The sequence below is a fragment of the Macaca nemestrina genome, chromosome 6 (assembly GCF_043159975.1).
Source record: "Macaca nemestrina isolate mMacNem1 chromosome 6, mMacNem.hap1, whole genome shotgun sequence".
NCBI classification, from domain to species: domain Eukaryota; kingdom Metazoa; phylum Chordata; class Mammalia; order Primates; family Cercopithecidae; genus Macaca; species Macaca nemestrina.
In genome coordinates, this window is record NC_092130.1 from 82342881 (window position 1) to 82487059 (window position 144179).

Here is a 144179-nt window from a genome sequence, read left to right on the forward strand (position 1 = left end):
GCATTGTGGTTTAGATTTGCATTTCCCTGATCATTGGTGATGTTGAGCATTTTTTCATATGTTTGTTGGCCATTTGTATATCTTCTTTTGAGAATTGTCTATTCATGTCCTTAGCCCACTTTTAGATGGGATTGTTTGCTTTTTTTTTTCTTTTGCTAATTCGTTTCAGTTAGTTATAGATTATGGATATTAGTTCTTTGTCAGATGTATAGATTGTGAAAATTTTCTCTCACTCTGTGGGTTGTCTGTTTACTCTGCTGACCATTCCTTTTGCCATGCAGAAGTTCTTTAATTTGATTAAGTCCCAGCTATTTATCTTTGTTTTTATTGCATTTGCTTTTGGCTTCTTGGACATGAAATCCTTGCCTAAGCCAATGTTTATCAGGGGTTTTCCAATGTTATCTTTCAGAATTTTTAAAATTTCAGGTCTTAGATTTAAGTCCTTGATCCATCTGGAGTTGGTTTTTGTATAAGGTGAGAGATGAGGATTCAGTTTCATTCTCCTACATGGCTTGCCAAGTATCTCAGCACTATCTTGCAAGGCCACAGGGGCAGAAGAGCCCACCTCTTGCATCAGCATGACCTAGATGTGAGACATGGAGTCAAAGAAGATTATTTATGAGCTTTAAGATTTAATTATCACCCCACTAGATTTTATACTTGTATAGATCCTGTAGTCCCTTTGTTTTGGCCAATTTCTCCCATTTGGAATGGTGGCACTTATCCAATGCCTGTAACCCCATTATATCTTGGAAGGAACTAACTTGCTTTTGATTTTACAGGCTCATAGTCAGAAGGGACTTGCATTTTCTCAGATGAGATTTTGGAATTGGACTTTTAAGTTAATGCTGAAATGAGTTAAGACTTTGTGGGACTGTTGGAAAGGTATGATTGGTTTTGAAATGTGAAGATATGAGATTCGGGAGAGGCAAGGGGTGGAATGGCATGGTTTAGCTTTGTGTTGCCACCCAAATCTCATCTTCAATTGTAATCCCCAGGTGTGGAGGGAGAGACCAGGTAGGAAATGAATAGATTATGGGGCGGTTTCCCCCATGCTATTCTCATGATAGTAAATTCTCATGAGATCTGATGGTTTTATAAGTGGTAGTTTTTCCTGCAGTCATATACACACACACATACTCTCTCCTGCTGCCATGTAAAACATACCTGCTTCCCCTTCCACCATTATTGCAAGTTTCCTGTAGCCTTGCCAACCATGCAGAACTGGGAGTCAATTAAACCCCTTTTCTTTATAAATCCCTCAGTCTTGGGTACGTCTTTTAGCAATGTGAGAACAAATTGATACAATGCCTATCAATGACAGAATGGATAAAGAAAATATGGTACATATATACCCGGTAATACAGCAAAAAACAAACAAACAAACAAACAAACAAAAAAACCTTATAAAACAAAGAGATCATGTCCTTTGCAGGAACATGGATGGAGCTGTAAGACATTATCTTTCACAAACTAGAGCAGGAACAGAAAAACAAATACTGCGCATGTTCTCACTTATAAGTGGGAGCTAAATAATAGAAACACTTGGATGGAAAGAGGGAAACAACAGACACCGGCGCCTATTTGAGGGTGAAGGGTGGGAAGAGGGAAAGGATCAGAAAAAGTAACTATGGTTAATAACTGGGTGATGAAATAATCTCTACAACAAACCACTGTAACATGAGTTTACCTATATAACAAAACTGCACATGTATCTCTGAACTTAAATAAAAGTTTTTAAAAATTTCAAAAAGTAATAATGTTTAAAAAAAAGCACCTAATAATTTGCAGGGTTGGCAGCACACAGTAATATAGCTAGAAACACACAATGTGCCCTTTTTAGGACACACATATATTATGAGCTTTTGTGTTGCTGAATCCCATTGACAGATTTGCCTGGTGCATTTTATCACAGTTGGATATATAAACATATTTTCTGTTTCTCTTATTTTCCATCAGAAACATTATTTGAAGATATTTCATGAACTGAGGCTAATGAGGAAACTGCATAAAGGGAGAGAATGATGAGTAAAACTGGAAAATTCTGGATATTGATTGAAATTGGGAAAAGAGTGAGGCATATTTGTATTATTTATATAATGAAAGAAGTGAAAATTTTCAATAATATATATTATTTTCCAGATGCATGACAAATCATGAACTTTCACTAAGACAAACTTAAAGAAAGCAGGCATTTCCTAATTTTCCCTGGCAAGTATACACTATGGATATGTAGATACGTTTATTAAAAATATGTAGATATATATATACACGTGAATATATGTTTACACAAATACCGACAATGTGAATTCTCCAGTGCAAACTTTGCATATTAGTGGGTAAACATAGCTATAGTACATTCCTATGCAAAAATATATTCAAGAACCGTATGTGTCAATATATTTATTTCTCCACCTGAGTTAAAGAAGAAAGTTTACAATGAACCAAGAGGAGGTAAAGGGGTTACATTATAGGTTAATGCAAAGATAAGATTGTTTACTACGCTTTCCAAAAAAAGGTAGGGGTCCCCATCCCCCGTCCATAGATCAGTACCAGTCTGTGGCCTGTTAGGATCAGGGGTGTACAGCAAGAGGTGAGCGGCCTGGGAGGGAGCATTAACACCTGAGCTCCGCCTCCTGTTAGATGAGCCAGGGTTCTTAGAGTCTCATAAGAGCACGAACCCTATTGTGGAACTCTCCATCTCCTCTAGCCCACCTCTACCCCGACCCCATGCATGGAAACGTTGTTTCCCATGAAACCGGTCCCTGGAGCCCAAAAGGTTGGAGATCGCTGCTTAAAGGGACTTTATAAGGAACTATGATCCTTTAGTCCAGTTGTTAGAAATTTTTTTATCACTCTCTAGCTTTACTTCTAACAGCTGCTTCAAACTGCTCTGTATTCTCCCTAATGCTCAGCTTATACCAGAGGGAAAACCAGAGGGATAGTTATCCTATCTCACCACAAGTAGACAAAAGGCACAGGAAACTCAGGTTTCGCCTTTTGACATTTTCAGAGTCTTGTAGATCAAGAAAGTGAGCCCAACCCTATTTCTCACTGTGCATTTGAATCACAGCCAAAGCAACAGGTAAGGATATTAGGCACATATGCTAATTACTCCTTGGATTCATATTCTTTGACAACGACTTGGAGAGATAAGCTTCAAATTAAATTTGGTTACTGTCTAGCATTTTTGTTGTTTTTGTAAGTTGATAAAGTTGAATCAATGGAATAAATATCCTTTTTACAAAAATAAAATATAAAAACTTGATTTGTGTACAGGCATCTATTTGATATATTTATTATGTAATTTAAAGGTGAGAGGACTTAACAAATTTATTTCAATGTAATTAGCTTGGGCTTAATTATTGTGCATTTATTAGTCCTTTTATAGTTACACTTTTCTCAAATGACAGTGCTTCTCAGGAAATTACTGATGCTTATATATTTTGTTTAATGAAATTTAACCAAGTAAGTAAAAATCAAAAGGATGACATTATGTTTCAGATACAGATCAAATTAGGGCTGGTTTGTGTAAATGTTTTGCTTTATTTGCTGTACTCTGAAGCACAATTTTCCACACATTTTCTTACCAGCCATCAAGCCTTGTCTGCTCTTCATGATCTCTGTCAATTAAACCTTGCCATTTTTATAGAGTTTTTGACCTTTAGCAATACCCTAAAGGTCCCTAAAGTCTATAATTTCTTCTGGAGTTAAGACCAAGGAGAAATTGGTATATAAATTTCACAAAAATATTTTTGATCATTTCTAGCTTCTAGCAAAGTTAGAACTGGTAGAAAGCAGCAAAAATCATCTAAAAATAAAAGATGATGCTATTTATGAGAGCAAGATGGCTCCTAAAACTATTTTCACATTAAATTAACTCATTGTAAATGTTAACTAACATTTGATTTAAACTTATTAAAATATATAACTATACAAATTCTCATTTAAAAAAGGAAAGCTAGCTTAAAATTGTATCAGGAATGAGACTTTATGGGCCAGTTTTTCAGAATGTTGATTTCAATGGAGCTGAAATAACATCTATGCTACCTCATCTACACCCCACAGAAAAACCTTTCACTTCTTCAATTCCATGTTGCTAAATTACAGAACTGTGTGAAGAGTAACTTGTGATCTCAAACATTACTTTATGAAATCCTGCATCTTATTTCTCAAACAGTACGAATATATGATCTTTATTGCAAAAAAAAAGTCTTACTTCATTCTGCTTAGCATATTCTGGTAGGTAATCTTGTCTTCTTTTCCCTAATTTACCGAATCCAAAGATTCAAATGAAACCTACTGATCAGTCTATGCTTTTGAGATATACTCAACAAAGGAGAAGATAAAGTTACTGGAAATGACTTGCTTTTAGTAAATTTGTATGTGCTCCTAGTGACAAGTGTGTGTGTTTTTTTACTAAATTTTTAGATCATCAGTTGGAGAATCTATCATAGTATTTTTTGGGGGAAGGTCACTGTCAAATATCCATTTTTTACATCACTTAGAAAGTCTTATCTTATTGGTCTTTATTCTGTCTTCTGACATTATTCTCATCTCCTTGATATTTTTAAAGATTGATTTAGTTTTAATGAGCTCCTTCTGTAAAATTTTCACACAACTCAGGATATCACTCATCCAGATATAGAAGCTTCCTTTGCTGGATCAATCACCTTACTCAACCTCATTTTCCCAACTCCATCGATGTTGTCTGTACACAAGACTCATGACTCATGATATACCTCTTTTATATGGAGTAACTCATAGTTTTGTTGGTTTTAAAATTCTATCAGTGTGTACCTGAACCTTCAAAAAACAATTTGCTATCAGAAATAAGCTAGCAATTTGTTGTTACAGACATTTTAAGAAGTGATTGATGAAAACTCACTGAGTATATTAAGGGTCATTTTATTACCCTCATTATTCATTAAGACAACTTGAAGTGGAATCTGTAAGTTCTAGTATTAAAACTTTAAATTTCCTTTTGGGTTTTCTGCAAGGTTTTCCTTTTTGCAGGATTAATTCAGCTACTACTACCATTTGTATAGTTTTTACATTTCATATGGTATTTTAATAATCTCACTATATTACCACATACAATTAAAATATAACTTTTAGAAATGAAAGAAAAATAATCTTCCTTTTATTACTATTCAAGTATAAACATTAAGATGTGAGAATGAAAATGTATTAAATGTTTATTCTCTGGAGTCTTATGAATAACTGTAAAGCCATTACAACCACAAAAAAAAAAGGAACAAAATGATCATTTCCTAATACATTGGGATAAATTACCTGTTGGCTTTTGATCAATGAGTTTGGATAAGAGATGAAGACAATTGTGTGACTTAATTTGTATGGTTTTTATAGTCCTTTTGTGATGTTATGAATAAAATAACAGCTTTTGGGCATAAGGTACAAAAAGTGAATCAAAGTTTTTTGGGTTTACATGTTCTGTTATCCATGTAACATGTGTAGAACTCATGTGAAAAATTCAAAAGAAGTGAAAAAGTTTTAAATTATTTAACTGTATATTTATTTATTCATCTACTCTGTTATTTAAAAAGTAATGATCTCACTGGTTTTAACGACCCCAAGTTTAGAAAGTTGCTAATTTATCTTTGTCTTTGAATTAGTGCTCAGCATCTTGTCTTACCATTCGAAATTTCCAAGAAGCTTGCTAAATGCCCACTGCATCTAGCAAAAATAATATTCATAAATAAGATGGACTCACAGAAAAACATTTTCATATTATATCAAATGCCTTTATAGTAATTTCACAAGTGTAGGTACTGAATAATCAGATTATGTTTCAAATTAATATAATATAATATTATATAGTTATTCTGGTTACATTAATTTGTGATAATTTTAAAATTAATTAATTAAAGAATTTATCTTCATTTTCATTCTTTAACACTGTATTTTCAAATTCTCTATTTTGTCCTGGTGTAAACTTTTTCAGAAATATTGCTACTTTATCTACATGTGAATTTTTCAGCATACAGTCATTTATTATATTCCTTCATCATTCTATTTAATTTCTATATTGTCTGAGTAATTTAAATGTTTATTTGGTTTCACAAAAAATAACAAATTAAAAAACTTAATACTCAACTTTTTAAAAAGAGTTTTCATTTTGCAATGGGGAAATTAATAAAAGGGAAGGAGACAGGTTGTGTCCATTGGGAGAAAATACAGGGAATTTGTACAGTATGGAAAATGTACATAGAAAACCTTGACTGTCCTTTCTCCTGAAATTAGAAAGTGCTGGGGTGAAGAAAGAAAGGGAAAAACATCCCTGAGGGGATATTTCTGTGACTCTTAAAAAGTGAAATGACCAGATTGTATTGAAAAGAAGCAGCTGAATTGTCTAAGGAAAAGCAAAAGACATTGTTTCTGTTGTGAAAATTTCAAGCTTCAGTAACTCTCTAGTGCGAAATATAGCAGACATGTTTCCATTCTTAGAAAAGTATGGACAGCTGAAAATTCAGTAGAACAAGGTATTGCATAGAGTAAGCATAGATAAATGTTAAAATATATTCTTTTCTCTTTTAAAAATTATAAGATGAATGATTCTCACTTCCTAATATATTTTGTTTCCAAATTAGTAACTTAACTGTATGCTGGGGTTAATACTTAGGTGAGGAGTTGATAGGTGCAGCAAACCACCATGACACATGTTTACCTGTGTAACAAATCTGTACATCCTGCACATGTACCCCAAAACTTAAATAAATAAATAAACAGAAAAAACAAGTACCCCCCAAAATAATGTATGAAAAATAAATAATAAATATCAAAGAGGCAAATATTCTCAAGTGCTAATGTAAACATGTTATGTTTAAGGCACTAGATATTGCACTTGGGAATTCAAAAGAAATAATAGACATGGTCCTTTTACTCTAGGATCTTTGAACTCATAGGAATACTATGGGAAAAATTCTGGGAATTTAGATTCAATACTTTTTCCTTAGTCTTCTCGACTGTAGACTCTATCCTGCAGTGAGAAGTTGTAGGTACAATGGGTAAGGGGTGCAGATGAGATACATTATTGAACAATTTCAGTAAGTGGTGGATGGAGAAAACAATGTGTTAGGGAGATTGATTTGGAGACTGACACATTAAGATTAAATTCTTAAAACACTGAATGTATAAAATCAAATTTGGAGGTTTTGAATTATTTATTATATAACACTATAAGGGTGAGGAGTACAAATCTGAGCTTGTTTATAATTGTTGTCTACCAAATAGTCCTTAAGGTAGAGATTTTTAGTTTACTTATCTTAGGGACTCTAGACAGCTGATTATTCTCTTGAGTAAAGAACAGTTTCCCTACAAGAGGCTGTGGGAGTGAGAAGATGTGAATGACCTGTGCTGTGGGTTAGACGTGCACATCCCTGCAAACGAATGAGTTGTTTCGCAAGCCAGATCCCATGGTGCATCCAGAGAAACATGCTTGGCTTTGGTGTTTCTCAGAATTTTAATACATAGGAATGACCTGGCTTCATTATGGTTCTACCAACGCCGCGTTCAGCATATCTCAGTAGTCTCCATAGTGTCAAGTGATGTCTCAGTTCTGCTAGCCTGTGTGTATCTCAAGGCAGAGCCTGACCTATCTTTCTACTGACTTTCAGCCTCAGAGGCGGTATGGGAGGATCCATGCCTCTTGCAGTTCATTTTTAATTTTGTTTCCCTCTAACACCACTGAATGAGCTGTAAGGCATCGTATTTTATACTTGCGTGACTCCCTCAAGGTGAAAATTTGGCTTAGAAAGAGCTGATGTGTGTTTTCATGTGGCGTCCATGTTAACTAAGATAACAAAAAACATAATCCTTCAACAACCATCCACTTGCCTCCCTCCATCCTCCTGGATGTGCAAGTGGATTTGACAGAGCAGGCGGTGATGTCCCCCAAACCCTCACCACCACTCATCCAAAGTCACACTTTCTCAGGGTTGCACTGTTACAGCCATTGCTTTTGGTACAATTAGTGAAGCCCAATAATTCTTCCACTAAGCCCAGAGCTAATATTTTAAAGATAAAAATATTTTTACTTAAGTTTTTAAAATTGCATGAGTGGCAACACATATACCTATACATATACACACTATTTTATAGTATTACTTAATGAAAGGTTTTATACTGTACTATTTAAAAATACATTTTAGTGTTACTTAATCCATTTGGGGACAATGTTAATAAATTAAAGTGACAAGTATAACTTTTCTTGGGTACATATTTTCACTTTATAGAAATAATTTATCTTTATTCACTTTTGGCTAAGGTTTATTATTTTTCTTAAATAACACCTCTCTCTAACACAGATCTCCTATATAGTTATACAGTGGATAAGAACACACACTATGAAATCACACAGATCTTTGCTCAAATGTCAGCATTCCCATTTGGCTCCTTAGATAATTGTTTAATCTTCTATGAAATGGGAATAATAATAATAATACTACCATTCTGAGACTTGTTTGAGTTAATCATGCATGTAATATAATTTACACTGTGCCTGGCACATAATAAGCAGCCAATTGACCCTATCTGAACTTCACTTAGTATATAGTCCCTGATATACATTAGCAATGTAATAGTTAAACAGCAAGAAGAAAGGAAGGTTGGAGAAGGAAGGGAAAAGAAAGTGGAAGGGAAAAGGGAAAGGAAGCAGAAGCAGAAGGGGAAGGGAGGGGACTCTCTTGAGTGAGACAGAAGCCTAGATGTGTTACAAAGTATTGTCATGATCTGTTTACATATCTTTCTCTCCCACAAAACCGTAAGCATCATGCAGGTCAAAAGGATTGTGTTGTTTTCATGTCTGTAGAATCCAGAACTAGCAACACATTATCTTACAAGTAGTAGATAGACCTACATTTTTAAATGAACTAAACCAAATAAGAAATATGTATTTATAGGATAAGATTTGTTTAATGTCTGTCACCATATTAAATTGTAAGCTTCAAGAAAGCAAGGAAAGGACTTGTATTTTTTTTCACCACTATATCATTATCAGTTAGTAGAAAACTTGGTGCAGTAAATGGCTATATTGGACTTCAGAGAAGAAATTTCCAAAGGTATCTATATCCTTGCATGGTCTGATCTATAAGTAGCACTTCCTACATGAACATGAGAGAAATAATCTTGGAAGGCATTACCATGAATTAGGTAATCAATTTTTCGGTAACATTGCAGATATCCATTGCTTTACCTTGTATGTACAACATTCCTGAAAACCTGTGAACATAATATCTACTTAAAAATTACAGCACTAAAGATAATTTTATTATCATTATGTTAGGCATTTAAAATATCTTTGAAATATGTTTAGTATTTTCAATCACAATGTATTGTTGGTTATTCTCCATATGTGCTGTGATAGCCTTTGTTTCTAGGACTTAGAAGATTTCAGATAGCCTTGTTCCGCCTCTAAGAGGCTACAGAGCAATCTAACGTCAGTTCACTGTAAGAATTGGGGTTGATCACGCAGGATGTTGCCTGGCCACATAACTCCCAGAACTGCCTGTGAGGTTACCCAAACAAGCACTTTTCTCCCGCAGTGAGAAATTACAAGATGTAGCCATCCCATGTTGGGAGAGTTTCTTGCTATTTCTGCTGTCATCTTGATTTTTTTTGGGGGGGGGTGTGTAACAAAGAAAATGGATCCCATGGGGCAACTCTCACACTTGTTACCCTCCATTTCCTCAGTCTAACTGAGTGTAAGTAATGGAACTGTGTTTTAATGGCCCACTCTCCCAAACGCCCTCCTAACCCTTCAGCAGAGCTGCTTTGTAGCTGACAAATATGACAGGCAAGGCTAACGAACCCTTAGGCCAGCAATATTCTCATCTTTAATCCATCATAGACATCAAAAAATAATGAGATTTCTTGAAACCGTGCCAGCAGTGAGCTCATATGACACTGAGATGATGAATTTATTCAACCACTTACAAAGAGGTAGCCAGCACACCAAAAGACCCAGGTAATTTCACAAGGCAGAGTGACACTGCCTGGAAACATTAATGTTTGCCACATTTTCTAGGTGGTATCTCATCCCAGAAACTAGTCCATTTGAATTTTTATCTTTGATTCTAAGTTGTGCCTGTTATTTGTTAGTGTGTTGCATGGAAATTTAATTCTGCCATCCTTCTCCTGGGAAAGCTGATAAGGGATACTCAAGCTTATATGCATCATACTATTACTGCTGTAAAACTGTGACAAAATGAGATATTTTTAAAAGAGAGTTATTTTTTAAAAATGGAGAATTTGTGTTTGTTTATTTGTTTGTATTTTAAGATTTAAGTTGAACTGGTCTAATCTGGGGGACCTGAATATGATTTTGTAGTTTTGGGTATTTTATTTTTATTATATTGATAAATTATAGGTGTGTATATATAGATATACATATAATGCTTAAAAATACTTATGGGGTAAAAAGTATGTTATGATTTTGGAATACAATGTAGAATTCATAAATCCTGCTAGCTAACATTTATCACCTCAAGTATTACCATATTTTGTGACAGCATTTGAAATTTACTATCTTAGCAATACTGAAATGTACAGCAGTCAATTATAAGCTATGTTTACCATGCTGTGCAATGGATCTCCAAAAAACAAAAACAAAACAAAACAAAACAAAAAACAAAAAAAGAAACAAATCAAACTTATTTCTCCTATCTAAGAGGCTTGTACCCGTCAATTACGATCTCCCCGTTCTCCACCCTGCCCCCAGCCCCTGATAATCAGCTTTCTACTCTCGGCTTCTATGAGTTAAATAGGTTTAGATTTCACATATAAGTGAGAACACATGATATTTTGCTTTCTGTGTTTGGCTATGTCATTTAACCTAATGTTCTCTAGTTTCATCCACATTGTCACAATTGACAGAATTTCTTTCTTTTTTAAGGCTGACTAGAATTCCACAGTGTACATATACCACATTTTCTTTGTCCTTTCCTCCCTTAATGGACACTTAGGTTGATTCCATGTCTTGACTATTGTGAATAGTGCTGCAGTGAACATGGAAATGCAGACATATCTTTGACATTCTGATTTCAAATCTTTGGGTAAATACCCAGTAGTGGGATTGCTAGGTCATATGATAATTCTATTTTTAGTTTTTTAAGGAATCTCCAAACTGTTTTTCATAATGGTTGTGCTGATTTTCATTCTAACAGTGTATAAGGGTTCTTTTATCTCTACATCCTTGCCAACACTTGTTATCATTTATCTTCTGATAATAGACATCCTAACAGATGTGAAGTAGTTTTAATTTGCATCTTCTTATGTTTAGTAATGTTGAGCATTTTCTCATATATCTAGTAGCCATTCGTATGTCTTTTTTGAGAAATGTCTATTCAGGTCCTTTGCTCATTTCTTAATAAGAGTATTTGTTTTTTTTTTTTTCTATAGACTCGTTTGAGTTCCTTTTATATTTTGGATATAGATCTCTTATCAGATGTGTGGCTTGTAAATATTTTCTCCCAAACTGTAGGTTCTCTTTACTCTGTTCATTCTTTCCTTTATTGTGCAGACACTTTTAAATTTTGATGTAACTACATTTGTGTACTTTTGCTTTTGTTACCTATGCTTTTAGCGTCAAATCTAAAAAAAAAATCATTTCCCAAATCAATGTAATGTAGTTTTTCTCCTGTGTTTTCCTCTAGTAGTTTCATAGTTTCAAGTCTTATGTTTAAAGTCTTTAATACATTTTGAGTTGATTTTTGTCCATATGATTTTTGTCCTTTATTCTGCTGATGTAGTGTATCATATTTATCAGTTTGTGAATGTTGAATCAACCTTGTATCTCAGGGACAAATCTCTCCTGATTATGGTGAATGATCCTTTTAATGTGTTGCTGAATTCAGTTTGCTAGTATTTAGTTGTGGATTTTTGCATCATGTTCATTAATGGTATTAGCCCATAGTTTTCTTTTCATGTGATGTCCTTGTCTGGCTTTGATATCAGAAAAACATTGGCCTTGTAAAGAGAGTTTAGGATTGTTCCCTTCTCTTTAATGTCTTGAAAAGTCTGTAGAGAATTGGTATTAAGTCTATTACTGACAAAGCTGGTCACCCAAAAGATGGGGTCCTTCCCTGTTCAGTATCACAAAGCCAACACACAAAACTGAAAGCGTCCATCAGTGCAGGCTTTATTCAATGGCCATGGGATTGAGAAGTAAAAGCATGGCTCACAAATCAACTTCTCAACTAGTGAGGGGTGAAAGGGTTAAAATATAGGATTTCTCTAATGAAGGGATTTGCCTTAAAAGTGAGAAGAGGAATATTCATATCTTTTCTGGTAATGGGAGGGAAATGTCCCAGAACCTGAGTGCTGCCTTTCCTTTTGTCCTTTCATGGCTTCTTTTTGTCACTGTCATGGTGATTGTCAGCAGTCATGGTGATTGTCAGCAGTCATGGTGCCATTTAGCATGGAAATCTGATCATAATGGAGTCTGAGGTCTTTTTGAAGTGATTTGATTGGCTATCTTGGTTCTTACCAGTCTCAGCTCATAAGGGTTACAAAGGGAACTTTTTATTACAGGTGTCCTGTTCCTTAAAGATAAGCAGAATTAAGACTGGGTAGAAATTCAGCTATGTCATGTTACCATTAAATTGTGTAGCAAATTCTTCCTTTTCTCTATAGGTACTCCTCATTCTTGAGGGGTGTGAGGGGACGAAGGTCCATCTTCTATAACTTCTTTAAGCTGAATCCGGGTGTTGATATGGGACCCATTGGAGGAGTGAAATTTTTCTTAGCTAGTCTTAGGTAGGTCTAGTTATCTCCTGGGTATAAGCCTAGCCATTCATATTGCTATATGGCCTTAACTTGCTTAGACACAAAAGAAACAAGGCAGTTTAAGAAACAGGGCCCAAAAATCAAAGAAGTAGGATGTCAGCTAAAGTGCCCAGGAAGGGTAAGAACCATGCAAGATTAGGGATGGCCTGTTTTATAATTTTTCCATATTCCCTGAGGGCCCATGCCCTTTTGGTTAAATTGGTGCAACCACTTGGTCTGGTTGTAGATGACTTTAATGTATTTTTTTATTTATCTGAAATTATTTACCCAAGCACAACAGGAAGTGTTGGTGACTATACACACCCTATCTTGTTCTGCCAAGAGGTCATTCAAGAGCAGACAGTTATGATGCATGATAATGGCTAGTAAGTCTGAGGAGACTGTGAGGCAGATAAGGCCATCACCAGTCTTATAGGCTAAAGTTTCTATAACTGTTTTGAAGTTGTGAAAGGTAACTTCATTGCAGGCAAATCTTCTCTATGAAGCAAGGAGACTGCCCATTATCCTGATGCCAGCCAGAATAAGCCAAATTGCCGTTTTACTCCTTGAGCAAGAGGGGAATGGAAAACAATTAAATATTTTGACTTGTCTTGTCGTTAGGTTCCCTAACTGCACTCTCCTTGATGTCATATATTTTCCAAATAGGGGTAGGCTCTGAATGAAACAAGGTGACGCCAAGAGCAAAGCTTAGAATACTTGTAAGCAAGACAAGTAGATTAAGTCCTGGCAGAAAAGTATATGCAGGCCCAAGGTAACTTATCTGTTTGAGGTTTCTTGTCCATCCTTTTGTAAAGGAACCTTAGATCTGAGAATGCTTCAGCTCAGTAAGTGGCACTTTCTTCCTTAGGTTTCGTGGCTGCCTTTATCTGGGTATGGTGGACCCAAGTGTCACTCCCTGTAACTCTAAGGTAGAGTTAGTTGTGAAAATTACCAGATATGGTCTTGTCTATTTAGGTTCTAAATAATCTTGTGGTCCTCCCACTTTTAGGTTTTTAACAAAACTCAGTCCTTGGTTGTAAAAGATGAAAGGCCAAATGAGATGATGAAGGTAATCCTTGAATTCTATACTCCTAAAAGGCCTTTATTGTTTTTCTAACCTTGGTGGCATATTTTATTTTTTTCATGTTTCTGAGGACCTCCTGGTTACCTTACCAGACCTGGACCAGTTGGCCATATATTAGCTCATAAGGGCTCAGTTTGATTTTTTCTTTTAGAGTTCTTCTTATTTTTAACAAGGCTGTGGGGAGTAATGAAATCCATGGGAGATGGGTTTTCTGGCTTACTTTGGCTAAAGTCCTTTTAAGGGCCTGGTTGGTGTGCTCTATTTTGCCTGAGACTGTGGTCTCCAGATGGTATGTAGGGATCATTTTATTTCTAAGCCCCAAGAAGCAGCCGTAGTAATGAAAGCTATAAATGCAGGTCCATTATCACTTTGGATTGACCAAGGCAGCTTGAATCTGGGGACCTTTGCCACCTCATGGGCAATTTCAGTGTGGGTGGCAAAGGCTTCTACCCATCCTGAAAAGGTGTCCGTAAGAACCAGGAGGTATATAAGCTTTTAGAGCCTCTGGGCATAACTGTGAAACTGATTTACCAGTCCTTCCCTGGGTGTCTACCTTGGTACTAGACCAGCTGTGTAGTCTCCTTTCCCTTCTCCCCACCCACTGCATAAGGTGGATATTAGGGTTATTAACATAGCAGATAGATTAGTCTCACCCACCTCTCTGATTAGTTCGCTGAGGGTTGGGGCAGTTATACTTTTACAAAGTCAGTTGACGGGCCTCTTGACCAGTGAGTGTTGGAATGGTTTCTGTTTTAACAGTCTGCAAGTCAGCTGCTTTTGGGGAAAGAAATTGTCCATGAGGGCTAATTAGCCATCCTGACTGATCAATACTTTTGGTATAACCCCATTTGGAGGCTTTTTTCCATTCCTTTTGAGAGTCAAAGAGGGTAAAAGAGCAGGACCCAGGAAAGAAGGTGAAAATGGCATTTTGAAAGTGACCTTCCCTAAAGTCACCTGTTTTGACACTAGGTTGGCTTTATTAGTTTCTTTAATTACCTTAACATCCCCCTTCTGGTGGCTGCAGCAATGAACTACTGCCACCTGGGCGAGTTTTCTTACAGTCTCTAATAACCTTAAAATGATGGTACCATTTTTGACCTGTTTATTATCAGAGGTTAACATGCCCCTTTTCCTCTAACTAGTGCCATGTGTGTGAAAGATGGACTATTAGTACCTGGAATCAGCATACTCATTCCCTTCACTCAATTTTATGCCCCAATTAGAGCAACAAGCTCTGCCTTCTGTCCCCCAAATGATGGGGCCTTTCTCTGTTCAGTATCACAAAGCCAATACAATGAAACTGAAAGTGAGGGTCAAGCAGTGCAGGCTTGACAGTGCAGGCTAAAAGCATCCAGGTAGGAGAGTGCCCGCTTCTACAGTATCAGTGAGACCATAGCATACCCTGCCCTCCCCTGGTCCTCTTGCATACAGCCATTCCCATTGGTGAACCGCTGGGATTCTGCATTCTTAATAGATTCACGTTTAAGGTTCAGCCTACTGAAGTAAACTTACTCCATCACTTCTAAGCAGTTATGAGATAAATCACCATCTTCAAGTGGAAGGAGTGTGGCTGTGTTCAAGATATTACATACCTTCAAAGTTATGTGATGGTTGTCTGTAACTGGAGAGCACTGCCTGAGGACAGCCATTCTGACCCCCTTTCATTCATGAGGGTCTGGGTATGGTGGGGAGTCCAGATGGTTAGGGGTTGGCCAAAGGTTAACTTTTCTGTTTCTTTTAAAAGGAGGGCTGTGACTGCCACTGACCCAAGGCAAGGGGGCCAGCGTTTAGCAAGTAATTCCAGTTGCTTGGAAAAGTAGATCATTTATCCAGGTCAGTGGGCCCAACCTTCAAGTTAGTATTACTAGAGCAATTGCTTCCTCTTATGAAACATAAAGACGGAAAGGTTTGTTTAAGTTGGTTAGGGCTAATGGTGGGGGCCTTGTGAGTAGGGTTTTAAATTTTCAGAATGCTTGGTCACATTATGCCATCCATTCAGAAGAATCAGGTGCTCTGGGTCCCTAGCTAAGGCTTCTCCAAATATTGTGGGGGAGTTTTTGAATGCCTGGGTCCACACAGTGATATAGGAGGGGAGTAGGGCAGTACTGGGTAGCCACAGGTAAGTCCCTGGCAAGGGCTCCACCCCCACGGAACTAGATGAGGACAGGCACTCCTGCTTTCATGCCCAAATGTTGCATTTTTCAAGACCATCCTGACCCCTATCCTACGTGGGCAAGACCTTAGTGGGCAGACACACAGGGGGCCAGATGTCAAGAGGAACACATCAGCAGAAGAAGACAAAAGTGGCTGGACCCTAGAGGACGGGTAGGGAGCACGCCAGCAGAAGAGTACACCGACAGAAGCAGGCAGGCACGCTAGCACATCACAGGTCATCCACCAGGGGGACAAGGTAGAGTTTAGCTGGGGCAGTCAGAGAAGAGTCTGTCCATCCCCAGGGGAAAACCATCTCCCCTCTGACTCCTCCATCTGCTGAGAGCTACTTCTACTCAATAAAACCTTGCATTCATTCTCCAAGCCCATGTGTGATCTGATTCCTCTGGTACACCAAAGCAAGAAACCCTGGGATACAGAACTCCTTCTGTCCTTGTGATAAGGAAGGGGGTCTAATTGAGCTGGTTAACACAAGCTGCCTATAGAAGGCAAACTAAAAGAGGTCCCTGTAACGCATGCCCACTGGGGCTTCAGCTGTAAACATTAACCCCTAGACACTGCCATGGAGTTGTTGCCCCACAGCCTGCCTGTCTGTATGCTCCCCTAGAGGTTCCAGCAGTGGGCACTGGAGAAGCAAGCCACACCCCCATCACACTCCCTGAGATGGGGGCGAGGGAACCTTGCCCATTTCAACTGGGGCCTCACCTAGGATCCTGGAAGGTGAGTGTGAACGAATGTGAAACTGTCAAGTCTACCTCTCTTCCAAAACCCCACCACCTCTCTTTCTTCCCTGTGAGTAAGAGGCTATGTTTCCCTTCACTGAGTTTTAAATAAAAAATAATTAGCAAATCTGAACAAAAATGTATCCTGACAATATTGAAGACATGTTTAAAATTTTTATTTTATTAGTTTTAAAACCATTTTTATTCATCAAAGATTACTAAATTCATGTGAACTTGAAGAACATTTGGACTTACTTAATTCATGAGTACTTATTTACTTACAAGCCACTTTGGTGGTATGCTAGACTTCCTGCATAAGGTAACACATCTCTGCATACACACAAAGATCCAAGAGCTTTTACCTCAGAATTTTAGCCGTGAGATACAATACAAACTCACCATTTCATAAGTGACAAAATGGCAGATTTAATTTTTTTTTTTTGACAAAATTGGAACCCGTTCACATGACTAAATTTCATTTGCCCCAATAGGTATTCACGGAAGGCTGTCGACCAAAATTTGGGTAAAGCAGTTTTTACGGCATTTTTTTTTTTTTTGTAATCCTCTTTTACAGTTTTTCTTCAGTTCCAAATGGGTTTCCAATGTCTCCATTTCAATCAGACCATAAATAATAAGTCTTATCTCAGCACCAGCAACTGGATCACAGGGGATTCACAGCAGGCAAAGAAAAGAGAGGAAAATAGCTTTAGAAAACTGCTTAATAAGTGCAGACTCACCATTTGAGCTCTAAATATGTCTTACTGTGCACAAAACTACTATTTATCACTGCATGCAGGTATCCCTGATATCTTCTTGAAGGCCAGCTAGGCATCCTTGACATCTCTTCTTTCAGGAGAGTAGCCAAGGCCACCTTGTCCTTTTGGCTTTGTCAAAGAGTAGGAAGAGGTATTTTCCAAGAAGGGTGAAACCCAAGCTTCTCCAGTGCAAGAAAAATGGTATGTTGGAGGTTTTTACAGATGTAAGAGAACAAACACTAACAGGAGTAAACAGAGAGGAACAGAGAAGGATACACACACACACACACACACACAAATTTACCTATAGGCTGTTTCCTGATCCTGCAGTCTAGATTGTCAGCCCTTCAGTTCTTCTCTCATCTTTTCAAGAGCCTTTTGTAGGCCCTCTACTTGGGGCGTAGCCATCCTTCAGTTCCTTTCTCACCTTTGCCAAGACACTTAAGGGAGTATCGGGATGTAAGGAGCCATTTACTGAGGATGGGACAATGATGTGGTGCCAGGAGTCCTCACGCAGAACCAGAATCCTGGGAAAATGTCCCACCATACATTGCTCAGTGGGTCCTTCCCAGTACAGTTCTATAACCCTTTGCCTGCCTGCTTACTCCATCACAACAATAATATATTACATTCCTCAAAGCTGATCCCTGGCACCTAGAGTCAGGACAAACATACATTATTTGATGTAGGTGTTTATTGGTATAAACATTTTTTAGAACTGTTTTTGCTGCTTCCCGTAAGTTATGATATGTTGTGTTTCCATTTTGTTTGTCTCATACTCTTTTAAATTTCCCTTTTAATTGGTTGTTCTGGGACATATTGTTTAACTTCTGTGTATTTGCAAATTTACCAAAATTTATGTTGTTATTAATTGTGACTGGAAAAGATGCTTGATATAATTTGATCTTTTCAAATTTGCTAACATTTGTCTTGTTAGCTAACATTGATCAATCCTGGAGAATGTTTTGTGTGTTCTTGAGAAGAATGTGTATTATGTCAGATGGAATATTCTGTATAGGTAAAAATTCTTTGTCAGCTGATGCTATCAGGTGCCAGTTGCTGGGTCTCCAGGGAGATAAGGAGCTTCCCATATAGGGAGGTGGACCATTTAGTCCAGGGCCACACACTGGTTAACCAGTTCTGTTACTGACAAAGCTGGTCCCCTATAAGATGGAATCTTTCCCTGTTCACTGTCATGAAACCAAATATAGGAAACTGAAAGTGAGTTTCAAGCAGTGCAGACTTTCTTTAATGGCCATGGAATTGAGAAGTGGGAGCATAGCTCATGAGTAAACTTCTTGACTAGCAAAGGGTGAGTGGGTTAAAATATGGGGTATCTCTAATGCATGGGGTGGACATTAAAAGAGAGAGAAAGGATATTCATGTCTTTTTTGGAAATGGGTGGTGAACATTTTGGAAATGGAGTGCTTCCTCCCTTTTTCTTCCTTTTATGGCTTCTTTTGGTCATTGCCACAGCAGTTGTCAACTGTCATGGCACTGATGGTAGTGTCATTTAGTGTAGAAATGAGATTATAATAAAGCCTGAGGTCTTTTTCAAGTAATTTAATTGGCTATCTTGGTTCTAAACAATCTCAAAACAAAGAGCTCTGGTTCTAACCAGTCTGACTACAACAAGAATTTTTATCATAGGTGTCTTGTTTCTTAAAGATAAGCAGAGTTAGAGCAGGGTAGAAATTCAGCTATGTCACATAGCATTATCCCAGGTAACAGTTGTACTTTAAATGATTGGTAGAATCTAACGATCATGCTATTGGGTCCTGGAATTTTCTTTGATGGAAGACTTTTTATTTTTTTTGTCAGACTTTTTTTTGTCAGACAGAGTCTTGCTCTGTCCCCCAGGCTGGAGCGTAGTGCAGCAATCTCAGCTCACTGTAACTTCTTCCTCCTAGGCTCAAGCAATTCTCATGCCTCAGCCTCCTGAGTAGCTGAGATTACAGACATGTGCCACCATGTGTGGCTAATTTTTTTGTATTTTGTATTTTTAGTAGTAAAAATTTTAGTAGAAAAAATTTTATTTTTTTTTTTCTATTTTTAGTAGAAACAGGGTTTCACCACATTGGCCAGGTTGGTTTGGAACTCTTGGCTCAATTTGATCTGCTTGCCTTGGCCTCCCAGAGTTCTGAGATTACAGGCGTGAGACACTGCACCCAGCTGAAGACTTTTTATTACTGATTCAATCTCTTTACTCATTATTCCAAAGCCTCTTTATTTTTAATGCCTCTTTTACATTTTTTGGTCTGTTCAGATTTTCTGTGTTTTTTTATTTTTTTTATTTGTGTGTGTGTGTGAGATTCAGTCTTGGTAGGTTGTATATGTCTAGGAATTCATTTCTTGTAGGTTATCCAATTTTTTGACATATAATTGCTTATAAGTCTCATGATATTTTTATTTGATGTGAGTTGTAATATCTCCTCCCTAATATCTTGTTTTATTTATTTGAGCCTCTTTTGGTTTTTCTAGATAAAGATTTGTCAATTTTATCTTTTTGAAAAAAAAACTCTTTGTTTTGTTAATCTTTTGCATTGTTTTCCTAGTCTCTATTTCATTTATTTCTGCTTTGATCTTTATTATTTGTTTTCTTCTGCTTACATTGAGCTTAGTGTAGTCTTCTTTGTCTATTTTCTTAAGACAAAATGTTATTTATTTGTTAAGTTTTTTTAAGAGATGAAATCTCACTCTGTCACTCAGGCTGAAGTGCAGTGGCATGATCATAGTTCATGCAGTCTAGACTCCTGGGCTCAAGTGATTCTCTCTCTCAGCTTCCTGAGTAACTGGAATTACAAGTGTGATCTTCTTTTTTGATGTAGGTGTTTATTGGTATAAAACTTTCTTTTAGAACTGTTTTTGCTGCATCTCATAAGTTTTGGTATTTTATGTTTCCATTTTGTCTTGTGATATTTTAAACTTCACTTTTAACTGGTTGTTCTGGGGCATGTTGTTTAACTTCTATGTATGTGCAAATTTACCGAAATATCTTTTGTTGTTGATTGTGACTGGAAAAGATGCTTGATATAATTTGATCTTTTCAAATTTGTTAATATTTGTCTTGTTACCTAACATAAGATCTGTCTTGGAGACTGTTTTCTATGTTCTTGAGAAGAGTGTGTATTCTGTTGGATGGAATATTCTGTATAGGTCTGTTAGGTCCATTTGATCTAAAGGGTTGTTCAAGTCTAATGTTTTCTTCTTAATTTTCTGTCTGGATGTTCATTCCATTGCTGAAAGTGATGTATTAAAGTCCTCTAATATTATTGAACTGCAAGCTATTTCTTCCTTTAGATTCTTTACTATTTGCTTCACATATTTAGGTGCTCCACTGTAGGATGCATAAGTCTTTACAATTGTTATATCCTCTTGAGGAACTGATCCCTTTGTCATTACATAATGTCCTTCTTTGTCTCTTTTCACAAATTTTGAATTAAAATCTGCTTTGTCTGATAGAAGTATCACTACCCCTGCTCTCTTTTGGTTTCAATTGTGTGGGATATCTTTTTCCATCCCTTCACTTTCAGTCTATGTGTGTCTTTAAAAGTGAAGTGGGTCTCTTGTGGGTGATATATTGTTGGGTCTTATTTTTTATCTATTCGTTCATTCTATTTTTATTTAAAATTTTAATCTATTTTCCTTCAAGGTTATTATTGATAGGTGAGGACTTACCACTGCCATTTTGTTAACTGTTTTCTTGAAGATACTTTGTTGCTTTCTTCCTCTCTTGTCTTCCTTTGTGGTTTCATGGTTTTCTGTCATGGTGTGTTTGGTTGGAAGGCAAGATATACAAATAATATGAGAGTACTTATGCTTTAAAAAAAAGATACAAAAAAACAGGCCTCAAAACTTGGCATATTTTACAGTTTTCTGAAGTTTTAGTTTATTGTATCATGGATGATGAAGTATATTTATGGTGGTTCAACTCTAATTATACGAAGAAAGTGTTTAATTCACAAGAAACTGTTTTCCTTTGCATTCGAAGGCGACATTCAAGAGTGGAATTTATAGAAATAGTTGCCCTATAGGTGATGGAAAGGAAAATTATTCGTATTTAAAGAGAACAATTCTTTCAGGTTACTGTATGATCCCATACACAAAACTTTATCTGAGGTTTTTCTTAGTACCCTGTAAGGAAGATCAAGTTCAATACCTATTCAATTAACATCCTGAGGTGATGGGTAGAAGAAGGAAAGTACTGGAGAAACACTGTTTGTGTGTGCGTGTGTGTGTGTGTATGTTTAGAAACTGTGGATGAGAAAATCATTTATGTCTTCATATCCATTTAAAAACTTAAATGAAAGATATAGCCAGTGTTATTCATAGCATAAACCATTTTGCAAATACAAGCAAATACAGTCTTTACTTACTTAAGTCTTAACCTAATTCCTATGCAAGCAGGGCCTAGGGCCCTGGCCCCTGACCCCATTGTTTCTGGGAGTCTGGGCTGGCCACAGCATTGGGTCAAAACCGCTTTGTGATTGCCAGAATGTGATGTCAAAGATAAAATCCATGAGTAAAGCCAGAACTGAGATTCAATTAGACCATACTTACTCATATCACAGTAAATATCCGAACAGAGAAAAGAGAACAAAGAAAATAGCAAGATGGTAGAATAAGAATCATCTAAATAGAGCAAGTGCATTTAGAATGAAGGCAAGAACAGAAAGTCAGTCATATTCCTGAGACACTGAGGTGCAGGAATAAGACCCTTTTCCTGCCTGCTATTTTGGGTGGGAGGTAACATTGAAGTAAGTGAAATTATTTAAACAACCTGGGGGCAGGAGAATGTGATGATCAGGTCTTGGGGCACTAAGTGGTAGAAGATGGTGGAGTGAGGGAATTGGCGATTTTTATAACCCAATGGAAACCAGATGCAGCCTCTCGATTCACAGCAGAGGCACAAGTGCATCTGTCACGGGCAGCCTGCTCAAAAGGATTTCTTTGTCAGAAATTCACAGAACTGTGCCAGTTTTTGGCCCACCAGAGACTGCCCTGATGATCCCTCTAGGCAGTAACTGACATTTACTCAGATGGTCAGTTGTTGGAGAATTGTTTCCAAGTGGAATGTGGACAAGAACTGGACCAGAAAGCAGAGCTATTTTCAATGGGGGTGCTGTGAGTGGAGAATCAGCAAAAGATTTTAAGTCAATTCTGTGATGGAGAGTTAAAAGGATTAGTGATCTGATGAGTAAAAATTATGTAAACCCAAATCTCTTGAAGTTGCTGAGTATAGGTAAATGATATAATCTAATTTACCTATTAATGATAGGGTGGAGTAGGAGGACAGTGGATAGTAGACAAACGTTGTAATTTTTGAAGACCTTGAAAACTCCAAAATTAGTTCCAAGGAAGAAATTGATTGGCTTGGTGATTCTGGTGAAAGTCATATCTGGGTGAGGAATATAATAATAAAGGGAGTAGTGTCCTAGAGCCAGTTAGGATTTGAAAGAAGATGTAGAAGGCAGTTCTGCACTGTTTTCATCTTATAATTTGGAGGATGGTTTCATTTTATGGTTTACAGTTTACCGTAGGGAAAGATTCAACAGTGTTCTCAACTGGGTTCTGCCACCACCGCAGCTTCAGCGCACATGGGGACAATGGCCACCTTGGCACAGGTTCCCAAACTAGTATATTATTCTCTTCCTGGCCATCAGCAAATGGTTAGTCTGGGCAGAGAATAACAGGGCTTTATTCTGTTTCTATAGTAGTGGTCTGAGTTTTAATGGCAGAGCATCAAGGAGAAAAGTTATTTCTCAGGTGCTTCTGATGCTCATGGGGAGGTCTTCCAATTCAGAAGTTCTGGAAGGCTCATGCTACCCAGACAGCTGTGCATACAGGACTGCCCTGAAGCCTTCCTGAATCTGGGCCTACACAATTGAGTCATTTCTCCTTTATGTCCTGGAATTAGGGCCAACGTTCTACAGGGCAACAGGTCATTGATTCTGATCCTGCCAGCATCCACCCATCTTATCAGCAGGCATCTTCCCAGGGTGAACCTGTGAAAGATGTTGCTTAGTACTGCTTGGAGGTAAGGTATCTTCAACAAACAACCTGGAGAAAGGAGGGTTATGGAGCAGTTATATGGCTTCTGTGCAAAGCATGAAACCAAGAAGAGGCACATACATTTCTCCAGAAATTGCTCTTGTGGTGAGGGGTAGGGGGGCAGCAGTGGTAGTGCTCTCTATGATGGACCCAAATCCAGAGAACCATCTGCAGTTTTAGCATCGATTCATAAAGCATCTAAAGCTGTAAGTGGTCATAGCATAACATTAAAGATCCTTAAACACAAAACTCTAGACACATCCTCATTAACTGGGATACAATGCAGCAACTATGAATGAATATACAATGGGCAGGTGGTATCTGTAATAGTAATAGATCTCAGAATTGAGATCAGTGGTGAGAACCTGTGACCTAGGGCCTCAGAGAATTACTGTCTTTTGTATGTAATTTTTCTGTTTGCTTTCAGCTCATTTCTCTAGTCTCCCCTTGCTTTGCTATGAATTATAGGGAGCTGATTGGCCCTACAAATTCAAAAATCACATTTCTTAGCTTCTTTGTCCATTGGCTTCTGGCTAAGCTTCATCAATGGGAAGCACTGGAGGGAAATTGGGAGGTAGAAGGAAGAGAGAAGCCAGAGTATTCTCTCTACCTTTTCGGTTTCAGGCAGTTCTTTAGCAGTGGCTGTGTCTCCTTCTCCGTAGTCCCAGCTCCCCCAAATTGACTCTGATTTCTCACTGCATGGCCCTGGCTTATCAGTTTGTATAACATTTTCTCCCCGTGTCTTTGCCATCTTAGTAATGCTAGTCGCTTCCTGCTTTTGTTAATTTGTTCCTTCTTTGTTTTATCATCCTCCTGGAAGCTTTATAACTAGTTTGCCATATAAAATTTGATTTTCTTAATGTAATCACTTGTTATGAGTTTCCTGACACAACTGACTGTCAGAGAGTCTTGGGCAAGAGGGAATACAGAGCGTGGGATATGGGGTGGGGTATCTGTTAGCATAGGCTTGCTCCAGCAGGCAGGCTGGGCTGGAATCAAGGGAAAATTGAGCCATGGATTCTAGGCGCAAAACTAGAATCAGGCCTCACAAGCAGCCAAGTAGTGTTATTATGCAAGTGGTTAGGAAGAAAGAAGGAAATAGTGTAACCAAGTAATCTGAGTGAGGTCATAGAGAAGGAAGCACTATTTCAATATTGAAAAAGAAAAATGAATGTAAATGTTTATTAAATATGCTCAAAGTGTCACAATGAAGAGGTTATGTTGCCTAATACACAGCAAAATTTATCTTTGCTCTTCTCTCTACTCAGTTTCACTCACCATGACTGTTCTTTTACTATACATGTTTAATCTAATTGCCTATCTGTCTAATTTCTTTCTGGTCCAAACTCTTTCCTTTTGCTTTTTCCTTCTCTTGTATCTTTCTAACACCTTTTCTCTTCCAGAAGGAACGTTTTCTTATGTAAATCAATCAGAGAGGATGTATACTTGTTATAATTTATTATAGTTTTGCATCTCTCTCACACAAGATAATAAAATCCAGGATGACAATTGGAGATATTAGATCAGAATAAACTGGACTGAAAGAAAAGTGGGAAGATGAGCCCAGAGATATTACTCTCATGAGGACTAAAAATTACCTTTTATGTAATGATTTTGCCTTGTCCCTGCAAAAGGAAAACTCTGCTAATGGGACTCAACTAGTTCAAATAGTTGGAATCTAATGCTGCATGTGGAAATCAGCTGTTTTCAATTCAGAGTATGTTCATGCATAGGGATATATACTGGGTAGGTTTTCAATGCCATGGAGACCACACTCAATGGATGTTTAATAAATGAATGCATAATATGTGAAGTACAACATGGTATCCTACCAAGAATTCTAGAGAAAATAGCTACCAGATACAGATATGTTGCTGTAATAGAATTCATTCAGAATTCCAATTTGGAATATAAGAAACAAATTCTTCAGGTTATGAGAGTTGAAATTTCCTTTTCTCATCTTTCCAATTTTCTATGTGCTGTTCAAATTCTTCAAACTCCAAGGGGATCAGATAAAAATAGGTATTTCTAAAAGACACTACCCAACCCAGGAACAAAACTTACAAACTTAGATCTTTTTTTTTTTTTTGGCACGGAGTCTTGATCTGTTGACAGTCTGGAGTGAGTGCAGTGGTGCGATCTTGGCTCACTGCAGCCTCTGCCTCATGGGTTCGAGCAATTCTCCTGCCTCAACCTCCCAAGCAGCTGGGACTACAGGCTTGTGCCACCACACCCAGCTAATTTTTGTATGTTTAGTAGAGACGGGGTTCATATCTTCCCTTTTTAAAAAATATGGCTCCAAGGAGTGGCTTATGAGCTTCAACTTATTGCTTCTGATTAAGATTTCATTTATCCTTTACTATTCATCAGAACAGACAATCCTTGCTTTCTTTCCTTTCCTAGCCTATCTTTAAAATGAACTCAGCTCTTTGGAAGATGATAAGCAGCTTATTGGTAGCAACAAAAGGGGGAATATAACATAAGTGAAAAATAGCAACAACCTTAGGTGTTCTCAAATATTTTTAAAGTATCAGTTATAAATAACATGAGAACTACAGGTAGTGTAATAGTTAATGGTGAGAAACTGGACACTTTCTATCTAAGATCAAGATAAGATGAGGATTTCCCCCTTATGACACCTGTTCAATATTAGCATGGAAGTGGTAGCTAATGCAATAAAACAAGAAAAAGAAAGGAATATAATAGTCTTTGTTCACAAAAAGCATGATAGAATCCCAATTAATCAAAACGACAACAACAAAATATACTGGAATTGATAAGGATGCAGGATACTAGGTTAATATACAAAAGTTAATTGTTTTTCTACATTCCAGCAATAAACATAACAATGCCATTTGCAATAACACCCAAAAATGGAATATTTGGGCATAAATCTAACAAAATATGTACATAATTTATATGCTAGAAGCTATTAATACAAAACCCTGTGGAAAATCAAAGGAGCTCTAATTGAATGGAGTGATATTCCATGTTCATGGATTAGAAAACTCGGTGTTGTAAAGATGTTTCTTCTTCCGAATTTCATCTATAGATTCAACATAAATCTCAAATCTATAGATTTCAACAAAATCTCAGAAAGCTATTTTTTCAATATTGAAAACTCATTCTAAAATTTATATAGAAAGGCCAAGAACCTAGAATTCCAATATAATATTGAAGAAGAAGAAAAAGTTGGAGAAATTCTATCCAATTCCAAAACTTATTATAATATCAGAGTAATCAACAAAGTGTGATACTGGTAAAAGATCAGACACTTAGATAAATGGAAGAGAATAGAAATACAGTCACACAAATATAGTAAACCAATCCTTTACAAAAGAGTAAAGGCCACTAAATAGAGAAAGAATAGTCCTTTCAGCGAAGGTGTGGGAACAATTGAAACCAACACACAAAACTTAACCTAGACCCAAGCCTTATGTCTTTCACAAAAATTAACTCAAAATGCACCATGGATTTAGATGTAAAATACAAAATAGTAAACTTCTTGAATAAAATATAGGAAAATATAGGTGACTTATGGTTTGACATTATATTTTTGATACACACTAAAAGCATGATTCATGAAAAATAATTTAATGTTAGATATCATTAAAATTAAAAATTATGTTTTTTGAGAGGCACTGCTAAAAGAATAAAAAGATAGACACAAAAAATTTGAAAGAGAATATTTGGAAAACAGAAAATATATATTCAATATAGGATTTATATTCAAAACATAGAAAGAGCTCTTGGAGCTCAACTATAACAAAACAAAAGACACCAGGCATGGTTACTAATATCTACAATCCCAGTGCTTTGAGAGGCCAAAGTGGGAGGATTACTTGAGGCCAGGAATTTGAGATTACCCTGGGCAATATAGACAAAAGAAGAAGAAGAAGAGGGAGAGGAGGAAGGGAAGGAGGAGGAGGAGGAGGAGGAGGAGGAGGAGGAGGAGGAGGAGGAGACATATCTATACATAGGTATACACCATGGCAAGTGTATGCTTATGTAACAAACCTGCACATTCTGCACGTGTATCCCAGAACTTAAAGTATAATAACTTAAAATATATATATATATATATATATATATATATATATATTTTATTTATAGAGGAGGAGGAGGAGGAGGAGGGAAGGAGAAGGAGAAGAGAAGGATGAGTAAAGTAAGAATAACAGGTAAGGGGAAAAAGTCTATAATAATCCATATAGTAATGAATTAGAATTGGAGACATCAGTATGAACTCATATTTAACTTAATATAGATAAAAATAGTTACATCTGGAGTTTTTATAGATATGCGTATGTACACTGAGTAATATAAACACTTACATTTTCTTGATCTTCCATTAGAGAGAGCCTAAAAAAAATGGCTGGGCATCTTGACTTACACCTATAATCCCACCACTATGGAAGGCCAAGGCAGGAGGATTGCTTGAGCCCGGGCATTTGAGACCAGCCTGGGTAACATAGAGAGACCCTGTAGCAACAAAAAATAAAAGTAAATTATCCAGGCATGGTGGCACGCACTTGTGGTCCCAGCTATTCAGGAGGCTGAGGTGCGAGGATCACTTGAGCCTGAGAGGTTGAGGCTGGAGTGAGCTGTGATCCTATCACTGCACTTCAGCCTGGATTGCAGAGCAAGATCTGGTCTCAAAAAAGAAAAAAAGAAAAACAATTGATAGACATTTCTTAAAGAACACAGGAACAAATTGAAAGACCTCCCAATGGCCAAAGCTGTAACAATTTGAGCAACAAAAGAGGTAGTATTGCATTAGAACCTAAAATATAAAATAAATATCTGTTGGTCCATATTGATACATTGCCTTCAAGGAGGTAGAACATAATTCCCCACCGCTTAAAGAGTAGGCTGTGCATAATGGCTTCATTCCAAAGAGTACTGTATGTAAAGAGAAAAAAAAAAGTAACTTTACAGTGAAAAATTGAGACAAGCACCACCTCAGCCAGTTATCAAGGTCAATATCATCCGTGATAAGTCATTTTGATAGTATATTCTGTTAATATGATGTGGGAAAGATGACACTTTACCCTTTGATGTTTCCACCTAAGCTCACAACCTTAGTTTAATCAAGAGAAACACACCAGACAAATCCCATAGAGATTTGTAGAGAGATGTTATACCAAGTACCTGTCTAGTACTCCTCAAAACTGCCAAGATTATCAGCAACCAAGAAAGTCTGTGCAAATGTCACAGCCAAGAGGAGCCTAAAGAGACAGGACAACTACATGTAATGTGGTACCCTGGGCGGGATTCTGGAACAACAATAACAACAAAGCATTAGGTAAAACTAAAAAGTATTGAATAAATTGTGGACTTTACTTACTAAAAAGGCATCAATTGTAATAAAACTATCATACTAATATAAAATATGAAAAACAGGAGAAACCCAGTGTGGCGTCTATAAGAGCTCTCTGTATTATCCGTTCAACTGTCCTAAAAATAAAATTTATTTAAAAAATAATGTGGAACTTGGAACCAACCCAAATGCACAACAATGATAGACTGGATAAAGAAAATGTGACGTATATACACCATGGAATACTATGCAGCCATATAAAAGGATGAGTTCATGTCCTTTACAGGGACATGGACTAAGCTGGGAACCATCATTCTCAGCAAATTAACACAGGAACAGAAATCCAAACACTGCATGTTCTTACTCATAAGTGGGAGTTGAACAATGAGAACACATGGACACAGGGAGGGGAACATCACACACTGAGGCTTCTCGGGCAGTGGGCGGGATAGCATTAGGAGAAATACCTAATGTAGATGGAAGGTTGATGGGTGCAGCAAACCACCATGGCATGTGTATACCTGTGTAACAAACCTGCACATTCTGTACCTGTATCCCAAAACTTAAAGTATAATAAATTAAAATAATGTGGAAGAATGAGAAGTGTTATAGAATAAATATGCTTAACCATAAGTTAATAATTATTGAAGCTGCATATAAATACACGGGTTCACTATAATATTTTGTTTACACATATGCATATTTAACATTTTTATAATAAGATTTTAAAAAGTAAATCAGCAATTTAAAAACTCACCAGAAGAAAAGTTATTTGTAATATTTATTCTATTGTAATTGAAAATAGATCCTACTTTCTTCCCATATTTACGAGAACCTCACTTAATCACTGCAAATTCCTTGGACCTGGAATAGAACTTTAACTGCAGTGATTAAATAATTTATTGTCCAGAATGGGACACTTTGGAGACCTAAAGGAATGCTATTTATTATATAATTACACTGGGACAATGATAATCAGCTAGGAGTAATCTGGGTAAAATCAGGTTATCCTATTTTTCATTCTTTTTTTTTTTTTTTTTTGACCTAACATGTCCTCCATCTGTGTAATGCTTCCTTCCCCCATCTCCATCTCGGAAAAGACAATGTTTACATAGATGACAACAATGAATTTGGGGTTTCTAGAGCCCTGAACTAAGATTAAAGCTAGACTGTTGCCGACTGTTTTCTTTTATCACCAAGAAAGACTTGGAAGTTTAACATAGATATTAAAGGTGACAGCTTCAGTATGTGGTGGTAAAAAAAGAAGAGAGAACTAGTTAAGACACTTTTCTTCCACCCTCAAACCCCAACACAAAGCAATTCTAGCAACAAATAAGCAGCCAGAAGTCAGTGGAGGTTACAGTTCTGGGTCTGTACTAAGTGGGTGAAGGGAGAATGTGGGTAAAGGGTAACCCAGTGTGGTGGTGTAATGGCAAAAAGGACTTCACAGCCCTTTGGGATAGCAATTCTATGAAATGAAATCTAAGTTGGCTTGGTATATGTTATCATTTTGACAGAAGTTTAACATTGGAAATTGTTTCAATCCAAACTGCTATTGATGTGAAAGCTACTTTTCTGTACATGTCTGTAAGTTTCTTCAGAACAGTACTGTGTCTTACGGATTTTCATTTTTTTAACCACCTTTCACAATGCCCTCAATATTGTAAAGCTCATTGATGTTCATGGAGATTAATAGTTACATGTAAATTTCAAAACCTAGAAAAACCCGCTATGGAAGATTTTGTCACTGATTTGCAAAAAATGTACTGCACTTTACAGTTCATAAGGTCTTAGTTGGCTGAGACCACCCGTATCTGCCTTTCATGTACGGTGGGATCCTCAGTCTTACTCCATCTAAAATATTCTATTGTGTTTCTCACTAATCCAACAGTGTTCTTTTATTGATGAAACTGTCAGACGAGAGAAAAATCCAAGGGTGAAAAGATAAAGGAAAAGAGAAAATAAGAATAGAAAACGGCAGACAGATGAGAAGAAATGGTTTGAAATACCTGTTGGAAATTTCTATCTGATGACACAAACACTCTATTACCATGGCTTCATAAATTCACATCATTGATACTTGCCTTTCTGAGATATTCAATATCATTAAACACCCTCCCCTTCTGGTAGCAGGCTGTTCCACATTACCATTCTTCCTGCTTGTTCTTCACTTTTTATTTTTGGTCTTTAAAAGAAAAGATCATGTTCTTTGTCCTTCGTAAAAATATGTTCCAACCATATTGAATTACTTCCTGTGCTTTGTGACCACTGGGCTACCTCACACCTTCATGCCTCTCCCTTTGCTTCTCCTGACACCTGAAACACCTGCCAACCCCTCTTTGCCAGGTAAGTGTTCCTCAGTGACTCGGCTGAGATCAGGATTTTGGATGTATTTCCTAATCTTGGCAGGCTAAGACAAGGAAGCTGTTTTGTTCTGTACTCGTCTAATATGCTCTTTAGGTCACTTATTTCACTATATTGAAAAGATTAATTTTCTTAACTATCTCATTAGATTGTGAGCATTTTGAGGTCAGGAATTGTGTCTTATTAATGTGAAATGTGTCTAGCACATAGAAGGCATAATAATAAACACGTCATTAGTGCTAAGTCAATAAAGATGTATGCATATTGTCTAACCATAAAAAATCAGAATTCATTACTCTCTACTATAGAAATCTGTTCACCTTATGTGAGCATCATTTTATTTTCACTGTTATATTTAGACTTCTGCTGAAACATGCTCCCAGCCCCAAGAAGTCATTCTTCTACCACTTCAGAAGTTGTGGCAGCTGTTGTATATTTTCAGCCTTGAAAATAGTAAGCTCTATATTTGGATTTGTTGGAAGGAATTAAAGTCTGTGCCTTTGGACAAAATAAGCATTTCATTCATTACCCATCATTCCAGAGATACCCTCTGGGCGCTTTCACTTCTATCAGCCTGGTCAGGCTGACATCTGTTGCTTTGTCTCCTAAGACTTATCTTGAAACTGTGTTAAATTGGATTGAAATATTTCAATTACTTTTCTATATGTAAATTCCTTCCACTATGATGAATTAATTGTAACATGAACTCCATGAAATTGTACTATTTTGATCTGAGTTCCTTATTAATAATTATGTGTCCTAAGTATCTTTAATATTATGTGACCTAATTAAGGCTTTTTTCGAGAGGGTTTTGTAACATTGTTGGAACTGTAGGTGAGATAGTCAGGGAGTCTAAACTCAGGGAATTCATTCTTATCATTTAGTTATTTACTCTTTCTGAGACCTTCAGGAGAATAAAAGATTCATCCTCTCTATCAGCGTGCTATTCCAAACAGGGATATAAAAGCTTTTATGGGTTGCATTGTGTCCCCTCAAAAATCATCATTGAAGTCCTAACCCTTAGTACTTTAGAATGTGACCTTATTTAATGATAAGGTCTTGACAGAGGTTAACAAGTTAAAATGAGGTCACTGGGTGGGCCCTGATCCAATTTGACTGGTGTCCTTGTAAAAAGGAGAAACTTGGAGAAAGATAGGCACACAAGGAGACTGCCATGTGGAGATGAAGTCAGTGATTAATGTGATGCATCTATAAACCAAGGAATGCCAAAGACTGGGAGAAAATCACCCTCTGGTAAAGCCAACTTCTGGGGGACAAGGCATAGAACAGGTTTTTCCTCACAGCCCCTGAAAGGAGTTAACCCTTCTCTCACCATAATCTTGGACTTCTAGCCTCCAGAACTGTGAAATAATAAATTTCTGTTGCTTAAGCTACTCAGTTTGTAGCACTTTGTTATGCAGCCTTAGAAAACTCTTCCAGCCCCCTGCTTAATTACTGTCCCCACAGACCTTTGTGTGATAAGCCATGGCCAGGTGTGGTCATGAAGACACTGAGTAGACATGCATGACTTCCTAGTTGCTACACAGTAGATGCAGACAAAGGAGTGTTGAAAATTAGAATGTAAAGAGGGTAGGAGAAACAGAGAGAGAGAGAAAGGACATAAGTGCTGTCACAGTAGGGATTTCCAGCAAGTGCCAGTGCAGGAAGAATGTCATGGCTCAAAACCCATCCATAAGGCCTAGGTGATGTTAGTGATTTTGTTTATGAGTAACAGGTCTATTTATTCATTCAATATTTATTTTTTGAGTGCCTAAAATGTGTCAAGCACTGTTACAGACACTGGGTACTTAGCAATTAAAAAAAATAGAAAAATTCCTGTCTTCAAGAAGTTTACATTCTGGGAAAGAAATAGACAATAACTGAATATATAAGCACAATGTATAGCATATCACATGGAGAAAGCTAAAGCAGGAAAGAGAGCAGGGAGGATAGTGTGTGCATCTGGAGTTGGTTCATTTTGGTCAGTGGTCATAGAAGACTACAGATACAAGATGCTATTTTAAGAAAGATCTGATATAGGCAAGGAAGGAAGATATGCAGAGTCCAAGGGAAAGTATACAAGGCAGAAACAACATCAAGGAAAGGGGCTCTGAAGTAAGGGTAGGATTGACATGTCTAAAGAACAGAACAGAAAGAAAGCCAGTGCAGCTGGAACAGAGTGAGCACAGGGAGGGGTCCTAAGGGATGAGGCCACAGGGTAAAGTCTTGTGGGACATGCTAGTGCTTTTGATTTTTAGCCAGTATGAACTGGAAAGCCACTGCATTTTGTAAGCGCATTAGAGACCATCTGGCTGGCAGGATTGCTCAGATTGCTGTGCTGAGAAGAGACTGAAGGCAGAAGGAGTAAAGGCAGAAGACTGGTTAGGAGGGAGAACATGGTAGCTTTGACAAGGAAGGTGATGGTGAGATTGGTAGACAGAGTCAATTCTGAATTTAAATTTAAAGTGAACCAACATGATTTTCTGACAGAGTAGAGAGGAGACAAAGATGAGTTCAAGGTCTTTTTGATTCTCAGCCTGAGGAAACTGGAAAGCTTGTATCGTCATTTTCTGGCATAAGAAAGACAGTAAGAATAGTATGTATTTTAAAGAAGATCAGGACTTGAATCTGGATGTAGAATTATCTTTCCTGTTTGAATCCATTCCATTCCTAGATTTCTGTGACCAAAGTTTAAATAGTGAGAGTTTGGGATAAATAGAAAAACCTGTAGTAAGATCCCACTGTCTTAGATATTTAAGTAGATATGCTGAGTAGTTAGCTGAATAGTGGGACATATGATTCTGGATTCTAGGGGGAGAGGTCTGAACTAGTGATAGAAATTTGCAAACTATACTAATCTAGGTAGTATTTATAACTGCGAGAGCAAATGAGATCAATAAGTGAGTGAGTATACACTTGAAAGAAAAAATATCCAGGCACCAAGTCTTGAGGCTCTCCAAAAATATAAGGATGAGAAGATGAGGTAGAAGCTGAGAAGAAACTGAAAATGAGTGGCCAATAAGGTAGAAAACTAGGAGAGTGTGATTTCTGAAGCCAAGTAAGTAAGCAAGAAATGCTCAACTGTGCCAAATAATGCTTACATGGCTGACAAAAGGAAATCTGATTTGACAACACATAGAATATGGGTCAGCTGTGAAGGAGAAAGCTGTGAAGTATATTGAAAGTTGGATTAAATCAAGAATGTAGTTGTTTTCTGGGACAAAGCAAGAGAAAGAGAAGGGAGTTGACAGTGCGTAGAAAAGTATGATTATAGCTGATCATGAAAAACCAACCTGAGAAGGAGGGAAGCAAGGGTATGAAAGGGCAGAGAGAGTGCAAAGGTGGGAGGATCAGTGGATTGTAGATCCCTATGTCGATAAGGTATTTCTGAAATTCCATCCTGTCAGGGAGCAAACTAGAAAAATCATAACAAGTCTAAAGAATGACCATGGAGTAAGCGGCTCAGGGAATGGAAGAAAAGATCACTAGGGAGAGGAATTCAAGGAATTGAGAGACTATGGTATTAGAAAAAAGATAGTTGCAAGGACATTAAAATCACCAAGAATTGAAACAGCGTTATCGTGGAGAGAGTGACAGTGAGTCTTTAAGAAACAAGGGGAAGTGCTTGAAAGGTTGATCACTGAGGGCAACAAGGAGGGTAGTGGGGCTCATGAAGATGAAATGAGATGCAAAGCTGGGAGTCAGGGTGTGCATGCAGAAGAGTCTGAATGGTTTGCAAGCAGGGATGGGAGGCAAAGAGGACTGTTAACTTACCTCCAGGCCCAGCAGTAAAGGGCTTGAGGAAGAGAACAAGCCCTCGCTTGAGGGGACCACAGGGGACGTGTTGTCTTCAAGGAAGGCCCAGTTTTCATTTACAGCCAGATAGTGAAGTGAGCGGTTGAAGGATTTGAGGGTATAGGATATTTTGCTGATGAATTTATCCCTTTAAATTCCAGAGAGTATAATAGAAGGGTTTCAGGAATTGGGAAGGGAATATACAAAAATTATGGAAATTAGACAGTGAAGGATGACCTGGGACACATGGGCTTCTGTGACTGACAAAAACATAAATAAAGAATATGATAAAATAAGTCCTGATGGTTCCAATATCTATCAAAGTGGAACATCTATAAGTGTTGTTTGGGGGAAAGTTGGAAGTCTTGCCAGGAGTTCTGGGGTTTTTCCGAGACTCCTGCTGATGAATGCATACAGGAAAGGAGAGGTGCCCTCTCCCTCTAAGCATGCAAGTTCCTGATGCTTCTCTGGCAGATCCTTAGACTTTGCTTTAGTATCTATCAATAGATGGAAGCTTGTAGATCAGAAGGACCTACAAATGTACAAGGCTCTTATTTGACCTTTACAAATGGAGGCCAGCATGCTAGTGCAGGTTGTTTCTAGTCAGTGATATGACCCCTCTAAGAAGCAGTAGAAAGAACTGCCTTTCAGCTCTGGCAGATTTCACATCCACATAGGCCACTGAACCACCTGAATATGTCTCTGAATGATACAGAAGCGACCTTCTATGGATTTGGGTTTACTCAGAAGTATAATTTTCATATATATTGTGCTCGATTTTGTGAGAGGAAGCCAATATGCAATTGTCTCTTCACTGAATTTGACATCATGGTATTTAAAGACTAACTGAATTGCATTTGATATGACTACAACTTTTAGAGCAACACCCCTCAACCTCAACCTTTAATGTTTATACAGATATCCTAGGCATCTCGTTAAATGCAGGTTTTAATTCAGTAACGTCCAAGGTGGGGCCCAAGATTCTACATTTCTTACAAGCTTTGAGATGATGGCAATGCTATGGATTACATTTTGACTATCAAGGCTTTAGATAACTGGTTCTCAACATTGTCTAAATATTAAAGTCATCTGGGGAGTTTTCAAAACTCAATATTCAGGCTAAATGCCAAAGCAATTAAACTGAAGTCCTACCCTCCCTGCCTTCCTAACTTACTTTTTTTAATTATTAATTCAGGAAATATATACCATGTGTCTACTATCACTAAATGCTATATAAATAATAGTGACTAATAAAAAGGATTGCTTTCACAAAAATAGAAAAGGAGTTTCAAGAAGAAAATTGAGTGTATATTCAGAAATATGCTAATATCCTAAAAGTTACCTTAGGTTGATAAGAATCCTGATACAGAGTGTTTACTTTATACCAGACACATTGCAGAGGCTAGTTTATTTCATTTTGAGAGAGAACATTTCACCATTTTGAGATGAGGTTCAAAAGAAGTTTGAGATTAAACATCTGGAAGGAGACAGATGTCAGGTGAAAATTATGCCTCTCTTAGTTTATAGACCCTTCTTTCTACCACATGTATTCTCAGGTGTTCCCATGCTTCCTATATAAGGACTGTACATCTGTAGTATGGGCTCACGTCATTGGATGCAATTAAATACAATTTAGGAGGGCATATAATTTATATTTCAAATACACACTTTCAAGAACTATAAGCTATCACTTACTGAATTTCAAAGGGTTCAGATTTATTTATAATTGATTATATTAGTGAGAGTAGGTTAACTGCTATTAAAATTATGTCAAAAATATCACGTTTAGTGCACCATAATTTACACAACCATCTTAAGGTGATGTTCTTTGTCTTAGCAGCTATCCTTGTAGTAGTGACTAAGGTATGCAAGCTCCTATGGCTCTGCCTTCCCCTAGGTCATTTGAGTTCTCTCTAAGGCAGATGGCTAAAGTGCATGAAGGATCTCATGTAGAAAGTTTTGTGGGAGATAACTGTGTGTCATGCGTTGCTTCCACCCACATCCCAATGGCTAAAATGCATGTGCATGGCCTCTCTAACTGCAGGGGAGCCTGGAAAATGTAGTCTACCTGGGTGCCAAAAAGAAAAAGGGAACAATTTTTTTTTCCAACTAAAATAAAATATAAAATGCAGATATAATTGTTTAGTTCACATGTGTGGAACAACACTTGCCATGACTTTTTCTTTCTTTTACTATTTCTTGTCCTTTTAAAAATTACTCATTAATATCTTCCAAATGAGATATTACCACTTCAAGTTATTGACAAGGGAAGGGCAAATGCACAGAGAGCAGGAGAAATGCACGTCTGAACACACCTGCTTTAATCGCTTTGTTTCTGAGACTCTAAGTTTAGTGAAACCACACCATCCCCTCACTCTTAAGTAGAATTCTGTGCATGCCATTATTTACCAGGGTAAGATATACCTTTATATTTCTTCATTCCCCTCTCATCATTTTATGCTAGAAACACAGGAAAACTGACCTCAGCTGTCAAGGTAGCAGAAACAAGATATCATATTAACTTTGATTCAGGTGCTCTTAAAGAATAATACATTCTATGATGAGCATTTAAATTTTTATATAAGTATCTACTTTGGACCCCTTTTTAATTGACTCTTCTTTGAGGGAATAAAATTTTAATATATAAGCTGTCAGTTATTTTGCAGCTTTTCAAATTCTTTAAATTTTTCCTACATTAGGAAAAAAGTCTTCAAAGCTTACTATGCCTTTAACACATCTTACCAATAACTACTGACTATTTAAGAGGGAAAGGGGACTGGATGGGGCTGTCCACAGATAGCACCAGCAGGAATAATGAGAGAAGAACAGTAGGCAAGATCACAAGTGGGTTTAAGTGAACCGGAAGCAAGTGAACCCAGTATAGACCTCCTGTTTAATATTTTAAACTAGAGCCATAAAGCCTTAAATCTGGAGGCTATGCTCCATGTGGACCAATTATAAAGCCCATGACTTTTTGTGATCATTACATCTTGTTACAGGTTTGCTCAGGTTTTCCAAGGCAGTTCCGCAAAATCAGATAGCCTTTAGGATTTGGTAAAACCTCACGATGGTCATTCTGGAAAGTGGCACCACTTGGAATATAGGCCATCTGGAATGGTTTTTCCCAGCCCTCTGAATAAGGCAGTCAATGTATGTGACAATTTGGTCAACACCCTGTCAGCAATAAATAGCTGCATCCATATGGCTTCTTATGCCCAGTTTACATTGTGCTTAAGCCAGGCTTTGAATCCCTTCCAATTCCAACCACATGAGAGAAAACGCATTAACAAACACATGAAAGAGATCTGTTTTCACTTTGTCCACTTTCATTAATATTGGAAAACCTGTAATCTTCTTTTTCGATAGCTCATTTGGTAAATGAGTGATGACTTGGAGGATGTTGTTTGGATACATGTATAATTTTCCTTTTACTTGCTTGAATCTCTACACACACTCCATGTATTATTATTTTTAAGATAAATTTAGAACAGCAAATACAGCAGCACTCATGCATATCACATAATGATGTTTTGGTCAACAACAAGCCATGTATATGGTGGTTGCCCCACAATATTATTTCCAAACTGAAAAATTTCAAATCCCTAGTGATGTCATAACTATTATAATGTTGTAGCATAATGCATTACTAACATATTTGTGGTGATGCTGTTGTAAAAAAGGTACTGTGCCACCGGTTGTATGGAAGTATAGCATATATAATTATGTACAGCATGAGATACTTGATAATGATAATACATAGTGATTTATTAATTTATTACATTATATTTTATCATTATTTAATTTATGTAATGTATATTTTTATTTACTTACATTTTTAAAGATGAGTTCTTTCTCTGTCACCCTGGCTGGAATGCAGTGGTATGGTCATGGCTCACTGCAGCCTTGAATTCCTAGATTCAAATGATCCTCCTGCCTGAGCCTCCTGAGTAGGTGAGACTATAGGCACGCACTACCATGCATAGCTTATGTATGTATGTATGTATGTATGTATTTGTTTGTTTGTTTGTTTGTTTGTTTTGATAGAGCCAGGCTCTCCCTATCTTGTCCAGACTGGTCTTAAGTTTTTGGCCTCAAGCTATCCTCCTATGTCAGCCTCCCAAACTGCGGGGATTACAGGCAGAAGTCACTGTACCCAGCTTATAATTTTTTTTTTTGAATGTATTTCTTCTACTTAGAAAAAAAGAAAGTTAATTGTAAATCAGGTGTGGACAGATCCTTCAGGTTGTATTTCCAAAGAAGACATTGTTACTATAGAAGATGAAAGCTTCATGCCTATTATCGTCCCTGAAGACCTTCCAGTGGGACAAGATGTAGAGGTGGGAGACAGTGATATTGGTGTTCCTGGCCATATGTAGGCCTAGGCTAATATGCATTCTTCTGTCTTTGTTATTTTTTTTAAGTTTAAAAAGTAAAAAAAATAGGAAAAAAAGCCTAAAAAAAGATATAAGAAATGTATATGGAGCTGTACAATGTGTTTGTGCCTTAAGCTAAGTGTTATTGCAAAAGAGACAAAAGGTTTAAACAAATTAAAATGTTTATAAAGTCAAAAAGTTATAGTAATATAAGGTTAATTCATTATTGAAGAAAGAAATTTTTTTTAAAAAAAGAATTAGTCTTAGCTAAGTGTACAGTGTTTATATCTATAGTATACAGTAATGTTCCAGGCCTTCACATTCACTCACCACTCACTCACTAAGGCCTAGAGCAACTTTCAGTTTTGCAAGCTCCATTCACGGTAGGTAAGTGCCCTATACAGGTATACTATTTTCAAAATCTCATATTATGATTTTACTCTATCTTTTCTATGTTTAGATATGATTAGATACACAAATACTAACACTGGGTTACAATTACCTACAGTGTTCAGTACAGTAATATGCTGTACAAGTAGTAGCTTAGAAGCAAGGGGCTACATGGTATAGCCTAGGTGTGTAATAGGCTATATCATTTAGGTTTGTGTAAGTATATTCTATGATGTTTGCACAATGATAAAGTATTCTAATGATACGTTTCTTAAAATATCCTTATGGTTAGGTAATACATGACTATAATAGCTATTTATTTTGAGAACTACCGTGGACATCTAGGCAGCTGGTGCTGTATGATGGACTAGAGCCTGTAACTATGGCCTTAGCAGACCTGGGTTCTGAGTCCAGTTCTGCCATCTAGGAGCTTTATCCCTTAGGACTGGTGATTTAACCTCTCTGTGAAGTGAAGGGATATGAGAGTAAGACCTCCTTTGGAGTCTGTGGAAATGATCAAGTGTGATGGTGCATGTTGTTTTAGTCCATTTTTCTGCTGCTATAACAGAATAACACAGACTGGGAAATTTACAAATAAAAGAGGTTTATTTGCCTTATGGTTCTGGAGGCTGGGACATTCAAGATCATGTGCTGGCATCTTGAGAGAGTCAAACCATTCACTAATGGTGAAAGAGTAGAAGGCAAAAGAGAGCTTGCTTTTATAACAAAGCCACTCACACAGTAAATAACCCACTTCCTCGATAATGTGATTAATCCATTCATGAGAGTAGAGCCTTCACGACCTAATCACTTTTTTAAGCTTCACCTCTTAATATTGTTACAGGATAATTGCATTTCAACATGAGTTTCAGAGGGGACATTCAAACCACAGCACGTGGGAAGCACTCGGTCCAATGAATGACTGCTGGCAGGTGTTCGTCACAGCTATTATTAACACCACCATATGCCAGCACTGAGCAAAATAACTTACCTTCATTCTCTACTGTCACACACAACAGAAAGTGAGTTTTTAAACACTATATTGTACAGGAAGAAACTGAAACTCAGAGTTGAGCTACATAGGTATGATGTAGAAGAGCTACTTACTCAAGAAAAGTCATGCCATTTTCAAGCTACTTTATCCTAATGTAGGATGTGTTGAATGACGACTCTAAAGATATAAAACATGGTTTTCCAAAATAACTACTGACTTAATATATAAGTTGAAAGTAACAAGGCAAAAATGAACGGACACCTTTTTATTGTTTTTAGTAGCTAGCTATCTTGTTTAGAATGTCTGCCCTATCTCAAGTATGCAGAGGGAGGAGAAGATGCTGTTATCAAAAATGAAAAGATTTAGTGCTGTTCTCACCTTCTAATGACTTTCCTGTGATTGGTGGACATCAAATAATGAAGAAAATATCAACACAAGTTGTGAAAATTCATTCATTTATTTAGTTACACATTAACTTACTAATTCATTAAGCATTTATTGAGCACCTACCTTTCAAAAACTATATTGGAAAAAAATAAATATGTTGATAAAAACCCTATAATTCTTATCTTGGAGGAGCCCACAGTCTAATTTAATAAAAAAAAAATAAGAGCTATATATGAATTTCCTTCTTACTTGTATTTTTAAATTTATGTTTCCTTATGAGACTGGCACTGGGAACATTTAATGTGATAAGGCAGTGCGTATCAAAGTTGTAGGCAGGGGCTTGGGAGTTCATCAGACCCTGGTTTGAGTCCTGGATCAATCCCATACTAATAATGTGACCAAAATGTAGTTTTCTTATCTGTACAAGCAGAATTTTAATTCTTACATTAGAGGTTTTTCTAAAAAAAATGTTTCTTTTTGGTTTTGGGGTGCATATGTAGGATGTGCAGGTTTGTTTCATAGGTCAATGCATGCCATGGTGGCTGCTGCACCTATCAACCCATCACCTAGGTATTAAGCCCAGCATGCATTAGCTATTTTTTCTAATGCTCTCCCTCTCTCCACCCTACCCCCCAACAGGCCCCAGTGTGTGTTGTTCCCCTCCCTATGTCCATGTGTTCTCATTGTTTAGCTCCCACTTATAAGTGAGAACATCTGGTGTTTGGTTTTCTGTTTCTGCATTAGTTTGCTGAGGATAATGGCTTCCAGCTCCATCCACATCCTTACAAAGGAAATGATCTTGATCCTTTTTGTAGCTGCATAGTATTTCATCATGTATATATACCACATTTTCTTGATTCAGTCTATCACTGATGGGCCTGGGTCCCTCCTATACCTGGAATTATCACCGGTGGAGGCTGAGAATAGCAAAGATGGCAGCCTGGTCCTTTCTCTGAGATCTCTGTTCCAGGGAGGCACCAACCTGATGCCAGCCAGAGTACTGCTGTATGAGGTGTCTGGAGACTCCAGGTAGGAGGTCTCACCCAGTCAGGAAGAACAGGATCAGGGACCTGCTTAAATAAGCAGCCTGTGCGCCCCTTTGCAGAGCAGATGCGCTGTGCAGGGGGTAATCCCACTTGTCTGGGCTGCCCTGACTCTCCAGAGCTGGCAGGCATAAAAGACTAAGACAGCTGATTCATGATACCGTGGCCACCTTTCCTCCCAGGAGCTCCTCTCAGAGAAATCAGAGTTCTGTCCATAACCACCTGGCTGGCCATGCTGAGAATCCTGCAGGCAGGCCCTTCCCAGTGAGAAGAAATGGGTCAGGGTCCCACTTCAAGAAGTCTTACCATAAACTCTCATAGCCTCTATGCTGCGCTGTGGGGAATTCCTCCACCAAACCACCCAGTCTTGCGGACAATGGCAGCAGGGGAATATGACTGACTGTATCCGCAGTGATGGCAGCTGCCCCTCTCTGTCCCCTAATTCAGTCTTCTTAGGCAGTCTCCAGCCTGCTGCATTGGCGGACAGGAATTCCAAGTCAGTGGGTTTTAGCTTGTGGGGTTCTGTGGGAGTGGGGCCTGCGGAGCAAGGCTGCTTGGCTACCTGGCTTCAGCCCCATCCCATGGGAGTGGATGGATCTCCTGCCTCACCAGAGTTCCTGGAGCCAGAGTATGCAAAACCACCTGTTTCAGTGCCTGCTTGAGTGGTCACCCACCCAAGCAGGCACCATGAGTCTGCAGAGCTGTGTGCTTGGGACCCAAGCCCTGGTGACATGAGCTCACAGGGGGACCTCCTTATCCATGGGTTGCAGAGATTCATGGGAAAAGCATGGTTTTCAGGACGGGATAGCACAATCCGTGACCACCTCGGGGAGGGAGCTCCTTTTGACCCGTGCGCTTCCAGGTGGGCCTTCGCTCCACCCTGCTTTCCCTCACTCTCCGTGGGTACACGCCAATCACCCAGTCAGTCACAGTGAGAAAACCTGGGTACCTGAATTAAAGATCAGAATTCACTGGCTGTTTTCATTCTTCTCAGAGACTGGAACTGTTTCTATTTGGCCATCTTGACTGTTCCTTTGTGAATTTCCTTCTTTTTAAGGCAATGGCAATTTGAGAATCTTTGTCTTCTTGCAGAAACATGTGTTCTATATTATAAAAACATTACCCTTCAAAGTGAATATCTTCCTTAAAATTTGGTAAGAATGTATTAATTCATTAACTGTCTCTGTCAAAGTATGATTCAGATAATTATCTTGTATTTCCTTTCTCTAAAGATATCTAACTTCATTAAATTGAATGTAGAATTATCTTTTCATACATTAGACACACAAAAATAGCCAGTAAATGTGATGAAATAGTTACATATAAATTTTAAGGACAAACCAGAGAAATATCACAATCCTCAATGCTTTTAAATTATTTGTAAGAAGCTAACCATTTGCTGTGGGAAGCATCCATGAGTGATCTGTCACCAATACACATTCAAGAATTCTTGAATCTAAGCATGAAAACCAAGCAATATGGCAGCACAGAGCCCTGTTTCCCTTCCCACTCACATAGTTACAGAATCATGAATGAGCTCAGACTAATCAAATTCAAAGAAGAACAATGTTAGCAAGGGCTAGTGTAACTGGAGAATCTGCAAACTACAAGTACATTAGAGAAGTTCCAGTACTTGCCTATAGGGATGCTCTGTCCCTAGCACCTCTGCTATGTGAGGATGTCTGTTTTGCTGCAACACTGTATAGCCTGTTCTGCAAAGGAAACAGAGACGTTGGTGGGTTTTTTTCACTAATGCTTATCTAATTCTTGATATAACTATCACTTATTTTAGCAGTATATTTTTCCCCTAATGAGAGAATTGTTTAACCCAACATTCCAAATAAATAACAATTTAATTTCTGCAGTAAACTGTGACATTTGCTACAATAAACAAGAACAGGATTATGTGCTTGCTTTATCATTTTGAAAAGACTGTTATTACATATTCAATCCTTAGAAATTGAAATTTATATTTATGGAATATTAGAAAGGAGAAGTTATATGTGATTATTAATAGATATATATTTGTATTTCAAGTAAATGAGGAAAGAGGAACCAGACTAAAATGCATTTTTGTTTCTCTTTGTCTACTTTATGTACCTTATTTTACTACAGATCTGGAGACCTAGAATTCACTACCCAAAGAATTTGCTATGACCTCATTCTTACCAGATTAAGCTAAGAATGATAAAAGCATGTGAAAATTCAATAAAGATACTGATCATTTCTTTAATTCTGTAAACATTTGAGGATTTTCTTTTACATTTGGGATCAATAAGCTGATAATATTTGTGGACTATTATTTAAAAATAAGTATTTGTGTGTGTAAATAATTTTACTTATAAAATGTTTCTATCAGTCCCTTAGTTCAGGGGTCATGTAATTAATTTTACTTATAAAATGTTTCTATCAGTCCCTTAGCTCAGGGGTCCCAAACCCCCAGATTGCAGACTGGTACCCTCCATGGTCTGTTATAAACCAGGCCGCAGAGCAGCAAGTGAGTGATGGGCGAGCCAGCATTACCACCTAAGCTCCTCCTTCTGTCAGATCAGATCAGCAGCAACATGAGATTCTCATAGGAGCCTGCACCCTGTATTGCAAACTGGACACGTGAGGGATCTAGATTGTGCACCTATGAGAATATCTGATGATCTGAGGTGAAACACTTTCCAAAACCATTCCCCACAACCCTCCCCCACACTCTCCCCCAAACAAATCCTTCCCATCCAAGGAAAAATTGTCTTCCATGAAACTGGTCTCTAGTGCCAAAAAAGTTGGAGACCACTGCTTAGCTCGTTCTTAAGTGAGACAAATTTGAACCCACCATATAATTAAAGTAAACATTTCTGAACCCAACTTTTTTCCTTAATTTTACTTTAGACAACAGGTGATGGTAATTGTGCCTAGTATTTCCTGTATTTCATGCTCATGCATGCTTGTCAAGCAAGTACAATATGTAGCATATCTCCGTAGTGACCCCTGCTTCCTGTGAGAGACTCAGCTCAAAGTTTATGAATATTTGGAGGATGAGGCAGAGCAGCAATCTTATCAGCTTTAATTTGTCACTCTACAGCTTGCCTCCATATTAAGTCCTCACATCCAGAGATGGTCCATAACTTTGAGATTAGCTAAGCCTATGAGATAATGCATTTTATTTCATTAACCATCTGTGGTGTGCTGCCAGGGATTTATAAATGCTAGTCAATGCTTGTGTTCCCTTAAGGATAATTTTGCAATCAGTCTGCAAAGATGTGAATAGAAACTACCCAGCCCTAAGGAAAGATGACATCCTCACTCAGATAAATAAAGATATAGGGAAAATATGATGACTAAATAAAATATATGGGAGGCTAAGCCAAAGTAGAGAAGACAAACTTCCTAGAAGGAGCCATAGAATGACAAAATAATGAGAACTTTAAAGACAATCTGGTTCTATTTCTTCACTTTAATGATGAGAAAAAATGTGCTCCAAAAAGAGCTTTTTTTTTCTTCTTTTTCTTTATTTCTTTTTTTTCAGGGTCATGGGCTATGTGAGTTGAAGACAACTCTGAGTCTGGTGTTTTCAGTGGGAAGCCTTTCTCTCTGGAGCATCTCACAGAGAGGTTACAGCAAGCACACCATATCCCAGCAGTCTGGGAGCCTGTATTCTTTTAAAACAGAGCTTAACAAAGGACACAGACACACAAACCCACAAAAAGATTATTGTTAGCAAACAGATGACTGAATCACTGGGTCTTTTCCACTTTTGATTTGAGGGGTTTATGATGATTAATGCAGGGTGATGGGAGAGGCTGCTTTCTGCACAAAAAAGTCTGGAGCACTAGGGAAAAAGTGGAAAAGGAAAAAGAGCTAATGTTCAAAACCACAGAATCATATGTGACAGAGGGAGCCAGAACCTCTCCAACCAAGGCTCACGGAGCACACCACATAGAGGCTAGCGTGGCTCAGGCTGCCTGTGCCAGTCTACTAGGCTGGTACTCTCTGCTCTGAAGGGTGGGGAAGGAAGAGGATTGGAAAGCAGCAATGTCAGGTGGCTCTGGCACTCTACCTGTAATGCCTTAAAAACATCCCAAGGCTTGCATGGACAAAAGATGAGCTTTCTGAGGCTACACGGACTTTAAACGTTGAATAATTCCAAATGAAGGTACAATTTGTATTTAGTACACATGGATCCCTTTGAAATGTTTCACTGGAGGTGGTGGTAAAAACTTTTGTTTATGAACAAAAATTTTGCAGTTGTCTCTGGATATATTCCTAAGACCCTCTGACTAAACACACACTGCATATATTTGTTTAACATACAATCAGATTGATTCTGTAAAAATATGTAATGTGAATATATATGCTTATATAGTAAAAAAAAAAACTTCACATCTGTCTGTATGCATCTGTCAGAAATACATATGGCAATATACTGACAGAGGAAATTCTTTCACTATTTATTATGCATAATGTGGACTTATAATTGCATAAGAACAGAAACAGAAAAGTTGATGTGAAAATGTACCCCACACTTGGACAATGAATGATTCACCAGTCCAAGCTTTTAACTTATTTTACATATAATTCTTAAATAGATTAAAATACAAATACAGATCAAGAAGGATTCACCTGATCTTTGCCTGATCCCAAGCTGGCTTATAATAACCTCACTTAAGGTGCAGTTTATCTTCTACTGCCCACCAGAATCCCATAGGCTTCATGTATGGAAAATCTAATTCAGAAGGATCAAACTGGGTTAGGAATGTGTATTTTAAAAAGCTCTAGATATCTAAGTAATTTGTCATATTTTTAACTTTAAGAACTTGTGACTCAAAGCACCATCACTTTCCCCTAACACAAATCCCAGACATAAAGCTTACTCTCTCATGCTTGAAGAATATGAGAACTGTTCTGATGAACCAAAGCTCTGAGGACATGGGAAAGGGTAGTCATTCTAAAGGGCCAGTATTAGGCCCAGATGTTTAGGTAAAGGGAATTGAGAGTCAGTCCCCCAAGCTAGCATATCAGACCCCTCAAGGGCAGCATTTGTGTCTCATTTGCATCCTCACTTCTGGCACAGAATTTGATGCTAAAAAGGGCTTGATCAATGAAAGCAGCATTCTCACTGGGGAGAGTGGACCATCAACATTTTGTAAGGTCTATGCAACACAGAGGAGAAGACCAAAAATTAAAAAGAACTAGCGGAAGTATATTAGATAGAGATGTCTATTATCTACTTTCATACTGCATGAGGTTTGGACTAACATTAAAATGATCAAGGACACGGAAGTTGGACAGCTATATTTAGCTCTACTTTAACAGATCAGTGAATGGTTCTAGTGTTTATTCCTTGCTTTTCCTCAGAGTGTCATATATCGGTTTCAAAAGCTATGGAATCTTATCTATATGTAATATAAGATATATATTATATGTGTGTGTATTGATCCCTTTCTCCTAAAATTAATGAGATGAATCCAGCATTTGCAAAGGATTAATTGATAAGGATGCTGAAAGGAGAGAAACAAGGAGGTTAACAGGCACATTTTGCCATGTAACCATTTTGATGAATAGTGAGAAGGTAGATCCCTGCTGTACTAAAGTCTTTTCTCTTTAGATAAATAATACTGATTTACATCTATAAATCACTGCCCTTTTATGCTTTAGTCTAAGACTTTAAGGGGAGAATAAGGGAGGTACAAGAAGGATACCACCTGAGATAACATGAACTAAGTCTTTATTAACCATAACTTGACATTAGCTGGCAACTCATTTCCTCTAAAATGCAGTATTACAAAGGTTTTACTGTGTGTATACCCATGTCTATATGGTAATGAGATGGAGGTTTTATGTGGTTTATGGAAAGCAGCAATCATTATTTTATAGCCACTTCCTGCCCTTTTCCCTATTCTCAGCAGTAAATTATCTTTCTTTTAATGTTCTCTATATCCCCACCTCAATTTCTAATGTCTCTTAGGTCAACAATGTGCTAAATGTCCAATAAACTCAACTTCAGGTTTCTCATATTGGTTTTCATCTCTGATCCATCTGAACATACCACTAATTAGGAGTGAGAGCAAGAGAAAAAATATTTTTGTTGAGAGATTTATATTTAGCATTTTACAATTTCTATTGCATAGACAAGAAAGTTAAATCATACGATAATAAGATGATTGTTTTAGATTACTAAATAGTGCATCTAAAGGGAAAACAGAAAAAAAAAAAGAAAACCAATCTACGTTTAAATATTTTAAGAAATTAAGGGTTTTTTTTGTTTGTTTGTTTGTTTGTTTTACTTAACTTTTAAACAACAAGTTCTTTAGTTAGACATGGGAAGAAATTGTGGGGTTCAAGACTGTGAGAATACAGCCAACAAGTTTAGAAAGAAGATTTGTTTGTGGGAAAAAAGTACAAGTAAGTTATCAATTAGAACCATATCATAGCCTTTTTCTGTTGGAAAAAGGAATTATTTTTGGACTGTAACATGTAGTCTTACAGTGTTTCTCCCCTTAGATTTGGAGCTAAATAATATTTTAAAAAATAGCTGTCTGGTTTCCCACAATCCACAGGAGGTTTGTGTGTCTGCACTCTTGCTCACACCCTGAAATTCTGTTATATTAGTCTCCCTCCCTCTCTGGGGAGCAGATGATGTCTCTTCATCTTTGCAGAGCTCGCCTTCACATGGTAATGAAACCAATTAAGGAATGCAAAAAAAAATCATGAAGAAAAAAAAAAAAAAGGCTAGGTTAAATGATACTCCAACTGCTAAATCTCAATGATGTCAGCTCCTCAAGAAACATGTGCATATGTGGTTTCCCCCAAGAAATCCTACCTAAACTTCCTATCCTACTCTCTGATATTTTTGATATTTTCTCAAATGAAAGAATACCACCAAGGCACACAGCATGTACACACTAAATTATACTTTAAGTACCATATGACTTTTACAGAAAGGGTCTTAAAAACACTAAACGTCTGTTTGGACATGAAGAGGAAATGACCATTGTGAAATTTCTCAGCAAAATCAGTTTACTGGGAATGACATGGAAAGTCAGGAGCAATTTTATTTTCTGTTGCAGCTGCTTAAACACTGGCTAGAAATTAAAACATTGGAATAATTTCTTTGCTTTATGGTCATGATGCAACTCAGTGGTTTCAAACTTGTTACCAAGGACAAGCCAATCCTGAAAATAGGTCCGTTTTCCACTAGTTCCTTAGAAAAGAAAATGTTTAGCTTTCCCCAGTCTGTCAATCTTGTGGTAAGGAAATGCCACCAGGGTACCTTTTATAAGAATTTGGGCTCAGAAACAGCTGTACAAATCATAAAATAAGTTTTTTCCCCTTTAATCCAACTGGCATTCAAGTCAATGAGCATTTTCAGAAACAAATTATAAAGCAGACTTGCTTTGAAACCCAACCTGAAAAGAGAGAAACACACAACCATGACAACCTGTTTAGAACTGGATATTCTGATTTTCAACACTGGAAAATGAGGGAAAATCATCTATAATACTCTAAGCAAAGCTCTCCTAGTGTTCTCTACTTGCCTGTAGATGCAAAAACAAATCAATGCAATAGCCCCAGGTTTCTGGAAGAACAAGAAAAAATGTCCTTGAGAGATGATACAAAGGATATTATTCTTTCATGAACTAATATTCTCTCCTTATTCGTTTTAAATTAACAAAGAAACCCCCAAACAGAAAGCTAAATAAAGGCTTCACAGTACACAGCGATAACAAGTGAATCACTGAAACTAATTTTAACCCCAGAGTAACAGAGAATGGTAAATCGTTTCCTTCCCCCTTGCAACCTCCCCTCCCTGCTTGCAAAATTTTGCTGTTAGATTTAACCACATTAAAATGTAATTTCATCTTATTCTATGCCTGCCTTTGTTACTTCTAAGAGTCTAGCTTCTTTTCTTCCCACACTTGTAGGGAAGAAGGCACAATTTTTTATTTATTTTTAAAAACATATGTGTTTTACTTTATTTTATTGTGATAAGAACGCAACATGAGATCTATTCTTTTCACACATTTTTCAGTGTACAATATATTATTGTTGACAATAGTTATAGCAGATCTCTAGAGCCTGTTTATTTTGCTTCACTGAAACTCTGCCCATTTTATTGACAGTGGGCAGAACCGTAGCTGCCCTGGTAAGATGCTGCATGAGCACTGGCAATTCAATTGGGCAGCTCAATATGTCCTCCACAAGAGTTCTGAAAGCCTGTTTTAAAGATATTTAAGACGGTAGTGTGTTTAGGGCAGATCTCTTTTCCTGGTTCTCTTCTTTCTCCTATGAGAAAGACTTTGTCAGTGGAGGAGCTAGACACACAGGCCTAGGAGAGGCTTTTTTATTTAAATCGGTACAATATGTTCTGAGCCTCTCACCTTGTGCCTTGAACAGAGATTTTGCACTAAGGAACCCTGCTTCCTGAATGAGCAGATCTCAGAAAAGCAAATAACATAATCCTGTTACAAATGAATTATTATGAAACCATTTCTATGTTTGAATATCTGGAGGGTTCTGTATGGCTTTGTAGAGCAGCAAGATTTCTGGAGGAAAGGGATGCTGTGGTAATCACCCAGGACTTAACCCAGGGGATTGAAAAATAACCCAGAGTTTGGCCAGTAGAAGACAAGGGGAAGGTTCAGATTGCTAAACTCAAAGTTGTTGAGAAACTAAGTGTTGATGAGAGAACACTCAAATCATTAGGATGAAAAGAATCAACAAACTCTTTGGTAGAAAGGTAAACAAAGAGAGATGACCCACTCTCCCCTATCCTCAGTTCTCCATATTCACTTTGAACAGCTGAGTGTCATTCAACAATGATCAACATTTAATGAGCACGTATTATGAGAGAGGCAAAGAGCACAATCCTAATCAGACAAGAGCCGGGCACGGAGCAAGATCCTAACCATACCAAGTCAATCAAGACATGGTTCCTAACCATAATACACATAAAAATTCTCCAATGGAGTGCTGCCCACATGGCTTTGAATCTATCATTAGTTGGATAATTGATGGTGTGGTTTTTCAAGGCCTAAACTTTCGAGTGCTCAATGGGTCAACAACTCTGCAAGGCATTTAAACTGTAATCTTTCCAATTAGACTTATAAGTTAAACGTTACCTACCACCATGTTACTGACATGAACTAAATTATGAACAATGAAGAAACTTGCCCAAGCTTAGCTATAAATGGCAGAATTGAGATTTAGATGTTTTTATGACTCAACACCAATGGCCTGTTACCACGTAAGTGCTGGCGTTCTTCATTCAGGTAGTTTATATAATGCATATGCTTGAACCTATGCTTAATAACCTCCTCCTACTATGTTGCTTAAGAAGCATTTTATGCAGAAATGGAAACAGAAGGAAAAAATGATCAAAAAATTACAAGTCTTTCTCGTTGATGAGAATGTTCAAATTGGATACACACTCACTTGAATGTATAAATGCATTGTCTCTCCTTCATCCCCAGGAGATGTGGCTCTGCATATCTGGTTGCCAGAGAGAGATTGCAGCTGGCTGGAAACATTACACAGCACTGTGCGAGCCTGCAGTACATTATCACTATTATATTTTCTGATTATGGCAAAGATTAAGCTTGCAGCTTCCTCATATGTTAGATAGTATTAGCAAAGTTCAGCATGAATAAAGAGAATCAATCCAAACAATAATTCAACCTGCTTTTCATGGGTCTGCCAATTTCCTGTAATCATTAAAAAATTATGTATCACAGATTTCAATTTTGAATGTTATAAACATTTTCATTTCTTTTTATTTTACCCATTTTCCATACAAATTCATTTATATTTTATAAATTAATAAACACAGAGGTTAAAAAACTTTCACAGCAGGATGCAGTGGCTCACGCCTGTAATCCCAGCACTTTGGGAGGTCGAAGCAGGTGGATCACAAGGTCAGGAGATCGAGACCATCCTGGCTAACAGAGTGAAACCCCATCTCTACTAAAAATACAAAAAATTAGCCGGGCATGTGCCTGTAGTCCCAGCTACTCAGGAGGCTGAGGCAGGAGAATGGCATGAACCTGGGAGGCGGAGCTTGCAGTGAGCCGAGATCGTGCCACTGCACTCCAACCTAGGTGACAGAGCGAGACTCTCTCAAAAAAAAAAAAAAAAAAAAAAAAAAAAAAATCACGTAACTAATAGCAAAATAAGTTGGTCACAGATTTTTTTTAATGTTATTAACATAATAATTTCTTTATTTTTTATGATTTGTAGAGCTGGAAAACAGAATAGGTAAAAAAAAATGCATATTTTAAGTTCACGTGATCTAGTCTAAAATATTGTGAAATATATTATTACATATTGATCTCCTTTAGGTTTATGAAAATATTCACTTGATACATAGTTATGCATTTATTTTTGGAGGGAAGTTCAGTGGATAACGACCAATGAGCAACTGGGAATGGACATAGCATTTAGATGAGATGGTATTGTAAATCACATAGTAGAACACTGGCTTTCATCCTTAGCCCTTACAAATGGCAACAGAAGTATGTGAGAGGTATGAAACATTCATTCATTCAACAAATACTTATTAGGCATTTTATTATGCAAGGAATGTATTCCAAGCAGAAAGAAAAGCAACTCTGCAAGGTCTATTTTGCACTATTCAACGATGAGAAAGAAAATTAGTGTGGATGAAGTAGAATGTGCTGGGGTACAGCTGCAGCAGATGAAGTCAGATGGTATAGATATGTCAAATCATGTTTGGATGTGTTTGTAGGGATACTGAATTCTATTCTCAGTTAAATGGGAAGCTGATGGAGACTATTCATTAGGGGCATTGCATGACCTCAGAATCCAAAACTATCTGGATTTGTTTCTGCTCTTTTGATGAATATCTATGGGCTGGATGTTTACGGGAAATATATATTCTTGAGTTCCACGTATAAGAACACCAGTTTAGGGATTACGACTAGGTCCATTAATTGAATATTTAGTGAGAAATATTTGTGAGCCGGAATTGGGTAGGGGACAGGTTGGATGAATATTGGACCAAAAATCAGAAGTAAGCAGATCTTTTGTGTTGGCCACCAACAGATGGATAAGATGGGGAAGAAAAACAAATGACAAACTGGAAGTGGTGAGTTATGATGTCATAGCAGAAGTAGAGGGGTGGGAGCATCAAAGGTGAGTATGTAACGAATATCAGATGATATCGGTAGCTTCATGGAGTCCAGATGAATTTCTGTAGATAATTTCCTGCCACTACAAATAAGGTCTCATACGTGAGACGAGTCAAAATTTTGTTAAAATTCTGGTAAGGAATTAAATGATCCCATCTATTTGGTAACATCTTTGAGTTTAATGGACTTTAATTTAATTTTATCTTAAAATAATTTTGCCATTTCTCAGTTGAAAAAAAAACAAAATTTAGAGACTTTAAAGCAAAATGAATAAGGACAAATCAGTTATTAAACTCAAATATTTTGACTCTCAACCCTTTGTTGAGAGTTTTAACCTTGTCATTAATTTAAACTTTTTAAAATATGCTGCTTGCATGTTTTCAGACCATTTGAATTGGAAGTTCAACATAACATTTCATATATTTTTAGGAGTCATTGAAATGAAATGTTAATTCAGGCTCTAAATATGTAATTTTCTTGTTCATATTTGATAGTAATTAAAAAGAAGATAACTGCTGATAGTTGGATTCTTTGGGTAATGAATCTGCCACTTAGTTGAGTAATGAGATCTTGGACCTTTTGGTGAAGCTTCATTTTTAATACAGACAGAAGGAGTCTATGAATCTGCGAAATAATTGGATAACTCAGGTTATAATGAAAATTAGAATATGACAAAAATCATGGGCTTGTTTCCTTGCAAATTTGAAATTAAGTAATTAAAGACAAGTGCTGACATTTCTGTTTAACCTCAAGCTTGGCTTCTGTGTATTAAGTAAAAAAGAACATCATTATATGTAAAGAACATACAGGGGCCAGGAATGGTGGCTTACATCTTTAATCTTAGCACTTTAGAAGGCTGAGGCAGGCAGATTGCTTGAGCCCACGTGTTTAAGACCAGCCTGGGCAACATGGTGAAACCCCATCTCTACAAAAAATAGGAAAATTGGCCAGGCATAGTGGCACACTTGTGGTCTCAGCTACTTGGGAGACTGAAGTGGGAGGATAGTGTGAGCTCAGGAGGTAGAGGCTGCAGTGAGCTTTGATCATGCCATGCACTCCAGCCTGGGTGACAGAGTCACCTGTCAAAAAAAAAAAAAAAAAAAAGAAAAACAAAAATTATACAAGGGGTTAGTCACTGAAAAGTGTCAAAATTGTCTTGGCAAAGAAGCCAGGATTTTCTTCCTTAGTGATTATGTAAGAATCCAATCAAGCAAGCAGATAGACTCTATTCCTCAATAGAATGCTTGTCAAGAAATGAGTAAACTTCTGTAATTGACATCTTGGAAAAACAACAGATGAGTAGAAAAAGAAGCTAAGATATAGTGCCACTGAGTCACAGGTGGTCACAGACAACTAAGAATATATCAGATTTAACAAAAGTAGCATCTAAATAAAAATTTAGAAGAGCTATATCAATTGTTCTCATCAATGACTGATTTTGCTCCCCCAGGAGACATTTGATAATGTCTGGAGAAGTTTTTTGTTTGTTTGTTCGTTTGTACTTAATTTTCACAAATACAGTGCTATTGGCATGTAGTGGGTGGAGTTAGGGATGCTGCTAAATATCCTACAATACATGTAAAAAGTGCCAAGGTTTAGAAGCACTCATCTAAATAAAGATTTTACTATGAAACCACTTGGAGGAGAATTAGTCTTTCCTAAATTAATTGCAATCAAGAAATCAGTAGTGGATGGTGCCATAAACCAGGGCTAAATAATATAGGAGAGTTGGAGGCACTTTGAGTCACCGTCACTAAAAGAGAAAATAGAGGAAAAGTCATGGATGTCCACCACAGAGTACTATACAGCAGTTAGAAACAACAGGTTAGATAGACTCATAGCACTATACAGAAGCAGAGCACTGATTTAAACATAAGAAACAGTGGGAAGCATCTATCAAAATACTTTTTACAAATATACCAAGTACAATAAGCAACAAAATACAAATAAAACAACAATGCACATTTTGCAAGAACTAAATAAGCAAAAAGATGTGTTAAATTTCTTAGCATCATTACATGTCTAGAAGGAGAAAATAGAGAACTATCGCAGGAAGATATTGATCAATTAATCAGTCAATCAAGAGAGAAGCTAATAAAAATAATGTGCTATGCACTGAGATTTATGATTACTTCAATCCTCTTCATCTTATGCCCAAAAACATACCATGTGTGTATTATATATATATATTCTTAGCATATATTATATGCTATATGTATGCTAGTATGTATAATATGCAATACACATAATATAATATATATGCTAAGAATATTGACACTAGGTAAGAATACTCGAAATCAGTACAGATGGTAATCAAATAAGAGTTTTAATTATTCACATCTGGATTCGTAGATTTTTCTCATTAAGGATAGGTATGAGGAATACATTTTTGGGAGAATAAATAACTGCTTCTTAGATTAAGTAATTCTGGAATTCACATGGAAAGGAAATACACCAAGTTCTGCATAAAAGACAGGAAGTGAATCAGGAATTACACAAATCATTATATATTAGTGATTAGTATATGATTAAGTTTCACTTTCTACTGAGGGTGGAAAAGCCAAGAAACATAGAACACATGCTAACTCACTTTTAGAAAAGAGACCTACATCAAAATGTGAATGTTAGAATAAAATGCAAGGGAGTTGGAAAAAAAAAAAAAAGCAAATAATCTACCAGAAACCTGGAAGCTGTTTAAAACACCTTATTAGAAGCCCAGGCAAAATATGTGCCAAGGATCAAGAAACCCAGGTGTTCAAACAAAAACTCTGTATGGCTAACTGGCAAAGCAAAAGAGGTCATTGTGGGTGAGGAAAAGGAGATGGCATTTTTTAAAGGTACAATTGGTAAAGGGAACAAAAAAGAAAATCTATTAAATAAGGTAAATCAAGTGCAAAAAAACCCTGTAAGACTAGCTAAAAAAAAAAAAAAAAAAAAAACCAAGACTTTAAGGAATACTGTGCTTTGTATTCCAAAGAAAATAATAAAAGCTTAAAAAATCAATCAATCAACAGCTGGGAGTGGTGGCTCACGCCTGTAATCCCTGTACTTTGGGAGGCTGAGGCAGGCAGATCACATGAGGTCGGGAGTTGGAGACCAACCTGACCCCATGGAGTCAGAGATGGTGGAGAAACCCCATCTCTACTTAAAATACAAAACTAGCTACGTGTGGCAGCGCTTGCCTGTAATCTTAGCTACTCAGGAGGCTGAGGCAAGAGAATTGCTTGAACCTGGGAGACGGAGGTTGCAGTGAGCCAAGATGGCGCCATTGCACTCCAGCCTGGGTAAGAAGAATGAAACTCCATCTCTAAAAAACAAATAAATAAATCAACAGTAAGATGCCAGCTTGAGAATCACCAGGACTATACAATGATGGTAGTTGAAAAGCTGACCTTTGAAATAGAATTCAGCAAAGAGAATCAATGGATTCTTTATTTTGATTTTTATTATGAAAAAGTTAGCTAAATATCTAGCTACACATAATTGTAAAAAATAAAAAAGAACAGAGAATTAATAAAAGTACTTTGTAAATCCAAATATTTTCTTCATCAATGGCTTGTAATTAGAATTAGAAAAGTAATACTTTAAAAGTATGGATTTGGGGGCCTGCAATTGTATTTTTCCTAAGTTTCCATGTGATTTTGATGATTGATTTGTTTAGGAACAACTGTTCTAGATCTAATTAGCAATCTAGAATTTACATATAAACAATGTCATGGCTAAAGTAAGTAATTATTCAGCTCAGTTGTCAAGAAATAACATTCAAATCCATATTCTGCTGAACAACTGAAACAAGCTCATAGCTAATGTGATTTGCACCCAGAAAAGACCCTGAAAAGTACAACCTGTTAAATTGCACTACCATATCTGACTGGAATTACAATAAAAGGCAAGATTATTTTACACTTAAATATGCATAGAAATTTAGTGGAAAGGCAATATGGTATTTTTTCAAGGGAAATTTTTTCTATTAACTTTAGAATTATTTGACATTATTTATATGAGAAACAGTTAATATAATTTATTTAGAATTTAAATTATACAAAAGTATGTAATTAAGGGTATTAAAAGCAATTGATCAGTATGAAGTGGGAAGAACAAATTCTTTAAGGAGGGAATAACTCATAGACAGAAAACAAAGGCTAGGGAGAGATAGGCCCCTTTCAAAAATGAAAAACAGATACCATGATGTGACAGTGTCTGGCCACAGGTGCCCAGATAGTTGGACAAACATTATTCTGGGTGTTTCTGTGAGAGTATTTTTAAATGAGATTAACGTTTAAGTCTTCAGACAGAGCAAAGCAGATTGCCCTTCATATTGTGGGAGGGCCTTGTGTAATCAGTTGAAGGCCTACATAGACGAAAAGGCTACAATTTCTTGAGTGAGAAAATTCTCCTGCCTGATGATCTTCAGACTGGAACATCAGTTCTTCCTGGTTCTACAGCAGCTTTCCAATTTCCATTACCAACCAGGACATTGGCTCTGCAGATTTTGGGTTTGCCAACATCTATAATCATGTGAGCCGATTACTTACCATAAATCACTCTTTCTTTCTGTATATTCAATTGGTTTTGTTTCTCTGGAGAACCCTGACTAATACATAAGATATAACCTACTTGGTGATCTGCCAAGACCTACCTGAACATCTTCACTATGAAAGAAAGTCAGTAGGGAAACTTCAAGACTTTCAAATAGCACTAAATATTTAAAGATAATGAAATGTCTGGTGGAGGAGTATAGGCTACAACTGAGTCTTATGTATAAATTGGCATATGAGTAGACGCTAAGTATCTGAATGAACTAGTATAATAATGCATTTGAAAAATAAAAATTACACACACACACACACACAATACCCACATACATACATTCTATACTGTGAGGAAAATGCATTCCTCTTGTAGAATCATTCCTAAGAATACTTTCTGAAAAACATGAGGCCAACAGAACAATAAGGCTTATTATTGAGAATGTAGTTAAAAGAAAAATTAGTAAGTTTATTCTTATCCTTGAATAAAATATAATGTATTGAAATTAGTGTACTGAATGCACTTCTGTATGCCATACCTTAGGAAAGAAATAACAGTATAGAAAGAAAAGAACAACTATACAAAGAAGAATGGGCTTTTTAAGATATGTGATTTAAAGAGACAAAAACTTAGAGATAAGAATGAACGTAGGGTTGGAGGAATCAAAGTTTATAGAATTATAAAAGATGTGAATATGATTAATATGTATTTGTTATCCAGATCTAGAATATTAGAACTAGAAGGCATCTCATTAAGTATAGAAGAATCATTACATAAAATAATCAAGATCAATAAATAAAAATACGTTATAAAACTTAGAGACAGCAAATGTAAATAGCATGGTGCCAATTATTTGGCCACAATGTTCATAATTATGGATTTTCTCAAATGAGAAAAATGATATTTGTGGATTATAAAGTGAGTAAATGCCATTTATATCACATAGATTATAGACTTGGAAAACACTTTTTATAAACATTGCATTAAAAAATGGCAATCTGGGCATGGTAGCATGTGCCTGTGGTCCCAGCTACTCTGGAGGTTGAGGTGGGAATGATTCCTTGAAACCAGGAGGTCGAGGCTGTGGAGAGCTATGATCATACCACTGCACTCCAGCCTGGGTGACAGAGTGAGAATCCGCCTCAAAAAAGAAAAAAAAAAAAAGAAAAAAAAAAGAAAAAAGAAAGAAAAAAAGGAAGGAAGGAAGGAAGGAAGGAGAGAAATGTCAATCCTTGGAAATGAGAAGAAAACAATTTCTCCATGTGTCACTTTTTTTTCTTCAAAGGTTTTCTATATCCTGAAATAACTTTAAAAAGCTGCCGTGATAGATATATTATTAAAAACCATATTCAGACCAAAGATGTGAGCTCCTATGTCTGACACCTTCTGCATAAATCAATACTTACAGTCCTGTTAGTAAGATAAATGCCTGGGATAATAGATATACAAAATGAAAGGCCTTAGATCAGAGCTTGCCTAGCAGACCATTAGGTTTATATCTTACTTTCTTCAAGGCACTTATTTACTTTTGGAGATGCTGGGCCACAGAGGTTTCATTGGAATGTGTAAGTCATTATTACTCAATGTAACTGACATTTGCCTTTGTAAGCATGATGCAATTGCTTCTTCCTTTCCTTCATTTCTAGCTGAAATTATGCAGCTTTAGCAATTGATCTTCAACAGAATGAATAAGTTATTCCATCACAACCTCAGAGAACACGAAAATGCTCAAGGAACATTTCATACCTTAGAATAACTTATATTGCAGAGGTAAATTATTAGGTAAACATTTATTCCACTTATTACACACTCAAGTCTGTTCAAAAAGATTGTGCTACATGTCTGAAGTGACTTTGACCTTGAACTTAAAACAGTGATTCTGTGGTTATTGGCTGATCAGTCTCATTTTATATCACATTCACAATTACTTGTTCAAGTTTCAACTGCAGCTACAACATTAGGCTATTCATAAGTTTTAATAGTACTACTTGTGACTCCAATCTACTTCACACAGCACTTTGAGATCTGTTTACAATGCAACTTGCACTTTAAAATAAGAATAATCGATAAAGTCCTCTTGCCTCCATTTTCTTATCCGTAAGTAATATTGCCCCCAAAATATACACAACCCAAAAAGCTATAAACACTGGAATAGAGTATAAATTATAGAATGAAAAAGCTAAAAGAATAGAAATGCACAGAATATGATTTTCCTAACTGGTAGTTCATGATGGCCTTGGGGATAGATTGGTAGAAAAGTGATTTCATCCATCTGAATACATCTAAGATTCATTCAAATGTTTTGTCTAGTAATTAAAAGAGGAAAGAACACCTCACATCTGCAAAAGTTAGTTCAAACTACATTATTCTCTGTGTCTTACATATTTTAAAGTGATAGTCCTACTGTATTAGTTCATTCTCAGACTGCTATAAAGAATTACCTGAGACTGGGTAATTTACGAAGAAGAGAAGTTTACTTGATTCACAGCTCCAAAGGCTTAACAGGAAGCATGATTGCGAGATCTCAGGAAACTTAGAATCATGATGGAAGGTAAAGGGGAAACAAGCACCTTCTTCACATGCTAGACAGACAGAGAGAGAGAGAGAGAGAGAGAGAGAGAGAGAGAGAGAAAGTGCCACATACTTTTAAACCATCAGATCTTGTAAGAACTCACTATCATGAGAACAGCATGGGGGAAATCCACCCCCATGACCCAATCACCTCCCACCAGGTTCCTTCCCAACACTGGGAGTTACAATTCAACATGAGATTTGCACAGGGACACAGAGCCAAGCCATATCGCCTACATTAAGTGTTCCAGATAAATTTCGTTTGAATTTGATACAGAATGATAATTTATTCTGATAATGTTAAAGACTCTCAGAAAAAGAAAGTTTTTAACGCAACCACTCATTTTTAACATAAGATTTTTTTCTTGGCTGAGATGAAGGATATCAAGAAAATGCCATTTTCTTTCCCCCGCTATATCCAGGAACTTTTTCTTTGGATTTTCACAAAAGAAAGACTTTTTAAAAATTATTTGAAAAATGAATCAATGATGCCTTAATTTTATGTGTCATCATCTACATTTCATTTTCAACTTTTGCTGTTTTATCTTCTTCCTTGTTAAGCTCTATGAATCTGGCTTGGTTTTTCCTGTTCTTGACATTTATGAATAAATAAAAACTATGGAACTCAACAAGTGTGACAATTCTAGACTAATAGAAGCATAATGAAGAATCTCACAGAAGTTTCTTTCTAGTGGCCCACCTAACACTTGCCTCACCCTCACCTAATTACATAAGTAAAGATGAAGCTTTAGAGGAAACCTCTGGTATACAGAGATTTCATCTAGGAATGTTGCTACAGTACAAACTGTCATTATCTAGATAAACTCACATGCATTTTCCTCAAAATAATGATACTCTCACTTGCTTTCCTTTACAGCCCAGCTGAAACCATTTAGCCTTATGACTTTGTCCTCAATGGAACATATTGATTATATCATCATATCTCACGAGACACACATCTGCATACACAAATCATTCTACATCTTAAAATAATTTTCACTGCAAAGAAACATCAATGAGTGTGCATTTACTCCTCTTATCTGGTGTTTCACACTCAATTCTGTTCAGAAATATTGATCAGCATGCTTGGATTAGGTTAAGAATATGAATAAATTTAATCAACATATCAGCTGAAAATGCCATGAAAAAAAATCCACAAAAAATAGAAATCTACAGGCTAAGTAAACACACTCAAAATACATTCATGAAATAAGAACATGGTGGGGGAACATGGGAAAAGAGACAGATGAACTAAACTGACTTTTCTTGCAAATAGGTATATAACAGAGTAGACTCAAGGTTATTCTGCATAAAATGAATGTGACAAAAGAGTCCTGCTAACGACTTTCCAATTGCTACACAATAGTTGTTTCAAATAAAACCAACAAGCTAATTACAGGCATATTACCTGAGGCCACATATTAGGTTAGTGCAAAAGGGATTGCGGTGTTCGCCATTAAAAGTAATTAAAAGTTGGTGCAAGAGTGACTGACGTGTTCACCCTTAAAAGTAATTAAAAGTAATGGCAAACACTTCAATTACCTGATAAATCTTGTTTTTCTTAGTGACATTTTTGTACAATTTTGCAACAGCTTCTTGGAATGTGAATAGTTCGTATACATGCAAAAATACATGAATATATAAATATAGAATATGTTATGATCATTGAAAAGTCTGGCTCAAAATACCTATGCCATATTTATTTATCTATGCTTTTATCTCTAAACCCGTTTATTAACATATGTGTCCTCCACCTCTACTATTTTCACAATATTTTCCACTTGTATATATTACTCTTGATATGACACATGATACAACATGATTTTATCTGGATTATCCTATTTATAGCTATTTTTAGCCTCTGAGGACAGCTCCATAGGGAGAATGAATCATTCGTCAACGTCAACCATATTTTACTGAAGATTTTGAAGGTATTCCAATGTGACTGACTTTACTACATTTCCTCACATGTGTGCTGCTGTGTCTGAGATCACCATGTTTTCAATTATCTCATATGAACCTGTAAGATAAATGTACTTTTTAAAACATTAGAAATGTTGGAATAGTAAGGAAAATATTTTTAATTAAAATATCTGCTACTGGCAAACGTCATCTTCCAAATGTAAATACAAAACTTCCATAACCATAAAATTTGTTGTAAAACTTTGTGATGATTCTTTCATCCAAGGGAGTAGCAAGGTCATGTTAAAATTACCTGGAGAGAGAAATAGAGGTGTGTTCACATTCTTTTTTTTTTTCTTTAATTTTTTTTTTTATTATACTTTAAGTTCTGGGGTACATGTGCCGAATGTGCAGTAAGATGTTTTCACATTTTAAAGCTATTAATAAGAACTCAAGGGGTCCTCCTACCCCAAATAGCCTCTCCTCAAAAACTGTATCTGATATAATTCCACTTATCTGGGAACAGAACCTAAACTATTTTTTCCCCAAGTAAATGCTGCTGTTTCTTACGTCTGCATCTTCCCGCACACAACTCTCTGGAATACCCTTTGTTTTCTTTCTCTCTGGTAAAGGCCTACTTTCATTTGAGATTCATATTCTCTGGGACATACTCCTTGAGAACATTCTAGGCTTGTGAAAGTCGCCTCTCCCATCTCTGTGCTCCCATGACATTTTGCCCCTGATTTTTATCACCCATCACAAAATTGTTATTATTACTACTATTATTATTATTTGAGGCAGGGTCTTGCTCTCTTGCCCAGCCTGGAGTGCAGTAGCATGATCATGGCTCACTGCAGCCTTGACCTTCTTGGCTCAAGTGTTCTCCCACTTCAGCGTCCTAAATAGCTGGGACTACTAGTGCAGGCCACTACAGCTGGGTAATTTCTGTATTTTTTGTAGAGATAGGATCTCATTCTGTTGCCCAGGCTGCTTTCAAACTCCTAGGCTCAAGCAATCCACCTACCTTGTCCTCACAAAGTGCTAGGATTATAGGTGTGAGACACCATACCTGACCTATTTTTAAGGGTTGGATTCTCCTACTACACTAAGTATCTCTGAAAAGAAGAATTAAACAAGAATAAAATCTTATTCTAAAATTGCTTATCACAGAGGTAGCAAGTTAATGTCAACATAGTCTAAATTCTGATTTATAAGTTTTTTTTTCACTTTTATGGTGCTTTATGAATATTGAAATTTTTATATGAAGATCCACATTTCTGGTTCCTCTTGAAAAATCTAAAATCTTGCAACACTAGGCCTTCATTCCCACATGATAACATTCGGCTACCGTTGAATAATGGATGTCTATTATGGACATAGTCCCTGCCTCCAGTTTATCTCAGTTTTCATCATTCAGGTTTGTTCCATGTCTTGCTTTACTTTCCTTGGTAATACTATATGCCTGCTATAGTATTTAATAGTGTTAGAAATTCCAGGCCTATTCAAAGTAACCTTTAAGGCTATTAGAAAATACATGAAATAATAGAACACACCGATAATAGCGGAAACTGAATTTCATAGCCCATAGAACATTGTGGAAGGCCAGGCCTGCTCCAGGTGCAAAAGGTGAAAATCTGGGTTGTAATGGGCAAAAGCAGAAAGTGGTAGGAGGTTGTTAGACCCTTAAAGGAAGGAGAAGATCACTGAATGCAGAATAGGAAATGTCAAAAATTAATTTCACCATCTTTACAGCTTTGCTTAAGGGCAGGATTAGTGATAAGATTTGAAACTGAATCAGTAAAGCTCACATTAAAACATTCAATATTGTAAAAGGAAAGATTTGCAGAACAGTACCATATGATCTTCCTAGAAGGTCTTTTGTGAAAGATATTCCACTTCTCACAATATTTTAGCTTTTCTTCATCTCAGCTCATATATTTCTGTACCTGATAATTTTTAAGTTATGAATTTGAATCATCTTTGTTGCTGAATTTTATTAGGCTCTGTATGTCCAAAATCCCCAGGCGTGATGGTCTTGTGGATAGTGGGTGCATGTGTGTATGTGTGTATATGTGTGTGTGTGTTGTAGGAAAATTGGAATTAAGAAAGAATAGGAAATGAAGAGTGAAAGGAAGGAATAGAAATGGTTAGGTGATATACAGCTAATAGATTTAACCAGTTGTTAAATCTAAATATATACTATATATATTAAATATGTATTAAACATTGACTATTATGATCACTTTCTCTTATTGTCACCTTCATCCTGTAAATCAGGCAAACAGAACTGATTGTTGAAATCTTGAACTGTGAAGCTCAGACTATTCCTGTTCTTCCATGTAATGCTTCAAAAGAAGATTGATAATAAGGAAAAGGTCTGTGCAATGATAACATAACAGTCACATATTCTAAATAAGTAATAAAGATGACTATGTTTACAGTAATAGAAAATGGAGGGAAGAGAAAATTGCAATACCCAAGAAAGAAGTAGGTTCTTGTTTGTGCCTCCTCAAAAATTTTACATAATTTTAACAGATAACCAGTCATTACATATTTATCTTTTTTACTACTGTGCTAGGCATTTTGGGAGACATGGAGACAGAATCTCTTTTCTCAAATGGTTAATGTGTAGAAGTGAAATTATTGGTGTTAAGGATATATATCTGTTTAGGTTACAATTGTTAACTAACCCTACATCTACAGCATTGCAGTTGCTACTATAATTTAAAACAGTATCATTTTTCAAGGTAGAGTGCCCTGCATTTTGCTCCATGCATCAATCGCTGTTGCCATCATATGTCATTTGGAGATATCCTATCTATTAGGACATTAGTATAGATTGGAGAGTAGAATGATAGTTACCAGGAGTTGGGGTGGTTGGTGGGGGCAGGGGAGAGAAGCTGGTCAAAGGATACAAAATTTCAGTTAGGAAAAAGGATTCAATTCAAGAGAGCTATCGTACAACATGGTGACCATAGCTAACAATAAATTATACTCTTGAAAAATGCTGAGAGTGGATATAAAGTCTTTGCATCACAAAAATCTTAATTATGAGAGGTAATACATGCTAGTTAGCTATACTTAAGTCTTTCCACAGTGTATATAGACTTCAAAATAACTTGTTGTTTCATTTGTCAATTTAAACAGTTTCATTTGTCAATATAAAAATTCTAAGAAAAAAACTAAGAAATTTTGGGCCAGGCACAGTGGCTCATGCCTGTGGGAGGCTGAGGCAGGCAGACTGCTTGAGCCCAGCAGTTCAAGACCAGCCTGGGCAACATAGTGAAACCTTGTCTTTACAAAAAGAATTCAAAACTTAGCACATGCCTGTAGCCCCAGCTACTCCAGAAGCTGAGCAGGAGACTTGCTTGATCCCGGGAAGTTATGGGTATAGTGAGCCATGATCCTGTCACATGACAGAGGGATACCCTGCCTTAAATAAATAAATAAAAATAAAAAATAAAGATATTTTCCTTTTATTCATAATCTACTGAGAGGTTGTTTTAAAATCACAAATACATGTTGAATTTTTACCATAAAAAAGAAATTTCTAAATTATGACAAAAATTCTTAGAGATGATTAGTTAATCATACATCCGAAATTATATTGCTACATGATCCCTAGTTTGGGGGCTAATTGTTTAATCAAGGTGCTATGGTTTGGCTATGTCCCCACCCAAATCTCATCTTGAACTGTAATCTCCACACGTCCAGGGAGGGACCTAGTGGGAGGTGATTGGCTCGTGGGGGCCATCTCCCCTATGATGGTTTAAAAGTGGCAGTTTCCCCTGTGCTCTCTCTCTCCTGCCGTCTTTTGAAGATGTGCCTTGCTTCCCCTTCACCTTCATCGTAAATTTCCTGAGGCCCCCCCAGCCATGCAGAACTGTGAGTTGATTAAATCTCTTTCCTTTATACATCACCCAGTCATAGGTAGTATCTTTTTTTTTTTTTTTTTTTCTTGAGACAGAGTCTCGCTCTGTTACCCAGGCTGGAGTGCAGTGGCATGATCTTGGCTCACTGCAACCTCTGCCTCCTGGGTTCAAACAATTCTGCTGTCTCAACCTTCTGAGTAGCTGGGACTACAAGCACATGCCACCATGCCCCACTAATTTTTGTATTTTCAGTAGAGATGGGGTTTCACCATGTTGGTCAGGCTGCTCTCAAACTCCTGACCTTAGGTGATCCATCTGCCTCTGCCTCCCAAAGTGCTGGGATTATAGGCGTGAGTCACTGCACCCAGTCAGTAGTATCTTTATAGCAGTATGAAAATGGACTAACACACAGGGATCCATATATTCACTAAAGCTTCTTATGTATAAGACACATAAATAGATATAGATACATAGATAACCACATGCTATCTTTTTCTCTCACTTTCTCTCCTCCAAATACAATACTTCATTCTAGTTGACAGCTCTAGTAAATAAGCTTTTCTCATGTAGATATTGTAAAAGAAGGCTATAAGAGTTATAAAAAGCAAATACATTTGTGTTCCAATAATAAGCAGAATCATTGCATTTTGTAGACAATCTTCTCTTGATGCAGTCCTCATTCAATTTCTAAACATAGATGTGTTCAGCTCCTCAGTCCATACTGACTGTTTAATCTTATTGAACATTCATGTAATACTTCATTCTTCAACAATCTGAAGAATTGAGTAAGTACTAAAGCAGAGCAACAATGTTATAATGCAAATGACTTCTATTAAAAAACTGTAAGGATGTTTGAACAATCAAACAAAAAATAGTGAATTATGATGATATCTTAACAATGTGTTAAACAAATAACTCTAGTTCTAAGTAACCACAGGGATAAAATATTGAAAGAAGAGAAACAAGACTGAAATGCATGAATGGCTTTTAGCTTTGCTGAATCCTAGTACTTACGAAGTCTGGTTTCCAGCCTTTGACTCCCTCATCTCCCTCACCTACCTCATACATCCATTTCTATCGAGGATTATATTTTGATATTGGGCTCAAAACTAAAGGGTCAGCTTTACCTTTAATTCCTAGGATTTAACCCTAGTTTGAGTCAAATGTCTAGCATCACATATGGTAGCCCATCATTGGGATAATTCATCCAACAACCAGGCATTTGAACAATAAAAAATGACTGAAAAATGCCCCTACACTTAAGGCACTCAGCCTCTGGAGGGAGGAGGGAAGTAATAATGCATAATCACAATTCATAGTGATTCATGTTGTAATTCATGTTCGTGCAAAGTGATGGGATCAAGAAAAAGAGTTGGGAACTTATCCTGCTATGACACAGAAACTGATGAGTTATTCTTGAATGATCCTGAAAGTTCTCTAGCAGAAGATATGATTCTATTTGAGGAAAGATCATGTGCAGTGTGCATAGACAAAGGAAGATGCAGTAATCATATTTGTTTTACAAATGAGAAACTGGAGGTAGTTCGGGAGAGCAGCTAAAATATGACATTGGAGACAGTAAGATGGATAAAGGAGTATTTCAAAAGTCTAGACAAAAGATTTTGATGGTTAGAATTTAGTCAATGGATTGGACATGAAGAAATACAAAGAAAAGAAGTGAAATTTTTTCAGGAGACAGGACAAAGTACTTGAAGAATTAAATGTCAGACCCATGAGAGAAGTAGAAGTCAGAATTGATTTGAGATGTCTAACATGTTAGGCTGGATGAATTATAATGTCCTTATTACTGAGAAAGAATATAGGAAAATAAACATGTTTGATAGGTACAAATTTGGTTTGAGTATGCTTGGTTAAGATGCCTGAAAATAACCTGGTGCCTGACTAACAAGTGAAGATACTCAATAGAAACTGGAAGTGTGAGTCTTAAATGAGTTGGGGGCTGAAGATAACATGTTGATACTCATTAGTATAATTATCCATGTCAAAATCCTAGACTTCATTACTCATAAGCAGAAAATAGCTTGATCCTTTCTTTTCACTGCCCTTTAAAACTCTCACAAAGAGCTATTTCCTAACCACTAGTATAACATCTTCAACAGATCCTTCTCTACATAATTCCTTATTATAAAAATGACTGTGGTCATTTTTTTTTTATTTTCAAGAATAGTTTTAGTCCGCTAAATACAATGACGAGTCTAGATAATTCTCAAAACCTGGCTTTCATGTAACCTCAGAGCTCCTCTTTTCTCCCTCTTGGGATGGATTGTAAAAAATCTACCCATCTTGCAGTTCTCTTCCTCTTTCCTGCCCTTTCCCAGGATTTAAGGGAGAGAAAGAAGGAAAAGAAGTGAGAGCTGATTCCAAAAAAGTGGAAGTATTCTACAGGGATATATGTTTCAGGGTGAGGACTGAAATGAAACCATTTGATCTGAGAGTTATCTGGGTACTGTTGATATTGGTGAGTAAAAATTAGGGTTAATTCAGTTTCATTAAATGAGATATTTTGAAGGGAAGAAAAAAGAGAGATAAGTTATGACCAAATAAAAAGCATTGTTTGATTTGACATAGGGAAGTACTGAGTACGTTTGAAGATAGTTCACATAGTCAGACCAATTGTTTTTCTTCCTAGTCCCAGAGAGGAGCTCACACCTGGTGCCTCATATCACATAATTATGCTTGATCTATGCTTCCTCTCCCAAGCTTTTATTTCAGTAGATTTCCTCACACCTATAACCACAGATAGGTCTGAGGAGAACTTGCTAGTGAGTGGGATTGTGGCACAGTGATAAGGACCTTTCTGCTGACATGATTACCTAAGTATCACCTCAACCATTGCAGCCCTCACTTTCTCAGGCACCCACTGAGATACTCTCATACTTTATCATGGGACTTCACCTACTTGGTAACTTTTTGTCTGGGTTGTTCTACATATTGTCATATATTTTGACACTGGACTTGGACTAAGAGTTGAGACGGTCAGTTCTGTCAATGCCAGCCCACTTCTAGCCTAGTCTTTTCCTGCCTTTTCTGCACTGCTAAAGATTGAAGCCAGATCTAAAGACAGTGGGCTGCCATGCTCAGTAGATGTTCCCAGACAATATCAAAATAAATATTGAAGACTTCGTGTCTGTATATCTGCTACCCTTCAGCAGCTAAACCAAGCTCAACGTACTTTTGAAAATGTCTCTGACTTTCATCTTTTAATTGTTTATACCCTAATGTATTGAGGAAAAAAGTTATATTTTTAAAATTCTCATATAACCCAGCTCAAATACGGGTGTTACCTAAGTAAAGTAAATTGTCTTATACTTTTCAAGCATAACTCCCTTTGGGTATAACTTAAACATTTTGTTATCATTAATTACTGTATACAAAAAAAGACATAAGTAAAAATTCAACACCACATTTTTGTGCTTTTTTTGTTTTTTGTTTTTTTTAAAAAAACAAATTTAATTGGTTATTTTAAAAAGGCTAATTGCTTAGGAAATAGATCTTTGGAAATAGTAAAATATCAACTTTTTTTCTCCTTTGATAAATATTGATGGAAAGAAAATGAATGATAATTGTGTCGCTTACTAAATATCAGGCACCTAATGAAATTCAGCATCCTTTATTATTCTGTCATCTGTGAATTCTGGGCAGGGCTATTGCTCTTGGTAGGTCTCCATCAGCTTTATGACTTTCCCACAGACATGTAATATTGCAAATAAAATACTTTTCTTATTAACTGTTGACATAATTAAGGATAATGGTGGGCTGTGAAGCAGCCTGAGGTTTATATTACTAGATATTTGTTATAATATACTGCTGTTTCCTTTTGTTTTTCTATCTTGTCAAATTCTAAGATCCTAGAAAAATGATTTGTCTGTGAATATATAATTTGAAATGTATAGGCTTACCTATGCATGTTCTAAAACACATTCAAAAACTGCTCATCTAGAAAGTAGATTTGTACAGATATTTTTATTCTTAAATATTGCTGGTTGTCGCTTTTGGTGTTCTTAGTGTCTCTTCTTTTCTTTAAAATGCTTCAACTACTCTTCCCTTTCATTGCTTATAGTAGATTACTTAGGTTTATATGAAAATAGTGAATTATATGAAATTATATTCTCACATTTATGAGTAGTTTGGCTGAATTTTTTCACCTCACTGTGAAGTTAAATAATGCACATCAAGTAAGATAGAATAAATCAACAAAGATTTTTGCAAATAAGTAGTGTTTTGGTTTGTTTTCTTTGAATTAAAAAAAAATGCTATAGTTCTATGACATGCCAAGTCATACGTGCTGTCCAGCCTGTGTGAGCTAGTTTTCCCCGGGTGAAGTATCTGTGCTGGCTCCAAACAGCTATGCCAAGGTGGGTTTAGGGTGGCCTAGTACTAAACATGGCCACCTGGCTGTCTTCGCCACGAGGCACCTTCAATTATTAGGAAATGTTGGCTCAATGGATATTTTGATCATTGTGTCCAATACACTCTTATCCTCTCTCCTCTTTCTTGTACTTCTGTCCTTCTCATCACTTCCCAGGCTCCCAGAACCCCTTTCCTGATCTCTTTATTCACTGCCTATCTCTCATTTCCTTCAGATATTATTATAAAAAAAGTTGTTGCTTAATACAATTAAAGAATGGTAAAATAGATTATTAAAAGCTTTTTTAGAGTCTAGAGTGTAGCTATATATTTTTATATGTTAGCAAAGTTTATTTCTGTATTTCATTCAGGTTTCTGTTCAGAAAAAAGCATTCCCTGGTGATCCTATTGTGGTAGACATAAAACTGTGCCACCGAGATCCCATTCCAGGGAAGAACATGCTGCTGAGCTGTTGGAAGTACAATCAGCGGAAAACCTTGGTCTGTCAGCAACTTCAAGGTTTGCCTCCTTTGCAGAAATGGCCCATTCAAAGTCATGCCCTTCCTATAGCAGTCTACATTCATCCACTGAGTGAGGCGGAGATAAAAAGGACTGATAATTTTCAACCCACAGGGGCATTAATGAGCCACAGGGGCATTAATGAGCAATACCTGCTCCAGAGCTCCACAGTGGGTTCTCAGAAGGTGTGTCTTGCCTGCATCACAGCTTGACTCCTTCCACTATTCATTTTTTCTTCTTTTCCTTTTACTTCACAGCATTAAAAACAAATAAAAATTTTGAACTCCGAACTCTGTCTCAGCACCTGCTTAGTATGTCACAGAACCTAGAGTGGGATACCTACCTGAAACTATTTCCTGTTACTTCACCTCCTCCTTGTCGAGCATATATATGTTTTCATAGCAACTAAGGCAAGGCTGTGTATTTACTTGTTTTTTGTTGTTGTTGTTGTTGTTGTTGTTGTTTTTTGTTTTTTTGACGGAGTCTTGCTCTGTCGCCAGGCTGGAGTTCAGTGGCGCGATCTCAGCTCACTGCAGCCTCTGCCTCCCAGATTCAAGCAATTCTCCTGCCTCAGCCTCCCAAGTAGCTGGGACTACAGGTGCACGCCACCACGCCCAGCTCATTTTTGTATTTGTAGTAGAGATGGGGTTTCACAATGTTGGGCAGGATGGTCTCGATCTCTTGACCTCGTGATCTGCCTGCCTCGGCCTTCCAGAGTGCTAGGATTACAGGTGTGAGCCACTGCACCCGGGCTTATTTACTTTTTTGTTTGTTCATTTATTGTTCTGTGTGGGCAAGGACTCACCCCTGTTGTTCATTGTCATATTTGTATTCCAAGAACATAAATTACCGCCTGACACATAAAAAGTGTTCCATAATACATGAGGGCACAAGGAATTAGGCATACTGGGGCTGGCCTAACCATCACTTCCAACATTCTCCTGTAGAAAAAATATTTTTGAATTGGTATATTTTGCTGAAATTCAATGTATTTTTAAAATTAGAAATGGCCAGGGTATACTGATTAAAACCCAACTAGTTAAAGAATTCAAAGTATTTCTACCTTTTGGAGACTTGTATATTATGAAAAAATGAGATGTTCTTTTCTTTTATTCTGTAAAAGATAAGTGTATCAGACCTTTGGCCATCCAGTTCATCTTTGCATCATTAGTCATGATGAATAGTGTACTTACAAAGGCAATTATATTATGTGTGATTTGGATCTTGATGGAAGAAGATAAATTAACTATAGGTTTAGGTAACATTACAGCCAGCATTACATCTGGAAAAGAGCCCCTCCTTGAACAGAATCCAGGCCAATCAAATCACCATCACGCCAGTCTCTTTAATAACACATTCAGTAGTTACTGCTGCTTTCATGTTTCCTAACTGCCTGCCCTTGGTGAATTTGATAGCCCTGAGTCACCTAGAGTCTCTTAAGTCAGAATTGATTCATTTACATCTTATTTGCATAATAATCTTGTATACACTTAGATGAATACTAAGATGGCAACAACAGCACTTTCATTAATTACTCATGTACAAATGGTACAGAATACGCGGTGCTCAAGAAATGGTATTAAAATTCTTAACATCAAAAGCCGGTAGATAAAATAACCACATAACCACATATTTTTTTTTTAAAAGAAACCTTTAAAACTGTGTGTATTTTCTTGTTTAAGGATTTTAATTTAATGTGGCATACAGTTTCTCATAAATCAGCATTCCTTTTGTCACTCCCTCTGTATTTTCATTATTTCTGATTCATTTTCTTCTTCTTTTCTACTTTGTTAGTTTCTGTTTTCTCTTTTGTCTCTTAGCTTTTTCTCCTACAGCTGGCTTCATGTTTTTTTCTGCAGTCTCCTTTTCCCTCTTATTCTTAATTTTTCCTTCCCAAATATGAATAACAAAGAGTAAAAAAGAGAGAGAGGTATTAATGAACAGATTGGTAGTGGAGTAGCCATGTACAACTGTATTCCATAATATATTTCACAAGATATTTATTTAATTTTATTTTACTGTGCTCTTTTAAAAAGTACTTTCATAGTTAAATAACTATGCTACCTTTTTATTTTTGTGCGGAGATGTTTTGTACAAAAGGTGGCTGGATGCAATGAGATAAAGGTTCAAGGATAAGGAAGACGAACAGAGATGGAGAGAAGAACAAGCTCACCGCAATGCTTTCTTGCATATGTGCTGTAACATTTTCTGTGAACAAAACAAAGCTGAATAATAATTTTTAAATCCCATTACATCTAGCCCTTAATATAGAAAAATAATTGGATTTTAAAATTTGTATTCCCAATTAGACTCTGCTGCTAACTCTGTATATCACTGACTTTCTTCTTCACCATTATTAACGTAAAGTTAATGGAATCTTAGAAATGAAACAAAATTTTCAATTAGCCTTATAATCACAATTTATAGGTGAGGAAACTAAGACTAATATTTTCAATATTCTAGTAGAAAGACCCAGAACATTGCCTCATCTGATCTACATATTTCGTAAGATTTTTGTAATTATGCAATAGAATGATTAATGACATGATAAATGGAACATTTCTGTCAGGTTTATGTCTCAGCTCTGCCACTTATCAGTTGTGAGACCTTGGGCCAGTAAACGTATCTCTCTATATCCCACTTTCCTTATTTGTAAGATAGAGATGGCAGTTATCATATATGCTACTTTTGATGACCATACAGTAGTTATACTTCTGTAGTAGTCACTATATTCCTGAAATTAGTAAGAGCTGTATACGCGCAGCTACTATTGTTACCTCCAAACCTACTTCTGCTCATGCAATTCCTCTTTAAGTGAATAAATTAAACCAGAAAAGTTGAATTAAAGTATTCCCCTCTCTTTACTTCAACTCCACATTCACTCACGCCCAACACTGCTCCACTTCAGAGCCATATAATTTTCACCTTGATTATCAAAAGCATCCCTATGGCTCTTCTGTGTCTCCTGCTCCATCCTGCTGAAAACGCAGCAATTTTTAAAGGAAAAACTTAGCATGCTACCTTTCTGCTTCAGAAACAATGCTAACATTTGTTGAGTAGCTCCAATATGTCCCACACTACATAGCTCTAGTCTTCACTGCTACATAACTCTAGTCTTTACTCTTACTCTGATAGTTAAGCATTTTTACCCCCATTTTACTGAAGAGAGTACTGAGAGCCAGAAATGCCAAGTAAGGTATACAAGGTTACATAACTGGTAAGTCTCAAAGTCACAGTTGGAGCTAAGTCTGCTCCCATCCAGAGCTTATGCAACAAACATACTGTTTTCTCATCACCAACAAGATGCAAATCTAAGCAATCTGGCAGGCAGAAAAAGCCTCTCTGTACTGATTCTTTATTTATCTCTTCGGATATATATATTTTTTGTTTTTGGGTTTTGTTTTTATTTTTAAGAGGAGTCTCGCTCTGTCGTCCAGGCTGGAGTGTAGTGGCATGATCTCAGCTCAGTTCAACCTCCTCCTCCCAGGTGCAAGTGATTCTCCTGCCTCAGTTTCCTGAGTAGCTGGGATTACAAGCGTGTGCCACAATGCCCAGTTAATTTTTGTATTTTAGTAGAGACGGGGTTTTGTCATGTTGACCAGGCTGGTCTCGAACTCCTGACCTCAGGTGATCTGCCCGCCTTGGCCTCCCAAAGTGTTGGGATTATAGGCATGAGCCACTATGCCCAACCTTCAGATCATTTTTCAAAAGGCCGTCCAATGTTTTTATTATACTGAATTAGTTCTGTACTTATAGCCTTGAATGGGGCATTATTTCTCAAGACTCTGTGCCTTAGTTAACACATACTACTTTCCCTGTCTGACATTCTCCTCCTCTGCTTTGTCTGCTCAACTTCAGAAAGCCATTCTGACCACCTTGTCAGGGTTATGAACTGTAACTCCGTGATCTCTATCAATAGATAGAAAAAGGTTGCTAAGTTAAGAGTAGAAAGATAGATGAATTTATATGTTAATTACTATACTTAAAGCATCTCTATTTTTCTCCTGTTCTGTCAAATTTTGAGATTTATTATAATTTCTCATACTGATTGTAATTTATAAAATCTATATTTTTTCCTTTAAACAGGGTAAAACTCAGATTGTTTGTGGCATAAAAGATTATGATTCCAATTTTTCACTGATTGTGTCTGTATTAGTCTGCTCTAAAGAATGGCCAGAGGCAGGTATTTATCAAGGAAAGAGGTTTAATTGACATAGTTCAGTGTGGCTGGGAGGCCTCAGGAGACTTACAATCAAGGTGGAAGGCAAAGGGGAAACAAGGCGCCTTCTTCACATGGTGGTAGGAAGAAGGAGTGCTGAGCGAAGGGGAAGAGCTCCTTATAAAACCATCAGATCTCGTGAGAACCCACTATCATGAGAACAGCATGGGGGAAACTGCCTCCATAATCCAATTACCTCCATCTGGTCTCCCCTGATATATGGGATTTATGGGGATTATAATTCAAGAGGAGATTTGGGTGGGGACACAAAGCCTAACTGATAGTGTCTAATATATCTCTTTAGTACTACATTTTACTTTTCCTCCACTATTTCTTTTTATTTGTTGGTTTCATTTATATAAATTCTCTTATCATAACATTAAGATTGTTTAAAATTGTTTTTCATCTTATTTTACTATTTGTTATATTCTATTGTCTTTGCTTCCTCTTTGTCATTTTCTTTTTGTGGAGTACGGTGGCACAATTACATCTCACTACAGTCTCAAACTTCTGGACTTGAGCAGTCATCCTGTCAGCCTCTTCACTACTCTCTCAGTTGGGACTACAGGCACATGCCACTATGCCTGGCTAATTTTCAAAAATTGTTTGTAGACACAGTGTATTGTTACATTGCCCAGGCTGGTCTCAAACTCCTTGCCTTAGGCAATTCTCCTGCCTCAGCCTCCCAAGTGTTAGGATTACAGGTGAACCACTGCACCCAGCTGGAATTAATACTTTAAAAAAGTTTCATTACCTCTTTTCCCATTAACATAAAGTACTAACTAATTTCAATTTCTGAAAGGTAGATTTTTATTATTAGGTTTTACTTAAATTAATATTTTCTATTAAATACCTCAAAAATCAACTAATCACTTTATTCATGCACACCATTCAATCCAAGAGTAAATATTTAGCATCCCAGGGAAATTTTGCCTAATACTAAAAGTTTCCATCCTATCAGTAAGTGGAAAACTGGGCAATTTGCTTTTACTAATTTTGTTTAATATGAAAAATGTAAATAATACTTACACTTTTGGCCAAGGTGAAATTAAAGGGAGTAGATTTAACCTCTTACCTGAAACAACTAAAAAAACACACACATACCCAGGAATAGATTTTAAACAATGGTTTGAAAAGATGGGAAGCTAGGAAATGCAGGACAGTGATCTATAAGGGGTAAAAACATGAGATGAGCTATATAATTATCTCAGCTTACTACGTGGAGACAGTTTTCAAAACATGATGAGAAACTCAAGCAAGACCAGAAAGTCTTCCTAAATTGAAGAGACAGAATTGGGAAGTTAAGGAGGCCTATGTAGTTAGAATTTGCAGCAGAATACCAGAAAGGAAAGAAATACACAGAGATAGAATTTCAGATATCCATAGTTCTCCCTCAACTCTATCAGCTGAACACTTATGAAGTCATTCATGCTGGAAAATTAATCAAGGCTGGGAAATTAACCTTTGAAAGGATTAGATGGAACTATCTTTAAAACACAAATATGTAAATCATTCCTTTTACCACCAGCAAAAGTGAAAAACAGCATCAGGTAGCGTTTTTAGAAGGGTTTTACATCAGTAATGACACAAAATCTGCCCTTTTTAAAATACTGCTTTTCTCCTGTTTGATGTGAGTTAACAGCAAGACCCAAAGGGATAAAACTTTTTCCAAGTTACTTAGCTACATCTAATAATTAAGCTTAAGAATGTTTGTAGGAATTACAAATATATCCAAATCGATTAAGATAAGATGCACAGTATCTACAACTCATCTAAAATTACCATAAGTGAAAAGAAGCAGAAAAAATGTAACTCAGTAAGAGGAAAAAAAATCAACAAATTAAAAGAACTCAGAAACTATTCAGATGATAAAATTAGTAGAAAAGAAAATCAAACCAGTTTTTAAAATGACATTCTATATATTCAAGAAGCCAGAAGAAAGGTTGAACATTTTAGAGATGTAAAATATATAAGAAAGACCGAAATCAAATTTCTGGAAATAAAACCTAAAATGTCTAAGAAAAAAAAAAAAAACACATATCATATGATACTGAGAGCATAGGAGATATTACAGAATAAGAAATTAATGAGCTTGAAGATATAGCAAGAGAAACATCAAAAGTAAACACAAGGAAAATAAAACTGAACAGAGTATCAGAGAGTTGTAGAATAAGTTTATATGGCCTAATAATATATGTGTAATTGGAATACCAAAACAAGACGAAAGGAAAAGATGAAAGCACATAAAAATATGTGAAAAAATAAGATTAGAACATTTTCCTAATGAACTTCAAGCAGAATAAAGCTGAATAAAATAACAATGAGGCCCACCATAATCAACTTCACCCTAAGCCTTTGCTTAAGGTGGGGCTCGCCACACTAGACAGTTAGATTGGTGACTGGCCATGCCAGACAGTCTAACCATGTGATTCAGGATGGCAGTTGGCCACTCCAGAGTGGGGGCTTTGGGTCACTTGGTTCAATTTAAAGAAAGATTGAGTTCAAGCACATGGAAAATCAATCAATCAATCAAGCCTACATAATAAAGACTCAATAAAAATCTCTCAACATCAAAACTTCAGTAAACTGCCCTGGTTTGGATGATGTGATAAATATATTGCCATAAGAATGAAATTAAACATCTCTTTGAAGTCTATATTGCTTCAAATAATATTTAGAGTGTTACAACTAACTCTTAACGTCACATAATCTGAGAAAAAAATTCAAACTGATGTACAATTATTGTGAACTAGAGGTAAGTGACATAAATCTCCTGGTGGTGTAAAAATCACAGGTAGAAATGCTTAGTTTGAATGTAAGAACATTAATATAATAATATTATTCAAACGATATTCAGTATAATAATACTATTTTGAATTTGAAAATCAATTCAATATAATATTATTTTGAATTTCAAAATCAAAAACAGTATTTTAGCACATTTAAATACAAATTTCTGAAAATAAAGCGAAAAAAGCTTTTAAAATTGGAGTAGGTAGACAAAATATACCATTAGTCTCAGTCACAGTCATAGTCCATTGAGAGAATATGAGAGTTATATGCTAATAAAAGAGAAAATGAAATTTGGAAAAACATAGAAACATGCCGTAACGTGTCCAGATGAAAAGATCAGAATAGTGAAGCGATCCCAAGTTCATATTAACAGGAAGAACACGTAGAAGGAAGATTAAGATTTTCATTCTACAGGAGAAAATAATAGTGATTAGAGAGTGATTTCCAAATATTTGAACAAATGTGATGAGAAAGTGGGAACATATTTGTTTGGAATTCTCATAGCCATAGGCCCTTCTGTGTGCAATTTATGGAAAGAGCTGTTTTCTTGACTCTCAAAATGTTAACTTTCATCTTTTCAAAACTCTATACCATGAGGGTCAATTAAAGCATATCTCTGGAGTGGGGCTGGAGTAGAGATGGCAGTGACACCACTGTTGTTTAAAAGCTCTGAGCTATAAATCAATCAGTGTGAAGGATTCCGGCATGTGAAACTTGTTTTCAAGTCTCTTATGGTATCTTCACAGAGCTCAGCCACCAACTGTCTTCCATCTGTGTGATAGAGAGAACACAACTATTTGGGTCTGAAGTGAACCCAACGTGATTTATGTTAGATATGAGAATTTTCTGACAGTGATATTTATTAAGGCATGGAATGTGTAACCAATGAAATTCTAATCTCTTTATTGGAGGTTTTCACATGCAGGTCAACTTCCCTTTCGGCAATGGTTTAAATTTTCTTGAAAGCATGAGATGGACATAATGACTTATTCCAAACACACAATTCTTTATAAAAGCAGCACTTCATTTACCCAGCTTCATTTAGGAATAAATTGCTCTATAAAACAAATGTTGAAGTAGTTTATTTTCAATGCCAATGTAAATGCTTCTGTAATAAATCTTTCCAAAGTGTATTGAAATTACAACCTATTTAAAAATATTTAGAATTATTTTAAAATTATATTCTAAGCTTTTAACAGTTATTAATATCTTAATTATTTTAATGTGTTGAATATATTAATTCTGTCAAAGAATTTTTAAACTTTGTTTTTTCATGCATTGAATGATCTTATCAAAACTTAGCCTCAAAATACATTCTTTCTTTCCCATTGGATTCCTTAGAGTCACATCTAACTGCTGGTGATATGGGTGTATTTTAGTTTCCACTTCAATTTTTAAAAAATTTGCTTCTGTTGTTTGTTTTTTGGAAAATCTGATAATTTAGATTTTTAGAATTGTCTCTGACGTAAGAGTAAATAAGAATTGGATCAGGACCTGACACTATTGTTAAAGAATAAAGTTATGATCATTATCTATTTCAGAATTTCTTTTTCTCTTCCCAATCCTGTTTTTTACTAGCTATTGAACAGTCCTACAGTCCTGCTTAATTGCCATTTGGATGAATGTTAAATGTGTTAGTTATCTGTAGCTGTGTAACAAATTACCCTCAAAACTTAGCAGTTTAATATAGTACACATTTAATATCTCATAGTTTCTGTGAGTCCAGAATCTGGGCACAGATTAATTAGGCCCTATGTCTTACAGTCTATCTCTCTCTCTCTCTCGCTCTCTCTCTCGCTCTCTTTTTTTTTCTCACATCAGCGAAATCAGCTTCAATTATCACAGTCTCTTTCAAAGCTTCAATCAAGCTTTGAGAGTGTTACCTGAAAGGCTCTACTAATGAACAATCCACTTCCAAGATCACTTATGTGATTGTTGACAGAGTTCAATTCCTCAGGGCTCCTGCAAGGAAGATGTCAATTTCTCATTGGCTATTACTGGTCATTGGATACTCGCAGTTCCATGCCACTCAAATATAGCACCTCCTTCATCAAAGCCAGTAAGAGAGAGCTTCCTACTAAGGCAGAAGTCACAGTCTTTTATAAACTAATCACAGAAGTGATATTCCATCACTGTTGTGCTATTTTGTTCATTAGAAGCAAATCACCAGATCCAACCTCCACTCACAGGGAAGAAATAACACAGGGCATGAAGACTGGGAGGTAGGAATAATTGGAAGCGATGTCAGAAACTGCCTGCCATAGTTTCTACACCTACCTAATCGCTCAGTCCAGCAGGTATAAAAGTACATTTGTGTTCAACTAAAGTGATTTTTTTCCATTGGATTAGTACATTATCAAGCATATTTATATGATGTAATAAAATGTGTGAGATCCAACTTAACAGACATGATTAAATTAAATAATAATTTTAAACTGATACAGACTAACCATCCATGTAAGTTTTATTGTTGAGTGAAAACTAATATTTTGGAGTTGAGAGACATTACAGTGTATGTGTTGTATGGATTTGAGCACAATATCAAAGATTTTGTCTTCTGCAAGGCCAAGGATTCAAGGAGGCTTGCCCTGAGGACTGAGATGCTTGCAGCAGATGAACAGAAGTTTTGAAAACACAACAGCAAGATGGTGAGCAGTGGTGGGAATTACCCAAATAAATGGTAGCAAATTTAGTTTCAACTTAGGTCTCTACTTCTTTAGTTAAAATAAAATATAACCTTACATGTGCCATCTAATGCACTAGACTCAGGAATAACAGAAAGTAAAAGTGAATTCATTCCGGGAAGTTTGGGTCACATGATAGGAAAAGATCCACTTCAGTCTCAGAACCACAGTTATACTACTAGTGTAGGGGTATGCAAGAGTCTTTGCCTTGACTAGGCTTAAGGTTTTTTTTTTGCATCAAGCCTAAACTGACTAACACTGGAAACTGGTCGAAAAAATAGGCTAAATCAGACTAATACCTTCAATATAACCAGGTATTCACATTCATAAGCACATAAATAGCATGAATAAGCTTTTAGAACCCAAATCTAATTCAGACTCAGACTACGTAAAAGATTTAAGTACAAATTCAAGTGGAAAGAAACTGTTTCATTTTAAAGATGACAGATGTATCCAGAGTAGAAAGACACATCACAGGGATGTGATCTTATATATGAGTCATCTAGTTTGCATTTCAGTTTCAATTTTAATTTCAGGGGGAAATACAAGTGATTCTCTCTGGAACTGGAAGGCAATTATGCATAGCTCACAGATACTATGTTTGTTGTATCCTCAGTAATTAAATGTTGTAGCTAGCTAGCAGAGAACAAATAAAAACAAAATAAGGTCTCTCCAGATAAAACTATACCCCATTTATTTCATATTATGACTGTGACAATGATGGTAATGAATCGCGGATAAGTGTTGCTGATAGCTGCTTCCCAATACCACTGTCCCAAACACATAATTAAATGTTGCCATAGACAGGGTACATTCAAGAAAGTATAGTGCTAAAAAAATTAAGTACCAACTTACCCACAAGTATTTATTTCTTTAATATTTTTCATTTTCAATTAGCTGATGGGGGATCTGAATTACAGGCTAACAACTGGTGAAATTAGAAACACAATACTTCTAAAAAAAGATATTTTTGCCAAAGTTTGGCATTTTAATGTCCCTTATTAGTAGCTATACCTCCGTTTTTCACAATGGTATGTATGGAGTTTCTTTGACTGTATTCACCTACTCTTGTCCTCTCCCTTTGTCTATACTGTCAGCTTTCCTAGAATAGTGATCAACAGTCCAACGCACTGCATTCCAGTTTCTGTCTACATGACTTGAACAGACAAAAACACACTCAAGTCACTATAGATCTCCCTTTACCTATGTCCAGGGACTTTCTTTTTCTATTTAGTTATACTTCCTAGTAGCATCTGGTCCTGCAGATTTCTCTCCACTCTTACTTTTGGAAAACAATCAAGCAAAAAACCTTCTTCATTCCAGTTGTCCTTTCAGAGACCCTTCAACCTTTGTGTGTTATTTATTTAGTTAGTTGAGTGAACTCCGTAAGTGTAGTTTGCATACTCTTCCATTTTTGTCTTACACATCTGTGTAAATGTGTTTTACATTCTCTGAACGTGGAAAATCTCATCTAGTTTCAGAGAACAAATCATCTTTATAACTATAACTCCTGTTTCTATACCTCTGGCTCTAACCTTCTTCCTGAGCTCCAGATCAATATTCTCATCAGCTCACTGAGCAACTGCATCTGGTGGTCTTAGAGATATGAGAGATTCAGCATGTCTATAATTAAACTCCCTTTCTTTTTAACTGTACTTTTCTTTTAGTATTTCCTATCCAGCATGAAATGTTTATCACTGAGCCAGTTGCCTTAACGATCCTTGACTCATTTCTTACAGCTTCCACCCCATACAATCAACAAAGACTGCCTACCTCTCCCATGTCCTCTGTACCTGCATCCCCTGCTCAATGCCCACTTCATCCAAATGATTACCATTTCCCCTAGTGGTATCAAAGGAACTTCTTTCCCAATCTCTCCCTGCTTCATGTCTTTCTCTTCCTTTCTGTCAGAAAAATCTTTTAAAATGTGTGATTTATGTTTGTCCTATGCTGCTTAAAAGCCTATCTTATTATCTATAGAACAAGTTCAAGGTAGATTATACTATAAGTTTCTTTGCCTTTCTGACCCCAATTATCTTTTCATATTAGTCTTTTAACAGTTTTCTTCAAGGATATCTTTCTCTGTCTGCATCTCTAGATCTCTTTTATTTCCTAAGTATAGTATGCAGTGTATGCATTCATACTTTTACACATGCCTGAAGGGAATCTTTTCCCTCTGCATACCTCTACCAAACTCATATGAGTCTCAAGTCCCATACAAAAGTGGCCCCATGTGTTAATCCATTCTCATGCTGCTATGAAGAAATACCTGAGACTGGGTAATTTATAAAGAAGAGGGGTTTAATTGACTCACAGTTCCGCATGACTGCGGAGGCCTCATAATACTTACGATCATGGCGGAAGTCATCTCTTCACAAGGCAGCAGGAGAGAGAATGGGTTCCAGCAGGGGAAATGTCAGATGGTTATAAAGCCATTAGATCTTGTGAGAACTCACTATCACAAGAACAGCATGGGGGAAACCACCCCTATGATTCAATTACCTCCGGGTCCCTCCCGTGACACATGGGGATTATAAGAATTACAATTCAAGATAAGATTTGGGTGGGGACACAGCCAAACCATATCATCCCTCTTCTATGAAAGTTTCCCCAGCTTGAAAGTCAAGATTAATTATTATAATTCATTTCCACCATTTTTATTTGGTACACCCATGTATCAAACAATATCAATTAGATTTTGTAATTTATATTGCTAATAGTTATTTTATCTATTGAGCTATGGTCTACTTGTGGACAGAGACCTTTCCATGTGTAACACGTTATAGTTGAGCAATAAATATTTGTTGAATGAACAAATAAATGAGTGCTTTTAAGGATAAAAAACACTGACTTTTGTAGGCGATGACTACTTTATTTGGTCTTCCCCCTTACTTACTGCTATTAAAGGCTAAGCTACCTTACATAGTCTTATTCATTCCACTGCTAGTAGCTTTTTATGAAGTCGCATTCTAGTGGGTTCTCAATAATCTGTATTTTCACTATTATGTCTCAAAGTTTGAAATTGTAACTTGTGTAAAAGTGTTGGTTAAATTTTTAAAAATTATTAGAGTTTCTTTTTATACATACATATTGAGCATCAGGACATGTGTGGGTTTTATACATTAAGAATACATGCCCATAAATTTCCAGTGTAGCCCCTCTGTGAGCTTCCATAGGAGGAGCAACTTTGTTACACTAGCACCTTTTCTGACTCTGTAGTCAAATATATGCCTTCTTGGTTATATTCCTAGATGCTCAGCTGTTGTCCTCAATGTGCTTCTAACCTATTTTCTATGGAAATAAAGGACTAAAATCTAAGATTAAAGTTACATATACACAGGAAGGTGGAGAATATCTATGTTTACTTCTGTGATTAAGAAAAAAATTTTCCTCTCTAAAGAGAAAGGGCTTTAAGAGTTGTATTTTCTTTTCCTGGGAATGTAGGACTGTATATAGTCCAGCAGATTCACATAATGGATGATGTCAATAAAGCATGACTTACTTTGCTGTATTGTATCTTAACTCCTCAAAGCTTTTAATTAATGATGCAGAGAGAAAGACGGAAATGGGTTTCTGCAGTGAGCACAAAACAAATGATGATGAAAAGGCAGTCTGTATTGAATAAAAACAGAGTATTTGCATGAGAGGCTCACTCTAGGACTTTGTATCTTGTTATTTAGGATCTGCTCCAATGGTTTATCTACTTCTCAAAGGATTTTCAGCCTTTTAAATGAGATGAGCTATTTGGAAATAAAGACTTATACTCTGTTGCATACAGATGCTGAAAATGAAATTCTATAGATTCCCCAAAGATCAACTATGAAGTTTCTGAATCAGGAGAGTCTTGCCAATGTTGGTGAACCAAAATCTGAGAACTAAGTTAGCAATATATCTTTAATTTAGAAAATAATATATTTTAAGAACTTGACTATTAAAATATAACTAAGTTGAAGCATTTTATATGTGTTATAGATATATGTCGGAATTTTTAGGATTATAAATATGTGTATTATATGATGTGATATATTAGATATAGACTGGCCACCCTATTCATTTATTAACCAATTCATCTATTCAACATGTATCATTTAAAATTCAAAAAGCTACATACCTGTGATAGACATTAAGAATATTCAAGTGAATAAGATCAAATCCCTGACATTGTAGATCTTTCAGTTCAATAGAAGACAAACACAAATAAATAAAGGAAACAAGAGTCTGAAAAGGGCTAAGATAGTGAAAGATTGGAACACTATAGAGGCACAAAACAGGATACCGAACTTAAACTTGAATGGATCTAGGAAGCTTTCTTGGAACAGGGAATGTCTTATGAAGATGGTGGCAAGGAGCTGCACATAAAGAAATATAATAAATTTGAAATATGTTAACTGAGAGGGAGCATGGTAGAAAACTGCAATAATCTAAGTATGGCTACATCAAAACAGAGCAGCAGGAGCTTTATGAGACTCAAATGAAAGTTTAGTGGTTTTTGAATGTCAGGGAATGTAGTTGATCCATAGAAGGATAGGAAAGCGGCAGATTGTGGTCACTTTTAGCAACCCTACTGAGGATATGAGCAGAAATATCTTAAGGAGAAGTTTTTCCCTGTAACTTTTGGCAGACTGGCAGAGTGAGAATGTTAGACATGAGGCAGTGGCAGGAATCAAAGCACAGACATTTGGCTCCTTTTGACTAGTTGGTACCAACTGCAGTTTAAAGAGCAAGGAGGGATATAGTTAGTTGCCCCCACTGCATCTTTTTCTTCCTCTCATGTAAACACTAATATTGGTCATCCATCTCACCTTGCCTATGGGCCCCAGAGGAAGCCCATAGCCCTTCCTCCCAGAGGAAGCCAACTCCTCTCCTATTACAGGAATGGGCACAAGAGGACTAATGATTATATCATCTTTCTGCAAGTAATCATTTCAGAAATAGGCTTATGATCTAGTTTTGGCCAATGCAATGTGAAAAGAAGGAATTTGCTCTTCTGGGTGAGCTCTCATAGCTAGTTCTTGTTTTGATCTGAATGATTTCATGTTTGATTGGTTGCTGCCAACAAATTATAAACCTGTGAGTGATGCTGTCACACAATATGTAAGGGGGAAACAGTGTAGTGATGCACTGTGTAATACAGAAACTACTAGGCCTAAGTGGTTATTCAATTCAAACTTAACTTGCTGAGAATTAAATAATAGAAAAATTGGTTTCTAAAAGTCACTCGCACTTTTCCAGTGCCACATGTGGCTAATGGCTAACATTGGATAGTGTTGATAAAGAATATTTCTATTATTAGAGAAAGATCTATTGGACAGTGTTGGTCTAGAGAATCACAATGAAACAGCACTGGAAACATGAGATTAAATCAATCCTGAAGCTTGCCCTACCCCTGGACTTTCAGACGTGTGAACCAATAAATACCATTGTTGTTTAAGCCAGTTTGAGCTAAGTGTTCAATTCCTTCTAGCTGGAAGCATCCTAGTTAATTAAAGTTAAGATGTTTAAACGTTAAAAATTAAGATATTTTGTGTACCAAATAAGAACTTTGATTCTCTTAAATGATGGATGCTATCATTATAACTAGTCCTTTACTCACATTTTTTTTTTTTGGCCAACTAATAAAGGAATAATTAAATTACAAATCTCCGTTCACTTAATATTTTATGTTTTTCTCACAAAAAACAGTCTTTTTGGTTTATTTTTTCTGAGATTAAATTAATGTATTTGGGTCATTTAAAATAAGATGCAACATTCTTCAAGTTTTACATTGAAAGTCCAGCTGAAGCACCCAAGACAAGATTCTTTGATTTAACAAGACAAAGGTCAGCATCTTTTCAAAACCATGTAGCCTCATATGGTTTAACATCAGATGTAACTGTCAACCCTCTTGTACATCATCCCTTCCTATTTGTCATATTTAGGGGCTGGATGGGATTCATTAAAGGGCAATGTAACAATAGGGGGCAATTATATTTTTATCATGAAGCAATCACTTTTCTCAGAAAAACTCGGGCACCCATCTGGGGCTCCTGCCCTAGGGGGGCAGTTTTCTTTTGCTAATCTCACCTATTGAACTGTCATGTTCCATTGCTCAATTAATTTAGCGCAGTAGACAGTTCAATAAAAAATGTTCCCTCTATTCAGGCGATTTGATGACTCTCTCTGCTCTTTCAGACTGAACACGATGAAATCGTGGGCATAAGTTCTTGCAGCTGCACACAAAAGCTCTCAAACCTCTAGCTGCCCTGGGGTGTCCTCCCCGTGGCTCCAGGCTCTAAGGCACATGGAGAGGGAGTGTCTCCCATGAGTTTTCCTCATCCCTCCTGGAAACAACCAGGCAGCTTTTTCTGCAGTCAAGACATTCAAGTTAAAGAAATAACTAAAATGCCAGATTTTGAGATTTGAGATTTGAGTTTTGGCTCTGACTCTAACAAAAAGATAAACCCTTGTATCTGTCACAGAGAGAGATTGATCTTATCTGCTCTACCCAGTGTGCAAAACATTTGTTTAGTCTTTTATTAAAACATGTCTTTGAATGCCAATATCGGTAGTTACTATATTTAGCTCTCACTTTTAAATTGTCCTTTAATAATTAAATGTAGTAATGTTTGAAGTTTAAAAAATTTCAAAAGGTTCCATAGAATAGTAAGTAAAAGTCCTCTCACTTCTACCCTATCACTTTAATCTCACTCTTTCTTTTCAGATAATCATTATCAAATGGGGTACATCTACTTCTGGAGAAGTTTCTGTATGTTCAAATACACATGTGCACACACAGGTGAATGTTGTGTGCCATTTTACATAAATAAAATCCTATGCTATACATGTTATGCAGCTAGCTTTATTATGCTTTTCAAAATGTCTTGAAGATAATTTCATTGTATTTACAGAATACTATTTCATGTTAGGAAGGAAAGCTCCATAGTGGTTTATACCATAGAATTACATGATTTCTTAACCTTTTTATTAGCGATGACAATATAGATTATTTCCACTTTTTCCCAATATTACAAAAAATGTAAAGAACATCCATGTGCATATGTACACTTGCATATATCTATGATAATGTATAACTCTAAATGTCAGTGGAGTTTCTGTAATCAAAAGTGATTGGAGAGCCAGACAAGATGACTCATGCTTGTAATCCCAGTACTCTGGGAGGCCAAGGCAGGAGGAATGCTTGAGGCAATGAGATTGAGACTAGACTGAGGAACATAGCAAGATTCCTGTCTCACCCCCAGGCATCGTGACATGTGCACACCACTGCACTCCAGCCTGGGCTACAGAGCAAGACTCTGTCTCAGAAAAAAAAAAAAGAAAAAAAAACCCTTTATGGGTGCAGTGGCTCATGCCTGCAATCCCAGCACTTTGAGATGCTGAGGTATGAGTATCACCTGAGACCAGGAGTTCAAGACCAGCCTGATCAACATAGTGCAACTCCATCTCTTAGAAAAGTAGTAATTGCACACAATATATTTTGATAAACAATTTGCATTCTGAAATAGATCTAGATACTCATTTGCCACACCTTAACAACTCTCAGTATTAGCAATTTCTAAATTTTTTTCTTTGGGAAGCTGATGACCAATAAATACATTTATAATTACTTAATTACCAATGAAGTTAAGGATGTACTTACATCTTTTCTGTAATTTTAAAATCATTCTTCTGGGAATTGTCTGCTTATATATTTGTACACTTAAAAATTAGGGTTTTACAATTAATTAATTAATTGATCAAATTAATAAATTAAATTAATCTGTGATAATGTATGATATTTATAACTGATAACAAGCCTTTGTTTTATCTGTGACAGATATTTATTCCTGTTTTTTTCCTCTCTTTTTGTTTTTCTGTCTCTTTAATATATGCCATCTGTTTCCCTTGTAAATATTTACAGTTAATTTGTAGGTATCTATTTCGAACTACTATAGTTTATATTTTTTATTTTAATGTTTTTAAATTGACAGATAAAATTTTGTATATTTATTATGTATAATATGATATTTTGAGGTATCTACACATTGTGGAATGATTAATCTAGCTAATTGACATAGGCATTACTATATACAGTGATCATTTTTTGTGGTGCAAACACAATAATCACTCTCAGCATGTTTCAAGAATACAGTATATTTTTATTAACCACAGTCATCATGTTGTACAATAGATCTATTAAGCTTATTCTTCCTATCCAGCTGAAATTTTCTGTTCTTTGACTAACATTTTCACACCCCCTGGTAACCAGTATTCTATTCTCTACTTCTACTAAATTAGTTTTTTTTAAGTTCCACATATAAGTGAGATTATTTGGTATTTTTCTTTCTGTGCCTGGCTTATTTAACTTAACTTAATGTCCCCTAGGCTCATCTATGTTGTCACAAATGACAATACTTTCTTCCCTTTTGGCTAAACAGCATTCCACTGTATATGTGTAAACACATTTTATGTATCCATTCATCAATTGATGGATACTTAGGTTGTTTTATTATATATGTTGGCATTGGCATTGTAGTGCATTGCAATGAACATGGTAGTACAAATATCTCTTCCACATACTGGTTTCATTTTATTTGAACATAGACTTAGTACTAGGATTCCTGTATTGTGTGATAGTTCTATTTTTATTTATTTATTTATTTATTTATGAGATAAGGTATCAGTTTGTCACCCAGGCTGGAGTGCAGTGGCACTATCACGGTTTGCCATAGCTTCAACCTCCCAGGCTCAAGTGATCCTCCCACCTCAGCCTCCTAAGTAGCTGGGACTACAAGCACAGGCTGCCATGCCCAGCTAAGTTTTGTATTTTTTGTAGAGCCAGGGTTTCACCACATTGCCCAGGCTGGTCTGGAACTCCTTGGCTCAAGAAATCTGCCCACCTCAGTCTCCTAAAGTGTTGGGATTACAGGTGTGAGCCACTGTACCTGGCCTCTATAATTTTTTGAAAAACTTCCATATTTTTCGTAATTGCTGTACTAATTTACATTCCCATCAACAGTGTGCAAGCTTTCCCTTCCTTCATGAACAGACATTTCCACATCTTTACCCATACTCATCTTTTGTCTTTCTTATGATAATAATTCTAACAGGTGGGAGGTAAAATCTCATTGTGATTTTAATTTGCATTTCTCTGGTGATTAGTAATGTTGGGCATTTTTTCATATCCAACTATATTTTGGTTTCTGGATTCTTCATTTTAATCAGATTAAACTCTCACCATCTCAAGGTAATTAACTATTAGTCTGTAGGTTATTCTACTAAATTCATGATTTAAATATACATCTTTAAACCAGTTGGAGATATCTTTGCAGATAATGAAAAATACGGATTTAATAAAATAGGAATTAATTTCTAAATGTATATTAAGTTTTCCTAGGTTTCTTTTTTCCCCATTGATTTGAAGTACTGTGTACTTCTACATCATACTAAATTTCCACATATACATTAGTAAGTTTCTAAATTTTCTATTTTGATACATAGATATTTGTGTATTTCCTCACCAATATATTGTCATTTTAATTATTCTAGCTTTACATTACTGCTATAGGTTTGATTTCTGGTAGAATAAGTCATTCCATTTATTTTTCATTTTTCATAAGTTCTTGACTATTATTAGATGTTTTTCCTTCAATGTTAACTTTAGAATTAATCATGAAAATTCCATGATATATTTTGTTAACATTTTGTGTTTGCTTCTATAGTTTTATAGAATAATTTGGGGGAAATTGACATCATCAAAATACTGACTCCTTTAATCTAGACCCATATTATGACACTCCATTTATTCATCATCTTTTATGTTCTTCAGCATATTTTTATAAGTTTCCATATATTGGTTTTACAAAGTTCTTTCTTAAAATTTATCCCTATATGTTTACTCTGAAATGCTCATAAGAATTTATTTGTATGGGCTCCGACACCAACAGACACCATCTTACATTTTCCCCTTTACATAGCAAGCAGATGGAATTAACAGACTACTAATCTTTTACATTGGTTTGAGCATATATTCTGGAATGTTAGTTTGTCCTTTACTGACATATATTTTTAAAGTATTTTTCTCATTATTTATAAATAATTTTTTAATGTTTTATGTGTCGCTGAGGATTTTAAGATAGGTAAATAGGAAATCAAGAATGAGAATGCCCATTACAGCTTTGTGTGTCTGTGTGTGATGTTGTACAGTTAAGCATAGTGCAGGTGTCTGTTTCTGAGAGGATGAAAAGCAGCTGATAGGATGCACATGTAGCAAAATAGAGAGATCTTACAAGCATTGGTAAGTGGAGAAAGTAAGAAACAGAATCAGCAGCTTAACACAATATTATTTATGCAAATTTAAGATAATTCTATGCACATCAACACTAAATATTTCACAGAGGCACAAAAGAATGCATATGCATAAATATATTAGAATAGTAACCTGTAGAATAAGAAAGAAAATAATGGGACTAGAAAATAGATAGTTTGATGAAGAGAGGAACTTTGCTTAGACCAATAATGACAGTGAGCCAAAAACAGAAAAGTCAACTAGATTAATTCATCAATTGCCTTTTGCCTGTAATCAGGGTGGTAGGGAGGGGACAAAATAAAAATAGATATGTAAATTTTATGACAGCCTTAAAAAATAGCCTAATGATACTATATTTTGGATACCCTTCTCTATATTTTGTATATATGTAATATCGTTTAATTATAACCCTGGTTTTATTATGGTCAAAATAAGAAAGTTCTTTGTGTTTTTATGTGTTTTGTAATTGAAGAACTTAATATTGCTCACTATGAGGTGAATTCCTATATTCATATGGAGTAACTAAAGTACCAACAATAATTTGTTTAGTTTTTGCTCACAATTTTTATCATGCACAATTGAGTCACATTACTTCTTAAATCAGAGCAATTTTGATGTATATTATTATATACACAAGACATTCAGTACTCTTAAGAATTTATAGAATCCAGCACAATTTAGTCCTTGATTTTTACATGTATAACACTAAATGCTAGTTATCTGTAAAGGATATTAGATTAAGCAAAATTGTTGTGAGATCATATGCATTTATTTAATAGAGCTATGTGTGTGTGTGTGTATATATATATAAAACATACCACTGATGCCCAAACACATTATGTACACATTTTACTCTCCACTGGCTCTATTAAATAAATATAAATCATATATATAAAATATATATATATATATAATATTTTAAGTTCTAGGGTGCATGTGCACAGCGTGCACGTTTGTTACATATGCATACATGTGCCATGTTGGTGTGCTGTACCCATTACCTCATCATTTACATTAGGTATATCTCCTAATGCTATCCCTCACCCCTCCCCCAACCCCATGACAGGCCCCGGTGTGTGATGTTCCCCTTCCTGTGTCCAAGTGTTCTCATTGTTCAGTTCCCACCTATGAGTGAGAACATGTGGTGTTTGGTTTTCTGGTCTTGCCATAGTTTGCTGAGAACGATGGTTTCCAGCTTCATCCATGTTCCTACAAAGGACATAAACTCATCCTTTTTTATGACTGCATAGTATTCCATGGTGTATATGTGCCACATTTTCTTAATCCAGTCTGTCATTGATGGACATTTGGGTTGGTTCCAAGTCTTTGCTATTGTGAATAGTGCTGCAATAAACATATATGTGCATGTGTCTTTATAGCAGCATGATTTACAATCCTTTGGGTAAATATCCAGTAATGGGACAGCTGGGTCAAATGGTATTTCTAGTTCTAGATCCTTGAGGGATCGCCACAGTGTGTGTCTTCCACAATGGTTGAACTAGTTTACAGTCCCACCAACAGTAAAAAAGTGTTCCTATTTCTCCACATCTTCTCCAGCACCTGTTTTTTCCTGACTTTTTAATGATCGCCATTCTAACTGGTGTGAGATGGTATCTCATTGTGGTTTTGATTTGCATTTCCCTGATGGCTAGTGATGATGAGCATTTTTTCATGTGTCTGTTGGCTGCATAAATGTCTTCTTTTGCGAAGTGTGTGTTCATATCCTTTGCCCACTTTTTGATGGGGTTGTTTGTTTTTTTTCTTGTAAATTTGTTTGAGTTCTTTGTAGGTTCTGGATATTAGCTCTTTGTCAGCTGAGTAGATTGCAAAATTTTTCTCCCATTCTGTAGGTTGCCTATTCACTCTCATGGTAGTTTCTTTTGCTGTGCAGAAGCTCTGTAGTTTAATTAGATCCCATTTGTCAATTTTGGCTTTTGTTGCCATTGCTTTTGGTGTTTTAGACATGAAGTCTTTGCCCATGCCTATGTCCTGAACGGTATTGCCTAGGTTTTCTTCTAGGGTTTTTATGGTTTTAGGTCTAACATTTAAGTCTCTAATCCATCTTGAATTAATTTTTGCATAAAGTGTAAGGAAGGGATCCAGTTTCAGCTTTCTACTTATGGCTAGCCAGTTTTCCCAGCACCATTTATTAAATAGGGAATCCTTTCCCCATTTCTTATTTTTGTCAGGTTTGTCAAAGATCAGATGGTTGTAGATGTGTGGTATTATTTCTGAGGGCTCTGTTCTGTTCCATTGGTCTATATCTCTGTTTTGGTACCAGTATCATGCTTTTTTGGTTACTGTAGCCTTGTGGTATAGTTTGAAGTCATGTTTTTAATGATTTTCATTATGTTTGCAGAACAATTTTATTTATCTTTCAAGGGGAAGTATTTACTTTCTTTTAGAAGATTGAATTCTGGTGATAAATTTGATATTACATTTAGCAAGTTGGGGAAAAAGAAATGGTTATAAATGAGAAACCGGGTAAGTGTGAAAATGTGAACTGATGATGGGGCAAATGCAGTTGGAGATGGTGGGAAACGACCTGATCATTCTTCAAGAAACTGCATTTCCAAGTGTTATATGTGGGTTATAGTTAAGTGGCATGATTTCCTAAGGGATGAGAAATTTTCAAAGCTATAAAATATTCATACTAGTAGTAAAATAAATCTAATAGAGAAAACTTCAAAAACATGCATATTTCTTGATAAAAATCTAAGATGATTTTTGTGTTGAAGTGCAATTACTTTCTCAAACATACCTAGGTTCTAGATTTTTTATGGATGCATCACAGGATTATAGAACTTCAACCTGGAGGTGGCTTAGACATCATTTTATTAGGTTTCTTATTTTTGTAAGAACCCAAAACAAACACACCTGAAATCAAGTTCTAAAACTGAGTATGAACATGGCATGATCCTAAAAGGGGGACAATCCTCTTGCATAGGCTTGTCACTAACAGAAACATGATACTGAGAAGTGAAAGGTGCATTTGTAATTTCCAAAGTATCAATGTTTCAGTGCTTCAGCTGAAATCACATTTACCATAGATATCAAAAAGGAGAAGAAACATCTTAACAGGAAAAGTGTAGAAGAGCTCTTGCTTAAAAACAGTAATAATTGCTTTGGGAGGAATTGATATACTTAACTGCCTTATAGGGCTTCAATAATTAAAATCTACAATAAAGAGGATATCAGCCTTAATGAGGTATTAAATGTGAATATAAATCAATTTAAATGGTGATAAATAGCACCTTATATTTTTGGGAACTTATTCCAAGAGTGTCAAACTATATTATCATTCATCTATTTTATTTGGCAACTGTAACTAGACTTTGATTGCATATATCTCTACCTCAAATCCTAAATAATATATTTTAATTAATCATTCATATTTATAGGTTGGTTTCTGACTTTCCCAAGGTTAGCTTTGCTGCAGTTCTTTTAGTCCTATTCATATACTGAATCTTGATAAATACATCCTAGAATCATTCTAAGATACTTGGTATTAAAAGGACATCCTGAACCATTAATATGACATTCATTAATTTTAGATAAAAACTATTTTTAAAAATTGATTAGGGTAGAGAGGAGAACAATATAGTAGGAAGCATAGTACCTTTAAAATCAGAATATTTGTATTGACCTATTGCATATGTTATTTTGCAAAATAATTAATGTTTCCAAATATTTGTCTCCTGTAACAAAATAAGGATAGGTATGCTTGTTCAATATGGTAAAAAGGAGAAAAGAATTTCGTTAGTTCATTTTCAATGACAAACTGATCTTGAGCCAAAATTTTAAGAACAACTCTGTCTCAAGAAAAAATAAAATCCATTGTAAGTTTGTCAATTAATCAAAAACTCATTGGAATGAGTTAGTGCATCTCTATTAACATACCCAAATTTTGCCCAAAATAGGAGATTAATGACTTTAACTATACAAAGTGTACAATTTTCTGCCTGTCAAAAAATTAATTACCAAAAGACAAACTATGGTAGAGAAAACAGTATTTGCAAAGGATATGATTAGAGAAGTCAAACTTTTTTCAAAAAATAATATCCTTTAAATTTAAGACAAAATACTCAATGGCATTCAAGATTAAATAAATACAAATTAAAAATACTAGAGCTCATTTTTCATCTGCTAGTTTTGCAAAGAACAGTTTGATAACACTTTGTGTTGGTCTCTGACTGAATAACAGAACACTCATACATTTCTTATAAGCATTCAAACTGCTACAAATTATCCAAAGGGAAATTGGGTAATGCATATTAATAATAAGATTATATTGACACTTAACTTTGCATTTATTCTTCTAAGATATTTGAACAAATGTTTACATGGTGACCCATGGCAGTATAGTTGATATCAGAAGACTGGAACCAATCATAAGTCTGATGAAGACATTGGTTGGATAAATTATGTTACATTCATACAATGGAATATTATGCAACCATTAAAATGAATACATACTAGTTGGAATAATCTTCCAAATATAGTATGTATAGTATTCTACTATTTTAAACTATTTATGTTCCCCATTTTTCATTTTTGTAAAATGAATGGTCATAATTTCTGTATGCACAGAATACCTAGGATGTTACAAAAACAAATAAAATATGTTTGTCCCTGAGAGAGAGGTAATCACAGTTGAAAGTGAGAAATCAATTCACACCTTTTTGTAATGTTTCAATTTTATTTTTACTATACTCATTTTTTTCTGTCATAAAAATAGTTGATTTTTATACATTGTATTTAAAGTCAGTTCACAGTGATAATAGTCTCAGTAAATAGCATCTACCGAAGATACCTCCACATTTTATAAGAGAGTCTCCAGCTGTTCTTATATTTTTAGTGGCTTTTGAAATTTTAGAGGAATCCTCCATGAATTTTTTTTTCTAACTCTTGATCCACTGGATCCTGAGACATTTTAAGTTAACTTGGAGTTATCCAATAAGAAGTTGGATTTCATTTTTATATCAAAATAGTCACCTCTACTTTTCTGTCCTCAGTTCTTGTAATCTTCTTTAAAATGCAGATAGCTGAACATGTGTTATAAGCCTGGAATATCCCACAGTCTTAAACATGGGAGAAAGAACATATTAATTTAGTGCTATACTAGACAATGCAGGCTATCTTGTCACCACTTATTTATACACTTTTTAACAGCCCAAGGAAACAACTAGAACCATTCTGAAATTTGGGTCCACAGCCCATTGATTCATGTAGATGCTTTATATTTTGTATCTGTGTCCCAAAGCTTTTTTAGTGAACAATTGGCCATTATTTAACAAACTAATATAAGTAAAATCTCTTAGACTTGTCTAGAACATAAGCACTATATAAATAATAGCTAATATTATTATTTTATTAATATAGGGTAGTTTATGTAACTTTTAAGAATTTCAATTATGATAATGCAGTATTTCAAAATACAAGTTGAATGAACCGTCACATGAGAAAAGTAATCGCTCATTTGTAAAAAAGAGCAATTTATTTAAAAAATCTTTTAACAGTTATTTTTCTCCACATTCCAACACATTTTTTTTTACCATATATGGAAGCTTGGAAGATTTTGAACCTTTAAGAATCAATGTCAGTGCTGCAAGCTTGTGTTTACAATTTCAGTCTGTGAACCTCTGCGGCTGTGATTTTAAAATTACACCAATGTTTATTTCTCTGAAATATAAGGAACAGCCCTTCTACAGGACTGCTTTTATAAACATTATTGCCTGTAGGTAGTGGGATAAATTATGGCCTAGAATTCTAAAGGGCAGCCCCATCCATCTGAATATGAACTGTTCATGCACGAAGACAGAATTTGGACCAATTCCCAACACAATTGATTCCAGAGGCTCACAGAGGCTAATCCTCTCCTATTTTAAAACGGGTTCATGCATTAGTTTTTAATTCTGGCAACCCCTTTTCATAGGTATGTAATTTGGATAATAATTTCTTTTTCTTTACTCAATGTCTTGGGGACTTATAATTTATTTTATTACTTTTTACTATGTTAATTTTAATTGCATTTTATTTTTTGCAACTTTAAAACATTTATGGATATGTAGTAAGCATATATATTTATTAGTACATGAGATATTTTGATACAGTTATACAGTGCATAACAATCACATCGAGGTGAATGGAGTATCCACCACTTCAAGCATTTATTTCTTTGTGTTAAAAATTTCAATTACACTCTTTCCGTTATTTAAAAATGTACAATAAATCATGGTTGGTTGTAGTCACTTTGTTTTGCTATTAAATACTAGATCTTACTCATTCTATCCATTTATAAATGTTAATCAACCCAACTCTTCCCATCCTCACCTACCTTTCTCAGCCTCTGGTAACCATTATTCTACTCTCTATCTTCATGAGTTTTATTCTTTTAATTTTTAGCTCCTACAAATGAGAACATGCAAAATGTGTCTGACTATGCCTGGCTCATTTCACTTAACATTATGTCCTCCAGTTCCATCCATATTGTTGCAATGGACAGAATCTTATTCTTTTTTATGGGTGAATAGTAGTCCACTGTGTAAATGTACCACATTTTCATTATCCATTCATCTGTGGATGGACACTTAGCTTGCTTCCAAATCTTGGATATTGTGAACAGTGCTGCAATAAACATGGGAGTGCATATATCTTTTTGGTATATTGATTTCCTTTCTTGTGAATATATACCTAGCAGTGAGATTGCTGGATCACGTGGTAGCTAAATTTATAGTTTTTTGAGGAACCTCCATACTCTTCTTCATGGTGGCCGTATTTATTTACATTCTCACCAATAATGTGTAAGGGTTTTCTTTTCTCCACATGCTTGCCAGCATTTGTTGTTGTTTGTCTTTTGAATAAAAGCCATTTTAACTGAGGTGAGATAATATCTCCTTGCAGTTTTGATTTGCATTTTTCTGGTGGTCAATGATGTTGAGCACTTTTCCATATTTCTGTTTGCCATTTGTATGTCTTCTTCTGAATCTACTCAGATCTTTTGCCCACTTTTAGAGGGATTATTAGATTTTTTCCTATAGAGTTGTATATTCTGGATATTAACCCGTTGTCAGATGGATAGTTTGCAAATACTTTTTTCTGTTCTGTGTATTGTCTGTTCACTTACTTGATTGTTTCTTTTGCTGTGTAGAAGCTTTTTAACTTGATATGAAAAGACTGTCCGTTCTCCAATATATGTTCTTGGCACCGTTGTCAAAAATGAGTTTACTTAGGTGTGTGAATTTATTTCTGGTTTCTTTATTTTGTTCCATTGGTTTATGTGTTTGTTTTTATGCCAGTATCCATCACATTTTGGCTACTATAGCTCTATAGTATACTTTGAAGTCAAGTAATGTGATTTCTCTAGTTCTGTTCTTTTTGCTTAAGATGGCTTTAACTATTCTTGGTCTTTTGTGGTCCATATACATTTTAGGATTACTTTTTCTATTTCTGTGATGAATGTTGGTACTTTCATAGGGATTGCATTGAATCTGTAGATTGCTTTGGATAGTATGAACATGTTTAATAATATTGATAATTCCAATCCTAAACATGGAATACATTTTCATATTTTGTGTCCTCTTCAATTTCCTGCATCAATGTTTTAATTTTTATTGTCAAGACTCACTTCTTCGGTTAATTCTTGGGTATTTATGTTTATTTGTAGCTATTGCAAACTGTATAACTTTGTTGATTTCTTTCTAGCATCATTCACTGTTGTCATATAGAAATGCTACTGATTTTTGTCTGTTGATTTTGTATCCTGCAGCTTTACTGAATTTGTTTGTCAGTTCTAATAGTTTTCTGGAGGAGGTTTTTCTAAATATGAGATCATATTGACTGCAATCAAGAATAATTTGGCTTCTTCCTTTCTAAATTAGATGTCATTTATTTCTTTCTCTCATCTGATTGTTCTAGCTAGGACATTCAGTACCATGTTGAATACCAGTGGAGAAAATGGGAAACCTTGTCTTTTTTCCAGGTGTTAGAGGAAAGTTTTTAAGTTTTTCTCCATTCAGTTTGATAATATATTCCTTCTGTACCCAGTTTTTAGAGTGCTTTTCTTCATGAAGAGATGTTGAATTTTATCAAATGCTCATTCAGCATTAATTGAAATGACCATATGGTTCTTTGTCCTTTATTCTGTTGAGATAATATATCAAATTGACTGATTTGAGTATATTGGACCATCCTTGCATCCCTGGAATAATCCCACTTGGTTATGATGAATGATCTTTTTAATGGTTATTGAATTTTGTTTGCTAGTATTTTGTTGAAAATTTTTTGCATCAATGTTCACCAGTTATACTGGTCTGCAGTTTTCTTTTTTTGTGTGTCTTTGTCTGGTTTTGGTATCAGAGTAATACAGACATCATAGAATAAGTTTGGGAGTATTCCCTACTCGGTTATTTTTTGGAAGGGTTTGAGTAGGACTGGTATTAGCTCATTTTAAAAAATGTTTGGTAGAACTCATCGGTGAAGCTATTCAGTCCTGGGCTTTTCTTAGCTGAGAGACTTTTAAGTATAGTTTTGATCCTATTACTTGATGTTGGTCTATCCGGGTTTTCTATTTTTTATCATGGTTCAATCTTGGTAGTTTGTGTGTATCTAGGACTTTGTCCATTTCTATTAGGTTTTCCAATTTATGTGCATACAGTTGTTCATAGTAGTCTTTAATGATCCTTTGAATTTCTGAATTTTCCATTATAATATCTCCTTTTTCATATCTGATATTTACTTATTTGTGTCTTCTCTCTTTTCTTAGTCTGGCTACACATTTGTTGATTTTGTTTATTTTTTTCAAAAAATCAACTTTTCATTTCATTAATTTTTTTGTATTTTTTTAGTTTCAATTTTATTTATTTCATTCAGCCTCAGCGTCTCAATGTAGTCTTATTTAGGTTGAATGTGCTTGGTATTCTATAACCCTCTCTACTTGAATATTGTTATTTTTCTCCGTGTTTGGAAAATTCTCTATTATTATGTGTTTGAATATATGTTCTCTTCTGATCTTTCTCTCTACCTCCTCTTTAAGGTCAATAACTTAGATTTTCTCTTTTGAGGCTGTTTTCTAGATCCTGTAGGAAAATGTATTCTTTTTTATTCTTTATTTCTGTCTCCTCTAACTGTGTAGTTTCAAATAGCTTGTCTACAAGCTTACTAATTCTTTCTTCTGCTAAATCAGTTCTGCTGTTGAGAAACTAATGAATTCTTCAGTGTGTTGATTGAATTTTTCAGCTCCAGAATTTCTGCTCGATTTTTAAAAATTATTTCTTTGTTAAATTTATCTAACAGGATTTTGAATTCCTTCTCTGTGTTATCTTGAATTTTGTTGAGCTTCTTCAAAACAGATATTTCGAACTCTGTGTCAAAAGGTCACATATCTTTGTCAATCTAGGATTGATCACTGGGTTGGTCCCTTATTTAGTTTGTTTGGTGAAGTCATGTTTTCCTGGATGGTCTTGATGTTTGTGGATGTTTATCAATGTCTGCACGTTGAAGAGTTAAGTATTCACTGTAGGCTTCAGAGTCTGGACTTATTTGTAGCCATCCTTCTTGGGAAGGCTTTCTAAGTGTTCAAAGGAAATTGAGAGATGTAACCTAAATCTTTGGACACTGCAGCAACATCTGCCATTAGGCAGCACCCCAAACCCAGTAACACTGTGACTCTTGCAGACTTGTAGACGTATCACCGTGGTGTTCTCGAGTAAGATCTGGAAGAATTCCTTAGATTACTAGCCAGGGACTATTGTTCTCTTTCTTTACTTTCACCCCAAAAAACGGAGTCTGTTTTTCCATGCTGAGCTGTGAGAGAAGTGACAAAAACACCCCTATGGCCGCCACAACTGGGACTGTGGTGCGTCACACCCAAAATCAACACAGCACTGAGTCTTGCCCAAGACCTGTGATTTTAACTGACTACTGCTGACATTCACTCATGGCCCAAGGTCTCTTCAGTCAGCAGGTGGCAAATCCAGCCAGGCATGTGTCTTTCCCTTCCGGGTGTTGAGATTCCCCTCCTGGCCAAGGATGGGATCAGAAATGCCATCTAGAAGCCTGAAGTTGGGAAACTTAAGAGTCTGACTGTTGCTCTACTCTACTGTGACTGAGCTGGCAGCCAAGCCTCAAGACAAAGTTCTTCCCACCCTTTTCTATCCTTTCCTCATGCAGAAGTAGTCTCTCCCTATGGCCACCATAGCTGGGAATAAACTGGGTCCTACCTGAAGCCAGCACAGCCATGGGTCTCACCCAGGCCCACAGCAAGTACTGCCTGGGTACCGCTGATGTTTATTCAAGCGCTCTTTAATCAGCAGGTGGTGAATCTTGCTGGGACTAGGTCCTTCCCTTCAAGGCAGTGGGTTCCCTTCTGGACTAAAGTGTATCTCGAAATGTCATCAAGGAGCTAGGGTCTGGAATGCGGGGACCTCAGGACTCTGCTTAGTGCCCTATCCTACTGTGGCTGAGTGAGTATCTGATTTGCAAGACAGAGTCCCCTTTACTCTCCTTTTTTCCTCCCAGGGCAGAAAGAAGGAGTCTCTCCCCTGGAATGGTGAGCTGCACTACCTGGAGTTGCAGGAGGGGGGATACATGCACTCTCTTGGCTGACGCAGCTGGTTTCTCCCTAGGTCACAGGCACCCCAAGTTCACTCATTCTAAGTTCATCACAGCACCAGGGCTTTGCCCAGGAATTGCATTCCTTGTGGCCTGGACCATCTTTCAAGTTTATTTAGGATCATAGAGTGATTTAGCCCGTCATGACAGAGCTAGTTGTAACTCAGGTTCTGACATCTGTGATGGAAGGTTCCCCTGTGGTTAGGACTGATCTAAATGCTTCCTCTGTGGGTGCCATCTGAATTCTCCCCCATGTTGCTGTCTGCTGTGACAGGGCAGCACTGAGTTCCAATGCAAAGGCCCACAATCACAGCACTTGTTCTCTGCTAAAGGCACAGGTTCCCTCTGTACCACATGGTCACTGCTAGGGGGTTGGGGGAGGGGCATTGTCAGCAATTCAAGACTGTCTTTCCTATCCTCTTCAGTGCCTCTTTCCTTGATAGGATGTTAAAACCAGGTATTGTGATTGCACAACTGAGTTTTGATTCTTCTGTAGGTGCTTTTCTGTGTGGATAGTTCTTCAATTTGGGGTCCCTGTAGTGGGGACCATCACTGGAGGGTTCTATTCAGCCATCTTGCTTCACCCCCATTGGGTGACACTGCAATGATAGTTACTAATAAAGCAAAGTGATGAAAGGACACATAAAATAACTTAACAGTTTTTGAAAGCCTTAGCTTATTCTATTTAGTTATAAATTCATACTAGACATATATTTTCTATGAAATATATTTTTAGTACTATTGAAATAAACATACATATAAAATTAACTCTAACTCTTTTATGGATTACACAATTACTAAATAATTTTATGTACAATATTTGTGTTAAGAACTTAAGAACCACTCCACCAAATCAGTTTTTAATAAAGAAACATCATTGCTGTCAACAATATTTGTAGGATTTTTATATTTAACTTTGAAAATAAAAGATCTTGAAACTCTATAAAGCACCAGTAGTTTTTAAAAAAACAAGCTAATGTCACCTCATAGTGAGAGTGTCCTATAAAAGTTTAAATAATCTAACAGGATTTTCTATGACAGGCTGACAGTCAACCTCTTGCAAAGGCCTCGATATTATAACACACATGAGCAGGATGAAGGAGATACCCTCCCATGGAGACTTTTTTGCAATACGCCAAAGTAAATATCTGTAGATAATGCATGCAAGCACACCTAAAATTGCATTTCAAAGGAGCTAAAAGGAATTTAGAGACCAAGCCACCAATTAGGAAAGGCTTTTTGAAGTATTTCACCACTCCTTGGAGATTAAACATGTAGCAAAATACCCTGGTGTTAGATACCAGCGCTAAAACAATACAGGTGGAATTTCTTTTTTTAGTATGTTTACTGTTCTTCAGTGTGCTCTTAGAAGAAAGCCACAGATAATTTCCTTGGCCACAGTATGCATCTTTAATGACTCTTGTAAGTTTGCCTCATAAACACATCTGCAGGATCAGTTTGAATTGTCTGCTTAGAGTAAAGGTACACATTTCACAAACTACCACTTCATAAAATAACTTTTCCCATCCACAGATATCACAAATGCCCACGAATGTGATTACAGCTTCACTCTTTGAGACAGTACCAGACATTCCAAGTTATCTAAGGGCAGGGATATATAAAGCAATCTTCCTTCTAAATGTTTATTATGAAGATACTTTTAAATAATTTTTAAAATCTAAAAATGTGTTACCATATACAATTAACCATTTTCGTTTTCTGAATATTTGTCTAGTAAACATACAACAGTGATGTTCAAATACTGCACTCTTTACCTTTCAGCTTCTTCCAGAACCTTTTTAAAGAGATATATTTCCCATTTTGACCTTTAAAAGTATTTCTTCAGACTATTTGCATTACTTTATATTTCTTTCTAATAATTTGCTTATGAAGCCAATTTTCTACAAATTGAATAAAAATTACTCATTTTTCTTATTCTAAAAATGAAATCATTAATGCAAATTGATTATGTACTGATCTTCTTAGATTCAAAATAGAAAAGAAAAATTCTCCATTGTTTAACACAAAGGCTTGAGATAATTCGCAAGCTCCTTTTGTTCTTTACAGGCAGTGACTTTAGCAACAATTAGTGTGGAGCTGTCAGTGAATCTGAACAACTGTCTGAATAATGTATTTTTAATTGTCATTATGTATACAATGATCACATTAGGGGAATGCTTTCATAGTTTTTAAGAAATTGGCGTTGGTAGTTAAAATAAAACATGAAACGCATCAGATTCAATAAACAAACCTACATCATATTGTCCTTTATGTTGTATCTTTTTGGATGCACAGTGAATGACACTAAAGGAAGAAGAAACAACCCGGTTGAATGGGCAAAACTAATAATGTAAATCCACATAGCACAAGTGATGCACATTTAGCTATACATCAGGAAGTTCCTCTAGGAATTTCTATGCACTCTGACTATACTGTTTTCTTTATCCTTCCAAGTCTTTCCACAATTGCAGTAAATTTAGACTATATTTGTAGGCCATCAAATTCATTTTTTGCAGAGTTATTTCATTATTCCATATTACCTTTTCTAAAGACTGATGCATTTGTTGTCTCTATCTTTCACATTTTTTGCAAAAGAATTTTAATATAGACTAAAGTATAATAGAAAACAAAGGCATGCAGACTTTTCTTGTTTATTTTTAACTATGAATTGCTATTTTTCTATTATTGTGTGGTATAATTCTGTATTTTATTTCTTAGTGGTTAGGATTTAATGGATGGAAGTCACAGGCTAATTGGAATATAAAGGTGATGAATGATTGTGATGGTAAGGTGAAAGTCAGGCCATAAACAGTATCTTTTTAATCATCACTATCTTCCCTGCAGATTTTCCAATTTGGCATGTTGTATTCTCTAATAAAAAGGATATTGTAATAGGAGTCAAGAGACTATTTATTCTTCTGTCAATTTATTGTGAGATCTTACCTGTCCATATGCACATGTTCTCAGGTTTAATGACCTAACTCTTAACAAGAAAATAATAGCTCAATCCCTAAGGTGTCCTAAGAATTAAGCACCTCCAAAGTATGCCAGGTTATTGGACATAGAGCGAAATAAAAAAGGCCAAGTAACCTGTGTAAAAAGAATCAGTAGAAGCAATGTGTCACGCTGTGGATTTCCCTGTCCCTTATGTTGTAGGAGGAAAATAAAATAGTTTTTTTTTTTTTTTAAACTAATACCATCCAATTAAGCTATTGAATCATCTGGAAGAGTACTTCGGGAGGTAGGAGATGACAGGTTGTCAGTGAAATATCAAAGTTGAATAATTACATGGATAATTTATCTTCTACTTAATTGTTTGTCTTCGGGGACAACTGCTCTTCTGCCAGTGTATTTATGGTATGGCAACAGAAAATCCAGTTGTTACATTTGTGACTCTATACATTCTTATTTCCCTTTCATAAAATGGAGCTCTTTATTTATTGTAGAGGTTCAATATCTGTTCAGTAAAAGAACACATTAATTATTTGAATCAATCAGTATTTGGAATGTTTCATAACAGTGAGTGATGAACTTTTTTTTTTTTTGCTCCAGTTTAATGAATATAGCAGAAAGTCTTAAAATGGCCACTAATATTCAAGGGTAATTTCCTTCTTTCTTTCCTTCCTTCATTCTCTCTCTACTTTCCTCCCTCTTTTCCTCCCTTCCTTTATTCTTTTGTTTCTTTCCTTTTTTTAAACCTCTTCAAAACTCTTTCATCTTAAGAGCCTGGTAGAGATTTGTATGTCAGAAGTTTCTAGGAAAATCAAGTTCATCTTCTAGGTAAGGTATATACCATCATGATGGTTAAACAAGAAAACAGATATGAAAGTGAGAAGATTTTTGAACTAATATGGCTGATGAAATGCTTCTTGGGAGCATAGAAACAACAGGTATGAAACCTACTGATAAGGCACAAAAGAAATATTCTGCAGGAAAATTAGCAGAGTCTGAGAATTAATTTTATGATACCATGACATTTCAGAGTAAACACAGTGCAGCACCAGTTTTTCAGCTTCATCTTAGCCATATTCTAACATTCAATATTCCTCAGTTCCTACCATCCATTGAGTTATTCAAACTGACAGGATTTTGTACACCCTGATTATAAGGTTTATGCTTTACCTCACACACATTCATTTTGCAAGTCCAGCTTAAACATCATTTTCTTCAAAATGTGAATTGCTAGTCCTCCTCATTGCTCAAACCAATCTACATTAGATCCTCAATATTTGTATAGTATCATATACATATTTATAAAATGCCATAATTATAATTACATATTAATTTTTGCAACCTATCTCTGCACTATCTTGTAAAATCCACGAAGGCAGGAACCATGTCTATTTTGTTAATTACCATATCCTCAGTACCTGGCAAAAATCTTCTCACATTGGAGACTGTCTTTATATATATAGGGAAGGAAGAGAAGAAGGGAGGAAATTCCTTGTATCACCATATAAACATTGTAAAATAAGTTATATATTTGTCATTGAGTACAGAAAAATAAAGAAAAATTTTGGCTTTAATGTAACCACAGATTATATGGTAAAAATACTTGTGAAACATGTGGATCATTTACATAATTAAATAATTGTTATAGTTTCAAGTAAAATTTAGTAATTCCAAGAAAAGAGGTGACAAATACACACTTAAGAGTTGTTCTTAGCTTTCACTCATAGATGCACATTATGTTTTGCTTTTAAAAACAATTCCCCCAAGGATCCCACCAAAAATGGTGATATTCATACATACAGATTGAACAGAAGATATTTTATTCTTTCTACATTGTTGAGTCAAGAGAACTGGGCTCTAGTTCTAATGCTGTCTTCCATGACTATGTGACTTTGGGCAGGAAAAGTTTATATCCACATCAGTTCTTCCAACAGTAAAATAAAATGACTGAGCTCCTAAGCTTTCAGTTCTACATATTTTTCTTTTTGAAGTTTGCGATAGTGACCCTTTGATATTCTAAAAGACACAGTGAAGCATCACAACTTCCTCTACAGCTTATCATTGCAAATCCGTCTCCATGGATAAAACTGGGGGGTACACTCACATTTTAAGATGCTATTATAATAGAACCTTGGGAGGATCAAAGGAGAATTTAGGATCTCCTAATTTATTCCCTTATCTCAGGTGAGGAAATTTAAATCAAAGAACGTACATGCTTGGCTTCATACACTGAAGGCACAGCAAGCCTGAGACTGGGATACATAGACATTGACTTCCTTTCCAGTGTGGTGCTCCATACACAGTCCTGCCTGCTATAAATGATGATGCGCTAAGTTTTGCTGTGGACACTTAACTTTTTAAGGTAAAATGAATTTTAGTCTTTTAAAGTCATATGTGTAGAAGGAATTATTATGAAATACCTTTGAAGGAAGAAAGCATAATGAGTATGTAAAAAGATATTGAAATTAGTAGTAATTATGAAATGCACCCAAATTTATTATACTTGTCACAAAAATTAATTACCTAAACTTGATTAGGTTAAAAGCAGAAGTATGTAATTTGTGGATTTAATACTTTTCCATTAATCAGATGGAATATTAATTACCCATTTCTATATTTCTATTTCCATAAATTGCATATATATGCTACATCTAATTATATTTATTGAAACAATTAAATTCTTCTTTTTACCTAAATTACGCATATTTAAATACTACTATGAAAAGCATATTTCTTTCTCATTAACTTGACTTCCTGAGGTTATTTTGGTTGTGTTTTGAGTTTCATTATCATTACTCTTGTCATATTTATAATGTATTAATGATTGCTTTCAGTTTCATTAAACTTCATTATATAATTCAAAATTTTAAGTATTATAGCTTACAATAGTACATAAGTGTTTTCTGTGAAATACCTCATAATGCTTTCCTATTTATTGCCTTACATTCTTCATCTGTCCCTGTCTTAGCCAAGCAAATAATGTTCCCTATTCTGAATAAATTTGAATAAAACAACTCATTAAAACGTGTCTGAATGCTTGAATTTAGTGAACATTATTAGTCTTTATAATATTCTTAAAAATAATAAAAACGGTCTTCAAAAACTAAAGTACTGTGGCCTACTTTCAAAGCAACATTAGATTAGATTCTCATTCTATAAACCCTGTAGAAATTTTTCTATTATTCTCCCTAAAAATAAAAGCTGTTTGGATTGATTTGGAAGAATGAATTATCCACGTTCTTGTAAATCCTGCTCCCTGGTGACTGTTCATTGGCAAGTTTGTTATATATGAGTCAGTAATATGAGGCCCCTACACAAAAGAAAGCAGAGATACCAATTTTACCCCGTCCACACAAAAGTCAAATTTTACCTCAACACTTCAGTGTAAAACGCAGGATTTTTCAGAATGTAGTTCAAATCATCATTTCTGAGGAAACCATTTTGGACGGATTTCATAGGTCTTTGCTACTCCTGCTTAGCTGTGGTTCCCAGACTTGAGGTTCTCTTTCCAGGTGGTTCTGTTTCTGCGCAGGGGGTTGACTTGTGAGGGATCTCATTGAAGTTTTGTCAACCTACCTGTAGGAAGAATTATTTTTTTTACTCTTTTCAAAAAGAAGATAAAAATAACATGCAGTAAATTTGAGAAATTCCAATAAGATAATCAGAAAGATTATTCTTTCATCCAAATGCTCTTACCTTTAATATAACAAAATGTCATAAAAATATCATACAGAGTTAGCTGAAAATGAGATTGGCCATTCTCTAAAATTGCAAAAGCTATTATATCCAAATGAAGTATATAATCAATAGTCAGAATTTTTATAAATCTATTTTATATATCCTGCATTTTCAAACTGTGATGTCACAATGGTTGGGAAGTGGGATGTTGCTCTTGCCTATAGGCACTAACAAAAAATGACTACTATTTACTGAACACATAGTTTATGTTACCTTAAATGAAAATTGTGTTAATTGAAATATTATTTTTAAATTCTTGCAACCAAATGTTATTATTATCATCAATTTACAAACTTAAAAAAAACCCTGAGCCTCAGGAACATTAAATGACTTACCTAAATTCACATTGTTTGTAAATGGTAGTGCTGGTATAAATTCATTCACTTGTTTTAGTGTTCATTGAACGCATACTCTGAATCAGGCAATGTAGTACACACAGGCTGCATGGTGGTTAAGAATATGACAAGGTTCCTACTGTCATCACAGTTACATTGTAATGGGAGAGAGTGACAATAAATATGTCAAAAAGCAATTTGATTAAATGTAAGAAAAATGAATATGAATTTCATTCATTGTAAACAGCTATAAAGAAAATAAAACATGGAAATGGCATAAGAGTGCCTGGGTGTAAGTTAGAAAAGGCTATTAAGGAAAGTCTATTGAGGAGTGGATGCTTGAGCTGAGACAAATAATGAGAAGGCCGAGAGCAGATGAAAATGTAAGAAGAGTTTTTCAGGCAGAAGAAAAGCCTGAAAAACTTTCCTGAGGCATAAATGAGCTTCATGGGTTTGAGGGACAGGAAGAAGGTACACTTGGAGCTTAGTGAACAAGGGAGAGATACGCAGCAAGAGCTGTAAAGTCAATGTGTTTCTACATGATCAACTGAATTTGCAAACCTAGGAGTATTGCTTAAACTAACAAAATGCTGCTGCTGGTCATATGTAAAGGTGCTACTGCTGAGTTGGATAGGCATTCTGAATTACTTTTGCAGTGGAGGGATAAGCACAGCCTGCTGCCACAACACACATATTTTGGCTGACTCTGGAACACTTTCCTTTGTGTAAAGCTGACTATGCCTGCCATTAAAATAAACCAATCCAGAGAAACGTCAATGTTTCATCTACCAAAACATGTGATAATGGATATTTTTATTAAAGGAAGAATGGCCAACCTCTCCAAATATGTCACTTTTAAGAATTAAAAAAAAAACCAGTATTAGTAATTATATTGGGACAAGAGGTGCACAATGTGGATTGTCCCCGGCAAAATAGGATGTAAGAGCACCCTAAGGGAACATATGTTGAAAGTTGGGAAGGAAATACATGCCTTTGGCCAGGATAGTGGCTCATATCTGTAATTCCAGCTACTGGGGAGGCTGAGGCTGGGGCATCCTCAGAGCCCAGGTGTTCAAGGTTACAGTAAGCTATGAAGTCATCACTGTACTCCAGCCTGAGTGACAAAGCAAGGTCCTGTCTCTAAAATGGAAAAGCAAAAAACACAAAACAAAAACATATCTCAGAGTAACAAAGATGTCATGCTGTTTAGTTTTTATTCAAAAATATTATCTCTTATCGACTCAACTCGTTCTGTTTATAATAAAAGCTTGAACAAAAATTATTAACTGTGTCTGAAGAACTTGTACAAGGAAAACCTCAATGAAAGTGAATACAGAGTCATAATGGTGCTTAAAATCTCTCCTACCATGCTTTAACCCTGGCCATTATCTTTCACCTAAATTCGGCTAAATGTCTCCTGAATACTTCCACCTTTCTCACTCATCCCTCCCCTATCCAGTCTCTCACACTGTCGGTAGCCCAGTGCTGTTCCTCAAAAATTTACTCATAGCATTTCTTGGTTTGAAATGCTTCAAGAATTCTCTCAATGCTTCATTTTTCTCACTTTTTTGCTGTTTATTGAAATTGATTTATTGATAACATTTTATCCTATTTGTTGCTCTCTCTTTCTCCCTCCTGTTTTCACCTCCCTTCCCCTTCTTTCCCTCTTCTCTCTCTCTCCTGTTACTTACACACACAATTGTTTTTCTGAACAATTTAAGAGTAAGTTACATACATTATGGCTCTTTAACCATACTTTTGTGTATATTTCTTTCATCATTTTTCCATCTTCTATCTCCTGATACTTTCTGCAGCCAAACTTACACCTCTCCTCTCTCCACCTACAAACACACATACATACCTACACTGTAGTCTTGCTGTGTGAACCAATAGTAGTGGCATCATCCAAAATTTATTAGAGAAACAGAATCTAGGGCACACTGCCAATAATCTTGTTGGGTCCAAAACTTACAGAAAATTGACACCTCTGTGGTATTTAACATTTTCGTTCAAATCCATAGAATAGCTCTCTGTTTATTCAGGCCACTTTTGCATATTTCTGGTATCTTATATAATTTTGTGACTACAGTTCTTCAACAAATATTGTTAGACTTATCCTTAGATATTGCTATGTTCTTCAACATATATTGTAGATTTATTCCTAGATATTGTGAAATATATGTCATTTTTGAAAATAGAACTTCTTTTATTGCTTTTTATAATTAATTATTGCCATTTTATAAGACTATTATTATTTTAAATACTGAGTTTAGGTCAGAATCCTACTGAATTCTGACCTGTCAAATAAGAATCTGCATTAAAAAAAAAATCCTCAGGTAATTTATAGTTAAAGTTTGAGAAAGTCCGGTAGAAGTTTTAAAGCTCCCCAGGTGATTCTAATGGTCAGACAAGTTTGAGAAATGCTGCTTTAGGAATACTTGACTCTTACTTAATTGAATTCTTGATTTGTCTTACATTGGGTATCTCATATCTGACATTTCTTCTGCCTGAACCCTCTTTCCCTGTGGCTCCTAAGAACCCCTTCATGTTGCTGACTCAATCCATCCTCAAGATAGGAGATTTTACTAGGACACTATTCTTTTTTTTTTTTTTTTTTTTTTTTTTTAACTTTTAGCTTCAGGGGTACATGTATATGTTTGTTATTTTGGTAAATTGCATGTTGCTGGTGTTTGGTGTACAGATTATTTCATCACCAATGTAATAAACACAGTACCCAATATGTAGTTTTTTTGAATCTCATCCTCCTCTCACTTACAAGTAAGTACATGTGGCATTTGGTTTTCTGTTCCCGTGTTAGTTCACATAGGATAGCTCCATCCATGTTGCTGCAAACAACATGATCTCCTCCTTTTTGATGGTTGCATGGTATTCTATGGTGTATATGTACCACATTTTCTTTATTTGGCCTACTGTTGATGGACATTTAGGTTGATTCCATGTCTTTGCTATTGTGAATAGTGCTGTGATGAACATATGTGTGCATCTGTCTTTATGGTAGAATGATTTATGTTCCTTTGGGTATATAACCAGTAATGGGATTGCTGGGTTGAACGGCGATTCTGGTTTTTTTCCTTTTGTAGGGTAGCGGGAACGGAGTCTCACTATCACCCAGCTGGAGTGCAGTGGCGTGATCTCGGCTCATCACAACCTCTGCCTCCGGGGTTCAAGTGATTCTCCTGCCTCAGTCTCCTGAGTAGCTGGGATTACAGGCTCCTGCCACCACGCCTGGCTAATTTTTGTATTTTTAGTAGAGACACGGTTTCACCAGGTTGGCCAGGCTGGTCTCGAACTCCTGACCTCAGGTGATCGACCCGCCCTGGCCCCCCAAAGTGCCGGGATTACAGGCGTGAGCCACCGTGTCCAGCCTGTGATTCTGTTTTAAGTTCTTTCAGAAATCTCCAAACTGCTTTCCACAATGGCTGAGCTAATTTACATTCCCACTAGTAGCATATAAATGTTTTCTTTCCCCACAACTTCGCCAGTATCTGTTATTTTTTGACTTTTTACTAGTAGCCATTCTGACTGGTGTGAGATGGCATTTCACTGTGGTTTTGATTTTCATTTCTCTAATGATTTGTGATTTTCAACTTTTTTTCATATGCTTGTTGGCCACGTGTATGTCCTCTTTTGAAAAATGTCTTTCATGTCCATTGCCTACTTTTTGGTGGGGTTGCTTCTTGCTTGTAAACTTTTTTAAGTTTCTTATAGATTCTGGGCAGTAGACCTCCATCAAATGCATAATTTGCAAATATTTTCTCTCATTCTGTAGATTTTTCACTCCAATGAGAGTTTATTTTGCTGTGCAGAAGGTCTTTAATTAGGTTCCATTTGTCAATTTTTGTTTTGGTTGCAGTTGTTTTTGTTGACTTTATCATTAAATCTTTGCCAGCTCCTATGTCCAGAATGGTATTTCCTAAGTTTTCTTCCAGAGTTTGTATAGTTTTAGATTTTACATTTAACTATTTAATCCATCTTGAGGTGATTTTTGTATATGGTGTAAGGAAGGGGTCTAGCTTCAATCTCCTGCATATGGCTAGAAAGTAATCTAGCATCATTTATTGAATAGGGAGTCTTTTCCTCATTGATTGTTTTTGTCAAATTTGTCAAAGATCAGATGGTTGTATGTGTGTGGAATTATTTCTGGGCTCCCCATTCTGTTCCACTGGTCTAGGTGTCTGTTTTGGTATTAGTAACATAATTGTGTAGATTATTTCAGGCTTGACTACTGTTAGTTTTCCTATTAGTCTGTATTTTCTGTATTGTAACTGTCATTACAATTGATTGTGATGATTGCTTTTTAATTTTGACTATGTATTCTTTATTTTTAATTATGACTTGAATAAAAAATAAAATAATTCACCAGAAATCCATAATTTATTTAATATTTAATACATAAAGATTTTGGTTTGTTATATTTCCTTCAATTCTTTTGTTTTATTTTGTGTTTTTCTTTTCCCTAAAATTCATGGCAGCTAAAATTGTTTTGCTTTTAAAACAAAATATAGCAGAAGCATTTTTCTCTCAACCCATTCTTTTCCCTTCATCCTTTCACAAAGGTAACTATTGTTCAGATGTTAGTTTATCTTTCCCCTTCATCTGCATGCATTTTTAAAGTTTATCTTAAATGATATACAGTATTGATTTTTAGATTTATGTAATGTTTACTGCTGGTGTCATTTGCTTGTCATTTCAGTTGATATAATATTAATAATATTTATCTATATTTAGATAAAGCATGTAGGTTTGTTCCATTAAAACTGCTATATAGGAATCTAATGTAGGAATGTACCATAATTTATCCATTTGTTTACTGATGGGCATCTTTATTATCTGTTTGTACATGCAATTCTACAATGAGATCCTTTGAAGACATTTGTACTTGTGTGTAGGCATTTTCTGTAGTAAATTTTCTGTAGTAAATACACAAATTCTCTAAGGAATTCCTACATCTTCAATTTTCCTAAAAATTATAAGAAATTGTTCATCAAAAAGCTTGTAGGTATTAAAAGCACCATATGAATGCATTTCCCCACATTCTTGCCAATATTACTATTATTAGACTTAAAGTTTCTTCATTTTTAAGAATTTCAATGTATATTTCATTGTTGAATTGATTTGTAGTAACCTGATTACTTGCAAAGCAGGACATTTTTAATATGCAATACCCATTCAGTTTTCGTTTTTGTGTAATTTGCCTGTTCAAATCGTTTGCCCCTTTTTCTATTAGTCTACTTATATCTTACTGATTTGATACACGTTTTGTATATTTTAAATAACTAAACCTTGTGATGGTAAGAATAGAAAATAATTTTTTATATATGTGACTTATCTTTAAAAATATTTTTGTTTGTTGGTTTTTGTCACAGAGAAGTTATAGTTTTGATGTTGCAAATTTATAAATTCCCTTCTCTGTGGATTATAGTTTTTGTTCCTCATTAAAATATTTTTACATTCCAATAATATAAAAGTAATTTTATGTATATTCTTATTCATATGAATAAGAATTGAAACATAATTTTCACATTTGGTCTTCAATACTTCAAAAAAGTATTGAAATATACTTTTCACATTTTGGTCTGAATCCATTAGGAAATATTTTTCTTTATTTTTTGAGATAAAAATCACTTCTACATTTTCTTACATCTATGGAGAGTTCATTTTACCAATTCTATTTACTAAATTATCAATTATTTCCTTCACTATATTTAGTGTTATCTCAATCCTCTGCCAAGTTTCCTCTATAAATTTTCCATGATTGACATTTTATTCCATTGGGCTACTTGCTATGTTTGTGTATGTGTGTGTGTGTGTCTGTGTGTGTGTGTGTGTATATATATGTGAATATATATGTATATATGTATATATATGTGTATATATACACATATATGTGTACATATGTGTGTGTGGTGTGCAGGATGTATCTCTGTTTTCTTCTTACTTCTGTCTTGCATAACCCATCTCTTCAAATTTGTCCTGCAAGTTTGGATATTTTAGATTCTTTCATGTAAATTGTAGATTCATTTCTCATAATAAACCCTATTCAATACTTGACTTTTAAGAAATTAACAATTTTATGATAGTTATACCCAAGATCATGGGACAGGCTTCTATTTATTTGGGTCATTTTTACACCTTTCACATATATTTTATGAGATTAAATTTCTTGAACACATTTTGTTAGGTACTGTAAAGAGTTGTCGCTTTTGAAAATGGGATCTCTTTTTATTACATTTTAAAGTAAGTAGTTACTCTGTAGAAATACTACTGGTATTGGTATGGTAATCTTATAACCAACCCCCGACCAGATTCTTTTTAGTTCTAAAGATTGTCACTAGGTTCAATTAATTATCTGCACAAAATAAAAATTTATTGTTTCCTTTTTATTTCTTATCATTGTAATTTGACCTTTGAGTTAACAAGGACATACAACATAATTTTGAATAGATAGGATGATAAGGATGTCTTCATTATCCACTTGAGAGAGTGCTCCTAAACTTTACAGTGAAATGTGAATTTTGTTGTAGCGTTTTAGTAGATTATCTTCATACAGTAAGGAAAATTTCATTTATATCTAATTTTCTAAGATGTTTAAAATCACAGATGGGAGTCACATTTTACCAAGTGTTTATATTGCATTGACTGGAATAATCATATTATTTTTTTCTCCTCAATCAGTGAATGTGGTTAGATTCAATTACAGATTTTCTTCTCAAAATTTTACATTTAATAATAAAATATTTAAAATATTCAGAAAACACCAAAATAATATAATAATAATATTACCAGATGGCAGTATTTTGCCATCTTTGCATCATTATGCTTTTCATTTTATAGAAAAACTATGTCTTATAGATAAGTCTTAAGTATCCTTTTTCTCTCCCCACTTCTCCAGTTCTGAATTTGTGATACATCAATTACCAGTGTATTTTATACTTTCACTTCATGTATATGTATCCATACACAATATATTCATTTACATAAACCATATACTTTGCCCTGTTTTGACTTATCTTTTCTCCCTCGATATGCTGTTTTTATTCACATATATATATACACACACACACACGTATATATATACTTTTTTCTTTGATTGTTTCATTCTATATTATTCCATTATGTGTTTAAGCCACTCTTTATTTTCTTTCTGGTAATAGTTTAATTATTCTATTTTTCTCCTATTATATAAGCAGTACTGCAGTAAATAGCCTAACATAAGTTACCTTATTCACATATGTGAAATTATTTTCAAGGATACATCTCTGGATACAGAGTTTCCATCATGGAATATGGGCATCTTCAATTTTAGCGAGTACTAACCTTATGCTCTCTGAAGTGGGTGTCCCAATTTTCAGTATTACCACCATTCCATAACAGTTCTATTTCATCATGTTGATGGCAGTGCCTGTTGCCAACAGATTTAAGTTTTGCCAATTTAATGTCTGGTAAATATTATCTCCTTTTCATTTGGATTTCTCTGGTTTCTGCGTAGTGAGGCTTTGTGCTACAAACCCATGGAAGGACTAACTTTTGGTTTTAAATGGTAGGGAGACTTTTGCTTTCTCTCTTCCCAAATAGAGATAGACACTTTTTAAAAAGTTCCCTTCTGCGCGTTTGTCCCATTCCTAGCTTACACTTAGTCTGATGACATAGTCTCTGGGGACACAGCTGCAAACTGGGTCACTTCTGAGGCTCACTATCTTGACTTCTCAGCAAAGTCACCAGGGTCCAGAAGATAGCCCAAAATAGGAGCCCCATTAGGAGAACAGTTGCCGTTTTGATTTCCCACTCTCACTCTGATTTGGGCTTCTGAACATTTCTTAGTTTATGGTTATCTTCATTCAATATTGTATTTTAAATATTTTTAAAAAATTATTTGGCATTTTTAACGTTTTCAGTGGGCCAATTGGAACTAATGGAACTAATAATTTTTTGCCTTTCTTACTAAACTGTAATCTCTGCCAAGAAAGAATCTATGTCTGCATTGTTTTTATTCTGTATAGCACACAACACTGTTCCTGGCATATTATAAATAATTGATAATCATTTGGTGAAAAACGTTAAATCAGTGGATGAGTAATTGTAGCATGGGAAAAATAAAATCTGAAATAATTTGTGATGGCTACTATTGAGTGTCAACTTGATTGAATGGAAGGATCCAAAGTATTGATCCTGGGTGTGTCTGTGAGGGTGTTGCCAAAGATTTACATTTCAATCAGTGGGCTGGGAAAGGCAGACCCACCCTTAGTCTGAGTGGGCACCATCTAATCAGCTGCCAGCATGGTTAGAATATAAAGCAGGCAGAAAAATGTGAAAAGGCCAGACTGGCCTAGCCTCCCAGCCTACATCTTTCTCCTGTGCCGGATGCTTCCTGTTCTCGAACATCAGACTCCAAGTTCTTCAGTTTTGGGACTCAGACTCGCTCTCTTTGGTCCTCAGCTTGCAGATGGCATATTGTGGGACCTTGTGATCATGTGAGTTAATAATAAATTCCCATTTATATACATATACATATATCCATTCCATTAGTTCTGTCCCTCTACAGAACCCTGACTAATACGGATTTTGGTACCAGGAGTGGTTCTATAGGAACAGAATATTAAGGATGGAGTTCTTTTATTGGTTTGGGGGTTTCTGGAGTTGGCTGCTCAATATGATTAGACCCAAAAATGGTAAGGACTCTACTTCTAATACTATGGAGAACACCGATAGTCTTTGGCATGAACTGTTTAGAAACTTGTGACTCTATACATTCTATACATAATACCTTTGAGCATATTTGGAGAACCAAGGAACATAATGAAGTTAGTTGGTTGCTCCTAAGTTCAGTGGACAAAGTTATGAAAGAAAATGATGGACTCAGGGATTCTGTCTCCTGGCTTTAGATGCAGCTACTGAGCCTCAAATCTGCTAACATTGCCTTGAGCGAGAGTCTTATCTCCTGTAGAGAAAAAGCTGAAATTGCAGAAAAATAGACACAAGCTCTTATCATGCGAGTGGCTGAGCTGCAATGAAAGTTGCAAGCACAGCCTCACCATTTGTCTACTGTGAAAGTGCGGGCATTGATTGGCAAAGAATGGGACCCTGCAACTTGAAATAGGTGTGCGTGGAGGACCCTGATAACACTGGGGACACTGAGTTTATAAACTCTGATGAAACTTTTTTTTCTAGAAGAAACAACCTCCCCATCCCAGTAGTGGCAACATCCCCTCCCTGACCCCATGCTGCCATCAGCCTTTCCACCCTTCTCTGAGGAGATAAACCCTGCACTTCCTGAGGCAACAGTGATGGCCTCCCCTGAGGCAGTTGCCAGGCAAGATAATGTTGATTCTCCTCAGGAGCCACCCCCAACACCCCTGTTTGCTTCTAGACCTATAACTAGACTAAAGTCCCAGTGGGCCCCTAGATGGGAGGTTGAGCATGAGACCCATGAGGAGGTGTGCTACACTTGCAAAGAACTGCTTGAGTTTTCTAATTTATATAAACAGAAATCTGTAGAACAGGCATAGGAATGGATATTAAGTGTGTGGGATAATGGTGGAAGGAGCATAGCATTGGATCAGGCTGAATTTATTGACCTGGGCCCACTAAGTAGAGAGGGACTCTACATTTAATGTTGCAGCTCAGGGAGTTAAAAATAATTCTGATAGTTTATTTTCTTGGTTAGCTGAAATATGGATTAAAAGATGGACCACTGTGAGCAAGCTGGAAATGCCTGATCTCCCTTAGTTTAATGTAGAGGCAGGGATCCAAAGGCTTAGGGAGATTGGGATGGTGGCATGGATTAATCATTTTAGACCTAATATCCCAGCTGGGAGAGTCTAGAAGATATACCCTTGACCAAAGTCTTGCAAAATAGATTTGTGAGTGCAGCACCTGCGTCTTTGAATAGCCCTGTAATTGCTCTTCTCCATATGTCAGATCTCACAGTGGAAACCAGAGTCACTCAACTACAAAATTTAAATACAGTGGGAATAATTGGACCCTGAAGCAGCAGAGGCCAAGTGGCAGCACTCAACACTCAAAGGCAAGGTGGGCACAGCTATTATAATGGAAAGTAGAGGTAAAACAGCAATCAGAATAGTCACTTATGTAGAACTCTGGCATTGGCTAATTGATTGTGGTGTTCCTAGAAGTGAAATTGATAGTAAACCTACAGCATTCCCAGGTAATTTATGTAAGCAGAACACTTCTAGGTCGAATGGACAAAATACTAATTTGAATTACAAAAGGAGAGAATCACGGCCCTTCAATCAATTTCCAGACTTCAGCCAGTTTACAGACCCAAAACCCCTTGAATGAAGGGGAGGCCAGGTACCCTTGGGAATGACCCCACTGTGCTACCAATAATTTATGCTGTTAATCGTTTTCCCATCCTACCCCATGGAGACCTCTGGCCTTTTACCAGGTACTGTGCATTGGGGAAAGGGAAATGATCAGACATTTTGGGGATTACTGGACACTGGCTCTGAGCTGACGTTGATTCCAGGGGACCCAAAACGTCACAGTGGTCCTCCAGCTAAAGCAGGAACTTTGGAGGTCAAGAAATTAATGAAGTTTTAGCTCAGGTTTTACTTACAGTGGGTCCAGTGGGTCCCCAGACTCATCCTGTGGTCATTTCCCCAGTGCCAGAATGCGTAATTGGCATAGACATACTTAGCAGCTGGCAGAGCTCCCACATTGGCTCCCTGACTGGTTGGGTGAGGGTTATTATGATGGGAAAAGTCAAATGGAAGCCAGTAGAGCTGCCTCTACCTAGAAAAATAGTAAATGAAAAACAATATCACATCCCTGGAAGGATTGCAGGGATTACTACTACCATCAAGGACTTGAAAGACACAGGGGTGAAGATTCCCATGCCATCCCATTCAACTCTCCCATTTGGCCTTGAAGAATGACAGCAGATTATCATAAGCTTAACCAAGTGATGACTTCAGTTGCAACTGCTGTACCAGATGTGGTTTCATTGTTTGAGAAAATTAACACATCTCCTGGTACCTGGTATGCAGTCATTGACTTGGCAAATGTCTTTTTCTCCATTCCTGTTCATAAGACTCACCAGAAGCAATTTGCCTTCAGCTGACAAAGCCAGCAATTACCTTTACTGTCCTACCTCAGGGGTATATGAACTCTCTGGCTTTGTGTCATAATCTTATTCGGAGAGAACTTGATTGCTTTTCACTTCTGCAAGATATCACACTGGTCCATTACATTGATGACATTATGCTAATTGGATTCAGTGAACAAAAAGTAGCAAATGCACTGGACTTATTGGTGAGACATTTGTGTGCCAGAGGATGGGAAATAAATCTGACTAAAATTCAGGGATATTCTACTTCAGTAAAATTTCTAGGGGTCCAGTGGTGTGGGGCTTGTTAAGACATTCCTTCTAAGGTGAAGGATAAGTCACTGCATTTGACCCCTCCTACAACCAAGAAAGAAGCACAATGCCTAGTGGGCCTATTTGGATTTTGGAGGCAACACATTCCTCATTTGGGTGTGTTACTCTGGCTCATTTTTTGAATGACTCACAAGGCTGGCAGTTTTGAGTGGAGTCCAAAACAGGAGAAGGCTCTGCAACAGGTCCAGGCTGCTGTGAAATCTGCTCTGCCACTTGGGCCATAAGACGCAACAGATCCAATGGTGCTGGAGGTGTCAGTGACAGATCCCTATCTGACTATTGGGATGCTGTTTGGAGCCTTTGGCAGGCCCTCATTAGTGAATCACAGCAGAGGCCTCTAGAATTTTGGAGCAAGGCCCTGCCATCTTCCATGGATAACTACTTTCCTTTTGAGAGACAACTCTTGGTCTGTTACTGAGCTTTGGTGGAAACTGAATGTTTAGCTATGGTCATCAAGTCACCATGTGACCTGAACTGCTTATCATGAACCGGTGCTTTCTGATCCATCTGGCCATAAACTGGGGTGTGCACAGCAACATTCCATGATCAAATTGAAGTGGTATATATGTGACTGGGCTCAAGCAGGTGATGAAGGCACAAGTAAGTTACACGAGGAAGTGGCTCAAATGCCCAAGTAAGTTACATGAGGAAGTGGCTCAAATGGAAGTGAGTCCACCCCTGCTACCCCAGCCTGCACTGATGGCCTCATGGGAAATTCCCTATGATAAGTTGACAGAGAAAGAGAAGACTAGGACCTGGTTCACAGATGGTTCTGCACTATATGCAGGCACCACCCGAAAGTGGACAGCTGCAGCACTACGGCCCCTTTCTAGGACATCCCTGAAGGACAGTTGTGAAGGAAAATCTTCCCAGTAGGCAGAAATTCAATCAGTGCACCTGGTTGTGCATGTTGCATGGAAGGAAAAATGGGTCAGATGTACAATTATATACTGATTCGTGGGCTGTAGCCAATGGTTTGACTGGAAAGTCAAGGACTTGGAGGAAGCATGATTGAAAAATTGGTGACAAAGAAATTTGGGGAAGTGGTATGTGGATGGATCTCTCTGAGTGTTCAAAAACTGTGGAGATATTTGTATCCCATGTGAGTGCTCACCAATGGGTGACCTCAGCAGAGAAGGATTTTAATAATCAAGTGGAGAGGATGACTTGTTCTGTGGACACCACTCAGTCTCTTTCCCCAGTCACCCTGTCATCACCCAATGGGCCCATGAACAAAGTGGCCATGGTGTCAGGGATGGTGGTTACTCATGGGCTTAGTAACATGGATTTCCACTCACCAAGGCTGACCTGGCTATGGCCACTGCTGAGTGCCCAATTTGTCAGCAGCAGGGACTAACACTGGGCCCTTGATATGGCATCATTCCTTGGGGTGATTGGCCAGCTACCTGGTGGCAGGTAGATTATATTGGACCTCTTCCATCATGGAAAGGAGAGAGGTTTCTCCTCACTGGAATAGACACTTACTCCGGATATGGGTTTGCCTATCCTACACATAATGCTTCTGCCAAGACTACCATTCGTGGACTCACAGAATGCCTCATCCACCGTCATGGTATTCCACACAGCATTGCCTCTGACCGAGGCACTCACTTTACTGCTAAAAAAGTGCAGCAGTGGGCTCATGCTCTTGGAATTCACTGGCCTTAGCATGTTCCCTATAATCCTGAAGCAGCTGGAATGACAGAACACTGGAATAGCCTTTTGAAGTCACAGTTTTAGGTGACAATACTTTGCAGGACTGGGGCAAGCTTCTCCAGAAGACCATGTATGCACTAAATCAGCATGGAATATATGATACTGTTTCTCTGAGAGCCAGGATTCACAGGTCCAGAAATCAGGGGGTAGAAGTAGAAGTGGCACCACTCAGCATCACCCCTAGTGGTGCACTAGCAAATTTTTTGCTTCCTGTCCCCATGAAATTATGTTCTGCTGGCCTAGAGGTCTTAGTTCCGGAGGGAGGAATACTGCTATCAGTAAACACAATGATTCCATTAAACTAAATGTTAAGATTGCCACCTGGACACTTTGGGCTCCTCCTACCTTTAAGTCAACAGGCTAAGAAGAGAGATTCAGTGTTGGCTAGGGCGATTGAACGGGACTATCAAGATAAAATCAGTCTACTACTCCACAATGGAGGTAAGGAAGATTACACATGGAATACAGAGATCCATCTGGTGTCTCTTAGTATTACCATGCCCTGTGGTTAATATCAATGGGAAACTACAACAGCCCGATCCAGGCAGGACTACAAATGGCGTACACCCTCCAGGAATGAAGGTTTGGGTCTCTCCACCAGGAAAAATACCACAACCTGCTGAAGTGCTTGCTGAAGGCAAAAGGAATACAGAATGGGTAGTAGAAGAATGTAGTCATCAATACCAGCTATGACCACATGACCAGCTGCAGAAACAAGGACTGTAATTGTCATGAGTATTTCCTCACTCTTTTGTTAAAAACATGTTTGTGCATGTATACCCTTGTGATGAGAAAATAAGTTCATTTTATTTCCTTTTTCCTAAAATCAGGTAATCTAAGATTTATTGACTTCACATCAGTGTTTAACTTTATGTAACCGTATTTGGGTTGGGAATTGGTGCATTTCCGGTTGTATGAAGGATATTTGTATTACGTTAAGCGTAATTATGACCTTATCATTTTCTTTATTTAAAGATTATGTATGATCTCAGGAGACGTGTATGGGTTCAAGTTGAGAAAGGGTGGACTTGTGATGGTTAATACTGAGTGTCAACGTTATTGAAGGATGAGAAGTATTGATCTTGGGTGTGTCTGTGAGGGTGTTGCCAAAGGAGATCAACATTTGAATCAGTGGACTGGGAAAGGCAGACCAACTCTTAGTCTGAGTAGGCACCATCTAAGCAGCTGCTAGTGTAGCTAGAATATAAAGCAGGCAGAAAAATGTGAAAAAAATTAGACTGGCCTAGTCTCCCAGCCTACATCTTTCTCCTGTGCTGGATGCTTCCTGCCCTCAAACATCAGATTCTAAGTTTTTCAGTTTTGGGACTCAGACTGGCTCTCTTTGGCCCTCAGCTTGCAGACAGCCTATCGTGGGACTTTGTGATCATGTGAGTTAATATGTAATAAACTTTACTCTCTCTATATATATCCTATCAGTTCTGTCCCTCTAGAGAACCCTAACTAATACATTATTGGACAATAATTATTGGACAGCTAGATTTATCTGAAACAAAAGTACTTCCCAATAGAAAAATGACAGGCTCTAATAATTCCTATGTCTTCTCGATAATTTGGTTTTCATGAAAAGTCTCAGAGTGACATCGAATAAGCATACATTGTTTAAACAGGAGATCAGGGTTTTAAGTCCTACTTCTAGTATTTTTATTTCTGTAATTTGGACTGTTCATTTAATATTTCTGGGTCCCAATTTTTTAATTTCTAAAATTTAAACCTCAAGGTGTTGTAAGTATTGTACACTAAAATAACAGGTGAATTTTACCCCCTAAAATGTAAAGAAAACTGTAATATTATAGTATTTCAAAAAAAAAGTATCTGACCAAAAATTTATGATTTACATTCAACTTATTTCTACCATAAATACCACGAGAAAATGAGATTCCTAAATGTTGTTTTCCTATTAGAAATGAGAGATTATCACCATTTCCCTTTTGTGGAACTACTATATTATTTTCATTGATTTTTTCATTTAAAGTTATTTAAAAGCAATTTTACAAGTACAGATATGAGAGTTTACTATTTTGTAGCACTGATAGAATTTCTGTATAAGCCAAATTAACTCAATGGGAAATAATAGGTTCTGAATTTAAGTGATTTATCTTTTTCTCTGAATAAGAGTGACAAGAAACTGATAATTTATAGCAAAAGAAAATTATGGGAGATACCCTGGCTGTTTCTGTCAAGCATAAAATATAAGTTTATAGAAGCATCAGTTATTGAATAGAACAAAAATGTATTGAAAAATCCTACTACATGTCAAATGACTGCATGATATTAAGGGATTTCTGTGAGGAATTTGCTTTCTGCCCAGAGAAGAGACAGAGCCTGGGAGTTAGCAAATTTAGAATAAAATATAATATAGTAAGGAAAGAATGAGGAAAGTGTCAAAGAGAAATACAATTAAATGAACTGAGGATTAAAAGGTCCCCAGACCAGGGCTGAAGCTTGACCATGGGTGGCACTTGAAAAGGCACTATAGGTATAGAGCATTTTAGGCTATACTTAATACGTTGAGAAATTTGTTTGTAGTTAAGATCATGGATGGGAAGGAGAGCTACTTTGAGGGAGTAATACCATTTTATCTAGAAGGGAAACAAGATTTAAAGTATAGGATTCTGACCATATTTTGATAATCAGACTTGTAAATGGCTTGAAGCACAGAAAACTAGTAATACTATAGTAAATATGAGGTAGAATGTGTAGAAAACTAGAAGTACTACAATAACATAAGGTAGGGATTATATTGCTGAGACTTAAGCGAAACCTTTGAGTTCTTTGAATTGGGAAGTAATAAAGCATGAACTGGATTTTAGGAAATTTTATTTGGCTATTATCAGAAGGATAAGTTAAATGGGCCAGAGTAGGCCAGGCCAAAACATAATAAGGTTCTCCTCTTGAGTACTAGCACAGAAAACAGACAAAGTGGGTGGAACAGACACGATAGAGAGAGAAACTATAAAAGTTGGCAACTGATTGATTTTCAGGGTGAGGGAGGAGGAAGCGTCAAACATAATTATAAGGTTAGCAGACAGAAGGATGATAACAGGTAAATGGAAATGGGACTGTCAAGAAGATGATTTGCCTTTGGGCAAGGAACACTGGGTGCTGTTTTGATTAGAGTTTAGATAAATTGAAATGCCACAAAGTGTAGAAATCATAGTTTAGACTTGCGTTAGAAGTGTCAAAAGTTACCCCTCTGAGTCCTTTATACAATAGCAGCTCTATTTTCTAAAGTGTATAGTTAGGACATAACACTCTAGGAAAACAGCTGAGGACCTTCATAGCCCTAAGTCACATGATTGCCAGTGAAGCCTAACCCTCCAAGAGTGCTGTCGATTGAGCGAGTTCAGATCAAATCAGTTCACACTGAAAGCAGAGAGCCACACAGATCACAGAGCAAGACAGATATCTCCAGTCCGCTCAAATACCTTGTTTCTCATATTATCCCAACAAATTTCAGGTAACTCTTAGAATGTTATCACTGCCTGTAGTTGTATTCAGGTGTAACCACAGAAAATACTGCATAGAATCAATTTAAAACATTTAAAGCTAATAATTTATAGACTTTCTCATCCAAACCAAAATATTGTATTTTAAATGGGGGTGGTGAAGGTATCATGACCTTTTATATTGAAAGGTGTATAATTATAGCTGTATTGTTCAAAACCAAAAAACAACTATGAAAACACTCAGGACTACCTAAGTAGCCCTTTTCTTTGTGAAGAAGATAGATACAGAGACAGAGGTAGATAAACACACGTACATACCTGGATGATTTTCTCTCAGCAAAACCAAGTTAGGTTGAGTCAAACAGGAAGCTGCCCTTTTGCAGGCAACATGGAAAGATATGAGATCTCATTATATTAACTACAGGTGGTAAAGAAATACTCTTCCTGGATTACTAGTGTCTCCTAAGATAATTGAAAATCCAGAAGCATATCCTCACAATTTAATCTATTCACTTAAAACATATTCATGGTTGTCTCGTCTCAGAAAACAAAGAACACAGAGCAATATCCTTCTTCCCAAGCAGCAATATTCTCGGTATTCATGAAGACAGCTTCCTGTCATATGCATTTTATCTCTCCCAAGGTTAAAGAATATTTTATCCAATGGGTTAATTAATACTTAGTTTCCCTTCCTTTTGCATATTTTTTCCTACAACTATCCTTTCCCTGCCATCTGTATACTTAAGCTGACATTTGTGTTCTTTTTCCTCTGTTCTCCGCTATAATTGTGTACTATTTTTAAGTCCATGTGGTACACAGTCCGCCTTTTTCAGAATGTCTTGTGCCTCCATTCCTACATTATATCACAGCACTTCCTTTAGTCGAAGTTGATTAGAATTATAGAGAGGATCAATATTTCCAAGTCACCATGCCTATAGCTTGGAGTAACCGCCATTCAGGTGATCACTGATGCCTATTAAGATTTTTGGGTCAGTACATCCTAAACAACAAAGGACATGAAATAATTAAATAGCAAGGTCCCTTGCCAAACCGTATTTAACATGGCTTAACAGGGAACATGCCGTGACAACTGCGTTTCTGTTTAACAGCAATTCCGTATTTTTATTAAAGAAACATTCTGGAGTTTCTTGTGACTTTTGTTTAAGATAAAAAGTAAAAAATAACTCCCTTTTCTACCTGCTATGCTATAGTTCTACTGACACTATAGCATAGCAATTCAGTACAATAAGGCACTCAGGATATACAAACACATACGCACAGAAATTATTCCAGAAATAGCAAATAAATGGCAATAGACATCCTACAGAACACACTGGAGGAAGCAATTTTCATCAGCAATAAAATTGATAAAACAGATATAGTGAAAATGAACTTTGAATAAAGTAAATTGTAAGTGGCCAGAAATTGCACAGGAAAAGAACAATATACAGAACACATGACAACCTGAGAGGAAGAATCCAGATAAAAATAGAGAAAAAGAATCTTGGTCACATCAGGGCTCCTCTGAAAGGCTCCAGGATTGATGTCATAACAGCCTGTATCATGGTTGTTTTGAGAGATCTGCTCATAACAACTGAATATTAAAATGTGGACAGATCTCGTCACAATATAGGTTGTGCCATGCTAAACTAACTCCTTATTTTTCTTAATAAAATCTCTATTTAAAAAAGGGAGAATACTTTTAAGCTTGTGCTAGATATGTGGACCGGGTGGCCCACGTCAGTTTACTGCAGTAAAGACTTTTATGCTGAGATTAGATAATACTAGGTAAATTTCACTCAACACAGAATGTTGCTTTAAAAGGTCATAATTCCATCTGAAAGCAATGAACTTATTTCAAGTATATATTACAGGAATATCTAGATCCATGGCACTCAAAACGTTAAATCTGCAAGCCAAGCAAAGTGGCTCACACCTGTAATCCCTAAACTTTGGGAAGCTGAGGCAGGAGGATTGCTTGACGCTGGGAATTCCAGAGCAGTCTGGGCACCACAGCAAGTCTCTGTCTCTTAAAAAAAAAAAAAAAAAATTTAAATTAGTCAAGCATGGTGGCATGGACCTGTAGTCCTAGCTACTTAGGAGGCTGAGGTAGAGGATCACTTGAGCCCAGGACTCCAAGTCTGCAGTAAGCTATGATCACACCACTGTACTTCAGCCTGGGTGACAGATAAGACCCTGTCTCTAAAAAAAAAAATAAATAAATAGATAATGTTAATTTTTGCAAGCAAGAGATTATGTAAAGAGCACTGAAAGTTATGTATATCTTACTTACACATCTAAAATGATATAGATAGCTCAAGAATTTAACACAAAGGCTAGATATAAATTTATTATTTCCTTCAACCAGTATTGATCATTTTGTTACTGACATATTTTAAGTTTCTTGTCTTCAAATATTAGTTTTCTCTCTTCATTAGATGTTTTTCAGTCTCTTTAATTATCTCTTCAAGCAAGTATTCACCTTTTAGTACTTGGAATGTTGTATTATTCAAACATCTCTTTGTTACTGAACGTAAGCCTGAATGCTATATCTATTTGCAAGTTTCTCCTAGCCAACTCATCTATCTGGTCATCTAAGACACCTCAAATCCTTTGTTAACACTGTTGGGAGTAAATAAATAATCAAATCTACATAGATATTTAGGGTATTGACTTACCTTCCATACTCTACCTACTGGACCAAATAATTGTCTTTTAAATCAAATTAATGAAAGATAATCACATCTCCCACCCTCCCCCTGCTGAACTATCTCCAAGTTATTACTTACGGAGCATTAATTCACATCTTTATTTTTTCAACAAATATTCATTCAGCATTTACTAGGTTCTTAAAATTCTCCTAAATACAAGTTAGTGCAAAGATAGCTGAAATATATATTGCTCTCAAACAGCTCATAACTGAGTATAAAACATCCAAATTTTGCTTAATGCAAATATTGAACCACATCCTTGATGAAACTGGGAGCTATGGAACATGTATACCTAATCCAGATGATGATAGCAAAATTGAGTAAAATGAGTAGGAAGGTAGAAATGGAAACCAATACTTGGCCAGATCATTGAAGACCTGAATATACTTTTTGTTGAAAAAGAAAATAAGAGAAATCAGATGTATTTTGGAAGATGAGGGAATTCAAACTGCAATGGAAAGACTTCACAGTACAGCCTATTGGGGGAGCCGAAGAGTACACTTTCTGTGGTAGGGTAAGATAGGCACAAAGGCAGTGGTTTGGGAAACAGCAATTGTCAATTAGACTAGAAGCAAGCTCTGTGGGTTCTTTATTTTCAAACTTAATTCAGTAATTTTATCAGGAGCAAAAACAGTTTTAAAAAAATTATTATCTCTGTGAGCTGGGTCAGAGGTACAGATCTCAGGAATTAAAAGACTACTCACCTAATCTCTGCACTATCCAATCTCCTCTCTGGAAGGCATTTTTAAAATAATAAAATAAAAATGAGCTTTCTTGTTAGTGTGTTTCCTCAAGCTCATCCCATTTCAATTCACACATGAAGAGTCTGTGACGTGGATAGCATACTCTGAGCTATGTGAAGCAAACACACACACACACACACACACACACACACACACACGTAAGAAGAAGAAAAAAATAGCAGAAAAGCAAATATTTCCCCAGACTGCCAATCAAATATTTCTCTTTGGAATCATTGTAGATAACTCTCTGTGGTAAAAGCAATCTGTTTTTGGCCAATAAACAGGAAATAACAAAATGTAAGTAGGGAAGGTTGTCTTACTAAACACTTTGGGAGAAATAAGCTTTCAGTTTTGCTAATGACAAAAGAACAAATAAAACAGGTTAGCATTGTTTCAGAACTATTTCCCACTCTGGGTACCTTGAGATCATAAAGTAAAACTCCAGTTAAAAATTAAAATACTATAGTTAAAAAAAAAAAAGAAAATAAGTTGTAATTAGCACTTTAAAAATAAAAATAGCCTCCAATTATTATTAAATATTCTAATAAACATTACTATTAAACATTTTAAAACCTCAACCTATATAGATCTACATAGAATACCTACTCATTTTGGATTATATAAATGTTATTTAACTCTTTGTTTTGTAAATACAAATATATGCAAAAATACAATATGTTTTTATGGAAACAATTTGGTAATTTATGGTCAGATACTTTACTTTTATATTTTTCAATAAATAGATCAACAGCTTATCCCTTTGAGATTAAATAAGTACCAACTTTTGAAATATTTTTTTTTTCCCTGAAGAGGACTCCTTATAGACACAAAGATTTAAGCTTATTTCCAGAGCTATGATACTTCTATTGTGATACAATAGTGAGATAAAATTACATGCTAGATATTTGGCCTACAAAGGAGCAACTTTATGCCAAAGTATTCACTCAACAATTGTGTTTGCTTAAATTGGAATTGGGTTTACCAAGCCTCATCAGCATAATGCACACTAAACTCTTGAAAAAGAACTACAATCAAAGTAAAACTAGATTTAATTTTGGCTTTGTTCTCATTTGCCCTCTTTATATAAAACTGAAGGAATAATTATAAGAGATAATGTGAAATAAAGTCTTTAACAATTAGGTAAAATCATTAAAGTAAAAAGGAAAAGACAAAGTCAAATAAAGCCTACTTATTCAGCACAGAGGCGTGTGTGTTTGTGTGTGTCTGTGTGTGAATAGATGTGTGAGCAAAAGGTAAAGAATGGAGACAGATTTTTTTTGTAAGAAATTAAAGTATGCTTATACATGGAAATAAAACTAATGAATTACTATTTTTTTGAATAATTTTGTTTTAGACTATATATGTGTTAAACACAATTTCATAGTGAGGTTAAATCATCTAGAATCTTATGCATAAATTTATTAACTCAACAAACATTCATTAAGCACCTGTACCAGCCAGATAATCTGAAAGACAGTGCATGTGGTCTTTATGTTGTAAAAACTTATTTTGGCAGGGTGCGATGGCTCATGCCTGTGGTTCCAGCACTTTGGGAGGCCAAGGTGCACCCACCAAGGTGGATCACCTGAGATCAGGAGTTTCAGACTAGCCTGACCAACATGGTGAAACCCCATCTCTACTAGAAATACAAAAATTAGCCGGTCGTGGTGGCAGGTGCCTGTAATCCCACCTATTCGGGAGACTGAGGCAGAAGAATGGCTTGAACTCAGAAGGCAGAAGTTGCAGTGGGCCAAGATTGCACCACTGCACTCCAGCCTGGACAAGAAGAGTGAAACTACATCTCAAAAAATAAAAATAAATAAAAAATTTTTTAAAAAAACTATTATTTTTATTATTATAATTCTTTTTCGCCATTACTGGTACAAACACAGTTCCTGCTGCTCTCTACAATTATGTGTGGTGTCCACACAAATAGTGTGTATCACATCTCAATTTTTCTGACTTGGAAACCAACACAGGAACTGATTTCTCCATAAACACGTGCCCTTCTCCACCCTCCCCATTCCCTGCTAACCTCACTACTCAAAATACTTGGTTTAATGGCTTGTCTTTTGTTCTGGGATTAGAATACCTTTGTATTAGAGAATGACAATGAGAATGGAAAAAAACAATGAAGGGCTATAGGGGGGGAAGGATAAATAGGCGGAGAACAGGGACTTTTAGGGCAGTGAAATTATTCTGTAATGGCGGATCCATTATGCGGTAGTCAAAACCCACAGAATGTATAACACAAAGAGTAAATCCTAATATAAACTATGGACTTTAGTTAACAAAGGGGAGATACACTCTCAGTTGCCAGTGTCACCACGCTTTCCAGAACAAGATTCACTATTATACCAAAAGAGACCCAGCAGGGCTAGCTTTATGGGCCAGGGACCTGTGCAGTTAACCCTTTGTCGGTTGAATGCTCTGCTACTGCCAGCTTGAAATTCTTAATAATTTTATCTTTGATCTTGTTTTTTCTAAGTAAAGTCTTTGGGACAATGGAGCATGCAACATGAGCAGGGGAGATGCCAGTAGGCAATAGACATACACAGGCTCAAGCCAACAGGCATGGAGGACAGCAGGCAGTAGGCAGTGGACACCCAGAACAGTTGCCCCAGCTGCCTGTGTGCCTGCCCGTGCCTGGGGAAGTCCTGGGGAAGGGGGTTGTTCCAATGGGACCTACAATAGCAGCACCAGCCACCAGAGATGGCCACAGCCTGGATCAAAAGAGGGCCACTGCCCAGAAGAGCACCATAGGATCGTCGTCTAGGAGGGCACCAGTGTGCTCCATAGGAGGGAACTTGACCATTCATTCTCAAAGCCTTACCTGTGGTGTTTGCTCAAATGGAACTAGCTAGTGTGAGGTCTAGGACAAAAACTGCTGGCCCTTAGGGACTAGATTTTGTAAGTAAATTACTACAGAATACAAGGGTAGATATGGACATTACAACAGAACATATGTAAGAATTAGAATTATTCAAAGTGTTCACATTCTGTTTTTGAAAGCTGCTTCAACATGGTGGAGCAAATATCACAGGCTAAAGAGATAGAAATTAAATATAAAAATTGTTATATTCAGTGGGAAGAAAATGCTACATTCATATGATGCTTCAAAATATAATTATAAAATTCACTATACAAGTAACATTTTTATGTAATTGGAAGATAAACCATAGAATGCATAACCAGGCCTTTTGAATTATATGCAGGCCATGAAGCCACATTGAGTTTCTTACACAACTTTCATAAGTTACAGATGTCAAAGGAAACATTAAAACATTATTATATGAATTTAAATCCAAAATTAAATTCAGACTTACATGAAACCAATTTGCATGAAGAGTTAAATCTTTTTAGAAAAATTGCTCATGAGACTAATCAACTGTAGATGTACTAAAAGGTGACATAGTCTGTAAAATACACCTAGCTGCTCCAGTAAAAATGCCATAATCAGAGAAATTCCCCTAGATATTTAAACATAAAAATTACTTGTGATCTTACATTTGCCAAGAGAATCTGGTGCTGCTCTCAATTATATTAATAAAAAATGAAGTTGTTAAAAGTATAAATTTTGGTGACTGATAAATGAATTTTCAGCAAAGGAAACCAGAATAATTTTAAGATCAGTCAAGATGAATCATTAACAAAGTATTATTATATTATACAAAAGGTTGACACTAAAAATGTTTTTGTAGGTTTCAACTTTATATTGTTATGCATGTATTACCATTACCCCTGTTGCATTTCATAAGTAATAAGAGATTTTCATAGCCAAAGGGGTTTATCCATAAGACATTTCTAAAGAAAAAGGTTTCATCCATATTTTGTTACTTTTAACTTCACTCTTTTTTCTTGCTTTTTGGCCAAGGAAACTACATTTTTATTTTGCAAGAGCCCCACAAATTATGTAGTGGTCTCAACTCAGGCATGCCCTCATGAATAATGATAAACTTAAGCATAACCTGAAGCATCCCATATGTGCCTCCTTTAGACTGGCTCATTATAAAGAGCCTCACTGATCCTAGGGAAGAGAAAGGGCACTGCTCCTCTCTTCCTTACACAGGTGCATGTATTCATTCTGCAAGTGTTTGTTGACAGCATACTGTGCCAAACACTATGCTAGCCTGTAGGATATGGGAACAAGATAGGCATAAAGTCCTGTGCTCAGAAAACAGTCTGGTGGAAGAGGTAGACAATTCACAAGTAAGCAAACAAATAAGCAGTTTCCAATTATAATCGATGTCATGCAGAATACTAATTATTATAACAGAGAATAAATGTGGCAAGCAATTTAGATAGAAGTGAGGAAAAGCCTTTCTAAGGAGATCTGACATATATGTGAAGCCTACTGCAGGCAGAGGGAACAGTATGTGTGAGGACCCTGAGGCCAGAAAGGGTGTGGCATATTCAAAATCTAAAAGAACCATTGGTAGCTTGAGCTTATTGAAAGGTGGTGAGTACAGATCAAGGTTAGTTTATGGATATATGGAGGGGCCACAAAATGCAGACCTTGGTAGGCCATGAGACACATTTGGATCTTGTATGTGCAGTGGAAAGCAATGGAGAGGTTTTAAGCAGAGGAGTGATATTATAATTTTTGTTTTTCAAATGACCCTTGCTGTTGAATTATAGAAGACATGATTACAGTGGATCCAAAAAGAGCCCAGTTGGGAACATCTTACCACAATTTCAATGAGAGGCACTGATGGTTCAGAGAGAGCAGATGGCAGTGGAATTACAGGGAAGTTATGACTTTTGAGGTGTATTTCCTGAAATAGCATTTGGTATGTAGAGAATTCAAGTGAGAAAGGGACCAAAAGTGGCTCCAAGTTTGCAGACTGAGCAGGTGTATAAATACTGATCTTATTTAGTGGAAAGCAGGCTAGGGTATGGACTAAGGAACTTAGGTTACCAGGTACCACAGTAAAAAAACCATGCACACAAGGGAACTTTGTGTTGACTGTAATTTCATTTTGCTAAGGTAATTGTACCAGTTTGTACGTTGTTAATGTCTATGAACTCTCTGACCCTAAAAAATTGGTCAATTAAAAATTATTTTTCTTTGTAAAACCTTTCTCCCTTTATAAAATTAATATACATGGCATCTCTTATTCTACTTACATTTCCCAATTATATTGGGAAATCGCATTTTTAAAACCACCCCCGATAGCCAGGAAAAATAACAACAACAAAATTCAGGAAGCTGCCCTATTGTTGTTCCCCCAAAATTTAATAAAATTAAATATGAGTAAATTAGGCTGCTACTTTAAACCGGTCAAGACTTGACCTAGCACATGGTTCTTTCAAATTCAGTAAAGGAGTAAGTTAATTAGTTTATGCATTTGTAGAGATCTCCTTTATATCAATTAGTTTTTCTTCATTTAGTACAGTTTCTTCTTCATAAAGCTTTCTTCTTAAGAGACAATAGATTCTTTATGCCTAGGTTTTTGACGAGTCTGTAAATCTACTTTATTAAGTCATATGATGTAGCTTTATCCATATTGTTTGAGAATGTTTTAAAAGGAAAAATTATATTTTTCTCTTAAATACACTATAATCAAGGTTTTTCAGTTTTCATTCCATTTTTTCTTTCTCTTTGGTAGAAAAGTTTTATTCAGCCATCCCTAACTAAATGTGTGTTCGTGTTTTTGTGCAGTACTAAAATATTTCTTTGGAATGAAAGAAGAGAGACATTTTAAAATATGATGGGTTTATTCTCAACTTATATTTTCTCACTTGCTGGGTGAGAAAGCGCTAAAACAAAGCTATACCTCCAGCACATTTTATAAAACTGCTTGCCTCACACTTGAAAACTTCCAGCTAAAAATTTGGAAGAGAAGTGAAAAAAGACAATACATTGTTTTTCTTAACTAAGGAAAGAAGACATTATCTTGCAGGAAAACTGTACCCTGTTTAATATTTTTTTTTCTAGTAATGGGGAAAAAGCTCTTTTTTCATACTAATTAGGTTTCAATCAGTAAAAATGACAACGAATACAACCCACAACAAGACTATTACAATACATTAGTAGTAGTAGTCTTGCTACTAGTACCTTAGTACTAGTAGAATCATGGGATTTAAAACTCAAAGCAGAGTAAGAACATATATTCCAAAATGATGAATTACTGGCAATCAAGTACAAAACCTGAAATAGGCCTGATAATGGCAAGGAAGGCCTGGGTGCCACAGAGAGCTCTAATTTTAATGCCCATTTTCATAAATGAAGAAATGCTCATTTCTTATAGATAGGATCAACATAGTTAGGTCTTGTTCTGCATTAGTGGTGATTAGAACTAGAGATCCCTCTAGGGAAGCTGGTGATATTGACTCACTGAATAAAATATGTTTATACAGATAGATACTTTGTGAACCACGTATTTGAGAGTGTGAAGGAACTTGGACTTGGACGTAAGGTATAGAAATACAATGGGAAGTGCTGACGTGAGAGAAATATAATTGGAAGTGAGAGAGGTGAGAGTAGAGTAGGGATAAATAAGAAGGGGAGGGAACAGAAAGCGAGGAACTGGGAAAGAAATAAGGGTAAGTGGGGAAGGGGAGAGGTTGGGGGAGATGCAAAGGTATGACTATGGGGATGGGATATGGTAGGGAGAGGAGAAAGGTAATGGGGTGAGAGAAAGCTTAGGAGGAGAGGAAGGAGGTTGAAAGGACAAGGTGCACACATGATTATTTGACTGTATGCTATAAAGTAATGTTAGCAACAAAGATGGAAAGGCATGAAGGCATGACACAACTTTTCAAGTTCCGGGACCCAATCACAACCCTTTATCTCCATTAAGATGTTTGCATAGTTTGTAGCTTATATTGAATGAAAAGAAAAGACAAAACAAACAAACAAACAAACAAACCTTTTTGTTGTTGGTTTAAACTCAAAAAGATCCCATATCCCTTAGCATGCGTGCTGTTATACAGTAATGCAGTGGAAGTTTAATATATTGATAAAATAGAAACCTGGCAATGATTGTCTTCATATGGGTTTTGAATTTAACATCAATACAAAGAAAGGTATTAGGTAAAGCTTCCATCCATGACTCTCTGTGAATAACTTATGGTCAATAAATGACATCAACATTTCTTGTTTCATTCTGTGTCACTTATTAATTATATATAATTATATATACAATTAATAACATGTAAGTGTACATAATCACTTAGTGGCATATATACATGTATCTTGTGTATATATAATATATATGTATATGAAAGAAAATGCTTTATTCAAATGTCATCTAAACCAAAAGGCATCTTTTTTAGGGTTCAGACACCCCTAATGAATGCTAAACATATTCTTTGTAATACTGACTGTACAACTTTTAAATCCGAGTAAAGGAGTTGTCTCTTTGGGGCCAAACACATTTCTTAGTACTGCTATTCACAAATGTTTAAACACTTTCCATATTCCTAGAAACCTGGCACATCAAATGGAAATTCAAGTTCCATGTGAGGGTAAGACTGCAGAAGTTGAATTGTTATAGCCAACGATCACTTTTATACATTAGGCTCCTTATTCTTTATATTCCACGTGCTGAAGCAAATAAAGCATTTGGAGAAATATGTACTTTTTTGTCACATAGCCTGATGGGAAAGAAGAGTAGAACAAGGCATGAGTAAAAGAGATTTGCTGTCCCAGGAGAGGCCTTCTGTAAACAAAAGGTATTGGTACTGGCTAGGACTAGGGGCTGAGACCCAGTTCCACTGGGAAACTAGGAAGGCACATGGCCCAAGGAAAGAGCTATTGGAGGTCTGAAGTTGAGAAGTCCTAAATGGGAAGTGCAGGCACTAAGAATGTTTCTAAGAAGCAGCAGCTGGCCAGGCCACATAAAGAGGGTAAAAATCTATGAACTATATATATAGACACAGAAGTCGATTCTTTTTTTTTAATTGTTATTATACTTTAAGTTGTGGGGTACATGTGCAGAACGTGTGAGTTTGTTACATAGGTATACATATTCCATGGTGGTTTGCTGCACCCACCAACACGTCATCTACATTAGGTATTTGCCCTAATGCTATCCCTCCCCTAAACCCCTACCCCCTGACAGGCCCCAGTGTGTGATGTCCCTCTCCCTATGTCCATGTATTCTCATTATTCAGCTCCCAATTATGAGTGAGAACATGCAGTGTTTGGCATTCTGTTCTTGTGTTAGTTTGCTGAGAATGATGGTTGCCAGCTTCATCCATGTCCCTGCAAAGGACATGAACTCATCCTTTTTTATGGCTGCATAGTAATCCATGGTGTATATGTGTCACATTTTCTTTATCCAGTCTATCATTGATGGGCATTTGGGTTGGTTCCAAGTCTTTGCTATTGTGAACAATGCCACAATAAACATACGTGTGCATGAGTCTTTATAGTAGCATGATTTATAACCCTTTGGGTATATACCCAGTAATAGGATTGCTGGGTCAAATGGTATTTCTAGTTCTAGATCACAGAGGAATCACCACACTGTCTTCTACAATGGTGGAACTACTTCACACTCCCACCAATAGTGTAAAAGCGTTCCTATTATCCACACCCTCTTCAGCATCTGTTGTTTCCTGACTTTTTAATGATCGCCATTCTAACTGGTGTTAGATGGTATCTCAATGTGGTTTTGATTTACATTTCTCTAATGGCCAGTGATGATGGACTTTTTTTCATATGTTTGTTGGCTGCATAAATGTATTCTTTTGAGAAGTGTCTGTTCATATCCTTCGCAGTTGGGGTTGTTTGTTTTTTTTCTTGAAAATTTGTTTAAGTTCTTTGTAGATTCTGGATGTTAGCCCTTCGTCAGATGGATAGATTGCAAAAATTTTCTCCCATTCTGCAGGTTGCCTGTTCACTCTGATGACAGTTTCTCTTGCTCTACAGAAGCTCTTTAGTTAAATTAGATCCAATTTGTCTATTTTGGCTTTTGTTGTCATTGCTTTTGGTGTTTTCGTCATGAAGTCTTTTCCCATGCCTATGTCCTGATAGAAATCAGATATCTGAATAGAGGAAGAAAGTCAAAGGGAGTAGCAGTCGTAGGGAAGCAAAAGGTTTCTACACATAGAGACTGAGTTCTTACTGGTACTTACCAGGTAGATAACATGGACATATCACATATTCTCCTTTTTTTTTTTTTTTTTTTTTTTTGAGACGGAGTCTTGCTCTGTAGCCTGGGCTGGAGTGCAGTGGCCGGATCTCAGCTCACTGCAAGCTCCGCCTCCCGGGTTTGCGCCATTCTCCTGCCTCAGCCTCCCGAGTAGTTGGGACTACAGGCGCCCGCCACCGCGCCCGGCTAGTTTTTTGTATTTTTAGTAGAGACGGGGTTTCACCGTGTCAGCCAGGATGGTCTCGATCTCCTGACCTCGTGATCCGCCCGTCTCGGCCTCCCAAAGTGCTGGGATTACAGGCTTGAGCCACCGCGCCCGGCCTCATATCACATATTCTCAATCTCAATTTTATCATCTATTAAATAGAGATGAAAACTCATGGGGTTGTTGGAAGAATTAAATCAGACATTTGTGAAGTTTCTTTGCAAATTAATGAGCTATATACATTTGGCATTTATCCTTAGGTAAATGCAAATTTCTTCATGGTGATGAAAGGATTTATGCCAAAAAGTAAACATTATATGTTATCCTTCTGAGAGACAGAGACAGCTGATTAACTTTTTTTTAAATTAAGCTTTTATTTAGAAGGAATTGTGGATTTACAAACTAAGAAATAAGGCAAAGAAACCTCACATACTCTTTATTCCATTTCTCCCAAAAGTAACATCTTTCAAAACTAAAGTACAGTGTAACTGTGGGTATATTGACAATGACATATTCAAAATACAAAAGTTTCATCACCACAAGGATCCTTGATTTTCCTCTTTTATAGCCATGTCCACCTCCCCTGTACACCATGTCCCCTGCCATTGCTGACCACTGGCAACCACTATTCTCTTTGCTGTTTCTCTAATTTGTCATTTAAAAAATGTTTTATAAGTGGACTCGTGGAAGTGGTATTCTTCATTTTTTTCTAAAAGTTGTATAGTTATATGCTTCATATTTAAGTCCATGTTTTATTTTGATTTAATTTTTATATGAGATGTAGACAGGTCAAGGTTTTTTTTTCTTTCCTACAAATATCCAATTGCTCAAGCACTAGTTGTTGAAAAGACTGTCATTACTTCATTGAGTTGTTTTTGCACCTTTGTCAAAAATCAGTCTGCCACACTTATGTGGGACTATTTCAGGATACTCTATTCTGTTTTATTGATCTATGTGTCTATTTATCCACTAATATGGCACTGTCTTGTTTATTGTAGCTATACGGCAGGCCTTAATATAGGATGTTGTAATTCCTGCTATGTAACTTTTCTGTTTCAAGATTGTTTTACCTTTCTTAGGGCCTACATCATTCCATATAAATTTTAGGATAAACTCGTCAATGTCTACAAAATCATCTTGCTGAATTTTGATAGAAATACCATTACCCCTATACATCAAAATTTCAGAAGAATTGACTTCTTTACTATGTTTAGTCTTTCAACTCATGAATATTGAATATCTCTCTAATAGCTAGGTCTTTGAATTTTTTCATCAGCATTTTGTAATTTTCAGCATACTGAGTTATATTGTTTTAAAATTTATATTTGGATTATATAAAGTATACATTTCTTTGGGGCAATTATAAATTATAAATAACTGTGATTTCGATTTTGGATTCCACATGTGTATTATTAGTATATAGAAATGAAATTGATTCTTCTATATTGATCTTTTATCATATGACTTTGCTGAACTTTTCAATTCTAGGAAGGTTTTTGCAGTTTTCATGGAATTTTGTACATAGACAATTATTCATCCACAAATAGAGATAGTTTTATTTATTCTTTTTAAATCTGCATGCTTTTTATTTTTTTTTCTTGTTTTACAGCAGAAGCAGAACTTCCAGTACTATGTTCAATAAAAGTATTGAGAGTGTACATTCTTGTCTTTTGCTCACAGAGTGAAGCGTTTTTAGTCTTTTGCTGTTAAATATAATGTTAGTTGTGGGTTTTTTGTAGATGTTCTTTATCAGTTTGACTAAATTTCACTCTATTCATAGTTTGCAGAGGCTTTTTATTATGAGTAAGTTTTAAATTTTGACAAATAACTTTTCTGCATTAGTTGGTATAATCATTTGAGTTTTTTTCTTAACCTTTTTATATGGTCAATTATACTGATCAATTTGTTAATGCTGAAACAGCCTTATATACCTATACTAAATCTATGCATTACTGGATTCAATTTGCTAATATTTTGGTGATAAGTTTTGCGTCTAAGTTTATGACAGATATTGGTCTCTAGTTTTCATTTTTTTGTAATGTCTTTGTCTGGTTTTCTTATCATGGTATTAGTATTCTCACAAAACAAGTTGTAGAGGGTCCCCTTCACTTCAGTTTTCTGGACAAGATTATGCAAAATTGGAATTAATCTTCTTGAAATGTTTGGTAGAATTCTCCATTAAACAACCTGAGCTTGGAGGCTTCTTTTTTGGGAGACTTTTAGTCACCAAATTTTTTGTTTAATGGTTATGGTATTACTGAGGTTGTCTATTTCATCTTCACTGAGTTTTTGTAATTTGTAGGTTTTGAGAAATTGGTCCATTTCTTCTAGATGGTCAAATTGATGAGCATAAAGTTGTTTGTAGTATGTCCTTAACTTTTTAATGGCTTCAGAGTCTGTTGTAATGTCCCCTGTTTAATTCCTAATGTTAATAATTTGTGTCTTCTGTTTATATTTCACAGTCTTATGAAAAGTTTATCAATTTCATTGATATTTTTGAAGAACCAACTTTTGTTTTTCAATTTCCGTTTTTTTCTATTTTCAATTTTATTGCTTTCTGTTCTTATCTTTTTTATTTCCTTTCTTCTGTTTGCCTTGAGTTGACTTTTATATTCTTTTCCTAACTGCTTGAAATAGGAACTTAGATTATTTCCTTTCTTCTGGTTTAAGCAATAGTCCTATAAATTTCCCTCTCAGTACACTTTAGGTACCTCCCACATAGCTTGATGTATTTTGGTAGATGTGGAGGCCTGACTCATACTACTTTGTTCTAGCAGAATTATGATGGAAACTCAGCTCTCACTTGCCCTTCTAATACCAGGGAAAAGTGGGGAAGGAGTGGTGTGCTCATTAGCCCTGCTGCCTGTTACCCCATTTGGCTTCTTGATATTTGGTAGGGGTTGAGGCTCAGTTCTCCACTAGGCCCTGTTAAAACAAAGAAGGAGAAAATGTATCTACTATCCTTCCTCACACTATTCCATTCTGTCTCATTGATACCGCCTGGAGGTAAAGGCTCAGATCCCCAGTGGGGCCTACTGACACCAGAGTGGATGAAAAATAAGAGAGCCTATGAACTTTGTTCAGGCCATCTTTTTCTGTCTTGTTACTGCCAGGGTGATGCAGGAGTACAGCTCCCCAGTGGGCTTCCCTGGCACCACAGTTAGAGAAATAGTGGAAGGCATTATTAACCCCAACTTGTACCACCTTGTTCAGTCTCAGTGATGTTAGATAAGGTGGAGGCTCAGCCCCACACTTAGCCCCATTTGCACCTTGGAGGGGAGATGCATGAATTTTAATAGTGAATAGTCTCATGTCTCACCCCGCCATCAAGTCTCATTATTGCTGGGTTTTCATGGATGCTCGGATTGCAGCTGGATCTCACTGAAACTACTCAAATGGGAGAATTGGTAAGTGTTACTGGTAAGTGGAGAATAAAAGGTCAGTTCCCAGCCATGTCCTACTAGCTAGGGGATTAGAGGACCACCACCTTCTTCCATGAGGTAGAGTGAAAGTAGATTAACTCCACACTCATCCCCACTGAAACCATGAAGTTTGTGTTTGTTTGTATGTATTTTTTAGGTTTGTGTTTAGCTGCAATAGGGCAGGTATTGACAAAAAAGGTTTTCTGTCGTTAGGCCATTCTTTTTCCAGCCCTTGGCTACTGAAGACAGGCTTTTCTTAGAGCTTTCCCTGCCTGGGCCTATTGGTAGATCCAAGTTGTAGGCTTTTTCAGCACCTTGTCCAGGGTATATGAGAGGCAAAAAGGAAACCCAGATAATTCATTATCTTGGGATCTTCAAGTCTTCTGCTTTTCGGTGTTTTACCATGCTTGTTATGTTATATCCAGGCATTTTTCATTGTAGGTGTGAGTACCCAGGAAAAATAAGGCTACTCCATCATGGTGAAACCAGCTTATTTACTTTTTTTTTTTTTTTTAAGACAAGAGTCTCACTCTGTCACCCAGGCTGGAGTTCAGTGACATGACCTCGGCTCACTGAAACTTCTGTCTCCCGAGTTAAAGCGCCTCCCGAGTTAAAGCAATTAAGCGATTCTCCTGCCTCATCCTCCTGAGTAGTTCAGAATATAGGCGCCCACCACCACGCCCGGCTAATTTTTGTATTTTTAGTAGAGATGGGGTTTCACCATGTTGGTCAGGCTGGTCTCAAACTCCTGACCTCGTGATCCGCCCACCTCAGCCTCCCAAAGTGCTGGGATTACAGGCATAAGCTACCACGCCCGGCCCAACTGATTTACTTTTAAGAAACACTTGGTCAACTCTGTTTTTATATAAGCCAGTGTTTAATCTACACACAGTATTCTCAATGGCCAAGTGATATTTGTATACAGAGATTATGGAAACTTTTTTTTTTTTTTTTTTTTTTTTTGCTTTCTAATCTTTTCGCATGTCTCTGATTATCATGGGCTTTACATGGTCAGTCTGGCTATTGCTTATAATTCACTCTGTGACTTATAATTAGTACTTTTTGGCCTTCAATGTTAAGTAGTTCTTGGAATAGTATCTTCTTTATATAGCATCCAAAGCTTTCCTACTAGTTGAAACCTGGAATTACCTTTTCCAAAGCTTTTCAAAATATATTTTCAGCTATAGATTTATAGTACTGATTTGCCATCATCTTGACTATGCTTATTGTTCTCTTGGTTGGAATCACCTTAGATTAGTAAATTCGAATGCTAAAATGGGTCTATATAAAGATAAAGCACATTAATGCCCTACATGTTGTTAATTTAAAAATCGTATTATATTTACCATTCTCCTATTTCTAACAAAGTATTTATTTTAAAATAGAGAAGAAAATGAAACATCTGGTATAGAAATGTTACAATGATTTTATTTTAAATAAATGAGTAGTTGATCCATGAGGTAGATGGCTACAATTTTTTTGCCTGGTCTTAATATTTGTACAGGGAATTGTTGAGTTTGCCACAAATGCCAAAATTCACCACAAATGCCAAACTAAGACTATACAGAAAGAAAACAGTTAGATAACTTTTAAAAATATTCATTTCAGATGTATAATGAAGGTCAGTATTTCTCTAGTATTGAATAGAATTAAAATAATGAACACATTCTGTTTTGTAATGATTGATATTTTATATTGAACCCTATCAAAATATCACGTTTTTTTTCCAAGACTCACAAAACGATTCCCTTTACACATACATGATACGTTCAATATTCACCGTAGCACCAACTATATTTGCAGCTTCACAGAAAAAATATAAAATGTTTATCTTTAATTTCAGCAGCCGATGAACTCTTTTTAAAATTTTTGAATTTTTTTGTACTTCATCCGAGGGAAGGGGAGCTGATTGGTTATATAAAAAGTATGTCTTCTATCTGAAAGCTCAGTGACTCTCTAACCTGCACATTAGAATCCTTTGGGAACTATTAAGCAGCACTCAAGCACAGCTGCACTTGCAGAAATTCTGCTATAACATTGAATTCTGGCATGGGTGTTTGTAATGGTTTTCCAGGTGATTTCAGGAGTACCAACTCATCTCTCGCATCTTTGTAGGCATTACAACATCTGTAGTTATCTTCATAAAATGGAAACATTGAAATATTGTAATTTTAGAAAGTACAGATGTGCCTACTATCAATAAGTTTGACTAAATTAATTATGTCACAGAAAGGTTTTTTTAATTTTAAATAAGGAGAAAATAATTTCAAGTTCAATACAAAATCCAATTTTAGCACTTATTTGTGCCTATTGGTCCTTGTAATCTGCAAACAAGATAGCTTTTTTATAGTAAATAAAGCAGTTTATCTTCTCTTCTCTTCTTACCTCCCCCATGCGGGATTTTGATTTAGTGATTCTCATACTGTTTACATATTCTTTATGTAGCATCAGTCGTCTATTATAGCTTTCCAAGGATCTGTTAAGAATCCTTGAAACTGATATGTGACTCAGATCTACACAGCTGAGCCCAGTACTGAGTAGCTCATTTCATCTTGTAAGCAAGCACTTTGGAAATCAAGATAGCAAATTAGAGTCAGACATACGTGATCAATATAAGCTTGTGTTCTTCCTCTGTGTAACTACTTACTTAG

General features: G+C 36.2%; 2 long non-coding RNA genes across 3 annotated transcripts; both read left to right on the forward strand.

Moving 5' to 3' along the window:
- Positions 1-12630: 12630 nt before the first annotated feature.
- LOC112424819 (uncharacterized) lies at positions 12631-71414 on the forward strand. The gene is made up of 5 exons (XR_003015752.2): positions 12631-12922; positions 13077-13169; positions 13450-13555; positions 62315-62488; positions 70980-71414. It is a non-coding gene; the product is annotated as an uncharacterized lncRNA (long non-coding RNA).
- LOC105471036 (uncharacterized) lies at positions 18534-44508 on the forward strand. 2 transcript variants are annotated; one of them, XR_011624839.1, is made up of 4 exons: positions 18534-18828; positions 39240-39380; positions 40651-40828; positions 44346-44508. It is a non-coding gene; the product is annotated as an uncharacterized lncRNA (long non-coding RNA). The 2 variants fall into 2 exon arrangements; XR_980921.3 differs by lacking the exon at positions 39240-39380 and having other exon boundaries at positions 18539-18828.
- Positions 71415-144179: the final 72765 nt, after the last annotated feature.